Consider the following 131,407-nt stretch of genomic DNA (forward strand, 5'->3'; position numbering starts at 1 on the left):
ATATCTAGTCAACTCTAAAATACCACATATATGCAATGGCGTGATAATATTATTGTGACAAGTGGGGTATTCACCTGGTGTTTCCAGAAATTAGACGTAGATGCAGCCAAAATCGACGAAGGCCACTTTCAAGGTTCGTTTTTCCATACATCTGCAGGCAGTCTGTAAGGGCAATCCGACAACACACACAGCTCTAGTTTACGCTGGTAACGACCTAGAGCACACCCCTCAAGTCCAGAGATGTCATCCGAAGACATGCAGCGATTTCTTCGGTCGTTAATTCAGAAAGAAAACCTAGTGCGCTCTGCCTGGCTACGTTAGCTAGCTGTTTATATTTGCACCTCCAGGATATTTGCACCTCCAGGAAAATGGCGTATATTTATATATATATATGGCACGCGTTGCATTGTGGGTAGCTCGTGACGTCACTGTGTGTGAAAGAATTACACTGATTAAGGTAAGTAGAAGTTTCATACAAAAAAAATACTTGAAACTATTTTTCGTAGATTTTCAAACTTTCAAACGGGTACATTTTACCCTGAATTTGGGACAGGAGGGTTAAAATAGTGTGATATTCTAACCTGAAGTGTGTTTTGTCCGCTCACTGCTGCATGTGATCATGCAGAGCTGCGTGTCGACTCGTCAGCAGCAGCTGATCTCTCTCTCCCGTCAGATTAGACTTCACTCGCGTTTATGTCCATATCGATCAGATCTAGCTAGTTCTAGCTAATGATATGACGACCTGCTTATTAAAAGACACAATAAGTGTCGCTATGCAACCGGGTGAGGCCACAAAGTAGAGCCCAGCATTATGCATTTGTTTACATGCCCACCGGAACCCCGAGGCATTACCAACAGATCAACGCACAATCAACCCATACAGGACATCTCTTTCTCCACATTAAGTGTTAGACATTAGAATTGACTCTTCTTGTCTGTCACATAAGTGGCGCAACTGAAGAGTATTGCGTACTCTGACGTCGCCATTTTGTGTGCTTCGCGGATGCGCTCGGCTCCTCTCGACTGCTGCTCGGGTCTGCTCGGTCAGCTTCCGGATGAGGAGGCATTCGTTCGACCAATTTACAGTAACATTACAAACATTTTTAACAAGGGCCATACTAGTGTAAATAATGTTTGTTTTGGCAGTTATAACTGAATGTAATGTTTTCTACTTTTGTACATCTGGGAAGGCATTTGCCTTCATCAGATGGAAAGTGTCTTGACCAACAACTTAAGTATTTCTTATAGCTATGCAGGGCATGCAAGCGAGCAAACCATACATACAGTCTATGGAACAAACACAAACAAGAACAAACAAACAAGTGAAATGAAGAATAAAATTGAAATTGTACAATATAATATTGTGGTGGTTCATCTTATAATTCAGTCTAGAGAATGCACCACACAGTATCTAAGACCTGCACAAATCAAAATGTTCCCTTTGTGCGTCATTTCGTCCGTAGGCATTTTTCAGGGCAATCTCTATTGGGCTCAGGGCCATCTGTAAATTAGCTTAGATGGCCCACAGGGCCATCTCCCAAAATCCTTAATGTCATGCACTGGTTCCCATACTTCATTCCAACAAGGATTCGTAAACGAAATGTGATACAAACTTTAGTACATGTTTCTGTGCATAACTTGACTGTAAATATTGTATGACACTTTATACTTCACTACATGTTAAAACACTTTTACTGCACACCATTTTTCTGACAGCTATAGTAGTTACATTTACGATAAGGATTTGAAATATCCGATTAGTTTATTCAATATAGCGCTTTATTTAATAATAAACTGCTAAACAGTTAATGACAACATTAATATTGAAACTCTTTTTACATGTTATGCATTACTAATATTATTCCAATAACCACATAACATAAAACCCTGAATGGTGCCATTTTGTACTTTTACTTTGAGTAATTTAAGTACATTTGCCGCCAATAGTTATGTACTTATGCACTTCAGACAGAGATAAATGTGTTGTGTATGGGTGGTGGTGAAGGATTTCCTATTGTATTTTCTGAGATTTAGATATGATCTGCAATAATGCACAAACTTTTCACAGACAGAATGAGGGTGGGTTTCAATTTAGCAGCACAGCTTGACAAATATCCTTTCAGGATTGTCCACTAGAGGTCACAAGCACAATATTATTACATGCCTGCCGGATGGATATGTCATGGTGGGGCTCAAACGTTTACCTTAACAGCAGAAGTCTGTTGGATTCACATTGAAAAGCTTTGTTGTGGGTGAGTTACTCTGTTGTTTATGCTATAGTGCTAATACAACTAAAAACTAATAAAATAATCTTCAGGACAACTCAGATCAAACTTCATGGGTTCTTTAAAATATGCATTAACCAAATAATCCAGTTCATTTAACCACATAGAGGGGAAGACAGAGAGGCATTAACATTAATCATTTTTTATTCCAATACGTCCTCCTTTATTTTTTCTACAACACGAGACACATTAGCCTCTTCTTCCATAATGTAAAAAAAAGAAAGAAGAGGATCAATTGTAAGATTGTTTTCACAGGTGTAATGGAAACCTCTGGAGCATGGAGTCGAAACACGATGAGACACGGGAGAGCTGGAACTCCATGGCAAACACTGAAGGTTTATTTGAAGTTACGGCCGGAGAATTGATAAAGACATTTGCTGGAGCTATGAAGTGACACAGTGTTTGGCCAACCAATTCTGAAGATCTCTCACCCAGTCCCATGAACTTAGCTGGTTCTGAGAGAAGAATCAACATTCTGCATAACAAGATAAAACAGGCAGGTCACTATAACACCTCAGCCTCACCATCAGCTGACGTCAATAGCCAGGAATAAGGAGACAAAACACAGAGAGCACCCCAAGGTCGCAAGCCTGTGCTCAGCAAGGGCAGTAGAAACTGATAAACTAGGTCAAAGTTATGGGCCTAGGAAAATACGAGAATCACTTTGGCCTGTCAGTCCACCACTTTGCTCCAGACTGAAGTATCTCTTTCTGTGTTTCTGCCTGTAGAGAGATGCCAGTGAGTATCCTGCCCAGTCTCGAGTCCGGAGGAAAGCCAAGCTTTGCTGGTAACTGCCAACCAAAACCCACACACCTTTCTGATGGTAATGATCATCCTTTTACCCAAAGCCTTCATTTGAATACACACACACGTTACAAAAAGCACTTGGCTGGCTGTTTCATGACAAGGCTGCAGCTTTTCGCACCCAAACAGAAAATGTGTAACAGAGAAATGGAGGCTAGTCTTCGCCACAATCAGCTGCCAGGAATAGAATAATGATTACTGGGGATAATAGGATACCAAACAAATAAGCAGAGTTGCTGTATTGTACTCTTAAAGTTAAGACAATGTTCTTTTTACATTTTTGTGAGATATTTGCATCAAAATGTATCACATCAATGTTCAACATTTTATATTTAAAATAAATAACTTCTTAAGTCCTCCCGCAAAATTGTTGCCCACATTTGCTGTTATTTAAACCTCCAAATACACTGCAAGAAATAGATTTTTGAACAGTCAAATTGATTTTATTCAATGTCCATTACTTAATACATTCAATGTTAATCTGCAAAAATCTTTGTTTATTTCCATTTAAGTTGCTTTAAATTTGTAGGACAGAAAACAAATCAGAGCTTTAAATATTTGCAAAGGGTGTAGATACTTGGTTGACTAAACTAACTGTTCTCCACAACCTATTGAAATCATAGAAGCAGGATCCCCATCTGCATGTGTTATACTTGATCTGATTGGCTCACTTTGAGCAGAAGCACAACATCTCTCCCTCATCCATCAGTGACACACCAGCTCATTGTTACCCACTCCACGTTATTTTCTCTCAATCAATAACTCCTCCTCTGTGTTGGTAAATATAATGTGTTATTGGATTCTTCACCGTCCTAATTGGATGTCACAGAGTGTGCTGTCCTCTCATTATCTCCCATACTATGGATTGTATATCCCTTTTGTGTGTTTGTTCTGCCTGACCGGAGCGTGCCTCCTAACACATCTCATATATTTCAATGCCTACTCTGCCGTAACGAGTTGGGGTCAAAACCCAAACACAACCTGTGACCAGTGGGCATCCAACCAAAGCGGCATCAGCTACAATCATATACCCTAGGTTCAGGAAATGTCTGTATATTAAGACTGTATATTTATGTTTGTGTTGATCTGTGTAAGTGTGTTAATCATTCTTTATCCGTGTATAAATCTGATTTGTACAGATTAACTAAATGTAAGCTACACACATGGACACCTTTGTTGAGTGTTTCATTCACGTGCACTGTACATTTAATTGCGAGTAAGGCATAACTATGAATAACAATACATTTCATATAGGGTATTTTGCAAAGCATATTTTGAGTTTTAAATACAGATTCAATTTGAATGCAAATGTGGTGTTAATACAACTTAGAATAAATATAAGCAAACATGAATCCAAAGACGTTTTAAACTTAGAAATGAGATAGAAAGTTCATACCACTGTCTCTCCCCTCACACAATAGTCTTATCAAAGGTCCAACTGTACTGTAAGTTGCTCTGACATTTCAGCTTATGATTGAATCTGAATGCCAAGCTCCTTTTGAAAGCTTGGGTATCTTCCAGAAAATCTTTGCTGCAGCATGAACGTCTGCATTGTTACATCGTTTCCCACAGTTTGCAAAATTCACACAAGATAATCTGATGCTGGCCAGAATATCTGAACAAATGTTCTCAGCAGTACATTTATCTGTCCATGTATCAGATGTGATGAAGATCTATTAGACATGTCACACTTTTCAAGTCATTCAGAATATTTCGTCTTATGCCAAGCATGTGAGAATCAGCTGACCTGGAAGGATTTCAGCCACTGCACTGGGTGTTACAAACCCTGAGTGCTGAGAGGTGAAAGTAAAGTGCAAAGTGAGAACCTAATCTTTGTTGAGAATGTGACCCTGCTTTAAACCACATGGGAGGGAGGTGAGGGGGGGCTATAAATCCCTTTAAACAAAAGAGCACATTGCATAAACTTGCAAGTTCTTCTTGGCATGGTTTCTTTGCCCGCTGTGTGGAAGAAAAGGTTCACAAAAATGTAATCATGCTAAGCAGGTTAGTGCTAAGCCTCTGTTATTTAGATTTCTAATTTTCTTTAATATTTCAAGCTGAGATAACAAGAGAATGGCACACAAGATGATTTTAAAAGGATAATCGAAAATGTTAAAAGGATCATTTTGAGCCTTATATTGCTAGCTTTCTTTCTCTGCTCATTCTGATAATTTCAGATATCTACAAAGTTTAAACTGGAATAAAACATTGACATTGGGGAAAGGACATTGTGAGTAATACAGTTATTCACTTTCTTACAGTATTGCATGAACATATTTAAACTGCGTCTGAATGGTGACTATGAAGCCACATGAAGTCTTGAAACAATGGGAAAACAGCTAGCATGGCTTTGTCCGTAAAAAAACTCCTTCAACCAGCACCTCAAAAGCTCATACATTTATGCTATTAAAGGTCCCATGTCATGGCCATTTCCACTGATCATAATTCCATTGTTGTGGTCTACTAGAATAGATTTATACTGTGCAATTTTCCAAACTCATATTGGTTTCGCATACAGCTCTGTAAAGTATGTGTATTCACTCTCTCCACTAAACGGCTCGTTGCAGCTCTTGCCCCCCCTCCCTGTGAGCCCAGTGTGCTTCGATTGGTCGGGACCAGTCGGGACGTTGTGAATCTCGCTAAGCTCCGTGGAGGTGTGATTTCCTTGTTTAGCGATACACAGCGAAACACAGCCAAACTCACCCTGAGCACACACAAAGTCACAGCCGAAGTGAAAACAATGAGTGTGGCTTGATATTGAGTAAGAAAAAGGTTGATAAACGCTGTGAGAATGGGTCTGCAGAGAGAATTTTGCCGCGATCCCAACTGTCTGTTATCAGCCTGCAGCCAGGGAGGAGAGATCAGCAGAGCTGCCTGCACTGAGTGTGTGAGGAAGTCCGTGGATTGGTCAATTTGGACCAATCAGCGGGGGCTTAACGTAACGGCTCCGCGGACGTAATGTAACGGCTCCACGGATTGGTCCATTTCATTCCGGGGACGACATGACATCATGATGTCCCCGGAAGAATCAAATGGACAGTGAAGTATCTCCAACGAGGCGTTTTGGGGAGGTATTTTCTGTGTTCGAGTTTTACTCCCAACATGGTGTACTTTGAGGGTTTTGACTCTGCAGACCGTTTACATGCATAAAAACCTTCATAACACACAAGGGGACGGACAATAACCGGAAAAGCATGACATGTCACCTTTAAGTCATATCTGACATCTTTCGGTTTTAATGCAGCTACTGGTGTTAGCTTAAATGTTAGCATCTTGTAGCATGTTTGTACCAATCATTTAATCTCAGATAGAAAACATAATATGCATGTTTCCCACTATATATCTTTTCACTAAATTGAAATGTCAACGTCAAATACATTCACATAATCATCCATCCATCCATCTTCTACCGCTTATCCGATGTCTGGTCGTGGTGGTAGCAGTAGCCTACCAGTAGAGGAAGCCACATAATCATTTGAAAACTTTATTATAGATGTGCAGAAAACAATATTACAAAACGTGATTTCTACATAATTGAATATGATTGCTGTAAATTAATGTTAATTAAATGCTGAACATGAAAAAAGATTATACTGGAAAGATATTGATAAAGGATAAAACTCAGTTGTCTCTGATCGACAGGAGCTAACCTAGCCAGCTAAGATTTTCTTGGCCTATACTGTTGCACCACACGGCTCATTGTTGTCTAAGGGATATTACTGCTTTCCTCCTCTTCTTCAGGGTGAATTGTGCTTTTGCTCTCTCAATTGATAACTGAATTGGACTCATGACTGGAGTCCCTGAGGTGGTCACGTGGCGTTTTTCAGATCTGAATAGGTTAAGCTCTTCGGTGGAGGCAACTTTTGATTGTGTGGTTATAAAAGTCAGTGGTGTTTGTTCAGTTTGGTTTGCGATAGAAACTCCATCGTCAAAAGCAGCAGCTACTACTTTTTTTCGTGGTTTTCTCTGCTGCCTGATTCTCTGCTGGTGTCTGTTTGTAATGATAGAAGGGGCTGCTGTGATAGTTGTGAAAAGCCGCCATTCACTCTGAGTGTCTGTGTGTTCTGCAGGCCTGTTAATTGCAGCAGTAGTTAGAGGGATAGCCGGTGCAGGTGGACTTTCACTTGAAAAAAATGGTGAAACAGTTTTCCTTCTTCTACTTCTCAGTCCTTTTGACTTCTGCCTTTTCAATACAGTAAAGGAGGATTTCAGAGCCGTAACTTGGACGATCGTCTTCCCTCCATAGACATAAATTGTCTGTGAAACCTGCCGCTCTGTGGTGGGCAACGACGGTACGGTGGGAGCCCCGGTGAAAGGGATTACTTTCAGATTGTCCGTGGAGGAATTTTCATAGCCAGCGTCCACAAAGGGAGAAGCTAAGCTGACTTTCCTCCTTTTTTTCCTCCCCTCTCTGTCTCTTCTCTCCTTTGACCTGTTTCTTTTGACTTTGGGAATTTCAATGGGGGTACTGGCAGTGCTGACAACAAAGCTTTGTTGCTTTGGCTGTTCTGTCGGGGTTATGGTAATGATGGTGGGGATAGAAATGGTGACTGATAAGTTATCTGCTGTGTTCGCTACAAGCTCTTCAAAGGAAGGAAGAGTATTTTTCTTGTTCTTCTTTCTCCTCCCTTTTCTGGGCCTTCTGGTTACTTCATGTGGAATAGCAGTGGTGGGTGTGGAAAGAGTATTTTCTTCTATGGACTCTGCTGGTTTCTTCTGGACAGGCGTAATGGAAACTGTCTGCTTCTCCATTGCTGGCTCATCTTTCATGACTTCATTATAGGGCTCTTCTTTTCCTCCGAGCTTATATTCACTGTCACTGAGTCTGTTTGTGTTTCCAATGGACGGCTCCTGTTTGTGCGACTCACTGAGGAAGTTACTTAGAGCGATTACTTCTTCTGCTTTGCAACCAGAGGGAGAAACTGCAGCTCCTTCCTCTGCTTTCTGCTTTCTTTTCCTCCCCTTACCTTTTCGCTTTTTGTTGGTTTTCTTCTTCTTCTTCCCTATTTTCTTTCTCTTCTTCTTCTCTGAGTTTTGCGTCTCGTCTTTATCTGGGTCGGTGGAGCTTTGAGAGGTGGAGACGGTAGCGAGGACTTTGATGAAGTCCTCAGCGGCGGTGACAACATTTGTAAGTGAAGGCTCTTCTGGACCTGAAATTGTAGACTGTGTTGTACTCTCCGGTTTTTCTTCTTCTTCACTTTCCTTGGACTCTTTCTTCTTGGAAGGAGCGACCGTCAGCTTATCTATGACATCAATGCCGCCAAAGTCATATGGGACCGCCTCTTGCAGCACAGCAATCGGAAGCTTCTTGTAAAGTTTACACCTAAAGAAAGCAAACGAAAGGGAGGTTTGTATGTATGGTGATTTCAGAAAATAATACAACTCAGTATGTTGCAAATCTACTTAAAAGTTTAACACCAGGGTCCAGTGATACTTACATGCCATACCAGTGTCGCTCTGCACACTGTTCCTCATAGGCCAACTCAAAGCAAGGCACACCAATGACGTTGAAGAACGCCTGGCCAACCACCCTGGAAGATGTGTCGTTGACGTTCCTCAGGCAAGCTTTTAACCTGAAAGGACAACAAAAATGCAGTCTCATATCTAGTTTTCCCTTTCAGGAGATGGCAGTGCAATATGAGAAATTGAGTAACAACAATCAAATGTAAGCATGAGTTTGATTCAGAGCTGCAATTCCACCCCTGTAGATTCTCCTGGGATACAATGCATTTGATATACGTCTACCAAGTTGTTTCAAATGTTATTTAAAATGTGTATGGATTTAACCAATGAACATGTTTTTAGGTTGCAAATCAGGCATTCTTATCAGATGTTCATTGCACCATTGTCCTTTGTTCTAACCAATTGCCACACTTTCCTAACTTCTTAAGATTTGTTTTTCAAAAATGAAGTTTCCTGCCAATGAAACCTTGGCAAAGAACTGTTACATTAAAATCTCTATTAGATAACTCATGACAGCATCATTTATTGGAATTGTTTAATGGTGAGTACAATTTGGCTAATAACTTTGTCAAAATTATGAAAAAATTGCAACTTGTAACAGCTTATATGAATTGACTACTGAAGTTCGCTGTGTTCATTCTCACAAGTTTTGAATTTTTTCTTGAAACCTTTTAGGCTGATTTTTTTTTTAAATCCTGATGCATAGCATACAATACTTTTATGAAAATGATTTTCCAAATGCTTTCATACTTTGTATAGATGGACAACATTTTGCCTAACAACATAATCGTCAAACTGTGAATTGAGATGAATGCAAGAAGACATTTAAACACATAAAGGTCAAAGTTATATATTTTACTCACGCATTATCACAGTCACAATGACAGATGGAGTGCCACTTGAAGTTAGTGTGCCCATAGTTGGCCGAGAAGGAGTGGATCACGTGAGGGCAGTGGTCATGGATACGGCAGCAGCTGTCAGTCTCTGCAAAATCTCCTGCAACAAGGAGGTCAGAATTATTGTAATTATTACACACTCATATTAAGTTGATTAACTCAAAGATATTGAAAGCATATAACCCACCGAGCTGGTCATAATTATCAGCCATATTTCCAGCTCCACACCACAGGGTCCCAGGATAGGTGAAGCCTCTCTTAGACCTTTTTAAAACCTGGTCCTGCAGAGCAGAGTCATCACCCCTCTCCCTGCCGCTGCGCTCCGACCTCTCCTTAAACTCCCGGCACATACGTTTGGCTTCATTCATGCGCGCAAAACGCGTCTCCGGCTGCTGCCCGGCTCTCTGCTCTTTCTGTCCCAACCTGCACTCATGCATGAACGACTTCACCTGCATATGGTTCACAGTGACAGAGCAGTTCACAAGTTTCCCGGCGGGGCTGACGAAGGAGCGCACGACCTCGGCTCCGTCTGACACCTGGTACAGGAAGCTCTCCCTCACGGTTGACATTTTTGCGCAGAAGGTGCCGTTGAGCATGGAGAACATTTCTTTGCTCTCCCTTTCTGCGTCCAAAGCGCGGCTCAGGAAGTCGCCCTTGACGAAGTTTCTGTCCAGATAAGACAGAAAGACAAAAAAGACCGACCACATAATGAGGCGAGCGGCACTTTCAGCACCACGCGTAACGGAGACAGCTCCTCGCGGTTTTTCGGCACTCTCGAGCAGCCCTCCCACTTTTAAGGCGAAGCTAAAGTGGTGTGATTATTAATGCGATAAATTACAACGCTGGGAGGAGTCAACCGAATTAACCTCTTTCGAGCCTGTGGTAGAATATATTTTATATATTACACAGTCGCAGAGCGTTGACCAGTGTGTTAAACTACTGAATGAAAACGTGCAGAAGAAGAGAGGGTTAATTTGTGAACCTCAAGCACCTTTCACTGCACTGAGCGACGACCGCAAGTTACCTCCCAACCCCCCTCAGCCCAACCCCCCAGAAAGTGGAGATTTACTTTGCATGGAGGAGGGTTCTAGTTTGCCCCCTTTCCATGGTAACAGGCATGGGGTGATTGTGCCAACCCAGGATACTGGACATCTTTCAAATGCTTGAAAACAGGCAGTGAATTGGTGATGACCTAAATCACAATGTGTGGACAGAACTCTTCATTGTGGAATGTGGAGAAAGGTTGGGGCTCTCGCACGCAATCCACCACACTGACTGAAGGGCCTCAGTAGCCCACAACCACAAGAGTCACTGCTGATGGTTGGACAACACAAAACTCGTTAAATTAATGCAGGCATGATTTAACTCTGTGATGTATCTATCAGCAGAATGTCTATCAGTCAAAACGTAGTGCTTCATGGTCTTGGTGCTTTTTTAACCCTATTATTTATTATCATTGAAAGCTATTTGATTATTTGATTTCATCACATTGAAATGAGATAACCCCGTATTTTTTCCATTAAAGTCTTGCTTCTCAGTCTCTCTTTAATAACATTGGTAAACAAATATTTCGAATGAGCTTATTCCTAAAGAAGAACAGTTATTGATATTAAACAAACACATGAATCTTTATTATATTGCCTAAATCGACTGTAGCTTATCTACAACCTAGGTATTTAGGTCATATCTGCTGATGCTGAATTCAAGAGAACCGATTGTGTTTTCTGTTTTAACATGTATATGCAGCTTTCCAGATCTGGCCCATTTTATTTGAAGACATTATGTGCCTGACATAAATAAAAGCATTCATGTATTTAATCATTAATGTATGACTTGTGCATTTTTGGTACAGTTTATTAATCATAGAAACATGTTCATTTATGAATGGTTTTGACTCTCATATCTGACTAACATTAGAGTTATTTTGGACAAATTATGCATAACACTTGTGAGTGCACACAGCAAATTCCTCTGCTTCTGGGAACAAGTGACTGTTCCCAAATGAGTAAAAGAAAGAAAAGGCTCTTGTCAGGTTGGGTTTCTAATCAGCCCATGTTGTGTCACATGGCTGGTCTTACATGGAGCTCTAGAGGCGGAGACACAGCCTACTCAAGGAAGTGAAATCGGATTGTTGGAAGGCGGAGAGAAATGATGTAAAATCACCAGAGGCAACATTCGACCAAATCTTGGAGGGAAAAAAAAGCTTTCTCATGAAAGTGGTCACTGCAGGAGGGATTTAGGGCAAGAAAAATGAGGCTGTTAATCCTACTGGAAAATATTTGGAGTTCGTGTTGAGCACGCAGTGAAACAGAAAGCTGACACTTGATAAAACATGCATTGTATTGATTAAGACACGCCAGCTGCAGAACAACGCCCCCTACATGAGTCACTGCCGAACTCAAGGACATGCATAGTTTGGGCTCAGCACACCCCACTGATGGGAGAGAGAGTTTACTGGGGCAACAATATTCCTGCAAAGTTGAGATGGAATGTTACCTTGTGAATAAAAACTCTATATGTGTAGAGCTGTAAAATATAAAAGTAAATATATTTATTAAAATGTTTTAAATAATAGTACTTTAATGTAGTTTGCCCACCTGTTGGCAACAGTGTGGATTATTGGCAGTTTACTGATTTAGAAATTAATATAATTCTGTATCAATGCATGCATTAAATAACTTCTTGGTTGCTATTGTTATTAAGTTGGCTGGGTATAATCACTTAAAACATGTGCTTTAATTTGCTCCAGAGCTTGCAATCTAAAGTTTCTTGAGTATTGGTAAACAGCATTAACCATGCCCAAAACTAATGTTCTACCCTGGTTCTACCTTTTGCCATGCTGCAATCTGATTGGCTGTTAGCCAAGTACTGTTGACAGCAACACTGGTGGTTACTGGGACTCGTGATTATCTCACACCAAATCATTTGAATGTCTGTTTTGGACAGATAACGTTAGCAGCTAGTTGGTGAACATTTACGAGCATTGAGCAACAACAACTGAGCTGAAAGAGAGTAAATATTGGACTTAAATTCACAAACATGACTCCAAATAAATATTAATTTTGCAGGTTCCTCAAATCAACTTAAAAGTTTAAAGTAGACTGTGTGTTGTGTTTACAGATTATCTTTGCTGCCTCCAGCTGCATTGATTCATACAGCACATCAGTCAGACATGTAATTATGTTAATATTTTATCAGATGTATTACCTTGTAATAGAAAGCATGTAAGCAGCCCATATCTACAGTAAATTCATTTGGTTCACGAAGAACCTTGGGAAAGTATTCACTGTTGACAGAAAGGTGAGGTTGAGTCTTTAGCTCAGCTTGAACTCTGTTGTACAAAACTGGGATGAAATTTCATATCAGTTTGTTTAATAATGGCAATAACCTTTCCAGTTTGAGACCAGGGTTATAAACTGTGATCCAGTGAGGTGATGGATTTTGTTGCTCGAGACTACGTTTATTTAGACACCGGCCCTCTGGTGAGTCTGGACACCTGATGCAGCTCTGAGCAACATTCAGAATAACAACGAGACATTCATGAAGATGGAAATGACCATGTTCAGAGGGTCATTAATTGTTGATATCAAATTGTATTAAGTCATATTAGTTTGTGTTTGTTTTGGTGCCCCATCTGGACTTTTTTTTAAAAAGTGACACATTCTACATTAATCACCTGAGCATTTTTGATAGGAATCCAAATGTTTGGGAGGGGGTATTTTTATTTATAAAAGAACTGCCAACAAAAATAACCCGTTTGAAAAGCTTTTGTATTCAACAATGATGTACAGCAGGGGTCTTTGAAACACCACAAAAGTAATTTTGCCATTCTGTGGCAGAACTTTAAATGACATCAGTTCCTATTTGTAACCAGTTCTCACACAATTAAGAATATGAGCTGTAGCTGCTTCTAAATGTTCAACACTCTATAATACATATGCAACACTGACCCCTTTTGTAAGGTGCCTGTATTTTTTACATTACCTATAGCTTTGAATTATAAACACATTTATTTTATTAATTCACTATAGCAATAGTAAGAAGTATGCATTTGGTCAGATTATTAACACAAACATTTGTTTTAATTGACCTCCAACTTAAATAAAAATCTGTATCAAAATTGTTAAATGCATGCCAACACGCAGAGATGACAAAAGTACACACATCCTTTAGAATAATAATAATTTGGGGAGCATTCTAGATTGTAAAACAGATTGAGTTCCCATTTTAGTAAAGATGAATAACAAAAGTGAAATTAATGTGAAAAAATTATAGATTACTGTCAGACAGAAAATATACACTTAACACACATATACAGTATCGAGCTAAGTTACAGCTATTTCCTTTGGCAATGGTTGACATCAAATCATTAGTTGTTACTTCAGGGCAAAAAGAGTAACCAAGTTCAACTTTGGCAGCCCTCTTCTACCCACCCCACTGGAACCTGAGATGGGTCTCTCTCTTATTCACAGTCCACTTCATGCACCCCAGTTTCTCCCTCTCACAGCACAGGCCTGAAGTATTTATTCATCCAATGGACATGTTGGCTGCTCCTGCAGACAGACATATAGGATGGTACCTTCCTCTGATGGCTCCCAACACAAAAGGACCAACGTTTGTCTGGCTGGACCCGTCCAGACTCTACTGCAGTTCCCAAGTATGATGAAGGGATGATTTCTGGTGACTTGCCACTGTCTCACGCTGGGTTTGAACACAGCAGAAACCCATTTAAAATAGGAAGATAAAACGAGGGGTTACGTATGGCAACCCTTGTTATTGAAGAAAGATTCAACTTATTGTCATTACGTAGTACAGGTACTATGTAACGAAACGGTTTCTCTGCATTTGACTTTAACTATTGTTAGGAGCAGTGGGCTGCCATTATGTACGGCGCCCGGGAGCAGTGTAGGGAACGGTGCCTTGCTCAGGGACACCTCGGTAGCACTTGGTCTTTCCGGGACTTGAACTGGTGACCTTCCAGTCCCTACGGACTTCACCACCACCACCCTATATAAGCACGGTGAAGCCCTCTACTGGACTCTATGGGTACTACCCCTTGATCATATCATGCAAGCATTCATCCACTGAGACTTCTATAAACGTAGACAGCCCCGGGGCGGGCCTACCTGAATGCGTGTGCATCTCACCGTATTAAAGGAGGCATCGCCTCCAGACTGTCATCCTACACCTCTCTTTAGCGAGCGGCATAGGACCGACAGGGCCCTGAGTAGAGGGCTCCGCCTGTGCTTATATTACAATGGTTACCATACGTAACCCCTCGTTATATCTCTCACAGGCTCTGCCCTCTACTGGACTCTATGGGTACAGTGGGCGGAGCCCCGATGTATACACGCACTGTTGTCCAACAACACCGTTCCACCCCACTGCCCCTGACCGGCTTTCTGGTTAGCAGCCGCTGCACCGCACCCTCCTTTACCTCGGTTGTGACCGTGGAGAAGTCTGGGCCGTGGCTGACAGAGCACACTCCGACGCGCTTGCCTCGCGAAAAGTGTGCTCGGAAAACAGTGCTGAGGGCTTCCCCCCCACCCATAGGCAGACGGAGAGAGTCCCCAGCCCTGTATGGGCTCACTGTGCACCACCTCTCCTGAGTCCCTAAGGAGCACGGGGAGAGCGCAAGTGACCCAAGTCCCCCACACTCAGACACTGACCCCGTGCAGAGTTTGTGTGGACTATAGTGTGGAGGGCTCTCCTCTAGGCAGGCGAGGAGAGCCCTCCAGCCCTATATGGTCCCAGTGCGCACTACGTCCCCCGGGACCCCCAAAGGAAAAAAAGTTAAAACGTAAGCGCATTACGTCAGGGGAGGGGGTCAGATGCCCACTGACCCACAGCCCTTCCCCTCCTCACCAGTCCTGTGTTGCCCCGACATGTATGTCCTCTACATTCACGCCGTTGAATAAGGCTGTTGACACAGCCACAGCCTGTGTAGAGTGTGCACGGACCCCCGCGGGGCAGGCTCTCCCCGCCTGTCCGTAGGCATGTGCAATGCACTCGCAGAGCCATCCTGCCAGGCGTTTCTTGGACAGAACTTTCCCGGTCACCCCGCCGCCAAAGCACACAAACAGCTGTTCAGTGCGTCTAAAGGCAGCTCTGCGCTCCACATAACATGCTAGCGCGCACCGAGCAGAGGAGGTGCAGTTTAGCTTCCCTGGCCCCACTATGGGGTGGAAGACTAAAGCCCCCTAACTGAATAGCCCTCGACCTGAACGCACTCCATAGGCTCTTGGGCACAAAGGATGGGTTCGGCCTGAGTGTCGCCCCGCTCTGGTCACCCCGGATCAACAAGCAACTTGGGTGCACCGATAGAGCGGTTAACTCGGACACTCTCTTGGCTGACGTTAAGGCAAGTAGCAATGCTGTCTTCCACGACAGTGCTTTCAGGGAGGAGAGCTCCAGAGGCTCAAATGGTTCTGTGACCAAAGCCTCGAGCACCAACGGCAGGTCCCACTCTGGGGCTGAGGGGTGCACTACTGGGCGCAGCCTCCTGACCCCCTGTAAAAACTGTGACATCAGTGGCTGACTAAAGGCTGACCTGCCGCCAAATCCCTCATGGCAAGTACGAGATGGCTGCTGCATACACTTTCACTGTGGAATGAGCAAGCCCTCTGTCCACCAGATTTGAACAAAATAGAGCCCAACTCACAAGATAGGGGCTCTATTCTCCGCTCCTCACACCATCGCTGGAATCCCAGCCACTTCGGCCTGTAACAGGCTGTGGTGGATCCTGCTCTAGCTGCCTGCATAGACTGAATAACTCAGTCAGACAATCCACCCTGTCTCAGCCTGTCCCTCTCAGGAGCCGAGCCTGGAGAGGTTGGCCCAGAGTGGGTAACTCCCTTATTGCACCTGCCTCTTAAGACATCACCCCCCAGAACTGGGGAATCGCCCAGGGCTGGCCCACCTTCATCTGTGTCATCTATGAGTACCACGGCGCCCCGACGCGATCCGGAGCCACTAGGATGACTGACAGACATTCTCGCCTCACTTTCCCCAGGAGAGGGAAAATGAGACGCAGCGGTGGAAAGGTGTAGAGCAGCTTTCTTGGCCATGGCTCGTGTACGAACGCGTCCACCCCCAAGGGCGGATCGTCGCTCTGAGCCACGGAGAACCACAGGGCACAGTGGCTGTTGCGCCGACTGACGAACAGGTCCACCTCTGGTCTCCCGAACTGGGCCCAGACCTGCTTCACCACCTCCGGGTGAAGCACCCACTCGCCTGACAGGGGGCCGCCCCTCGACATGAGGTCGGCCCCCCTGTTCTCCAGTCCTAGGATGTGGAGGGCTCTCAGAGACAACACCACCTCTGAAGCCCATAACCACAGTTTCTCCGCTGTGGTCAACAAGGCGGCGGAGCGGACTACGCCCTGCCTGTTGATGTATGCCACTGTGGTGCTGTTGTCGCTCCTGACCACCCCTGAATTAAGGGTTTGAAATGCTGGAGGACCAACACTACTGACCGTAGCTCTAGGAGGTTGTTGTGCCCTGTTTCTGTTAGAGACCAGAGCCCACCTATAGCTCCTTTCAAGTAGGTCCCTCCCCATCCTGTTATGGATGCGTCTGTGAACACTGTGATGTAGGAGGTCACCCGTCCCAGTGGAGACCCCCTCCGGAGGTGATCCGGCGACCCCAGAACCGGAGGTTGCCCTCCACTGAGGCGGGGATGTTCACCAGACGTCGTTTGTGCCTCTTGGGATCTAAACGCAGGCTGGAGAACCACCTCTGCAGGCGGCGCATATGCAGTAACCCGAGCGGGACCACAACGTGAGCAGCCGCCATGAGACCCAGAGTCTGCATGATAGTCAAAGCTGTCACTGTTGCCGCCTGTCACAGTCTGCGAACCACCCGAAGCAGGGACACGTGTCTGCTCTCTGACTCTGAGCACCACTCCAAAATACAGCGTCTGTTTGTGAGGTATGGGAGTGCTCTTTTTCCAATTGATTGCAAAGCCCAACTTGGTTAGGTGTAGGATCAATTGGGCTGTGCAAAATATTGCCCATTCCCTGGACCTGGCCGGGAAGTCCAGACGCGCAGACCTGTGTGCTGGACCCTCTTGGCCACCGGACCCGAAAGTACCAGACAACGAGGCGTCCTCGTCGTCTTCCTCCTCCGTGAACGTGGCCACCCGGCCCCTCTGGATGGCGAACACGAATGGCACCTAGACCTGTTCACCCATCTCCAACACCTTCAGGTCCTGATCCTCCGCCTCCTCCGGCGGGCCGAACTTCACCCGGAAATGATCCCAACGATGTCGGTGGCTTAGCCGAGGGATCATCCGGCAGGCGTTGCAGGCCGGCAACTGGCTTAGGCCGTCCTCGGTGTGGTCCGGCCCCAGGCATTTGAAGCACAGGCGGTGCCAATTAGACCAGGATATGTCGGACAGGTCCGGTGTTCGAGGGGTGGTGAGTCCATGCTTTTCTTCTTTTTCCTTTCTCGTTTACTGCTCAGGTTGTTTAATCCTGCTCGCTGAAGAGAAAAGGATGACAGTCAGGATGACCGTATGAGGATATGGTGAGATGCGCACACATTCAGGTAGGCCCACCCCAGGGCCGGCTACGTTTATAGAAGTCTCATGCCCCTTTCACACCAACGCGGTTCCAGGGCCGGTTCGGAGTTTGAAAAGCACAGTTTTTTCCTGTTCACACCGCTGCGGAGCCACCTCTAAGCTCCGGAATCCGGTTCGTTTCAAGCACCAAAAAGTTGTCGGTCAAGAAAGCAAGCACCGCATACGTCACGCTTACGTTGGAGGCAGGGGAAGGGGCATCAGTTTTAATGTTATACCATAGTAATTAATGCTGCAAAGCTGGGTATTTTGAGCTTGGCGCATGCAGAGGCTAACAACAGCTAGCTCTAACGCCATCGAATAGGAGGTATATATTTACCTTCTTTCTCCTACGGAATTGTCATTGAAGTTTATGATGATGATTGTAAAGAACTTTTGAATGTAGCATGTAACAACTGCAAAGTCGTCCCATTTCTTCCATTTCGTTTCGACAGAGCAAAACCAAAACGAGTAGCGCTTCAATACAATCGGTCATTGTTGTTGTTGTCGATGTGAGGAGTTTCCGCGTGGTTTGGCCTTATGAAGCAGGCACACAAACGGTTACGTCATGATGCAAACGATGACGCAATGACGCAGCACCAGTCGGGCTCTGAGCGGTGTGAACAGAGCAGGAGCTGAACCAAAGAACCGGTTCCGAACCAGAAAAGCTCTAGCACGAAGCTAGAACGGGAAAAGCCTTGGTGTGAAAGGGGCATCAGTGGATGAATTCTTGCATGATATGATCAAGGGGTAGTACCCATATGCCCCTTTCACACCAGCGCCTTTTCAGCTCCGGCTCGGAGCTAGAGCCTGAAAAGCGCCGGGTTTTCCAGTTCACACCGGAGCTGCGCCGGCTCTTAGCTCCGGAATCCGCTTCATTTCCAGCTCCAAAAAATTGTCGGTCCAGAGGCAAGAGCTTTGGAGCTAAGAGGTGACGTCGCTTACGTCTCTCTTACGTCGACGCGTGCAGGAAACTAAACCCACCTCCCATGGGTCGACTGTTATGCCTGCCTACAAGCAGTAGTGCCTATAAACACACTTTATAAAGTCAGGCAACACTAACCAGGCTTCGTGTGATTCTGTTTATTTGTGCCTTACTTTGACCATCCGTTCACTGTTATCGATCATTGTGGAGAGAGGCAGACGTGTTGTTTTGTATTATTGCAGCTATCGGATGCAAGTAGTCAGTTTAGCTTCGGTTGCTATGCTAACATCACCCGTTTTATACCAGAGAAACTTTCATAACAGCGTTGTGATACCAAACAGTGTCAATTCAGACTGACACACATTCACTTAGGCTAAGGGGAACTGGGGATATGCATCAGCTGCTTGTGTGAGTCGGACAGTGAATACTTTAGAGCGGCTGCTGCAGTGCGAGCTAACCGGGAGCTAACGGGAGAATACACTCTGTGGAAGAGCAGCCAGCACTGCAGCGGTCGGTAAATGCTGCAGAAACACATTAATAAACAATGAACCACGGCACTCTGGAGCAAAGTATAAGGTTGGAGAAGTCGTTATTCAATTTATTCTGGCTTCGTGTGATTAAAAGCAACACGATCATCGACCCGACGCAGTTGTTGTTGTTGTTGTGAGCTGCCGTTGGGGGGCAAATCAGCGATGTAAACGGTGACGTCATGACGCAGCAGGGGCAGCTCTGGGGCGCCAGTGGGCGGTGTGCACAGAGCGGGAGCTGAAAAGGGAAACCGGAGCTGAACCAGAAAAGCTCCCGCTCGGAGCTAGAAACTGAAAACCGCTGGTGTGAAAGCCGCAATAGAGTCCAGTAGAGAGCGGAGCCTGTGAGAGATATAACAATGTGTTTGAATTGTGTGCATTTAGTGTCCTTGCTCTGCATTCAGGCTCTAGCAAACTGTCTCAAATACCTTCTCAGTCCATTCCACGGTGACACCATTGACCTGGTTGCTGGGATAGATGCAATGGGATTCATTCTTGGTAGGAAAACACTCCAATTCATTTTAAGAAGGATATAAGGCTAGATTAAAGGCAATCACACGTGTTACCTCATCTCTGATTTCCAATACTAATATGTAGATACTTTGACTTTAAATGGCACATAGCACAAGGCATGACAATATGTGAAAGCAGTCTTCCTCCAATTCACACTGAGGGTTAGCAACATGGTGATATCACTGAGATATAATTCTATCAATGTGGATAAATGTTTTTGTTTTTTTCAGGTGCTTCTGTTGCCACCGCCCTTGGAAAAGGTTTTCTGGCTTTCCGCAAAGCCGGACACCTGTGTAGCAAACCAAAACCAGACATACACTGACTACACAGGCAAAGAAAGACTTTGGAAGTAAGATTAGATGTGCTAAAACCAGGTTAATCTTCCTCTGCTTTTTACCCTTTAATCATATCAGTTATTTCTCTTGAGGAGATGAATGTTTTCCCAGCTGCCATGTTTGGAAATCCTCGGGGTTGTGAGAGCTTCAGCAAAAAAAAAAAGTCACATAACTGTTTGTGAGTGTTGACAAGGATATGTATCAGTTTATGCTATTTGCTATTTGTAAATAATCGTTTTTATAATTGGATCATTTCCATTTAAAATACAATATACTGGTTAAATAATTCCTTAGATCGCAAATGGCCCAAAAACTATGTCCTGAAATACTTTTGTAGGTGATGTGAGTGTAAGAGCAGCTTCAATGCACCACTGTATTTGTGAAATAAGTTACAGAATTCAAACCAAAAAATGTGAAGATTAGTTTTACCAGATTATAACATTGTGTAAAAAACAAAACCGATAAGATAAGCAGTTCATTTTAACATATGACAAGAATGAAATCCTTACATCTGCCACAACCAAATAAAAAAAACTGGCATTATTGCTTTAAAATTACTAAAATGCATCCTTGTGAAAATAGTTATCGATTATGTTGACCGACTTATCGAGTAATGTTCTTAAACAAACATGACACCAGACCAGACATGACCCAGATGATATTGTCCTTTTATTCCCTGAGACACGGCACCCTCTAGTGTTAATGTCAGGAGTTTCATCTTGGACATCACAAATAAATAAAGTTAATGCCAATTTAGAGTAAGCCTTGTATATGTATCTATAATGAATACACAAAATATCCCTTTAGGTCTGACCAAAAATATTAGATATTTCCAAACAACTTTTTTTGTAATTATTTTGGAAAACTATTATTTTTAATGTATTTATGTTTATGTATTACACTATAATTTGTTATTACAGTTAAAGAAAAGCCTTTGGTTGGACGATTAGAGAGCGATGTTAATGTTTGCTTTAATTTAAACATGTGCATATTTACCATTGTTCATCTGTACTGCACTGATGTATTCACCACATCAGTACTTTTTACAATACTGTTGTTTGCTTTGTATGTTGCGCCTGATACAGTATACCCAACGTTTATCCATGTCTTAGAAAATAGAATCGGTTTGTCAGTAAAAAAGAAATTGGAAAGAAATAAACAGATCATTTTACATATGGAGTTGAAGTATCTAGATTCCTTCAAAAGTTTTAACTGAACAACACATTTGCATTTCTTACAACTTCAGTAAAAAAAGAGATATATATGCATATTCTCCTTTGCTGATATTTCTCACAAAATAAGTACCAGCATAAACGTGTTGTAAATGTTTTAACACAAGCTATACTAAATAACTGTGCTAGAAAAAAAATACAACATAATATAATTATTTTTCAAACATATATATTTATTACATGTTAAACATACCATGAATACAATATTTGTACCCGCTGTTTCAGTTGTTGATAATATCATTCAAATGCAATCATTGATTTGATTTTAAACAAGCAGAAGTACCTATGAAGCAAATACTGTAGATTAAAAAATATCATGTTATTTTCTACTATAGGACCTATAGTAAGGTTGGGAAAATCTATGACATTATGAAAACACTTGAAGTAGCACATTAAAAAAGGCCATTTAACATACGTTAAGGTAAATCAGAGTATTATTGTGAACACAAATCTATGGAACTATTAAACAAACTACAGCAGCTCAAAATAATTTCTAAGCATCCACACTCTCCCATGTTAAAAAAAAACATCCACAGTCTCTCTTTGGCATTTCTGCAGTACCAGTCAGTTTTGTGTAATTGCTGTGTAACTTTAACGTTCACGAGCAACACCACAAGAATCTACATCCCACAGAGGAAAACTATTTCTAGGCCAGGAAAAACTGAACCCACTGATGTCAGGAAGTAGAAAGCCCAGCGTCCTCCTCATGCTTTCACCACAGAAATCCCTCCAGCCTGTTTTCTTATTTTCAGTCTTTACCCCCTTCAAACCTCCTTACTGACAGCAGTTTGGCTGTTTCTTCTTTGTTGAAGCATTCACATTGCTTGGCGTGCTGTTTATCCCTGAAACAAATTGACAGCTGGGTGTTAAAATTACGAGACAAATGTGATGGTGTTTATGATCATAGAGAGATGGGTTTTGATACTCACTGACTATGCCCCCAATTTGCCTCGGCCCACTCTTTTCCAACTCGGCCAGAACGTTGGTCTCGAAAGCCAACGATGCAACTCGAAAGAAAAACTCTTTGACGTTTTCCCCTACAGCACCGAGGGGATTTAGATCAGTGATGGACTTGGCTAGTTAAACAAACGGCATGCTCTTCAATGAAACTGCTCCTAACTACATGTGTCTTATAACAACGTATTGCTTCTTCTCACAAATACAAAATAAAGCCCTGTTACAAATCACCACGGTTGTTCTTGTAAATGGAAAAACGTGTAAAAGGCATGTTTTTTACCTCCAAATGAGGTAATACAAAATAAATATGCAGTATGGCAGAAGAAAATTAAAGACCCTCCGCTGCTTTACACTCCAAAATCAGACTACCCACCCATTTCTGACCCCACACTGATCAGGTTAATATATTTAAATATAAATTTCTCACCTGTCAGCGAGGACACAGCCCAATACTCTGCTGTGATCTCTTGTGCTAATTTGAGGGCGTCTTGTTCAATCTGAGAATACTGAGCAGGAGACTGTATGAGAAACCAAAGCAGACAGTTGGACATAATCTCAAACAAAAAAGTTGCTTTATGAATTAGTCCTTAAATCCATAAAATGTGAAATCAAGTTAAGAGCTCTGGGCTTCAAATTGCTTGTTTTTGAAGACTGACAGTCAAAACCCAAAGTTTTCTTTCTATATTTTAAGTACTGTATATTATTCTACTGCAAGGAAGTGACTCAAGTACAAGAGAAGCATTCCATGAATAAAGGTAAATTACTGATGTGTTCATCTAATTTGTTATCAAGTACATAATAGACAAAAACACTAAATCTCAGTGTGCTAATACCTTCCATGTAAAAGTTGCAGTAAAGTCAAAAGAGAGACACATTTCAAGTAGTTCAACACAAATGACAAACTTCTTGAAATGTGAGTCTGCATTTAACTTCCCACCACTGCTTAAAGACAGTTAGTAATGTCTAAGAAATGTCTGCAGCCTCTCTCTGAAACCTCTAGTGAAGTGAAGGTCGGAGGAAGCTACATTCCTGAGGTTAGTGTCGGACGCAAATGCTTTGTGCTGCTGGCAACAATCCAAAGTATTTACATTCGTTTTCAAAAAAACACATTCACAGGCATGTCCAATTTAAAAGAAAACATACGCTCAGGTCTTTCTTTGTGCCCACGATGAACAGCTGGACGGCGGTGGGGTCGTTCTCTTTCAGGGCGTCTTCCAGCCACTGCCTGCACACACACCAGGACAGGTTAAAGTCTTCGAGCTGGGACGGAAAACTGTGCCAACTAACGGCTCATAATGAATGAGCTTACCTCACATGGTCCAAAGAGGCGATGTCAGTTACATCAAACGCAATAATCACAACTGGAAGGAAAGAAAATATTACATCAATAAAATGTTTAGGAGCCACAAATTCCAGTAATGTATGTACAGCTTCCTTTTGTCCCCTGAGAGAAGAAATTCTTGAGTAAATGTCTTACTAGTCCCTTAAGAAACACACAAAGCCCTTACTCTGGGCTCCTCTGTAGTACGTAGAAGCAATACACTTGAACCTCTCTTGGCCTGCAGTGTCCCAGCTGGAAGAGAGACAGACATTAAGGCAATGTCCCATCACACAGACTCAGTTGTTTGTTTTGTTTGAAATAATGTAGACATTAGACTTACAGCTGAAGGCTGAAAGGAACACCCAGCACCTCAAAGCGCTCCATCTCAAAGTCCACACCGATCGTTGCCTTGTAGTTTTTATCAAAAGCATCCTTGCAAAATCTGTAATGAAAAAATGTTTTAATTTCTAATCTTAATGGAGATATTTTTTTCAGATCAAAATATCTCTGCAGATTTAATTTAGAAAATAGCAATACCAATAGTTTTAAATTCATAATTTCACTTAAATAAGATAATTCAAGTTTTAATTACTAAGCCTTTTAGAGTTATATTAATAAAAACATCACATTATTAGAACATTTGTATGGATGCTTAAACATGTCAGCAGAATTTAAATGTTACCGCTTTTTGAGTAGTTTAATCTTTATCACATGTTTTATTTATGAAGAAAGTTGTATATCCAGCTCGGATAAATGTAGTGCAGTAAAGATGAGTTGTAGTTGAGTCCATGTATAAAGTGGCACAGTTGGAATTCTTAACTAAAGTAAAATGACATGGTACAGTCATACAGTCTTTATGTAAACCTACTCGGTAACTTTCGACCAATGTCTATTACAGTGTTCATTTATTTTAGATTTCAATCCTGTTTAATAATTAATAATATTCACAGGAGGTACAGGTCCTCTGAGGTATTTTATTGTGTGAACTATTTATTCCCAGACCTGCTGCATTGACTGTGTTGAGCTTACCTATTAATCAGACAGGTTTTCCCCACAGCCAGGTCACCCACAACAATCACCTTGGAGATTTTAAATCTGCTGAGAAGAATAGGAGATGCAACAAGTAAATAAATGCCACAAAAACACCTCATCCAGCGTCACATGGCTGCTGGTTCCTGTTCTCACCCCACGGTGCCGGTGCGTTGCTCCTGACACGCCGTCTTCACTTTGTTGTTGAAATCCTCCTTTGTGTGGAAAGCAGCCTCTTTCCTGAAACACTACAAGAGACAAAGAAGCATAAGCGAGGCAGTTTCAGATTGATGGTGGAAAACTAAAGGCTCTAATGACATTAAATGATTTTACCTGAGGGAGCTGAGCAATGACACGGTCCTTTCGAACAGGAGGAAGAACACTCATGGCTGAAATTCGGACGGACATGAAGCTTCGAGGTAATTATTTATCAGAGGGACATGTGGTGAGCTAGACAGAGGGAAGAATACATGTTTGTAAAGTTGTTTCTCTATCATATGAAGGCTGCTGAGAAGTATTTGTAGGCCCAATCATCAGGCCTGCTGTCACCAATGTATATGTGAAACGCCCAAAATGTACTTTTTCTATTATTATATTTTCTGGTTTTCTAAGTCTGTTGTCCAAACAGATGTGAAGACATCACAGGGGATATTTTACATCAATCCAAATAAAAAGTTTGTAATCTATAATGGACATAATCATCAGCTGAATTGCTATTTTCAATTGTACTCTTTTTTAAATGTTGTTTCTGTTGAGTTTGTATGTTGTGTTGCAGCAAATTGTGTGTTACAATAAATCATTTCTGAACTTAACTGTATGTACAGTAAATATATGTTGGCATATAACAATCTTATATTAAAAAGTCCGGTTATAACATCAATAAAATACTTTGAATTGCTGCATTTAAACATTGAATTAACTCCAGTTCCATTCCTTTGCCATCTTTACATGTGTTTATTTACTCAGACTACAGACTATACCCCCAACACACAAATCTCTCTCTCCCCCACTGAAAACACTACAGTTTACTGGAAATAAAGACAGAGCCAGGCAGAGACCCAAGTCAAACAATAAACTGTAGTGAGAGAAAATATTTCTAACACACATTGTGGAATAAAATGAGCAGATGCTGAGCCAGACCAGACAATTGTAATCACTGCTGATCCACTTACTGTCGAGATCTGCTTTAATCCTCTGGTTCATCATCATCATCGAAGAAGAAGAAGAAGAAGAAGAAGAAGAAGAAGAAGAAGAAGAAGAAGAAGAAGAAGAAGAAGAATTTGGCTACCACAAAACTCAAAAGCTTATTGTACTTTCAAACATCATCCTAAGAATCGTACAATCTCTGTAAAGTGCCAAATTAGAAACATATATAAGTTAAAGTAGCACACACGACTAAATGTTACTTTTAAAAACAACGTGTAAGCCTACCTCAGACGGGCGCTCCTGTCTTCTGAGCCTCGGTTTTGTCTTTCCCTCCACAGATGCTTCTTAGAGTAATGTAGACTCCTGCAGGCTCATTGATAAGCATTAAAGTGGTATTTTATGGAGATATGAGCTTAAATCGGTCCGCGGAAGTATAGTTGAGAAGCAGACTGAAGCCGCCGCCGCTGCTGCTGACTCAGATTTTCTTTTCTTTCCTCCCAGATGTCCTCTGCCCGCTCCCCTGCTGGAGGAAATGAGGAATACTCGGGAGAACAAGGAAATAAAAAACCTTTTGCATCTTTACCGTTTCCTTCCTTAATTTGATGTTTGTTTTCCAGTATCATTTTGTTACTGTTGTTACACGATGTCATATGTTTAAACTTGTCTGCATGTGCTTGCTTTTACAAAAAAAGGGGGGGAAATGAAAACCTATTCTAACTTTTTCTGTTTCCTGTCCGTCAATGACACGTGTCGACAGTAGAGGGCGCTCTAACCCTCTTTTTTTTATTTAAACAACACATGTGTCGCACTGAGACAGATGTGGGAGAAGTACTCAGATCTTGTACTTCAGTAAAAGTAGAAGTACCAGAGACGTTGTCCAGCATTTGCAAAATAACACAGATATCAGTATGCACTGTATCTTTACATTGTTCTTTTTGTAAAGGCACTGTGGTAAATGCACTGCAGCACATTCATAATCTGTCTGTCCATTTATTGGCATTTGGCTGAAATAGAAAATGAAATGTACTAATCGTAAGGTTTTTAAATGACACTGCCAGCACAAATGAATTATGGCGTGATTAGGATTTTAGCATTTAAAGTTCACTGATGCTAGTATTTTCACTTACAAGACATCTAAATAGAAATACATATTTGAGAACATTATCTTCCAAGTATGTCCACTGTAAGTTAAGGGCAGAAGAGGAAGAGAAGAAAATAAAGAAATAGATTGATTCTAAAAAAAGGTCTAACTGTTTTGCAAGGAAGCTACATACATTGGCAGTCATCTGCTCTCACTCCACATTACTACTGGTGATAATAATCAACATCAGTCTTGATTGTGCCGCTGCCTGTTAATTGTGTAAGGTTTCTCGTGATGCTCAGTTATAAGACTGTTAATGGCAGGAAGATCCCGATTCAGCCCACTTCTGTCAAACACCAACACATTTATCTGAGAACCATGAGGAGTTAACATTGTCCTGCGTTCCCGTGTGAGCAGGTTGAGTTGTTTTAGTTCAGCATCTCTTCAGCCACACATGGCATCAAAGAGACACAGAATACTTACCATATGTAGGCCTTCACATTGTTAAAATGTGAGGCTTCTGATGCTAAATTATGAGTCAGAATTTGCAACACATAACTAAGGTTCAGCAAAAATAGATCAGCATAAAAACTGGAATCAGGGAAAAGTAGTTATACTAGTTAAACAGCAACAACATCTGCCTAAAGTAACCTCTAAAGCTCACCAATTAGAATGTTGTATATTTGTTTAATTTGTACAAAAATACAGAGTATAAAACACCAGGTTATGATTTTATGGGAGATGTTTTTTGATAGAGCCTGGGTAGCTGAAAGTGAAATTAGTAATATTGCAAGGTTTTGAGAGATGTTACAAGAGTTTATGACTTTTGTGTGCAATTCTGTGTTGCATTGAATTTCCAACATTTCTGAACAAGGCTGCATCTTGTTCTTCCAAAAGTTGTTTTGGGGTAGGGGTCTTTGGCAGTGGGGCACAAGAGGTTTAAACTCCCACTAAAAAAAACAACACTAAATAAGTCCACAGACCTCCCCCAGTCAATCAGTGAGAAACCTTTTGGAGTTGTTGTTATGTGTCCCATTCGGTCTCACAGATCTCCAGCTCTGGGGAAAGAAGTCAGCACGTAGAAGGCGGTAGAAATAAATCAGGATCATAATATTCATCACCATCATGGAGGCGAGGAAGAATGAACCATTGTCCAGCCAGGTGTAGTTGTGGACGATGTACCAGGTGAGGTAGAACTGGGTGCTCAGACGAAACGTGATGTAGGTGAAGATGTTGAGGTATTTGTTGATTTGGTACATGGGAGAGGACTGAGCGTTCGCCAGCTTCAGCAGCAGCCTCAGGTGCAGTGTGACGCTGTTGACCTCCACAAAGAGAGCGAATACAGCGCCGCCTACATACAGCTTAGTGTAGAGGCTGTACATGAAACACGAGATCACCTGAGGAAGAGACACACACTCAGTTTATTTACAGCTTGTCTCTTGTGTTTGATGGCCTCAATGTTTGCCTTGATTTAGATGTGCCTTGTAAGCAATGCTCCTGATATAACAGCCTTAACCCCACTGTCACTTGTACCATTCATCAAAATATTATTCAGACCCTCAGAAGTTAACTTTAAATTCTAATCGAGTGGTGCAGTGACGCGCCCTAAAACCCGGAAGTAAGCTGCGCATGGGAAAATAGCTCAAAATAAGGTCTGTGGAAAACGAACCTGTTAGATAAATGCACGTTTTGTTCAGCCGGATAATATCCACATGTCGACCCTACTTTTATAATCATAAATCTAATCGATATATTTATGATCGATACATTTAGGATTAGAAAATTCCGGGTTTTAGGACGCGTCACTTCACCACTCTATGAAGGAGGGTTGACTTTTGGGAGATTTCTTAAAGAAACATGGATTAAGCATTTACCTTTAATAAAAAAAACACCTTTTAGCTGTAATGCAACATGTTGATTAACAGAAACATGTACATGATCTTCTCACATCGGATTGTTTTTAGCCTTAAAGTTACTTTTCATAATACAGGCGTATGACAATAACAAGTCTCCCAGTTTTACAGTCCCGTACATATTCTGCCATCTCTGAATCTGTTTGTTCAGTGGATACTTGATTAATAATTCAATGGTATTCAGTAAAAATCAATAACAGCATATACAACAAATTGCCTTAATGTACAATGCAGGGCATTTAGCAGGATGATAAAACACAACCCAATCTGCAATAACCAAATGTACATTATGGAGCTTACTTAATTCAAACAAAATAACAATCTTCTTTTCTCCGTCTTTAACATCTCTAATGCAAAACTCACTTTGAGATCATCTAACTGAGATGATCTTACTAACTCTGATCTATTATCTGAACAAGAAGTGCAACAGTGTTAGAGTTAAAATAGAAAACATGGCATGCAGGCACGCAAATTTACCAGCGAATGATGGATTAAAAATTCCCACGATGCTCTTGCATGTCCTGTCAGGATAATATCACCTGCATCCTGCACAAAGTATCCTGAGAGGAAAGATCAAATGATACCGTCAGGGTCACTGGTATGAGAGAAAGAGGACAGGAGGAAGGTGAGGTTGAGATAAAAAGCACCTTTGAGTTAATCTTTTTCCTGATATTTATTTCACAGACACTTGGTCAGATTGACATGACATATGACTTGGGTATCATGAACGTATTACATAATTGTTTAGCTTGTTAAATAATACGACATTCACAAGTGTAAATGTAATGTTTTGATGAGGTTGGATAGGATTATGTGAGGTGAGGTAAGATGGACGTGGCACTGTAAACCAGGTGGTGTTTCCACTACCCCATGTAAAACTATAAAAACAACAAGTTATTAAACATAAATAACATATTTTAGAGACAACACATTGATGACATCTTTTAGATAGACATTAGGATGCTAAAAAATAACAGCTTTGAACTTTTAGGTTTGGTCTTTGGAAAGTAAGAGTTCAAATATTTACTTTTTTTTCCTAATATTTGCATCACCTTGAGACTAATCAAACTAAATGTTTAATTTGTTACTTTTTGAAGAATACTGCATTTAAAAGCGTGTAGTGTGTCACCGAAGATCAACTTTTTAGGATATTTCATTGTAGACATTTTGATGCAAGACTTTTCTTGTGTAATTTATTGAAACATTTATATTTGTTGTGCTGATCTGACAGTAGAGTTAAATATCCCTTTTCCAAATGTTTTAATGAATAAAGCTTCAATATTTATTTTTGAATTTGACAACTTTATAATTCACAACATAACCACGGTAATCAAACTGTGCAGGCCTCATTGAGCTGGAAACATTGAAGTAAAGAGTATTTTGTGCCTCTGTATGACTGACACGCTGTGGCTAACAAGACGCACAACCAGCCTCTGTATGAGAGAACATGACCTCCAGTTTCTGGTGTGGTGGGCCTCAGTGGAGCTAATAGCTGTCTGCGGTTGTTATGGCAGATCTCTACAGATTTGTGTCTTCATGGTAACACATACTCAACTACATACAATACAGATCAACCAGACCAGCGAGCCCTCAGTGTATTGTCTTTAGTGTCCGTGGTGATTTAGAAGCGACACCTATTCGTCTGTTCAGGGAATCAGGTGAGGGGGGAGGGACTTTTTGTTGTTTCTCTGAAAAGCAGCAACTGGAAAGGTGGCGGCTTTACACCTCCTCAAAGGATACAAGTAAATGCCAAATTGTCAATCAGCACGTCTCCTGTTATTACCTCTCAGGCAGTATACAGTACACAATGTATACAGTACTGATTGACAGAAAGTAATTCTGCAGCAATTCTGACAGTTCTGACAAAATCAATGAACACTCGCTTATTTTCTTTGCCATACATGATGAAGTATTACACGGTAACAATGATCTTTTTAGAAATTAGCCATAATAATCATTATAAGCCTGATAGAAACAGTAGCATTTCACAATACCATGTTGTATAAAAACATGTTTGCACCACAATAACATGTTAAATGAACTTCTAAATAAAAAAATAACTTCAGCTGAGAGATATTAAAATGATATATTGTATGTGCTGCTGTCTGTACCTCACACAGTCAATTATGTCAGTTCGTTTTAACTGTAGATAGGCAAATGTACATGGTATGATAACCTGCCAATTTTCATACCATGTTTGTTTTACTGAGAAACTGTTATGCGTTGACTGACCTGTGGAGACGCAGACGAGCAGGTATGACAGAGAGGTGTAGTAAGAGTGAAGGTTGCTCAACGTCTCGGGCCAAACCACCACACTGAAGAGGGATATATGTTATGGATAGCCGGGTCAGTATTCACCTTGCTCACACACACACACATTGGCTCACTCCTGGGTAGCAGAGACATTAATATCAGGTGTCAGGACTTTTTTGATCCCCCAACAATATGCCTCCTTTTAGTAGTTGGAGAAATTGTTATCTTTAATCATTCATTTTCCCAATTAACTATCAATCTGTCTGTCTAAAAAAACAGCCTTATTTTTACAATTCTATGACTACTTTTCTCTCTGACTTTGCATTAATTTGTCTCACTTTTAACTGCTGTTAGCAAAGGAGGAACACCGTAAAAAGGAAAGATGTATATCTATCCCCTCCCTGTATAAACACACCAGCAAAGAGATTGTGCTTATGACATAGCCCTAATATGGAATATAATGCATGCTGTGTTCTGTTTCACAGGTTTCCTTAGCACTACTGCTACTTTTTAAAGTGGAAACTTACTTAATTAGTTCTGAATGTACTTATTACAAAAATGTAGAAATAAATCATTAGTGTAGAAATACTTAGAATTCTGAGCCTTGATCCTACTTCTTAATGTTAAAAGTTGAGTCACAAGGATCGACCCCACCCCAAAATAGTTTCTCATTATGCTTTCACAGGAATATTTTGTCAAGCAGGTTTTTCCAGTTCATATATCTGCAAGCTGTTGCTTGAGTAGTCCTGACTGTTCGATGCATGTGAGGTTGAACCTGTTTTTTTTATACGAATCATTGAGGGCAAGACAATAATTGCAGGTACAAGCAATTCCCAATAATAGTCCTAGTACAGTGGTATTTCCCGCTTAAAGATGCCATTCTCTCCCCCGTCCCACACCCTGTTTGAACATGCCTTTCTTCTCCTGGCTGCCACAGACTGTCACTGCTGCACACACACAGCCCCACACATCATGTGGACTGTGAATAGACAATGGTGTCCCAGTGTGGAGAGATAGATGGATGGATAGTTAGAGGAATATGTTTGGGTGGAAACTTACCAAGTCACGGCCAATGTCCCTGTCAGCAGGGAGTGCACCATTGAGACGGATAGGTTTCTCCACTTCCAGGTGTGGTCATCCTGCTTCACTACTTTGGGCACAGGCAACCTTTGCAGCAACCGGTGGATCAGCCTGAAAACCAGAGCGAACACCAGCACAGTGGAGCCTGGGTGACTCTTCAGCACAGAAACCAGGGCGTCCATCCTCGACCCCTGAGGTTTATAGATGCTTGTTTTTCTTCTGTCCTTGACCTTGACCACTGTAGGCTTTGTCACGCGCCTGTCAACTTCTCCTGGACTCGCTGATTGACAGATAAGAGCGGTATGAGATGGGAGTGTTCCCCAGGATAAAAGTTTTTAAATAAGTCTTACCGCCCCAGAAATGTCCAGCTGATGTCGTAGCCTTTTTATTCTCAAATATCCTGAGCCACTGAAGGGATTCAAGTTCAGCTTATTCCAATCACAGCGTGTTTGTCCTCACGTAGCGCCTTGTAATGTTGTGCTTTCAGCCCGCCCGTCTGTGCAGAATAGAGGAAGAGTGGTGGAGAGGAAGCGCCGTTAACCACAAAACAAGGAGGGGCAGAGCGAACGATCACGTTACACAAGTAATACAATCAGAGCATAGCTGCAAAAAAACGGGATTTTGGGAAGCATGTCGAGAAGACAAATGGAAATGCATAGTAGTTCAAACTTGAATGGCTACCGGCGCCGCCCCTTATGCATAGTTGTGCGTAAAGGCCCCTTCACTCTGCCTAATGCTGCATCTATTTATTAATAATAACAAGCAGGTTTACAAGCTCTAAGCGGCTTCTATCGGTTTCTGACCTAAAAGTTATAGAGCACTAATAATGGAAGCCATAAAGGTGCTTGGATATTTTTGAACATCTGTTTACACTGCCAGTGGTGGATAATAAAGGCTTTCAAAGTAGCCTATCTGCAAATGTATTATACACAAAATCCAATAAAGCATAACAATAAAAGTGCTCTTTTAGTGATTTTTCAGAATAACCCCTTCAAGAATGTTAATTACTTTAACACTATAGCATTGTTATTAGTCTTAACATGCAACTACAGCTGCAAAATAATTGGAGTTAGGTAAAAAGCATGCCATTCCCCCCACAAAGAAACATACAATGAAAATGCTATCCTCCAGTCAGGCATTAAGTACAAGGCCGTTTTTATCCTTTCTTCTTGGTTAGTTGGACTGTAAAAGTTGGGAGGTGAGGGCCCGTTGTGTACCCCAAGGGCTAAACTTAGGTCCTCTTTAATTTTCCATTTGCACACTGCAACTGGGCCACATATTTCACAAACATGGCATACATTCCCATGTGTATGCTGATGATTCACAGAGCATAAGGCCCAGGTTGCTGTGTTAATGTAGGCGGACATTCAAACTGCCTTTCTGATCCATGGTTTGACAAGCATAGGTCTTGGGTAGTACAATTGTAACTAGATTAAATAATGTTTAACTGCGTGATATCTTGGAAAGTTGTCTATGCTGCTAATCTTTTTATTCTTATGTGGGTCGATTTCTGTTGCCTGCCTTCAGCTCATGCCAAATGCTGGCTTTGATTTCCACTAAATCATATAAAGTTTACAATAATTATCATCAGTTGTTACTTTAGTCTTATTCCAATGACCATTAATCCCTCAAAGGGATACAAATGTTCATTTGCACCTTCATTCTGCTATGATTCGTGGAAAAAGGTAGGACCCAAATGCAGAATACAAAAAAGTTAAAAAGGTCTAGGAACAAAAAGCGAGCTTTATTTAAAAAAAAAAAGCTGATGAACAAATCATGACATGAAACAAACAGGTAGCACAAGGTAGCAATAAAGCAAAAACTGACCGTGACCAACATGGAGGGAGACAGGGAAGAAAATGAACCGACAAGGAACACAAGATACAAAGAGGGGTAATCACAGGATAAGACACAGCTGGGCAGTGGAGGCAGAAACACAAGGGCAACAGGTGAACACAATCAGACACATGAGGGAAAACACAGGAAGGAAGACAAGACTGCAGGGAGAACATCATTTCAACATAAAATCATGACAAGACAGACAACTAAGATGTGACAGAAAACTAGGACTGTGACACATTAGCCTTTTATCTCAATTTAAAGTGAGTCCTGGCTTCATTACATTACATGAATTTGATACAGGATAAACACAGGATGACCTTTATTTTTTGGTAAATTGGTGGCAAAGTCAGCAAAACGATATGATTGAAAGTATAAAGATGCACATCTTTGTTATTTTTGGAGGAAAACAATGTAAATCTGCTGTGTTAGACAGGCATCATATGTAACTAACGCCCTCCTTCCTGGCCATAGGTCTTTACATAAACACAATGTGGCTCTCCCCCCCTCAGCTGGCCTCTCTGCAGCCCGGTTGGGGGAAAAGGAAGTGAGTATGTGTGGTAGAACTCTACAGAAACAGCTAAGACCCTCTACTCATATTACCACCTCCACCACAGCTGTCTGTATGAAATGTATGCCCACACGAGGAGTTTACTTTTCTTTACCGGTAGTTTTTCACATCATTCACAAATTGATTCATTTATTTAATCCTAATCCAATTTTTTGGTTTTATTTGTGACTACCTGATTTATTGTCCTGATCCTTTTTCATTAATTTTCCTTTTGCCTAAATTACTTCATTAAAGTTATGGTAGCTGCAGTTGCGGTTTTAGCGAATTTTGTACAAAATGTTTGATTCTTTATGCTTATTTAAATTAATAATAATAATAATATAAATACATTTGGTTTTAGTTTTGGGTTGAGAAATATGTGGAGCATTTGAAGCAAGCTTGCAGTGGTGGTAATGTTACTGTGTACCATTACAATTACTGTACTAAAGTACAACTTTGAGGTACATTAACTGTATTTGACTATTTGTATTGTATGCCTCTTTATTATTTTACTCCACTTTTTACTCCACTGTATGGGCTTGACAACATTAGTCACTAACATTTTCAGATTCATTATATTTAAATGAACTCATTCATAATGCTGAGTTATTATATAATTAATTCTGCCCAGAAGAATACAATCAAATTAAATTAAATAAAAAACCATTACCAGCTGCAACATTAGTGATGCTTACACTTAATGGACACTATTTTTGCAATCATTAAATATATGTATTATTCTAAAATTAGTCATTCTGCAGAATAAAGTAGTAATAGATACGTTTTTTATACTTTGAGTGTATAATGATGCTTATGCTTTTGTATTTTTTCAGTACTTTCTCAGCACACAACCCCCTCTCTCGGTTTTTTCCTATAGGTCTCTGCTCAAATAAAGCTACATTGTTTATGTGACATTAGTCTGCCCCCATTTTAAAAACATATTATACAGAGTAAAACTTAAATATAAAACTGCCCACTAGATGACAGCAAATCCTCACACAAAGAACACATTTTAGACTGACTTGTTGAGTGATTCCAAGTTCTTCATCAAACCACTTGGGGGCATTGGTCTCCAAAAATCTCCAGGATGGCCCACCTCTCTGGGGTGGGGTTGATGTTGACATGAGTCACTGTGCTAATAAGACTGTGAAGGTAAGTAAAGTAAATGAGCTACACCTGAGTGAGGTGAGTGAGTGTGTACATATCTGAGAAAGAGACTGTGAGGAAGCACACACTCCCTCACTAACATTTTGATAAACGCTTTGTTTGTAAAGAAAGTCAGTCTATTTCTCTTCTGAATTGTCTTTATTTCAATTAAAGTTTATAATATCAATTTACATAGGCAAATTAATATACTATACATCTAAATGAATTTCACTTCTTAAAATGTCTTAAACACACAATCACAAAGTTAATCACCATTTCCTTTGTTCAGACCTGGAGGCCATCTTGTACTGGTGCTCAAAGGGGGAACACGGCTCCAAAGTAGTCCTTATGTTCTGTATGAGTAGGCGGAGTCTTGGATGTCATTGGTCGGAAAATGTGTAATGTAATGAATGCCAATTAACCTATCAGTTGTGTGCAGATCTTGTTTGTTTTGAATGAACAATGTTTTTTGTAGATCAAATAATTAATTTACTCTGGCCTTGATGATTTTGTTACATGCAGAATTTCTTTTTTATTTTGTGTTTAACTCTTCACTCCCCTTTCAGAGTCATGACCTGATTGGCCAGGTTGAATTGGGAAGGCGGGGAATCGGCAATAAATATGATTGGAAAGAGAGGGGACGGGTGGCATTTGTTTACATTGTTGGTGAAAGAGCAGCACCAGGCATGTAGTGAAGAAAGCAGTCTATGTTTCTGTAAAATGACGTTTTGTTGAAGGCTAAAAAATTAAATGCCTGTTTGTTTTTTTAATGAACCCTCTCTCTCCTTGTGATGTTTTATCACCTGCACCTCACATTACAACAGAGACAAAAGATAAAAAGGGAATTGGTCTGATAAATAGGTATATGGTTCCAAGTATACTGTAAATCCGGAAGCATGAAACATGAACCACAATTAATCTACTTCGTTTAGTACAAGGCCCTGTAACAGGACACCGTAAGAGAGATAAATGTAACACAATATACTTTTTTTGTGTTTCCTGGTTGCCTCACCATTGGTTATTTTTGTTTTAATGTAAAGTATTTATTTATTTCTTATACTTGAAACTTGAAGTTACTTACCACTTTAGATTTCCAATGAAACAACTCACAATTTCTAATAGAGTTTAGGTGCCACTGTTGTTGTAATAATTAGGCCACATAAACACTGTTGACCTATTCAGTAGTCTGTGTCATATGACGAGTTTGAGAATCTTTTACCTCAAACAGCACTGAACCACATTGAGCTTTGGGTTAATTTTCTTTACCCTGAGGGATGTAAGAAACAGCTACTGTGTGGAGCCTCTGCAAAACTGCAGGAGAGAAACTTTGAGTCGTTTAATTTTTGCATTGTATATAGCCAAACAAAAATACATTTGAGGGAGATTCCGGGCAGTTAAACCATGATTTTCTGCTGTAGGTTGTAGAAAAATCAATGTTAAAAGTAATGAAATTAGAAAGAAAAAAATGTAATACTTAATTGGGGCGGTACTCCAACAAAATCAGGGACAAAGGACATGCGAGAGAGGTAAAGCATCATTATGATGAAACAACCTCAACTTCCTGTTATGGCATGAAAAATCCTTAAAGATTAATGATACCATACCTGGAGTTTAGTACCAGTTTCACTATACCACACAGTGCATTCCTGGTCACCGACTGTCGAGTCCTTAGCGGACAGATGACAGCAGCACAAGGCCAAATATGTGACTGAGCGGGTCTGAGGAGTGCCACATATACTGCAAGACTCCTTTAGGTGCTCCATTGTTGAGATATTATATCCCTGAGAAAGGGATAACTTTTCTTTCATAAGCAATCTACTCAACCATCTTCCCTCCATCCAGCTTCATTTAGAAAACTGCTAACTGAGAGAAAAGGTTCAATTACATGAAAATCACTGTTTGTGGTGATATATCATTATTTCAGATTGATGATAATAGTGGAGGTATGTACTTCAGCACAACACAGAGCAGGCTTTGTCAGAGCACAAAGCATTTATTATCCCCTTCGACACAGAGAGGAGAAACAGTGCTCAGGCAGCCCTCTTCCTGCTTATCTCAGACAAGGGAAAGGCCCTTTATAATCACCAGGCGTCTGGATGTAAAACCACAGTATCCGAAGTCAATGCTCGAGACGCTACACTAATCTCATCCGCCTCACTGTCGTCATTCCAGATTTCACTTCAGTGAATTTGTTTCCTGACAATTTTGACATGATATTAATTAAGAAATCGCAAACAATGTACTTTAACAAAGCAGTGTGTAGCCTAAAATAGAAAGACACTTTTCAGAAAGAATATTTTTTTGTGTATCACATGACTATAAAATAAAGAAGTACTGTACAGACTCCAAACTAGATTGCTTTGTTCAGTGCTCAATGCAGCTGCAAAACAAGACTTTTTCTGATTTGCAAAGAAACATTTAGATCCTACTCAAAGCTAAATAAACAATAACATGAGTAAATAGTACAGTTCAGAAATTAAACCACTTAAACAACTATTAACATATAGATTACTCGTGGTTGCAGAACATGTGTAAGGATTGCAAAATTCCATTTAGCTGTTGCAGTTTCAGTGTCTTGTGTATGAGGACAATCTGTCACACTGGCAGGACTTACTGAAAAGTTTGAATGGCATAGAGCTATCAGGAAAGCAACACCTGTGCTTTTTAAACGAAATACATAATTGAGCCTACATTTTATTTCCTACAGTAATACAAGTTTTCCCTGTTTTTTTCCTGCTTCAGCATCAGCAGCCTGACATGTAAAACATGTTACCATTATTGTTATATTTATACCAATGTCGAAACTGCATCTAATTTCCAGTGTTGATCTCCTATTTATACCATGGATCCAGCTGTTTGTTCAAACGTGTTACTTTTACCATGACTAAGTTGATACATTACATACATTATACATTATAGTTTTGCAACACACTGCACACTTTTTTAGGATTTGCAATGTTCAGCATGATTGGTTTGGTCTTTTTATCTGTCTCTAAGTTATCCTCCCCTGTCAGAATAAAAATATGTAAGCATGTATTATAATATGTGCTACCAACAGTTGTCTGTACTGTACTGTTACTTCTGTCAGCCTCCTACTTTCAGTGATGCATTTATTTTTGCAGTAGAGTTTCTCCTCTCGCCATGTTTGTCCCTCGTCGCTTGCTGTTGCGGGGACGGGTTGCCTGGAGACGACAGTCACGGAAACGTTTGGGAGCAGCGATGGAGAAGTATGAGAAAATCAAAGTTGTCGGAAGAGGAGCTTTCGGGTAAACTCTGAGATTATTTACACTTTGGAGCTTTTTGTGTTACACACGCCTCTTAATCCAACTGTATGTTAGAACATGTGGTGTTGTCAGGCGTACATTCATAAAGGTAGAACTTTCTTTATCCTCACAAATGTAACGGAATCTGTCGAATGTGCGCCGCCCTCAGAAGAAAACATGTTTAGAAAGCTTACGATTACTTTACAAATAAACCACCGGAGGGTAGTTAAAAGTCAATAAAAGCTAGCTATGTGATGTAACCTACTGCTGAAGTCATCCTGGGCTTCAAACTTTGTAGGTTTGTTTTGGCCTACAGTTAGTGGAGGCTAGCTAGTTATCTTATTTCGGGTTAGTTGCCCTGAGTTTTGGCCTTTTACAATAGCCTTCTTTGAACTGAGTGAATATACTCCACAGCTGGAAGACAATGTTGTTACATCAAGACAACAAGTTGCTGGAAAAGTTCATCAAACATACTGTAACGTAACTAAATGCATCTTAAAGATGAACAGACTTCTCTGCTACGTTACATATTCATCGGAGGTATTGTAAGGCATACTCACTCAGGTAACCTACAACTGTAGCTACAATGAAGTGGTATTTAAACGACTTTTTCAGACCATTTGGGCTTCAACTTTTCAGGGGGCAGCCCTAATGTAGTCCTTTCTACATAGTCACTTGTAGAAACAAGTTATTCTAATTATGATGTAGATAACAGTTGTACACTTACCACTCTTAATGTAACCACATAATATGAGTTTGAATGAGCCTGTATGAAAGACATTTGTGAGCCATATTTCTGTTTATTCTATTTATTCCCTTGCTGCAACATGAAGATATTGTGTTTAAGTGTTTAATTACTTCTTCATCCATTCCTCCCAGTCTGTTATTTTTCCTCTTTTTGAAGGGAACCACTAAACAATCAGCATATGTACATAACAAAGAGTTCAGAAATAATTTTAGTTTTTTATATAGTTTAGCACAAATTGGTACTTCTAGTACTAGGATGGGTAAAAAGCAGAGACCACATTTCACTGTGTGCGCTATGTGCTCTGCACGTGTGACCGTTAAAGAGGGTTTCATCCTCCAATGCTATCTATCTATACATAAGTAAAGGATACAGGCAATTTTATAAAAATTAATTATTTCCTCGAATCATACAGGATGCTCGCTTTAAAAACAAAACTACTGCCAATTCACTGTCGCAACTACGATATCATTTATGACACAAAATATACTATTGTCTTTTATTGTGATAGTAGTAATGTGTTTTTATTACATGTACAGCACTTTGGCTCGACCAAAAATCGCTTTTAAATGTGCTTTATAAATATGCTTTATAAATAAAACTTGATTTGATTTGTTTTCCATTTCCTCCCCTGTCAGTATTGTTCACCTGTGCCGCAGGCGAGGTGACGGGGCCTTTGTCATCCTGAAGGAAATCCCAGTGGAGCAGATGTCACGAGACGAACGTCTGTCGGCTCAGAACGAGTGTCAAGTCCTTAAACTGCTCAACCATCCAAATATTATAGAGTACTATGAGAATTTCCTTGAAGACAAAGCCCTCATGATAGCTATGGAGTATGCACCAGGTACGTTTACTCTTATTACATGATCCCCCTTTTGTTCATTGTCAAACTGCAATTTTCCCATGGTTTATTGCTGGAGGGCCTCGTACTTTTTCTCCTTCACATGATGTCATCATGTTTTATCCGTCTGTTTCTGTTTTTATAACCTTCTTAGAATGTTTTATCTGTCTTTGCTTTGTTTTAAGTACAAATATTTGTCATTTTGTCAAAAGTCTGTTTGAGACAAGTGTTAGATATATTGTAATTTTAACCTTTTTGATTGAATGTCCTTTTATTACCTTGGAATCATTTAGTTATGGTTTCATGAGCATACATCATCTTTATTGTTCATTATGTCATTGTTTTCTTCATGCAGGTGGAACTCTGGCGGATTACATCCAGAAGCGTTGTAACTCCCTGCTGGACGAGGACACTATCCTTCACTTCTTTGTGCAGATCTTACTTGCCCTGTACCACGTCCACAACAAACTGATCTTGCACAGAGACCTTAAGACTCAGAATATTCTTCTTGACAAGCACCAGATGATCGTCAAAATTGGTGACTTTGGTATCTCCAAAATCCTTGTCAGCAAGAGCAAAGCTTATACGGTGAGCTGATGTGCCATTGATTTGGGAGTTGAAATACTTCAACAACAAACTTATCCTGATGTGTTGAATCCTAAAATGTGTTTGCACAAATGAATGCCCTTCTTCTTACTTGCAGGTTGTTGGGACCCCATGTTACATCTCCCCAGAGTTGTGTGAAGGAAAGCCATATAACCAGAAGAGTGACATCTGGGCCTTGGGCTGTGTGCTCTATGAGCTAGCGAGCCTCAAGAGAGCCTTCGAGGCTGCGGTAAGCAAAACATTTTATTTACAAAAAGAACCTTGCCTACTTGGTTGTAATGATTCGAGTCTTACTTAGTTTGTGTTGGTTTGAAGTATATCCACTTCCAGCTCCAAAGATGGCCACTAAAGAGAATATCATATTCCTTCAGCAAGGATTGTACATATTTATAGTGAATTATGTAATTTTTGTCTATAAATCTTTTATGTTTCTTTCAGAATCTACCCGCACTCGTTCTAAAGATCATGAGTGGAACATTTGCTCCAATTTCAGACCGGTACAGCCCAGAGCTGCGACAGCTCATCCTCCACATGCTCAATCTGGATCCATCCAAACGGCCCCAGCTTAATGAAATAATGGCTCTCCCTGTATGCATCAGGCCCCTGCTAAATCTCTACACGGATATAGGCAACGTCAAAATGCGCCGGTACTTCCTAAATGCATGACTATTGTCTCTAGACAGACATTTTAACACACGTGATTTTAGAATAAGATTTCCTAAATTGTGTTTTGTGTTATCATAGTTATTTGTTCTTCTATATACAAGGATTGAGAAACCGCTGTCTAGTATGCACACTGGTCCTCAGGGTAGACAAGGAGGCAGAGTTCCTACCAACAGGTCCAGAGGTCAGAATTACCACACCATTATTTGACGACAGAACTAGCTGTACCAGGTTGAAAATAGAACTTTAATTTCACACTTAATTGTTATTTCTAACAGATGGATCAGTGGGTTTAGGATCAGGGAAGGTTCATTCTCTCCTGCTGTCGTCAGTGTACACGTGGGGAAGTGGAATCTCAGCACCTCTCCGACTGCCGATGCTCAACACCGAGGTGCTTCAAGTGTCTCTGGGCCGCACTCAGAGGATGGGGGTGACCAAGTCTGGCCGTCTGATTACATGGGAGGTCTGTGTAAACCTGAACATGTTTTATATTTTTCCAGGTTCATACAACGCGTCTCTCACAAAGTCCTGAAGTATGCATTAAAGGAAAAATCCTACATCTTCCACTATCAAGGAAGACCTATTCTGCACTCCTGGGCCAACCTGTTGATGACCAAAGACATTTTAATGTTATTCTGTTGTAGATTATTATTATTATTATCTCGAATATTAATGGTACACATTTGGTTATTGTGTCAAGCCCCTCAAAAGCGTCCCCGTCGTCTAAACAGCCATAATATATTGTTAAATAGACATAGATAGCAAGTTCTACACCAGCAGTTTCTTCCGTGCAAGTAGTCACCATCCCCATGTTTTTGGCTTGGATTTTCTGTAGTCAAATCAAGACATGCTGGGAATTATCAGTACTTAACATAAAAAAGTAACTGCTGGAGGGTGTTAAACATGACGTATTAAGGGTTTCTGTTGGCGTATAAGAGAGCTAATTCTTACTTTCTCATATCATATGTTTATGTATTATAGGAAACAGTTAAATCCTCACCTTTTTCCCTCCATTAAGACGTATAATATTTATTGTCACAGGCTCCATCAGTGGGTTCTGGTGAGGCCGGTCTGCCCGGTGTGGTGGAGCAGATGCAGCCTCAGTTCATTTCACGTTTCCTTGAGGGTCAGTCTGGAGTCACCATCAAGTCTGTGTCCTGTGGCGATCTTTTTACCACCTGCATGACAGGTTGGTGGACCCTTCTGATTTTTACAACCGTCAGAGATTAACAGGGAGCTCTTTTAAAGGAAATCAATATTTATTCTCTGTTTGCCTTCCTCAAAAGCTGCACGACATGGCCGTAAAAACTCTGAGGCAGCATTCAAACGTACAAATAAAAGGGTGCTGTCAGCTCTTTTTCCAGACTTGATCAGATAGTGTGGATCCTCTTGTAATGTAACCTCTCTGCTTGCCTAGCAGTTTGGAAATAGTTTTCCATGAGATTAAACTGATGTGCTCTGTTAGTCAGTGTGCATTAGGAGGCTGTTGTCAGTCTGCCCGGTAATGTGAAACAGATAACACAGGATTAAAGACCCCTCTCTTTCATCACTTTTCACTGTAGAGACTAGTGTCTTTAATCCCTTCATTTTATTTTCAATTTGCAGACAGGGGCATTATTATGACGTTTGGAAGTGGGAGCAACGGCTGTCTGGGACATGGAAACTTCAATGATGTAACACAGGTACCCACCATTCAAAGGGAAATACTTAGACTAAATATACACTCAGTCGAGAGCTTTTAAGATTCACCAATTTAAAGGAATGCAGTCTAGTACAACAGCACTACAATAGATTGTACCAGGGTTTATGATATTGTGTTGTTGTTTGTATCAATTAGGCTAAATATTAGAAACAACTCCTAGTGAAATGCATTATATTTAAACAGCACCACAATCCCTATCCAAAGTTCAATCATTGTATCTCTAAAACAGTTTTAATAAAAACATTAAACCCCTTATAAGGTATTAAACAATGACTGTTGTATGAGACTGGTAGAGTTGTTTTAGCTTCTGTACATTATAAACGGGCAATTTAGTTTATTCATTGGATTTGTATTCACAGTATGTAAACAAAAGTTGTCAGTACTTACAGTGCTTATGATATTCAATGTCACACCACCATCTAAATCCAATTCATTTCAAAACATCAACATCTTTGGTATTCCAATACAATGAGCAATATTAAAGTTGGGGCTGTGTAATTCATACTGTATGTGCCTATGAAGCAGATTACTAATGTCTAATTGCTATCATGTGCATTTCCTGTCAAAATATTGAAGTAACAATGTAATTTTATTGGACAGATAGTTAGTAATGAAGTGGAGAAGGAGAATCATTAGAAATGCAACAGAGGTCCCTGGCATTAATTGAATGTTGCATTTATATGATATATTGAATACTTACACTGGGTAACCAGGACGACATGTCGCTTTAGATTTGTGATTAAAACACGACAATGATGACATGTCTTTTTCTCTCTGTTTTCTTTTTGCTCAGCCAAAGATAGTTGAGGCCCTCCTCGGCTACGAGCTGGTTCAGATGTCCTGCGGTGCTTCCCACGTAGTCGCTGTGACCAATGAAAGAGAAGTATTTACCTGGGGAAGAGGAGACAATGGTATAGAGTTAATGATCCGGTTGTTTTAAAATCTATCTTACTATCCATCTGTTGGTGTTTGTTTGGATTGATCTATGACAGCGTTTGATTTGATTTTTGAGTTTCTGTCATTTCTGTTGGAAGGTCGCCTCGGGCTAGGTACCCAAGACTCCCACAACTGTCCACGGCAGGTGTGTTTACCTGTGGAATTTGAGGCCCAGAGGGTGATTTGTGGAGTTGATTGCTCAATGATTATCAGCACCCAGTACGGCATTGTGGCCTGTGGAAGCAACAGGTAATTTTCGCATTAAAAAAAGACAATGGCCATTAGTTTCGGTAGGCATTTCAGTGACTGACATGAGCTAATGATCCACGGTGAAACAGCAATCAAATAACTTGTTTGTGTGCGTGTGTTGGTGACAGATTAAAGAACATGAAACACTGAGTCACTTATCTGGTGCACAACCTGTGAGACAGCATTCTCCTTAAATGACAAACACTCTTCTGTCATCATTATCCGTCTCGTGCATAAGTAAGACAGTAAACACAACAGAGTTCGTTTCAGGTCCTAATAGAAATGGCATTGTTCATATGACTCAGCAGGTACATGCACTAGACAAGGACACCGTGTTAAAGGGTTCTGTGATAAACATGCATTTTAGATTTGTGTTTGAAAGTACCTTGATTGTTATTTTGTTGTGATCAGGTTCAATAAGCTCGGGTTAGATATAATAACAGCTGGAGAGGAACCAAATCCCTCGGATCAGTTGGAAGAAGTCAACTCTTACACTCATGTCCAATCAGCCCCACTCGACAGTGAGAAGATTGTTCACATTGACATTGGGACAGCCCATTCTGTTGCAGTCACAGGTACAAATATTATATTATTATTAGTATTATTGTATCAATTCACATATTTTGTATCAAACTTTGGAACAAGATATCTATATTGTCAATGATCTACATTTATTGTGTCAAAGTCTTATTACTGATAATTTCAACCACATTTTGCAGAGAGGGGTGAGTGTTTTACGTTCGGCAGCAACCAGCACGGTCAGATGGGCTGCAGCTCCCGTCGCAGCAGCCGTGTTCCCTACCTGGTGCCCGGGCTGCAGGGCATCACCATGGCCGCCTGTGGAGACGCTTTCACCTTGGCTATCGGATCTGGTGAGTAGAAGATACTAAAATTTAATATATTAATATATTTATCTATATATTTTGATTGTCTCATTTTAAGGGCACTTAACAGGAAATGTACTAGCGTGGAAAAATCAGGAAATACTGTCGGTTGTAAAAATCTTAAAACATAAAAGCATTTCATACAGAAGCTATATTGGCTGGTTAGTTATTATACCCGGAAGTCAAATTATAAGCATAAACAAATAGTCTAAGAAAGGAAAATGTTAATTTGATGATTTTGCGATAAAATGCTTGCTGTCAGCTGACATTGATGATTTCTACAAGCATTTGTTCACAAAGGAAGCAAAGGAGAAACTGTATTTTCCATCATTGTCAATCCCCCACGTCATGTATGAGTAGGAGTTGATGGAGTAAATATAACAGGGTTACTCTCAGTTCTGAGTTGAGACAACATTTCTTAAATATCTGTGGTTTAGCTGCTATGGAGGGAAAGAGGAGGATTTTAATGAAAGTCACCCATTTCAATCCCTGTGAGCAACTATGTAACCACATAGTAGGCAAAAGAGAGAGCTGATTAAACACTGATGAATTTTAAAATGTCTGTAAGTTTCAAACTGAAATGATCTGAAGGTTAAATCGTTACATGGACAAAAATAGTTAGAAGTCATGCAAACGATACAGAGTTTTTAGCTAATGGGCTAAACTAAAAAACATGCAATACAAAAAAAGACAATGTGTGTTACAGATAGGGAACAGATGTGTACAATATGTGGATAAAATGTCCGGGGGGGAAGTCAGCAGTGGCCAGTCTGCAGTCTTTCTTTGTTGAAGAAAATCTTTGTTCAGCTTTAACTCCCTTCAGATCGTCATTTTGCCACCGCTGCACGAGAGACAAAGCCGCCAGTTAAATATGTGTGTGAATTAATTCATCAGAAACAGTGACCCGCTCCTTCTCCCCCTGCTCTCCACAGATGGGGAAGTGTACACCTGGGGAAAGGGCGCCCGCGGCCGCCTCGGAAGAAAAGAGGAGGATTCTGGGATACCAAATGCGGTGCAGCTTGACGAAAGTCACCCATTCACGGTGACATCGGTGGCTTGTTGTCATGGCAACACCCTGCTGGCAGTGAAACGTAATATTTCGCTTATTAGCCTTTGTTAACAAACACTGTGAGATGTTGGGATGGTGGTGAAATGTAACTGAGAGTGCTAATCCCCAGATGAAAGACAGGCTGAACTTGAGACAAGCCTCCTGATAGCGTCGACAGAGATGCATGTTTATGAAGAATTGTGAAAGGACTCATTTGTACGTTTTAACGCTCTAAGGCTAAAGACGTGACTACAGCTTTGTTTCATACTGGAATTAAGTCTAAGCATGTCCAGTCACTACATGCTACACACGATCAGGACCTTTCTATCTACGTCCGAAAGTAATAAATCAGCCTAATGTTGCTTTGTGGCTGTTGATGGCAGTCATGACATTCGTGACTGGGCCATAGATTTCCTGTTGGGAGGATCAGAAAACAGCAATTTATCCCTCTTTGTCTCAAATGTGACACTGCAAAAGCCACAGAATCTAATACAAACTGAACTGAAGGTGGGATTAAGTCTCTCTCCACTCCAAATTGAAAATAGCTGCAGATTTAGAGGAGATTAAACTGCACCACAGTTTAATAAATAGCAGAGATGTTGTTAATCCTCGCTCCAGGCATCACGGCTGCTGTTTAAATGTTTGATTGACCTGCACCATGTGACAAGGACATGGACTAACACTGACTAACACTCATAGAGGTCATTCGCAGGGTCTGTGATTCTGTTTGGACCAAACCAAATACTGATTATCATACAATGTGTTAAAAAAAGTGTATATACTTTTTTTTGTTAAAGATCACACTTAGACTACAGTATATAAATACCACAACATGTTGATTATATCAAACAATTTAACCCATACTGTATCATGAAAGGACAGGGAGTATAAATTGTGTCTTCGGGAAAACAAGGAAGCAATAGAAACCTAAAACAGTTTGATTACTATTTCTTCTGTAGGCTTATCTTATTATCTATCCAAGAAAATCATAGTTTGGTGGAGAAGCTGACATTTCACCTAAAACATAATTTAGTAATCGAAAATTACTGTACCACACTTTTTCAAAGCTCAATGATTAACAATGAATGTACTAAAACTGCTAAATGAATGCATGCTAAATAGAAACACTGTAACCCTGATATCTGAATGCTGAGGAATCACATCACTGCTGTGAAAAAAATGTATAATGTTTAAAAAAGCACAACGTTTAAATCCCAAATTCATCTCCATGTCGACATCCTTGTATCAACATTAAGCATTTTTTCAGAAAAATGACTGAAATCATTTATCAAAGTAGATGCCAACTAATTCTTCGTCAATCAATTCATCTTTTATTGTCAATAATTCCTGTTCTGACCCTTGACCTTTTGCCCTCTTTCCCTCTTGTTTCAGCTTTGCTTGAGGAACCTGTCCAGAGATGATTTTGTCCTAAAAACAAACCCACCCCCACTTAGCAGTCGTCCTGCAGTCTGGCAGTGGCCTGAGGTGAAGCTTCCTCTGAATATAACTCCTCCCAGAGGCCCATCTGTGCCGCAGTTGAAAGATTTCCTTTCACACTGCAGCTGCGGCCTCAGATTCTCACGTGGTCTTCCTCTCCATCAAGTTTTTTTTTCTCTCTTCTGTTTGTTTCGTTCAACAGTTTGATATCTTACAGAAAAGCACAAAAAAAGCTGTGTGTAGCAGCAGGTATGTCACAACAGGTTAGATAAGAGAAATGTTGCAACCCCGTCTGCTACTTAATATGGATTACAGGATGTCATTAGGCAGCTTTCATGTGGAGAGCTATTGTCCTCTCTCACATGCAGAGTTAGCATGATAAAGGCCAGAGAAAGTCAAACTGGTTTGAGCTTCCTTAAGCCACCTATGAAGAGTGAAAGCCACTTCAGTGTCTTCAGTCGAGTGAACCAAACACAGTGACCTCGATCACGCCGTCAGCGATCACATTGTATTTTATTGGATTAGTCCTCCGGTACATTTGTAACTCAAAAGCTGCGCTCAAACCAGATAACGCTGTTGTGTTCATCTTTAAAACTTAATGTGCCGGAAAACAGTGCCTCGTTCACTACTCAGCAGGTGGCAGGGGTCACAAGTAAAGTCGTTTTTAAAATAAAATATAGAATCAATCCAATATGGCAGGTTGTATTGGGGAGTGTTAGCAGAAAGTCCTGGAGGATATGTGAACAAATATAACGGAACAAACAAAATCCAAAATCTGCAGTGTCAACAGCATCAATGCTCTTATTGATGGATTCTACCATTTGTGTTCCATTGTAGAAATCCTGAGAGCACTACAGAGAGCATACAACTCACACTTGGACACTTTGGCACTCACAGAATACTGTATTATGAAAACAAGTGCTCTAACAAACTCTAAAGACATAATTATTGTCTGATAAACACTAGCAATCAACTATGGAAGTATAGAGTGTTGAGAGGAAGGTTTGCCAAAGACTATCTTTTTAGTTGTTAGCTATGTTAATACATTTAAAATGAAATGGTATATACTGTTTGACCTGTACTCATAAGATAACCTAAGACTGAAAGGTGGGGTAGGTCATTTTGGAGAAACCAGCTCGAGTGCGCTAGAATTTGAAAATACACAGCCGGAACAAATCTGCCACTTCCTCACAGAGCCCCTCCTCCAACACACACGAACGCGCACATGACCAATGAGGGCACGAGATAAGTTTGTGCACAGATGGAAGGCTGACAGGCAGGTAGGCCATCCAGTTATTTTAGCCGTGCCGGCTCAGATGATTGGTCGTGCTTTTTACAGTACTATGGCTTCCACAGATGACATTGTTTTATGGATTTTTTGCCAAAGCACTTCAGATATTCATTGCTATCGGGATGTTAAGAGCACTCCATGGAATATAACAAAGAGTGTATCTCGAGCCGGTTTCTCAAACTTACCTACCCCACCTGTAAGGAAAACTGCCGAAGCCAATGTGGTGTAGAAGTACTCAGATCTTAATAGCAATACCACAGTATACTCTGTAACAAGTTCTTTACTCAAAAATGTAAAGTAAAAGTACATATTATATATATTTTATTATGTTCATCATGATTAGTGATGCATTAACTATTGTGTAAGCATCACTTGTTGCAGCAGGGAAATGTGAGACTAATTTTATATTTCTTGTATTTAAAAAATAAATAATTATACCTTTTAATCTGCTAAGCAACTGACCGTTAGATACATGAAGTGAAGTGAAATGTACAATGTTTGCCTCTGAAATGTAGTGGATTGAATATACATGTACTTTAAAATGGAAATACTCAGGTAAAGTACCTCACATTTGCACAAAGTATTTGAGTGTACTTTTCCGTACCTAGGGTGGAATGTTTGCAGGTACCAATAATATAAGAAAGAATGATTCTCACCGGTGTCTGTGAAATCCTGTATCTGAAATTACATTTTGAATAGAAATTGATGTAGCATTTCAGAGAAGGTCATATTTATTGTGGCTGCTAATGGTTGTCTGAAAAAAAGAAAACATACTTATCATGAAGGTTGCCCTAAACATAAAACAACTCATACATCACCATCTTGAAATGGTGAGTATAATTAAGTGAATTATTTTCATCATAAAACAGTTAATCTATACATTCATATAATTGTTCTAATAGAAATTATAATATTTTTCAAAATACGGTTACATTTTTGTTATAATCACTCCTTTCTGAAGATGTGTTCACACGTTGTCTGAGGACATGGATCCTCGACATTGTATTCTTGTGTGATGATGTAATGATGATGTAATCCTTTGGCAATACAGCAGGTTAAAAAAATATATAAATATGTGGATGTGCTCTTTATTTCTTTTGTCACAAAAACACGCCCATTTTCTATAATATATGCATGAGCTTAACATACTCAGTCAGGTTGTATTGTTATTATTATTTATAAACGCAACATTTTACAGAAAATACATAGAAATAGTACTATAATATTCATTGTGTGTGTCTGCTTAACCACCAGAGGGCACCTTCCACCTCTTACTGTGCTGTCGCTTTCTATATTAGGTCAATTAGACATTTGATTAAAACAAAATATATGATTTTGACTTAAAAATTACAAACAAACCTCCCAACACTTTTGACTGTAGGCCTACTATATGTTTAATAGTTCGAAAGCCAGGATCATTGCACTTAATTAGGTATTAACTGACAATTGAGTAGTAGATATTTGAACACAGACATGGAAACAAACGTTTGATGATCAGCCACACAAAAGCTCAAATTAAATGTCCATAAAGAGATAAGAGGGGGATGAAATGGTGTGAACGGAGTGTCTCAGCGTTTGACTCCTCCTGCGGGGAGGAGGAGGAGGAGGAGGAGGAGGCGGGCCTCGGTGCACCTAAACCACACGGAGCCTGGGTTATGCATTGTGCTCAGTCTGCTGTCAGTACTGCATCCACAGAGCAGGAGGAGAGGGCCACACATGAACCCTGAGCTCTAACAGTGCACGGAGAGCACTTTTGGGGGAAAATCGGCGATCGTTTCTGCAGCGTTTCCTGGACGCTCGTGTCGCTCTTTTGTTTCCATCAGTCGCCGGGCTGCAGGAGGAAAACCCGGGGAGTGATCGTCTCCTTGAAGCCCGATCGCTCGGTGGCGGAAGGGACGTGATATGAACCCCTCTTCGGCTTAAACAGCAGTGCAGCTAAATAGCCCCGTTTTCAGGGGGAGGGGGGACTTAACTGAGGGATCAAAAGAGGACATTAATACCTTTTTAACCTGCAGCAGAAGGCCGAGAAATAGCCACGGAACCTGTAGCGATGCCCGGGTTTGATTACAAGTTTCTGGAAAAGCCAAAGAGACGGTTCCAGTGTCCGCTCTGCAGCAAGGCGATGCGGGAGCCGGTCCAAGTGTCTACCTGTGGACATCGGTTCTGTGACACCTGTCTCCAAGAATTTCTAAGGTATGGTGTGTTTGCTTTGTGACAGATCCACCTCTCTGCAGGCGATACCGGAGACTACAGCATAGCTTTGTCTAGTTTCGGTCAAAGGACGTGTAGGTGTGTCCTCCTCACCTTTCCTCAGAAGGGTTTAACATTCATTTCAGTAATTCATAATGCTGCACAATGGCACAGTATGGAGCCTGGTAAACTGCACATTGAACTCTCCCCTTTTTTAGTGTCATGTCATGTGTCATCTTCACTGATTTCATGCATTTGTGAGCCTCTGTGTTTACATAAACATGACTGAGCTTTTTGTTTTGGATCAGTCATGCAGGTGTTGTATGGCAGGTAGAGGATGTTGTCATTGTTCAGCCAAAGGATGTTTTTTCTCTCTTTAGCCTAAAATATTCATGAGTGAGTCAAAAAAAACGAGGCTTTCAATCATGCCATTTTTTTTGTGCACATTTTGTGTTTTTGCCCTTATTCATTATTGAGGGTAGATTTTTTTTGTTTTTGGTGTTTGTGTCCTCCAGAGGGCCCCGGCCTCTCCATTGTGTGTGTGTGTGTGTGTGTGTGTGTGTGTGTGTGTGTGTGTGTGTGTGTGTGTGTGTGTGTGTGTGTGTGTGTGTGTGTGTGTGTGTGTGTGTGTGTGTGTGTGTGTGTGTGTGTGTGTGTGTGTGGTCAGCGGGGGGGGGGGGTCAGCAGTCTGACTGACCCCCCCCTACCTCCTAATCTGCTCAACATTGAAGCCAGTGTTAAGACTTGTAGAAAGAAAGTCTTTGTTTTATCTTAAGGTGGACTGCATTGTCTGAAACGAGGGACTTACTATCTTACATGAAAGGGAAACTAATATTACCCACCCACAATTTAACCTGCACATCATGAACTCTCATCATAAACTTCTTCTGGAGTGAAGTTTAACATAAACATTTGTGGTGTTTACTCTGGTCAAAGTAAGCCTTAATTAAAGTTTAAAGAAAGATCAATTGCATGTAACATCTGGTTTATCTCAAAGCAGAGATCTTTTGTACAGTTGAATACTGGATGCTGTTCAGGCAGATTTGATAAATATTCAAGAGGAAATAAGATAGTACAAAGTAGTGCTGCAACTAAGGATTACTTTTATTAATTGCTTATTTTCTCAATTGGCCGATATCTTATATTGTTTATAAAATGTCCATAAACTGTTTCCCAGAGCCCATTACATCTTCAAACCTCTTGAAGCTACAGTTAAACGTAAAATAATATTCTAGGAGGCAACAAAATAAATCAGCAAATCATGCAATACAATTTCTTTCATAAATTGGCTTATCAACAATTCAGGTGTAGTTATGATGAACAAGGAAATGGTTTGGTTTCAAGAGCTGCAACAAAAGTAAAACACTCAATAGACGGATAGATATATACTTTATTTATCCCAAATTGGAAATTATGTAATTCAATAATTCACTTAACAGCAAAATGATCAACTAATAATGATCAACTTATCACAAAAAAGCTCTCTGGATCTGGCTTATACATGTTTCTTGTTTCCTGTGCAAGTTGACCGGCACGACACACAATACTATAAACTCTATTTTTGTATTAATAGGTTATAAATCAAAGTGCATATACTTTATTATTTTTTGTTATGATTGAGTCATATCCAGCTGATATAGAAGAGCATCATTGTTGACATGTTGCATGCATCATCAGAGTTTCCGTGATGTGTGTGGAAAGATAGAGAGAGGAAGACAAAACAGATACTAGCAGGGTTTTTACTCATTTGTGTTGAAGTAACACTTTAGAAAAGTTAAAGCTTTCAAATTAAAATGAACACTTTAATATTTAAGTATAAAAGCGCTGTGGTTTGTGTGATTGTTCTGCGGTTTGATGTTCCGATCTTTAAAAGTCTTTAGTTACTTCATGAAACTTGACGGCAACCTGAAGGAAACTCACAAGCAAAAACAACTTTGTTAACAACACTTGCTACAGGAGGGACGAATAGGCCATGTTATCTCATCCTAAGATATCAACTTCTTATGTATTATTTGTCAGAGAAACAGTGTCCTAATTTAAAAGAGGGAGGTGGAGATGTGAATGACGGCTCTGAATACTGGAACCGCTGTGCTGCGCACCTTGAGTCATCAGGAAGCCTCCTCTTGCTTACTAGACAGCAGCAAATTGCATCTGGTAAAAAGCAGAATCTGAAATGTACAAAAACAGCGAGGGAGGAAGAGTGTTCCCTGCTGATCAATTAGTTTAACCCAACGCTTTGTCTGCCTCATCCTGCCCACCTCCGTCCTCCTCCTCCAGTTTATGCTCTTTTCATCCTCCCACAGACTGACTGGATGTTACAAAAGTTTCCCGGCTTGTGAAAGTTTTTGGTTGAGTAAATGTTTGTCGGGATGTCAGCGCTGTGTGAATAAATGATTCCTCCATGTCTGAACTGCATAAAGATGTAGCTAAATCTGTGAGATCTGGTACACCTTAAAAGTGTACAAATTCGCTATTTCAACAATACCAGTTTTACAAGGCGTTTTAATGTGTAAGTAATGGATGTATTCGTGCTATATACATAATAATAAACAGTTTTCAAATCATCAATTTTGAGTTGCAGCCTTTGGAAAACGTGTTGACCATTGCAGACGATAACGACAACAATCCATTTATATACAACTAATCAACACCTGATTAACTTTTCTATTAATAACTTAAAATTCAAAAGTCTTTATTTATTTTACATTTCTAAGGGCAGCCTTGATCATTATAACTGTTGTGGTCAAAGTGGTACCTCATAACTGTTATCAGATTCCATCCGAAGGTGGTATTCAGATGTCTAAACAAGTTCTCCTGATGCTCTTCTCAGGTAGAATAAAGCTTAAATAAACATTTAAATCAACAGTACATTATAGTTCAGCAGCTCTCCCACCTTCACTAACTCTGACAGGCAGAAGCAAAGCTGCCTCGTCACCTCTTTAATTAACAAAGTATGCCAGTCGAGTCCACTTTAAGATCTCTTGGCCGTCGAGCGCACGCATCTTTTTGTGAGGAGAGTTCCAGTTTATTGGGGCTGACAGACAGTAGTTAGCTAATGCTTCGCCTGTTGTGCAACAAGGTTGATCGTTTTGCTGTAATTATTGGAGGCTGTGTAATATCCAGTCTGGGCTTGCCAGCCGACTCTGCCCACTTTCACCCTGACAGCGGAGCTCGCCGCTCTGTTGCAATACACAGGAATGTTACTGCATGGCATTTCTTCAATATGCATCAGGCTTTCTCAAGAAATAGACCTTGTGATCACCAGGACTTTAATTAACTGAAATATGTCTTAAATACACTTAATAGTTGTAGGTCGAAATGTAATCAAGTTTGTAGGTATTAATGTAAATAATTCTGTATTTTAAGTTGTTAATTATTACATTTGGAATATTACTTGTTAGTTTGTCATTTATGAAAGTTGTTACAATATAAAATAAATCTTTATAAACACTTTAATGTGGCTTTAAGCACATATAAGGACATGTTAAGTGTTGATTCATGTTGTGTACGGACATCAATAATTATAACTTATTTTATGAATTCATATTTTATATTATTACACATATTTTAATATTGTCATTAATTGTCAATATATACACCAGTCTACAATTCACTACAAGTTGTATTAAGCATTGTTTACAACCCTATTTTAGTGTGTTATAAACCATTTGTTCAATGCTGTTACTGCTAATGGATGCTAACACAAATAAATGGTTAATCCTGTATTTTCACTTCAAAGCTTGTCAAAATAAACTTCCTTGAGAGGTACTCGAGGAAACGCATGGATTGTTCTCCTTTCCCATGTGTCAGCTCCATGAAGAGCGTGTGTGTGCCTCCTCTGTGTTCATAGGCATGTTAGCATGTGATGCTAATGGGCTGTGTTTCCGCCCCGGGAGGAATGTTTAAACACTTGCCAGTCCTGGAGGCTGCCCCAACTCCAAAGGAGAATCATGGGGTAAAAAGCAGCCCGGCCCTGCAGAGTTAACACTCTGCAATCAAATATGAGTCACATGCTTCAACACTTGAGTGTGTGCTGACCGGGGTAGGCCTTTGTTTTAGCAACACTGCCTCTTTAATAAAGGAGAATTAACACTTAATGGTATGTAACATAATTGTCTTCACTGTGTGGGGGCTAAGTAGCCCTCACACATGCCAGGCCTCATGGCTCATCAGTCATGGGCCTCCTGAGCTGCAGTAATGCCATGCAGTGTGACAGTGCTGTCTCTCTGGGCATGATGCAGGGCTGTGCCACGGCCTCGCCAGGGGTGTAATTGGTTTGTTCGACTCGGGAGTTTCTTCTTCCACACACTCATGTAGAGCTTCAACTGCTGACTTACCCAGAGTCACGAGGAACTCCAAAGTGGGCTATAAGGATTTCTTTCCACAACTATATTATTCACTGTCCAAAAGCCAGGGGAGTGTTTTTATTTTTTGTGGAATGGGCCGTGATTCATTTTAACTTTGACTCATCCTCTGTGTGTAGCGCAGTTTTATTCTCTCCTCATCTAGGTGATACTCACTCTCCCACGCTTTTATAGTCTCGGTGCCTTGATGCACAACCACCAACATCATAACAGACTCTTTTACTCTTCCTACAGCAGCGACTGTCTGTCTTACATGTATGTGTTGGTTTAGTGGAAGAAGAATTTATGCTACTTTATAAGTGACCTCTTATGAAGGGTATAGTTAATGGCTTTATTAATGCAAGAGAGTAAATGAACATTTTTCCTTCAAATTTAAAAAGCTAAAAAGACTTGTTTCCCGCTTCTTTCACAACCCTAAAGCCATTTTGAATATAACTGGTCTAAAGCTTTAGTGAGTGATGTATTAACCATTGAAACACCTTATAAAGGCTGACTTGTCAGAAAGTGGTACCATAAAAATCACACGCTTGATCTGAAAGGCATTTGGACCCGTCAACATGTGGTAATGGAGGTTATTTCTCTCCTTTAAACACATGATGAGTCTACTTCTGTCCATTGTGCGTGCAGAGGGATGTATAGAGAGGCACTTTGGGCATTTCTTTAAGGCCTAAATAGAGCTGTGTTATATTTGTGCCCAGTGTTGTGTGTAAGTCTGCCACTTGAGGCAGCTGGGGCTTTGTGTCTCAGTGGGTATCTGTATCTGAATGGGAGCAATGCCATGGATGGCTGATGAATGACTGTGTGTTCATTACCATCCCCGGCCCTCTGTCCCCTCAGAGAGACATTCAAAGTCCCCTGCAGGTGTCCGAAGGCTGCGATGGCATCCTGGGTCCAGATCCGGAGAGTTTTGGGGGGGGTGCTCTGCTGTCCCATCCTGTCTTTGACGACAACGATGGTCAGTGAGCTGCACACACAGAGAGATGTTGTCTTCAGCTGTGTGAAAGCCCTCAGGCCTCCGCTCTGCAATTTGAGGTCTGTGAAGGCGTCTCAGAGCTGTGCACTGTCAGCTGATGTACTTGGGCTGACAGAGCTGGAAACAGTAAGCACATCAATGCATAGGAAGAGACACTCACTCCGAGAAGATATACACAAGCATTTGTCTTGGAAAGTAACAGTCAGTACTTTTCCTGAATGTTGCTGCACTTTTATGATGTGCCATACCTGTGAAGTGAAGAGACACACATCAGTGAGCCGCCCACCTGTATCTCTTGTTGTAGCGACTGAACGTTCTCTCACTCATGGACTTTGAAACTAATGTTTACATGTTCCTGATCTTTAAAGATTAACACATATGTTTACTTGCTGCTGCATCAAGCTCATTACTTCCCAAATTAAAATTAAAGTTCCTATAGCAAAGGCATAGTTACACCAAGTCTGTCTGAAGTGTTTTATCCAAAATCTGGAGTTTGTATCTTGGAGTTTGGTTAAGTTCGACATTATAAGCTACACCTGCAGCAAACAGTTATTCTCATTAATGTATTTTGATAATAATAACTTCAAAGTTTGAATAAATGACTGGGTCATTGTCATAAATCCATGGATTCATATTGCAATGATGGAAAAATGCACTTAAGCTACAAATGAAAGCCAGAGAATGAAATCCAAACAAACAACAGGAAACAACCCTAAATCACAGTATTTTATGGGTATAAGGAAATGGATGTTGACATCCGAAAGCCTGCAATTACCCATGTTTGAAAGGCTAGCAATAAGAGAATTAACTCAAAGTGCAGTTGTTGGTTGAAAATGAGTGTACTCTCACTTTGTGTAAACTCCAGAGAAGGTAGATCATTACAGACAGTCCAATAATTCAGTTTTTTTTACTAACACCATGATGAATGTGACATTGGTTTACATGCTCTGATTCTTCTGTAAACGTTCCCACCATGGTTCGAAGTAAAGAAAACAAACAGCAGAATAAGAATACTAGAGTAGTTGTGGCTTGTATGGACAAAAAAAGACCTTTGCAGAGGAAACTTAACTACTTAACTCAATAACCCCACTCTTGTCCTTTTAAAGTATTTCTTAGAGCCCCATCACCCCAGAGACAGTCAGATAGATGTTAGCTGGCCAGTTTCAGGATAAGGTAATTTGCGTTGAATCTCTTGGGAGGAAGCTGCGAGGCTTTGCAGATGCAGCTGTGACGATGACATAGCTGAGAGAAAGTGCCCTGACCATTTTACACAGCTGCAGAGTTCCACAAAATATGTTATTGTGAGATCTCGTATTGTGACAGCTGTTTGAATGTAAAGAAATGAGAGTGAGGCCCTTGTGACTTTTAAAAGAATGCGCAGACCCTTCAACATCTGGGTGTATTTCCTCATTGAGATGTTTTGGCCTCTCGTTGTGGCAGGGCCGCTCTTCTCACTTTTAGGTCACATCATCTGTCTCCAGCTTGAGGGTTTATTAGTGACAGCCTGTTCAAGATTTTTATTTGAATCCCAACCAAAACTGCCTAGATAGTTCAGCTAGCTGTAGCTTCAGAAAGGAATACAGGCTAAATGCTTTGTCTCGTTCAAGAACTCTAAACTAAAACTAGTTTACTTCTACATGAGCCCTGACCGTCTGTTCAAATCAAGTGACTATAGACATCATGCCGTTTCCCCACTGTGGTTGAAAAAGTTGTGAAGGTTTAGGCGAGAGGCAATTTGCGTCTTCGTGACTCACTCAACTTTGTCACACCTGAATTACTCACAGAGAATACACTTTTAATGACTTCAATTACTAGTCTCTTCTAGTTCCTACTTTGTGTTGTTAGTATAACAACCCAGTCTCACGGCATTTCGCGTTATAGTCACAACATTTAATCTATTGATTCGTGTTCACCAACACGATTTTCCCCTCTTTTTCGTGTCACACAGAACGATTTTAAAAGCAATGTATTTCTATTGGTAGTTATGTTTCGTGCCTGCAGCACGTCTTTTTGTCCGTTCGGGTCTTGGAAGACCGGAAGCTGTGTGGTTCATAAAAACATGTTCTTACTCAATATCAAGCCACGATTATTGTTTCTATTTTAAATCGTATAATGTCGGACTTTTTGTCAGAAATTGAAGATGTTGTTTAATTGTTGATATATTTATGATGCACGTCAAGTGTTCAGTTTCGGCGGCATTTCTTCCAGTTTTTCCAAAGGTCTTCTCATCAGGGCTCTATAAATAAAGAACTACGGCAGATCTGTAATAATGCAGCCGAACCGTATATTACAATGCCGTTATGTGATGACTTTCAAAGAGAAAAGCAAAAACACTCGGAATAAAGTATTATTTTCTTTAAAAAAAAGTGTTTCGGATTTGATATGGCATGAACACCATATCCCTACATGCATTGCGGCTAAAACATCCAATCAGCGAGCTTAAACCATAGCTGAGGATCCTGGGTAATCAGTTCAGTGGCTGTGTAACAATGCTACGTCTGTTTCCGGTTATTTTTATTCTGAAATTTTGTTCCTGACGGACGCCAAAAAAGCCTGAGATTATGGAATTAAACAAATAAATAAAAACAAGGATAATTGTGTGTTATTTAGAAAAGAATAACAAATTAGAAGGTACAAAAATACAGATTTCAGTATTCGGAGGCTCTGAGCCCCATTTCTTTTCCTCACAGATGACAAAAAAAGTCTGACATTATACAATTTAAAATAGAAACAATAATCGTGGCTTGATATTGAGTAAGAACATGTTTTTATGAACCCCACAGCTTCCGGTCTTCCAAGACCCGAACGGACAAAAAGAAGTGCTGCACGCACGAAACATACTACCAATAGAAATACATTGCTTTTAAAATCGTTCTGTGTGACACGGAAAAAAAAAAGGGGAAAATAGTGTTGGTGAACACGAATCAATAGATTAAATGTTGTGACTATAACACGAAATGCCGTGAGACTGGGTTGTACATAAAGAGCTGAGCTCATCATCGCAGGTGGTTCGATTGTTGTGAAGAGTATCAGAAGCTTCGTAGCATTGGTCTTCGTTGGTTTCTATCAAAATAAAGAAAAATATTGTAGAATTAAGAAGAGGACATTTATAATTGAGGAGTATATAACATTTCAATAACAATGGCAGTTTACTTTAAGGTGCAGTGAGTAGGATTTAGGGGAATCTATGTATTTGCAGAGATAAAATAATCATAAATAGGTTTCTATTTGTGTATAATTCTCCAAAACTAAGAGTCCTTTTGTTTTGGTTACCACCATGTTGCATTGCCATGTTTCGAGAGTGGCTCAGTGTTGATTAGATTAATATAACTATCCCTAAATGAAATGACACAAATGAGCAGCAGTGTGAATGCAGTCTCATATAAGCGCCACTTATAGACATGCCTCAACGTGCCCTCCTCATATATAAGGGCCCCTTTAAAACTGAATCTCCCAGCGTTTGGGGCAAAACAAAGACGCCAAATATTCCAGATATTCAGCGAAGCACCTTGCCCCTCACACAGCGAGCATGCTGGGACCGAGCCGTCAAACCCAGCCCTGCTGCTGCTGGACTGACGCCAGTTGGCTCAGATCTGAAAAGCATGGCTAGTACTTACACGAGGCGGGGTATGCAGGCTATGTGAAACAGCTAACATCAAGCTTTGTTTATCATAACACGTACATTCCTGTTCCCACAAAACCTGCGCGCCCCTCCAGACGGTTTATAGTTGGGGTGTTAAGCTGTGGTTATGTGAGGGTATGAAGCAATTGTTCAGCTCAAAACCATTTCAGTGCTCTATCAGTCTATCTGGCTTCATCTGCACTGACCCCGCCCCGCCTCCCCCAATCTGCTTGTCTTGTGCTCAGGTCACTGAACAGAGTTGACAGTGTGACGGCAACACACATGTTCAAACTCCCACAGAAATTATTCCAGCAGGATGCTTTTTGTTTCCGTGTCAAATAATTTCCACAACAGTTAACCAGTCAGACACAATTATTTTGTTTACCTAAAACATATTAGTAGCCATTTTGATTATCAATATACTATTAAAGTTGTTATTTTCTGCCAACATGACAGAACATCTGTGTGTGTCATTTGGCTTTTGAAGTGGTTATTTGAGAAGAAACTGGCCGATTCATTTAATAAACAACAAACATTGTTCGATAAAACCCTAGCAACTAATACCATTACCACTTATATAGAAAATGTCAAGTAATGACCCATGCATTAAGTTATTGAGTTTGTTTCTCTTGATTTTGAGTCAAACTGTCCAGTTATTATTCACACAGTAAAATAAGCTAATACACTCATACTTGTCCACCATCTAGCATAGAAGAAAGCGCTTTGATGCATTTTCTTTAGTTTCTTAAGTGCACAAACACCTGATTGAAGCATTTCCACATAATCACCCATAATATGAGTATTTCGCTGGTGGTCTTATTTTTATTGGGGAATTGTCTTAACTGTCTGACTGCAGAGTGACCGCTGGTTGCTGAGCAGCCAGGCTGGCATGTGAGGAATCTGAGTCTGAAAGGAGAGCAGCTGGGAGCGGAGCAGGGAGCACGGGGAAGTGGGCGACTCAAGGCACCTGTCCTCAGTGAAAGGCTCCTCTGTAGAGCTGAACAGGTGTCGGCGAAGCAGTTAAGCCCTTCACTTGAAGCGGACACACTCTTGAATTATACTAATTTATCCACAGGGACCCTGTCAATGTTAAGGTCAATGCCCAGTTGCCCCTCTGCCTTTCCGCTTCCTTCTTGCCAAGACTCTTCCACCTTCCTCTCGTCAGCATGGCTGTTTACTACGGTGGTCCTTTTAACCAAACAGCTCAATGACTCTGTCAAGTACACTAACCCCTTTGTGTTGTGTCTCGCAGCTCATTCTCACATATGTCAACACAGCGCTAATGCTCTGAACCCTTCTTCCTCCCTCGGCACAAGCCAACTATTGATCCTATGAAAGGGCCGCGCAGGAAGTCACTCTGTCAGGTGCATGTCCAGATGGATCATTCAGTCAGCTCATAGGACAAGTGTTTGTGCTTTTCTATACTCTCAGATCACCAACCATGGCAAAATGGCATGGGATCGGCTGACTGTGGTCATGGATTGACAAGTTTGACACTTGACTTTTAATCTTAAATCTTTTGGTAATTAAAATATAGTTTTCAATTAGCTAATTCTGTCCGACCAACAGTCCAAAACCTAGAGAGAACCTTAAAAAGAAATCACTCTACGTTACGAAGAAGAACATATAAAAAAACTGAAATGATTCTCAATTGAGGAGCTTAATCTAATTAATTTGCGAATGTTTGCTTAAAATATTATTTTATTATTAAAAAAGCAATACCAAACAGCTGGTCAAACGTATTGTCTATCTGACACATATAAAAAATAGCATTGTCATCTTTATTATTACAAGAAATGGGTGACATCTATTTTTTATGAATTTATCTTATTGTTTGCTCCTTTGAATACCCACTGCCCTTTTTACGCTGATTGAACAATCTTGTCATTTATCTCATTGTTGCTCCCAGCAACAGCGGCAGGTTGAAGAATTCATGCTAGATGAACAATGCAGCTGAGGCGTTTTGAAACAAAGGAGGCGATTTGACGTCAGCACCTCGCCTCGCTGAACAAAGAAATTGCATCCACAAAGCAAAGAAGTGGACAACTGCAGGAGGCGCAGCTCTGAGCTGGCTCTCAGTCAGTCAGAGGCATGAACAGACCCGGGGGCGGCTTCCTGTACCGCTGTAATCCACATGTGGGTTAGTCCAGCGCTGGGTTAGTCCTCATAGATTCAGACTGATAAGGGAATACAGGAGCCACAGCATGTCTGAGATTATAACAGCTGATAATATATAGGAGCAGCCATTGTTTATTTATCAGGAATAACACACACACACACACACACACACACACACACACACACACACACACACACACACACACACACACACACACACACATACACACACACACACACACACACACACACACACACACACACACACACCTTAAAAAAAATCCCTCACCTTCACTCCCAGTTACCATGGACACAAAAGCACAGGACCTAAAATTGTCACTGCCTTCGATGTGCACAGCTCACAGGCCTGCATCAGCTAACTGATAAATAAGAAAAATAAGCTTTTCTTCTCGCAGTTCAATGGGAATGCAAATGAGCCCGAGGCAGATATTCACGTTATATAATGCTGTTTGCTTTTATGATATCTGACAAGGAAGTAAGGCTTTCATTTGACCAGTTGTTGAAGGTGAGCAGCATCGAGGAAGACGCACGAGGCTGAGAGAAAGTTTTCAGTTTTCTGCCCGAGGAACACAAATGACCCGTGACACATCAGACTCGTTGCTGTGCTTCCTGCTCTTGGCTGTAATAATGGTGACTCACAGCGAGGCAGGTCACACACTTTGAAAAGAGAAATCCAAATCATTATCCCATCTCCATTTTGTGTTTAGTTCAGCGTGACAAACTCTATTGATGTGGAATAAAATGTGCATACCACTTTCTCAACTTCCAAAACAGTTGGACTCATCCTGGCTAATTAATGAATGTGTCACAGAGGGCATTACACATTTTTCTTCTTTTTGTCGGATGGGACTAAAATAACTTGCACAGTAAAGTTGATAATGGTTCACCCACACCTGCAGTCTAACGCCAACCTAGAAGGTCAGCTCGAGGGGTGTTTTATGTAGAGCACTTTTGAAAGACAGTTTACTGAAAGCTCCGATCCAGTGCATCGCATCAGCATTGACCGAATGAACAGAAACAAATGTGGATGATCTTTTCTTCACGTTAACAGACAAAGTAGATACTTGTATTTATATACATGACGCGCAAATCGTAACAAAAAATCCAGAGAATCATCAGAAGAAAAAGCTAATGAATGCACGTTTTCTACCCACCACTAGTGTGTGATAGTTGGGCACATCTCAGTGAAACCAGTAGAACCTCACATTCAAAAAACGAGGGGAAAAAGACATGTAAATATGGCAATATCTTTTGTTCATTTGGAGGAATCCTAATCTCTTGGTCAATGCAGATGATTTTCTCTATCAAAAAATGTTTAGTCCCATCAGTGAATGTCTATAGCCGCGTTCACACCACAGTACTTTTTCCACTTTAGTTCCGATATAGTTCCGAAATGTCGCGTTCACACCAAAAAGAGCCGGAACTAAAATTAGTTAATCAGAACCTTTTTTACCCCCTTTTCCGTCCCTGCTAGAGAGCAGGTACTTTCGTGGGAGAAAAAGGTTTCTATGTCTGATTGACTGGGCGGAATGCAAACCACGCCGTTTTGTGAAGCCGCCATTTTATTATCCTCGCATTAGCATCATTAGCATTAGCCCAGCGCACAAACGCAGAGAGACTAACCTATGGTAACACAAAAGAAAACATGGGAGCGGTGGAGATGAGGAGGTATCAGCATTCTGGCGATTTACTCGGAAGGTAGAAGCCAGTCCCCAACTCCGCGTACTTCCGGACGGGACTTCGGGTGGCAGTATACGCTGTGAAGTTGTTTGCGGCCTGCCAGTAAACCCAAAGCAGAAGAAGAAGTGACGTCAGCGGCTTCATTTGCCTAATCCATCCCCAGGAACTTATTCCGGTGTGAACGCGATCTGTACTTAGTTCATGGGAACTAAAGAGTTCTCATGAACTAAGTTCTCATGAACCTTTGTGGGAAAAGTACTGCGGTGTGAATGCGCCTTATGTCCAATTGTTCATGTTTCACATGATATTCGCTGAGCGTGTGTCTTGATGATATTATCCAGTCTTTCAATGCCATTGTTGTTACTTCTAAGAGTTATTTTGCCAAGCCAATTGTATCAAGTAAATTGTATGCATCATTGCGAGTTTGGTGCTTCACTTCCTGTTCCGGTGTACAGGGGGTGAACAGGTTCAGGTTAATTAAAAGATTTGTTGTCCATAAAATGTGACTGGGTGAAGGGATTATCTGCACTGCCCACCTGCTGCTGCTGGTCGCGCAGAGCAGGCCATGCTGAATTGTTGTGAGATAATCTGCCTTCCTGTATCATGTATAGGTTATTGTAGTCTGTTTTTGTTGAATTTGGTCTTGTGTTCTCTCTCAGCTTGTTCACAACTCACTTTGGCTTCACATATTTTCAAAGGAGCGTCATTCAATGTGCCATATAAAGAATAGTTTTAATTGAAGGGTGTTGAGAGCTGCGTTTCTCTGAGGCTCTGTCCCCAGAGATATGCAGTAGATCTGCATACATTAGAAACAAATGTCTTTGTCTGCTGTATGAATTTAGGCATTGGGACTACATAAATGAATGAACTGAAGTGCTGACGGATTGCTATAAAACAGGATTCATGGTAAGAGCATGCAAAGCAGCAGCTCGTCTTTCCCTCCTCCGGTGCCATAAGCTCATGTGTCTAGGTGCTGCTAGATCGTGAAACTTTACCTCTAAGTGGTCTCTGATTGATGCTTTTCCTCTGGTGGCCAACACTGGAGTAAATTCCCTTTTTTAAAGAGAAATTGTCCCTCTTGGCCTCTGGTCTGGGTGAAACAGATATGTGTTTTTGAAACTCGTAAAACAAACTCCACTGAGAGCAAACGGAGGTTGATACAAAGGAATAATGAGCCGTTTGGACCAGCTAACAAGCATTTCCCAAGCATATTCCTCTTCTTTCTTCCACAGGAGTTAGGACAGTCCTGACAAAAAAAGGCTTTCTTGCAGTTTATTCAGGCTGAAATCCACACTGCTTAATTTAGGAAAACGACTTGTGAATGATCCCACCATCGGATGACCTCACTTGTGGTATCTTAATCAGTTAAAGAAGCATAAAACCTCTGGGTGTAAAATCATTTTTTTTTTATTTAAAATGGTTCTTTAACACAAACACCTTGTGGGATTATGTGTCATTTATTTTACTTTAATCTTTATTACTGCGAGGGAGTACAAAGACTCCACTAAAGCTCAATCTTGTCTTGACTGATGGAGGATTTTCATATTTAAAGATGTGCCCTTTTGATGCTGTCCTGGCATTTACATCTCATGTGAATATCCTGTGAAGGACTGATCTATCTGCTGCTATCCTTACTAATCACAGAAAGTGTTTAAAACGTGAGCTGCTTTATGATACAAAATATGTTATCTCTGGATTTACAGGGCATTAACCTTCTGACCTCTCTATCAACCATCTGTCACATATTCTGGCAATCTACAACATGCTAGCTCAAGCAGAACTTTATGAAATAAAATGCCTCCAGAAACTTGTAAGTGCATGTTCTTGTGGAGAGTTACATCGCAGAATATTGGAACTGTTTCATTATCTGTCGGCTTATTATGGCACTCATATTACAGCTACTTGCTGATAAAATAGTATTGCAGATTAAATAAAATGTTTTCTATTGATTATACTCTCAAATATATAAATTGATAATTTTCTAACCTTTGGACGGAACCAGGCCAGCTGTTTTCCCCTTGTTTCCAGTTTTAACGCCGGTCCACACTGGGCTGAGCTGGGCGTGTCTGAAGCTCGACCAACAACCAATCACATGAATCTCCCGCCCCTGACACACAAGCAGCGGTTTGATTGGCTAGAGCTTGTACTGGCATATGATTTGATTGGCTGACGCTTCCACCTAAAGCTTCAGAAGCTTCCAAAGTTGAACATTGCTCAACTTTTGCAGCCTGAAACGCCAGGAAAGCTCCGCTCTGCTTCCCACAATGCAGTTCGGCGAAAAGTGACGTCACCCCATTCAAAGTGAATGGGCAGAAGCGTTGGAAGCTTCTTCCAACGCCGCTGTGTGGACGGGCCGTAACGCTAAGCTAATTGAGCTTGGACAGTTGAAGACAGTTGCTGGCTGTAGCTATCAGCAAAAAAGCAAAAATGTGTTGATATTGCTTTTAAGTTTTAATAAAAAACCTGAGAAATTACCTCAAACTGAACACCTGCACATTATCTAGCTTCTTTTTTTCTGACTGACGCCTTTTATTATTGCAGCCGCATTCACATGCTGATTGAAAATGCATTTCCTCTTCTTTTGACAGACAGCTTGTATTATGGCCCAAAGCGCGCTGCTGCTTCCACACTTAATCTGTATTAGTGCTGCGATTTCATGCTGTGCTTCTCAATGATTGTGACTCCAATGGCACATTCATTAATGCCATTTGAAGGAAAAATTAGATGACTGTGTCTAGTGCTGCTTCTCCTATGCCATATGCATACAGTTGGCAGGCAGTTCTCAGTTTTTAATAGGCCAGGCAATGCCTTGGCAATCTCCAAACCCCTCTGTCCAGTGCAGGCATTCCACAGGATTAGCGTGGCAGCTCCTCGAAGCCAGCCAGCCGCTGTCGCTGCACATCGCCCTTTTGAGCAGAAATCTGTCCTCTGAAGCTGAGCTAAAATTAGACCAGCCATCTGTGATTAAAACAGCTAAAATATACACGTGTCTGGTGCATTTTATGGCATGTAACTGCTTCCATTTGGGGGGAGTTGGTGAATCACGGCTGATCACTCTCTTTCACAAATGTGTGTCAGTGGGTAGTAAAATGGAGAGTGGGGTTTTTAACACCCATTGCAACCTTGACAGCAGCTTTTAGCGCTTTTTTAAAGACCAGTAGGTTCTTCTCACATATGCTACATGTTAAAGCTCAGGACTTCCATTGATCTCAAGGCACAGACCTCCACCTGCTCCGCCCCTCTACAAATCGCCCTTCAACCAGATCAAACGTAAAGCGTCTCTTTCAAGCCCTCCTTTCCTTTCATGTACGCAGCTCCTGCATGTGGGTACGCCTCCGATAGGTGGTCTCTTTTTTTGCTGTGCTGAGTGGATGAACGTGACTGCATTACACTGCATGAGCTCGGTTCCTGATACAATTGGTGGGACAGTCTCCCCCCCGCGTCACCCAGCACCACCACCACTACCATCACCCTGCACCCAGATCAGCAGCAGTTAATGAAAGTGGATTGATTTTCCCGTACCTTCTGCAGCGTATAATCTAGGGGAGGAAATCGCCCAGGAAAATAACAGATCCTACAGCATTCTATTACATTTGCTGTTTTATTTATTTAAAAGCCTGCCAGTCTATATACTGTTGGTTTGAAACTGAACAACCCGTTGACATGATATGGATTTTAAACAGGATGATATAAAAGGCTTCAACCATATTGTAGCATGCGAGACTATCAGTCTATTTATCCAACTCCCTGCAAAACAGCAAATTACTGTATTTCCAAAATCTCAAAGTATTTCATGTTGTATCCCTCCCCTCTCTGATAAAGATTCCAAGTCAAAGCCTGATCACACTGATGGAAGGAGACAGTTCTAGGGGATTATAAATACTTGTAAGCGCTGTCTCCCCTTCTCAACACTTAAGGATGGATTATGGAATTTTGCAGGCTTGTGCTGGTTCTGCAGATGGCTGCTCCTCCTGCTACTGACCATCCCTCGACTTCCTTCCTTACCTCCTTTACTTCCTTATTTCGAGTCAATCCTTCCTTCCTTGCTTCCTTGCTGCCTCTCACTCTGTCTCTGTACCCAGCTTGTCCTCTGGCAGGTGGCTCTTTTCTATAGCATTTGCTCTCATGGCATGGCGTTTTCTAAGCTGCTCCCCAGGCAATTACGATGAGTCACCTTATTAATTGCTGGCAAATTCAAACTGATTGTCTAATTTTGCCCCGACAGTTCCTCTGACCTACTCTTTTTATAATCACACAAGCAAAACATTTCCTTCTAGGAAATGAAGCTCTGAACATATTGCAAACCTATAATACTTATCTTCCACGTGATGTACTTGTGGCTAATCATTTTCAAAAACACAGGCGTTCGGTGGGCTGTATGTTTTTGGAATGGTATGTTCTTTCTGTTTTTATATTTTTTATAAATTGAGTGGGTAGACATTGAAACACAGATTCTTTTGTCCAGGAACAGGAATTTGTCTGTGTTACATCTAATAGTCACATTGGTCTATGTTTTCACAGTATTTTATATAATAATTCATGTTGTACATTAATGCAGTATTCAGTAAAGTGCTGTTGTTGTTGTTGTTGTTGTTGTTGTTGTTGTTGTTGAATTGTAAATATTCTCCATACAGTACTCTTTATCTGCTGCCTGTGCCACTGCATAGCTGACATTTCAGAAAAACAAACTGAGATTGTGTTAACCTTTGAACACTTTATAGCTGTGTGAACTTGCTCACAGATGGCTTGTGCTCACAAATGTCAGAACGGTGAGGCCAACTGCGAGGATAAATGAATATTATTACATAAGCAATGATGGCATGAGCATCGTGGCCTGAGGTGTATTTAATGTTGGGATGTATGCTAGTGAAATTATCTTAGTCAGTGCATTAAACAAAAGAGAGGAAACACAAGCCTGAAAATATACTTTCCTTTGCAGGTAGTGTAAGTGTAGCTCATAATAACACAATCCTTTTAATGGTTTTTCTATCTTGGTCCACGTTTGTTCCCAGTGAGTGTGCTACATGGAGTGCTGGAGATGAAGCCAGGGAAAGAGGCCAGACACACACACACACACACACACACACACACACACACACACACACACACACACACACACACACACACACACACACACACACACACACACACACACACACACACACACACACACACACACACACACACACACACACACACACACACACACACACACACACACACTCTCGTAGTAGTGCCTTTCATCAACTTGCATCATTTTTCTCCTGCCTTGGCAAAGAAACACAATTTAAAAATAGAGATTTCAAACTGCACCATAAAGTTTAACTGCTTGATTTATATAAAAAAGGGTATAATCACCATTAGAAGTGCTATAATTCACCTGTCTTTTTAGGCTTGTCTAACACTGAGTCATATGTAATTTATTTCTGTCGAGTTGAGCACCATGACCTGCAGACTGTCAGCGATTGTTGCTTTCTATGAAACAGCTGCCACTGGCTGTTAGTGACCAGCAGATGAAGAATAATAGGATTTTACAGGTGTCATATTCAGGACAGGCGTGCACTAAACTCAACAAGCAGGTTCCTGAAAGCTATGAAGCTAGGAATGTATTCCCATCTCTTTCTTTTGGAGAGAATGTAAATGATGTATAAGGTCTGTTTCATTGAATGTACGGCCTTTCCTTTGATAGAAACATATATCTATCAGGCTCCTGTGAAACACTTAATCCCATCGGACTACTATTCATCAGACGACCCCTGTGTTTGGTAAAAATATGGTCTGTAATTAATAATAACATTTATAATTTACAAGAGAAGGACGGAGCAGATTGGAACAAGATTTAGCACTCATATGACCTCGATCAATTTCAATACAATTGCAGCAGGACGGCAGGTTGTACTCGTCTCATAAAACAGAGAAGATGATTTAAGTATCCACTGTTTAACTGGCTGAAAGGCTTCGCTGGCAGCTCAATTAAATGACAAAAATAAGGGAATGTTTGGGTTTTTTAACCAAATATAAATTTCACAAAATTCAGCCCCTTCCTTTCCAAAATATTTCCGGTATTTTAGTGTTCACGAGAAGAAATAACCTACAGGCTGAGCTACAGTACTGTAGGTGTCAAATAAAAAATCAAGTAAAGTTTTTTATTGTGTTGGAAGCTGACATATTCATAATTATCAGCATTACCTCTCTATTAGAAGCGGCCATAGAGAATGTCCACAACTAATGTGTGGTCTAGCAAACCGCAGGTACTTTTTCTTGTATTAAATCCCCCACAAGAAGCTGTCACAGCAGCTCTGAGGGTATATCCCACGCAGACAGCCTGTGGGGAGCAGGTGAATCACCTGTGGGCAGGTGCATTATCACACTCTGTGAAAGTAGGAGTTTCTCCTCCCTTTTCAGATAACTGAGAAGGCTGCAGAGAGCTCGGACCAATGACAAATCAGCCGTGGGCGAAGGAAGCTCTACATTCGCAGCGTATTGGGTTTCACAGGTGGAGACAGCCCACCTGCCCTGTCACTCGACCTGGTTTAAGAATCACTTTAGTCAGCAGCTCACATGAGGGAGTTAATCTAGTTGTAAGAATGTGAAGGAAGAGCTTCTGCAGCTTTAAAGTCCAGGTAGAGAGAGCACGTTTTTCCAAGGACGGATTGTCAGACTCAGTTTGTTTATGTATGACAGCCTATACATAATATGATTGACAAAATACACTTTACAGAAATATGATGGTATACTAAATTCGTTTTTTCCTCCACTGAATACACTATTGTTTTAAATGTAACTGAGAGGCAGATCCTCAATTTTCATTTGCAATCAATTAAAACAACGTGTGGGTTGTGGTAAGACAGCCCCAAAGGCAGCTGGGAAAACATTAAAACAATCTATTAAATCTTTGGAAAAACATTTGCTTCCTTTTTGTGAAGTTTCCATAATTAAAGTGGCAGTAGCTCTCTAAAGTCACACGTCATACATAAATTCAATGTTGGTACAACACGGCTGACTGTGATTTCCTCTTACTCAAATCCAGTTGGCAATATGTAATGAACACAGTTTACTTTATATAATATAAGTGTGGACTGGGTTACACTGGTCTCAAAGATTTGTTTCCATACCACAAGTTGTATTCTGCTTGGTATAATACATTTCCATTTAAGTTGTATACAGTGTATAAGCCCCAAAAAACTAGCAAATTCTTCCATTTCAGAAGCTGAAGGCAAGGTTTTTATTTTTATTTGTAATGTCTCTATAATATCTGAACTCATTGTTCAAAAGAGAAGTTGTAAAAGAAAAAAGTCATGACTTCACACACGCGCGCACACACACACACACACTGTAAACCAGATGGATTTAGGGGGATTATAGCAACTCTATCTGAGATAAAACAAAGTTCCTGTTTTCTCTTCAACTTCCTCACAGGAGAAGCCGGGAGTTTATTTTCAGCTTGGAGACCGAGAGCCTGAATAGAGGGCGCTGGCGGAATTTAAAGTTTTGTTTGTGTATATAAATTAATCCTGGTTATAACTTGAAAAGACAAAAAGGGTTGAGCACGAGGATGAACATAAAAGCTAGTGGTGAGCTCCTGCAGGAAATAAGCGGGCAGTTCAGTTGAGGCTCCTCGATGCTATCTGAGAAAATAGCGCTTGTGACAGAGGTCTGTTTGGAGTGTTAATGTGCTACAGACTTGCACTCTCCAAAGACCTCATGCTTTGGATTTAGTTTGTTTAGTGTCTCTCGACAGCCCTGCCCTCCACATAGCAAACACAGGGAGGTTTGTTCAGGAGTCCCTCTGTTAGTTAATATAAAGCAGCTTTCAAGGTCACTGTCACCAGCCTGCGCGCTCTGTGTGGCCCGCAGAAAACAAAAAACTCCATTCTGTACCGGTGAGATTAAATCTGAGGGATTTGTACTTCTCACCGCCTGGCGGTCAGGAGTTGAGCACAGAGTGACGAAGCATGTTATGGCGGATGTCCTCGTGGTATCGTCTGGATAAATGGACGGCTGTTTAATCAGCGCCTGCAAAGAAGATTTGAGAGGGGCCAATAAGAGGGGAGAGGGATTTAAGGTCAAATGCAATAATAGGTTTTGACTAGTTGGTGCATTGCTCCTGCACAGTGAGTGCACTAGTTAACACATGTGGTAATGCGTGTGCCCACGTCTGACAGTGCATTGGAGGTGATTTAAACATGACCGTCCCCGCAGCTGTTGAGCATCGGCTGCTCTCACAAACAGAGCGGAAAGAAGGAGGCGATAACATTTTAATGAGGTGATTGCATTATACTGTATGCTGTCCGGACTCAAGCTGCTCCCCTGTGACATCCTAACGCGACACTAAACACGTGTTTGTCGGCCGCTTACCCTGGATGTTCGCTGACGAGGGTGTGAACTGTGGTCTGTGATATAAACATTTGTGGGAAACTTGTTTTAAAACAGCCTGGCTGTTTGTGAGGTGCAAGTTCCCACTTGCAAGGATGTACACACAGTTTCCCCTTTGGGCTTTGTGCTACAGTTGTGTTCATCATTTAATCAGTGCATTAGGGCTACAACTAACGCCTACGGATTAACATATTTTATTTATACGATTAATCTACAGCCCAAGTAACAACTACAGATGAGTCTTTTAGGCTGGCCAAAACACAGTTTAAAAATAATAATACAAATAATAATCTCAAATTAGGTCATTTTAGAAACTGGAATCTCAAAATATTTGGCCTGATAAAGGAAATATATTATATACTTAATCAATCAACAACATTGCTTTCTGTCGTGTTCATCAACTAATTGCTTTACAAATGATTCAATAAACGTTGGCCTTGAGTCAAATTTGTGATTAGAGTGGAAACAATTAGACAATCAATCGATTCGTTTATCAACAGCAAAATTAATTGGAAACCATCCTGATTGTCTATCAATCCTTTCAGTGAGCAATGTGCATCAAAAGACTAAGACTCATGCAGCTTTTCTGAGTTTATTAATTCACAGAACACTGAAAATATTTGAGTTTCAGACATTCAAAATATTTAATATATATCTTTTTGAAAAACTCAACACTATATGATATTCAGTTATATTTTGGGCATGTTGCTCTCTAGTCCTTTTTTAGAAAGCCCTCGATAGTCATATAAGATGGATGTAATTGAACTGGAGCTGCGTTACACATCGGCCCAGCCTTACACTGCTAATGTGCTGTCACAAAGCGGCAGTGAGTTCAACTCACAAGCGACCAAGAGAGTGGAGCGGCATTATCAGCAGTGGGGCCAGAACACATGACTGTGTGGCTCCGGGAGCTTCTCTGCGTCCACGGAAGGAATCATCCTGACAGTCTGTGACTTGGCTCTTTTCGCCTGTCTGCCTCTCTGTGCGTCAGACACGGGGCCCGAGCTGGAAGGGGCCCCTGGCTGTCCCCCTGTCCGGAGCTGAGAGCCTGTCGCTTCCCATCTCCTCTCGCTGCGTGGTCGCTGTGCTCTCTACACTCAACAATGTGAGATGGTTCCTGGGTGATGGCGATGAGTACTGTAAATGATTTCACACTACACGTGAGATGCTGACTATGCTCTCTCAGTCTAATCGATTGACCCTCTTTTACAGCCCTTTGTGGCTTGTTAATTGGTCTCCAGCCCCCTGCTGACACAGTGACCCTGATGGAGAAGAATTACTGCTGTCTCGTCATGCATTAACCTCCCTCTTCCACCCCCCTCATTTTCATCAACCCTCCCTCCCTCCCTCTCAGGCCTAACCTCTGTCCCCCCCCCCGGCAACACACTCCCTGGCTTAACAGCATCTGTGTGGACCCCCGTCCTGTCACATGTTGCTGTGCCTCTGGGGGCTGCGGTCAGGTGACACTGCAGCCAATCAAACACTGAGAAGCACACACTGACTGTTGTCCCCTAATTAGTTTAATATAGGCATGGTCGGGCTTAAGAGAGGCCTCTATTCATGGGGGGTCAGATCAAGCCTCAGGCCTTGGGACTTTTGAACAAAAACACACTTCCTTGCATCTCTGTTGTCTGCAGTTTCAGTACATTTCGTGTGAAAAACAAAATATGTAAGGGGTCTCAGCTGCTGCTAAAGATAATATTCCTTATCAACAATCATGCTATAAATCTATAAATTGTCAAACTCTTCAGAGGTCCCCACAATTCTAAAGTTGATATCTTGTTTTGTCTGACCAACAGTCCTGAACCATGTGTTAGTTTACTAGCACCTAAAACAGGAAGGAGTTGAGAATGAATGTTGATATGATTTAAGAGTTTATAAAAAATATACAAATATTTGACCTGTAAATGAAGACCTTTCGAGAGCTTCTCTGATCCAGAAACAGCAGGGTGTCGTTACACTGCTGACATCTCCAGAGATTAGACATGATTCCCTTTTCTGCGTTTTTTAAGAAACCTTTGTGTGTGTGGATGGTTTCCCTGTGCAGCTGCAGGATTCCGTGTAGCGGCTCACCCCTGGTGCCTCCATTATTTAAAAGTGTGAATATTTCATGATGACATCAGGGTGGGGACGTCCTAATGAGCCACTCACACATTTGGCCCTAAAACAGGCCAGTGAGGGCTCCTCTGTGGCGCCACAGTAACTCAGTGGGGGCTGTTATAAAGTCTTATTTGGGGATTTAACTGCTCGAGGAGAACATTTAAGAAAATAACAACATTTCTGACTCTCGCACAAGCAAACCAGCATCTCGTTGTTTTCTTCCCGAGGAAGAGCCTTGAGCATAAAGGCAGATTTGACTCTCCTTTTTTCTGTGGAAAACAAGCCTGTTAAATCTAGCTCATTGTAATCTAGACTGTGAAACAAGGGCATACATTCAAAACTGACTCTGAGAAAGAAACTATAAACGTAGCTATGACCCGTATCATCAATCATCTCTTTATAAATAATGCCATCAGGCTCCAAATTGTAGTTTTGTCTTCTCTGGTATTAAAAATCTGTGCAGACGTTTACTTTGAGGTAGAGATAAAAGAGCCTATGTATATTAAAGCCAGAAGTTCAAAGATCTGACTTCATTGTGCAGTGCGTGTTTGTACGTCATAGAGGTGAGTCAGAAAACTTCTCAGATTAAGTGTTTGAAGAGGCAGAATAAAACACAAGGCGATGCAGCGCTGCTCTTACAGCCTGTCAAAGACTTTTTGCTTCACTTGTTCTCAGTCAGGGTCTGTGATACTGATCTCACTGAACACTGATTGTGATTTAAAAAATGGCTGACTGTCCTTTTTGAGTCTCTTTCTAACAGTTGTTGTCTGCAGTCATGCTTCATTTAAGTGATTCCACTAATAACAAGTTTTCTGTTGTTTTCTTTCAGTGAGGGCGTCTTCAAGTGTCCGGAGGACCAGCTCCCGTTGGACTATGCCAAGGTACAATTACAATCTAATAACACACTTTTTGTCCCTCTCTTTAAAAAAATGCTGATTTTGAACAATTATAATGTATTGCACACCATGTCCACTATCTTAGCTAAGCATTTTAGCATGATGAAGTTGGCTACTTGATAAAAAGTACAGCTGAATACCTATAGTTTTGCAGATATTTGCAACATTTTTGACAAATGTAAGCATTTACCTTATTATGTTGCTTAATAAAAACTATAGAAGGTCATGCCAATCCATCCAGTAGTAGCAGAAATCAGCCCCGAACAAAGTGGTGTACTTTTTTGACTGAATGCACAAAATACAGGTTAAAACATTTTTAACATTGAAAAAGGCTTTCCAATTTTAATTCCATGACTTGACTTGATGACATTTTACCATAAAAAGAATGAACAACTTTACCAGTGAATCTCTTAATAAGATACAAGCATCCTTGACCTAGAGTCCGGGGTTGTGGTTTATGTCAGTGGGAACAAAACACTGTTCAATTGATTTGAACCACCATTTTTTTCCCCCAAGTAAATATCTCCCAGGAAAAAATAAAACTGTATTTAGATTTTAACTGTACTCTTTCTCTCTTTGTTTTTAAGAGACAGTTAGATGAGATTCCGCCCGAGGGGGGAGAAGATAATGACTAACTGTATTCAGAGTAAGAGGATGTGTCCCTCTCATGCGACATCCCAGCTGTAAAGAAAGAGAGGGACTGCAACAAAAGGATAAGGGTTTATTTCTGAACTATGCATCAGAGAATATAAAACCAACCAACAGTTAATGATCCTCCCTGTTTCTGAGCAGCTTTTGGCATCATTTTCAAAAAAGCTTTATGTATATATCTCCCATACAGTTTGTTAGCATTAGCCTGAGTTAGCTGTCGAGCCATTAACCCGGAGATGCAGCAGTGCAGGTCTGAATGCTGTGCTGAGAGCAATGGAGGCACCTGTAATAGCAGGGACTTCCCATGGGAAGGATGTGCTCATGGCACACCTGTCAGACTTTGTTATTTACCAAGGCTCCCAGTCGCCTGCAAATTCCCCGTCCTGGTGGTCTACTGTCAGGGTTATTGTCCCGCTCGTTGCACACTGTCCTTCAAAAAAAATGTGCACAAACACAACCTCACTCATTAAAGGACTCTGCTGCTGCTGCTGCTGCTGCTGCTGCTGCTGCTGCTGCTGCTGTACTACTACTACTACTACTACTACTACTACTACTACTACTACTAGTAGTAGTAGTAGTAGTAGTAGTAGTAGTAGTAGTAGTAGTAGTAGTAGTAGTGTGGGACTAACAATGGCTAAACCAGACAGAATAAACCCCCAAGTTTGAGCTCCAAAGAGCTTAACCCCCCTGATCTGCTTGGGACTAAGTTATTAAAAGGTCATTACTGCAGTCTCCCTGCAGATTCCAAGACTGGAACAATGAGAGAGTGCTTTAGAGGAGTTTTTTCTCCCTCTCCCTGAAAGAATGTGATTATGGCAGCAAAAAAATGCCTGCCTCCACTGTAAAAGTGCAATCATCCGTTTTAATGTAAGATATATATGTTTGTCAAGCGTATTTAATAGGTTTACAAACATGTTTAGTTTGTCTGAGGCTTCTAATCCCGAGTCAGATAAAGACATATTTGTATTGTAGATTATTTTGATGAATTCACTTTTAATTTGATTGCGATAGCTCCCATGTGTCGGTGCAGTAAAAGGCACATGAGTGCATTGGGGCTTTTACTGAGCTGTTATTTGTTTAGAGGGCTGTTGTAACATTTTGAGGAAGTGGCTTCTCTTGTTTGACCAGTGCTTTGCTTTTGTGACAGCATGGGGGGATGGAAGCAGAGCAGAGCTGTAAATCCTCGGGACAGCGTGCTGTAGGGGAGGATTTGGGGTGTTTGGGCAGAAAAGTGACTCATCCCCATCACTCAGTGACCGAGGAAATATAAATCTTTTCCTCTGCTCCCAGTTTCTCTCAAAGGTCCCATAAACCCACAAACTAACTCATTGATTGTCACTGCAACGACTGCGACGACACATTGATTCACGCAATCTCAATCCATAGTCTATCTTTATGTGAGCCTTAGACATTCAATCTTTAATAAAGTGATGCGGAATCCAACATGTTATTGTAAAAAAGCATTTAAATGGTCAACATCTTGATAAACACACTTGTTACTTCCTGTAGTTTTTTCGGCTCAGCGTGCCTGCCTGTTTGTCAGCAGGATTACTGAAAAACCACACCATTTTTTAAGAAAGGTTGTGGAAGTGTCCAAGTCCTGAGGGAGATACAAATTATGTTTCACTCCTGTTTACATTGTGAGATAGGGCATTTGTTGCGTGAAATACATGGAACAATCACCAATCCAATTGGGAAGATTCACATGAATGTTCCCAAGAATCGGAACAATTAGGAAGCAGTGGTCGAGGTGTTGTTTAAATGCTCTGAGCAATACAATAATACACATCTTTGTAGCCTCCATGTTGTTTCTACGTTACGACTTAGTCACACTGTAGTCAGATGAACAACTTCTTAAATTGTGAAATGGGATTATTAAAGGAGCATGCGGATACAGCATAGGCCTTGGTGGAGGTCAGCGCTCTTACAATTCTAGTTGAACTGTTTTTATAATCATTACAGTTAACTGTTTATGTTGAAAGCATTGTGTGCATTTTGAATTTGCACCCTATTGATATTTTATATTAAATCTCTTTCCAATTTTGTATGCTCCAAAGATTTCCCTCGGGATGAATAAACTCCTATCTTATATATCTTTCTTTTCGAGAAACACCAATCAATACCAATCTCAACGCTGTATTGATAGAGGATGTGTTTAGCTTAGCCTCATAAAAGCTGGAATCAAGAGGGCACTGCTAGCCTGGCTATTTCCAAAATTACAACACATTTTAAATAATATGCCTACAAGCGACCCGACTTACTAACAGAATGTAGCTGAATAACATGGACAAATGTGAATTCATGGTTTTAGAACAAGTTAAATGTTAACAACCCAGGTTAAAATACTGCATCGCCATCTTATGTAACTCCAAAAAGTCAGCTTTTATCGCTCTGGTTTCATCTCCATCAATTAGCTTTTTAAGCTAATCAAATGGTGCTTCTTTTTGGGGTAAAATGCAGATTCAGACACATTCACACCTTTGCTGTATGAAAGTGTTACATTAGAGTCTTCCAGCATTGGTCGGCTCCTGCAGCTGCAGTACTGACCATGTCCTTTTTATTTTGTTCAGATCTACCCTGACCCAGAGCTGGAGCAGCAGATCCTGGATCTGCCCATCCGCTGCATCCACAGCGAGGAGGGCTGCCGCTGGACCGGCCAGATGAAGCAGCTGCAGGTGAGAAGCTTCAATATCCTCTTATTTTATTGTATTTCTTTTTTTATCTCTGCTGCTTATCAAACTGTGATATTTGCGTATTTCCTAACGTGTGGGTGTGTCGCTGTGTCTCACCCAGGCCCACTTCTCCACCTGCGCCTTCAACGTGATACCCTGCCCCAACCGCTGCTCAGTCAAGCTGACGCGCCGCGACTTGCCCGAACACCTGCAACACGACTGCCCCAAGCGCAAGGTCAAGTGCGAGTTTTGTGGCAGCGAGTTCACCGGTGAAGCCTTCGAGGTAAACACTCCAAATCTGTTTTCTTTTCCTTTTACAGCGCAGCGAGAACTTAATGTAAACAACCTAGAGTGACGCAATATAGTTTCCATGCCGATTTGAAAGACATCCTTGTGAAATGCAGGAGAGACTAACGCACGTGTGTCTCTATTTTGAAATAACACGTGTCGGTAGAAGAAAAGAAGCTTTGACTGGCTCTGTGTTTTTACAGTGAGAGCGCTGAAGTACCTCAGGGTCTCCTCACTAACACCTCTGTCATTTCCACCGCCCCCCCCCTCTGTTTACTCTGGCCCACATGGTGCCTCCTCTGCACACAGCTGCTTTAGTCCACTTATGGCTTTCATATTGGAATTACTCAGTCATCTTTACAACTATGTATCATTCAAAACCTTTCAATACCACTCCAAAATGTTTTTATTATTGATTCATCTGCGGATTATTTTCCCAATTAAAAGAAGATTCAACCAACTCCAAAATCTGCAGCAGCATCATGTTTTATGTTTATATGGATTGATAAATAAATGTTCTGAACTTTATTATAAGGAAGGAATGCTGACTATTTAAAAAGCCCTCAGAGTACAACATTTGATTTGTTTAGTGGGCTAGCCCAACAATGTAGAATAAATTAATTTCATATCAAGCAATATTTTATTAAACAATAAGAAAACTATTTTGTTTACAAATATACATCAGTAAACATCTCATCATAAGATATATTATTTCACAGGTTATTAATTTGTGTATTTGCTAATTTGTTTGAAATTGTCCTTAACATAGGCTGGTCAAAGATGCACACGAAGCATCACTGTTTTTTTAGAGAAATCTTGTATATTTTGCTCCTTAAAATGACGTTTTGAGCTATAAAAACTGTAGTTTATGTACCGCAATTGAGTAAAGTAGTATTGAATTTATAACCCTGCTTTAAATTGTAATGTCGTGATTCCTCTCTATCTCAGAACCACCAGGGCGTGTGTCCTCAGGAGAGCGTTTACTGTGAGAACAAGTGTGGGGCGAGGATGATGCGTCGCCTGCTGACCCAGCACGGCCAGGCCGAGTGTCCCAAACGCACACAGCCCTGCAAGTACTGCAGCAAGGAGTTTGTCTTTGACACAATCCAGGTCAGTTTCACACAATGTTTTTCACAAGATTCTCAAGGGATGTTCAAATTATGTTATATTAGATAAGTTAAGTATCTGCCACAATAGTCAGTTTTTTGCAAAATGTGTTTTTAGTTGAAATAAAAGGCTTTTTTCGCTCCTGATTTAATGTATCATAAAAAAAGCTCAATATGTACAGTTTAGTGTGTTTGTAGGGCTGCAACATGTCCTTTTTTTATTTAGTTTTGCAACAATTGGTCAATTAATGTATCACTTCGATCATCAAAATCATAATCTCTACTATTTTGATAATCACATAGTTGTAGAAATGAGAACATTTCTCAGACACCAGGAGCTCTTTTGGCCCGTGAACAATCTAAAATGTTCACTTCTAATTTAAGAAAAGGGAAAGCAACATGAAACTCTTAACATTGATTGCCTGATTGGCAAGGGTCCCAACATCTCTCTGCTTCATGTTCCGGTGTTTTCTATATATTCAGGTCTATTTTTACAGCCTCATTTTTAATACCACATTTCTTTTTCTCCTACTTTGAAGGGCATTTTCCATGTGCCACCATTAATCTGCGACCCCACTGTGCAGAATGTGTTATCACCCATGCTGTCAGTCAGCAGTTCACACATTAACACTGTCCCCATCTCCTCTGTAGAACCACCAGTTCCACTGCCCTCGGTTTCCTGTCCAGTGCCCAAACCAGTGCGGCACACCAAACATCGCCCGAGAGGATCTGCCTAACCATGTGAAGGACAACTGCGGCAGCGCGCTCGTTCTCTGCCCTTTCAAAGAAGCAGGCTGCAAACACAGGGTAAGATTGACCTGCATAACTTGTTCTTGTTCTGCTGCTTCTTCTTCTTCTCCTTTTCAACAGTCAAGCTTGTTTGCCTTGTTGTTTATATGCATTCACTTTTATTATGTTTCCTTAAATGGTTGTTATTGTACCCAAAATAATATTTTGGTCCTCTTTTGGAACATGCCTGTAGGCTCTATTTTAACGAGAGCCACACTTCTAGATTCTGACAGTCCAATTCTGTCTATTTTTTAAACTGACGTCAGTTTAAGAAAATGTGGACATGCTCGAGGGGGGGTGGCAGATGAGCATCATACTCTACATACATCATACTCTATTAAGAATTTCAGAGAAAATGGAAACATTGTTTACCAATGGAAATCTGTGAATGGATGTAAGCAAACAGATGCGAACAGCCTGGCATTGTGGGAGACTTATTGTAGTTGAGAGGCTGTGTTTAATAAATCGCATACATTTCAGATGTTTCAAAAACCTCAGGTTTTTAAAGAATAAATCATGCAACTCGGTCCAATCCTTATTTGATTAAAATATGTAGTTATTTTCTTTGAAAACTAACTAAGAAAAGTATGTATTCTATACCATAGACAAATATTTAATAAGGATAAACAGTAGAGGCTCTAATTATGTAAATGTTTGTAAAATAAACAGATACAGATTGTGCTACTTTATATAGATGTGAATGTGACAAAGCTGAATGTATTGTACATATCCTCTCTTATTCACTGTGGTTCTAAATTATTCTTCTCTCTGGCAGTGCCCCAAACTGGCTATCGGTCGCCACCTGGAAGACACCACTAAGTCTCACCTGACTATGATGTGCAACCTGGTGGGCCGTCAGCGGCAGGAGATCCTGGAGCTGCGGAGGGAGATGGAGGAGCTGTCCGTCAGTCACGACGGCGTTCTTATCTGGAAGCTCAGCGACTACTCCCGCAAACTCCAGGAGGCCAAAATCAGGAGCAACCACGAGTTCTTCAGCCCGCCCTTCTACACTCACCGCTACGGCTACAAGCTGCAGGTGTCCGCCTTCTTGAACGGCAATGGCAGCGGTGAGGGCTCCCACCTCTCCGTCTATATCCGCGTTTTACCTGGAGAGTACGACAGCCTGCTGGAGTGGCCCTTCTCCTACAAGGTGACTTTCTCCATTATGGACCAGAGCGACCCGTCACTTTCCAAACCCCAGCACATCACGGAGACCTTCAACCCCGACCCCAACTGGAAGAACTTCCAGAAGCCCAGCAGCACCCGCAACTCGCTGGACGAGAGCACCCTGGGCTTCGGCTACCCCAAGTTCATCTCTCACGAGGAGATAAAGAAGAGGAATTACGTCCGAGACAACTCCGTCTTCATCAAGGCTTCAATAGAGATTCCCCAGAAGATAATGGCTTAAGATCCTACCTTTGTTTTCTTTTTATAAAGGAGAAAGATGGGTAAAGACTGGAACTGAGACACTTAACTTTGAAAACTTCTACATACTTACCCTTTAGATACTTTCGACCCTTACAGCCTCTCCACTACAGAGCTTGAATGGAGTCTGTTAGGCTGGCTGAGCTGACTCGGAGGACTTTGATGTATCACAGAGGAGAAAGTGTTTGGTCGGCAGAACCATCACTCTCTGCTGTTCCTTTTTTATTACGTTTTTTTTTATCTGTTTGCTGACCTTTTATCACAGTCTACAACAAAAAGCCTTGGAAATCAAACAGTGCCTAGAGAGTTTATCTTAAGTTATATTTTTGTTGTTATTTCTGCAGTAGCCTACATATGTTAAAGATTATGGAAAAGATATTGAAAAAAGGTTGTGAAGGGCTTCTGTAGAGAGAAAGTTAGAAGCAGGTGAGAGATGTTCCGTTCGGCTGGAGCTCAGCAGACTCAAGCTCTAGCCCAACTGCCTTTTGTTTACATGCTCATACAGTATACTCCCACTGATCCCTGAACAAACACACAGCCCTTGCTTAGAGACTGCTCATTTGTGTACACAAATACATTGAATTGATTAGATTCAACCTTGGTCATTTTTAGTGTTTTAAAAGGAATAGTATTATCTTTTGGTTTAATTGAATGAGAAGATCAATACCACTTTACGACCAGTAGTCTGTTAGCCTAGTATAAAGACTGGAAATAGCAAGGCTGGCTTTTTCCTAAGGTACAATAATCCAGCGACCAGCATTTGTAAGGCTTATTTACATTCACCACTTGTTTGTTTAATACATACAAAAGTATTTACATTCAGAGCCAGGCCATCTGTTTCTAGACGTTATGCTAGGCTAAGCTAACTCGCTGAAAGATATGTGGTAACAATTTTCATATAAGCGAATAAATGTAGCATATTTCCCAACATGTCAAACTAACTCAAATTAAACATGCCTCTGCTGATGCTGAGAAAATCCTAAAACTGTCTGGCTTTTTAAACTGCATACACCAAAATGCAACTGTCAAGCTCAACTGAGGCTGTTTAGTTTGTTTAGCTGTCAGGTGGACAAGCTACAGATCTGTTTCTTCTAGTTACCTGCTCCCTCACAAGAACTGTCTGTGTTTGTCCGTAGGTCTACCCAGTCGTAAATATCAGCAGGAGCGTGCAGATGTACCAAACACACACACTTGATAGTGACCCTATGATGCTTCGTATTTGTTTAAAAGTCCACCAATAGGGGAAAAAAGCACCTTTCGATGGTCGTTGGATGAGCAGAGCAGACAAAGAGGCCAGTTGTCCAAGTACACGCGCATTTAATAGTGAAGGAAAAGCCATGTGGCCTTTTTATACAGTATGTCTTCGCATGAGGGTTTTAAGGTGTGCAGGGCGACATAAACACATGCATGCTACCACCTAGACCACATTTTTGTACTGTAACCTGTATTCTTGAATCCTCTCCCATTGATGGCTATTATGTCTCTTTTTTTGGACTGTTTGAAAGTTGACAAAATGTCAAAAAAGTTTTGTTTTTTATATATACAGAAAATGTGAACGCTGTCGGTAATATAACCTATAAAGACAATGAACACTCGTCTGTGAAGTGAACTGTTTTACAAGCCCGCACATGGGTGGTGTACTGTTGGAAAAGATAGTAACGGTTTCTGCAAATATGTGGGTGTCTCGGGACTGACTACACCTTTTGTTGTTACCATGGTCCCCTGTGTGTATCTTCAGCTCAACACACAATGTTGCAAAGGAAAGCAATTGGAGGGATGTGTGCTACACCCGTCTCCGTCACAGCACCGTCAGACAGGTGGAGGACTGATGATATAGTACACTACAGTCGTATGTGAATACTGATGTAAAAATGCAGAAGCACATTCTGTCATTTTATTATTATACATGGAACAATTCCTTATTTCTTGTCATACCAGCTGATATTTTACAGTGATTTAAAGAAGTGAGAAGATACAACTTTTTTGTAAGATTCTGTATTTTAAAAAATACTTAGCTGTTTTATACAAACGCTTTTCGTTGGAGAGTCGGGGTCGACTTTGGGAATTTTCATACCCTTTTGTCTCTTTGGACATATGGATAATTTGTTTGTACTTGTGGTTTGAGCCTCACATATTCTGTCTGTATTATTTCCTCTTAAAAGTATTTATTTTAAAGAGCCTTCATGTGAGTTTTCACAGATGGCACAAATTCTTTAATATGTTGATTGATGAGTGCTTGTCAATTTCTTAAATGAAATAAAATACCATATATTATAGTTGTGTTCACTTTTTAAACTTTTTTTTTTTAAATCCTCAAAAGCAGATGATGAAGGGATAAAGATTCTAGATGATACGTTTAATGTAAATTAATAAACCCTGAAATAAATCTTGAATCGGAGGACATGTAAAACAAGCGCCCCTACACAGACTTGATGGTGGACAAAAACATCCTTGGGATTTTAAGCAATAGTACGGACTCTTAAAGAACACTTTCACAACTTTAAGTTTGTCTTACATAATATCCCATACTGCGCAGCACATACTATCTGACAGTAACTAAATACTTAACTGACCTGGTTATGTTAACACCTGTGGAAGTGACTGGATTTAGGGGCACTTGACGACTTTAACCTGCACTTCCATAATGTCCGGGGAATTTAAAAAGGGGTTTTGTAAAGTAACACAAGCAGGAAATCTTGACCGAAGTCCCTAGTATGAGTCATGCTCAGTGAAGCCTGGATTCTACACTTCCCACAATGCAGTTAGATCTTATGTTTGATTTATGAATATCTGTCTATTTGCACATTTTGCGCCCCAGCCCAACTGTGTACAAAATCTACAAATACTACTACTACTATTACTTCACACTGTACTAGGCGATGTGTCACCTAAAATAATTGTATATGGTATTCAACTCTTTTCACAGGCAGTAGTCAGCATGCTACATTAATACATTTTCAAATCTGAAAGGGATTTGTCCAACCTGATCTGAATTTGTAAACATTGTTGGACCTGAGGGTCTAGGATATTGTTAATATGATTTTGTTTATGATCACTCTGCTTTCCTGTCACATGTGCAAAGTGTGTCTAAAAACAGGCGCTACTTCAATTACAGACATATCTGATGAACCCATATGAGCCAATTGGTTTTATTTTCACTTCATCACCCACTCAGTGATCTAGGTTAAAGGTGAAAGCCGTTTCTGTCCTGCCTCTTTTGTAGTTTTTGCTCCGAGATGGAGGGACGCGAAGGAGCAGAGGAAAGGGGGCAGAGGAAGTGAGGCAGACACCAGCCCTGCTTTGAAGCGATGCCAGGAGTTTGCATTAGCTTGCAGTTTGGATGGTGTTCAGTGCAGCAGGATTTAGGGAAGTGGAAAATTAGCTTTTAACGTCCAAGTCACTGAGAGGTCCCTCGGGAGGACAGTCCTGTTTTCCACTTACGGTAGGCCTACAATATAGCAGGCCAAAGTATTTCTAAAACATAAAATCTCAACTCTCTCATTCTCTTTTTTTCAGCTCTAAAATGAAAACAACATCTGTTTTAGGAATACAGTAGGACTTTTCTTTACTTCTGTACACTGTCTTTTCTTTTGAGGATATTGCCAATATCCTTGTTTTTCATTCACCATGGCTGTTTTTAAGCTTGACCTCAGTTAGAGGGATCATTCATTTCAGGGAGGGGACCTCTGGCCAGGGCTGTCGCCTCTCTCTCTCAAGACCGGTACAGAACGTTCATAGATTAAATGAAGAGTAGAGCCAGCCTCAAACTTTCCTGGCACAGGGTGTACAACCAACAGCACTGTGCTGCTTCAGGGCAACGCAGAATGAAAATAGTAACAGCTAATTACATGTTAGCAAGCTCCATGTGTCCCATGCAGAGTAGTGTCACGTGTGGCTCTCAGTACAGTGCTTCCCTTTGGTTTCGCTCTCTTTTTTTTGTTTGCTTGGTAAATGATTTGCAGGTAGAGAGACACGTTCTCATACACACTGAGAACAGCAGTGTCGTTCCTGCTTGGTGAGCTCACCCAACCGGTTAAAGTATGCTAAAGATGCCATCTGGGTTAAAGGAGGAGGAGGTGGTGGGAGTGGTGGTAGTGGTGAAGGTGGAGAAAGGCCCAACCCATGAGGCTTTCCTCGCCCATAAAAAACAACATCAGAGGAACTGTAGTCTATGATGCAGTGCCATGCTGTCGTCCCTCATACAGTAAGTTAAACAGTTGTGCCTCATAGTGCAGGAACTGAACCGGGATGAGGAAATATGAGAAGCAAAACAAGATTCACACTCAAGATTTACAACAAGAAAGCTCAGTGGTTGAGAAAAAAGGTTAATTTTTTACTTTGAAAACAATAGTTTGACAAAAAAATACACATCTAATCCATTGAGCCGGACGGCTAGGTATGGTTGAATGTTGAAAGTAGTAGTGAACCTTGAGTTAGGACTCTCCGCATTGTTCATATACACTGAACAAAAATATAAACGCAACACTTTTGTTTTTGCTCCCATTTTTCATGAGATGAACTCCATCCATCCATCTTCTCCCGCTTATCCGTGGTCGGGTCGCGGGGGTAGCAGTTCCAGCAGAGAGCCCCAAACTTTCTTTTGCCTGGCGACATCAACCAGCTCTGACTGGGGGATCCCAAGGCGCTCCCAGGCCAGCGAAGAGATATAATCCCTCCACCTGGTCCTAGGTCTACCCCTTGGTCTCTTCCCAGCTGGACGTGCCTGGAACACCTCCCTAGGGAGGCGCCCAGGTGGCATCCTAACTAGGTGCCCGAACCACCTCAACTGGCTTCTTTCGACGCGAAGGAGGAGCGGCTCAACTCCGAGTCCCTCCCTGATGACCGAACTGCTCACCTTATCCCTAAGGGAGACACCAGCCACCCGGCGGAGGAAACCCATCTCTGCCGCTTGTATCCACGATCTCGTTCTTTCGGTCATGACCCATCCTTCATGACCATAGGTGAGGGTAGGAACGAAAATGGCCCGGTAGACAGAGAGCTTTGCCTTCTGGCTCAGCTCCCTTTTCGTCACAACGGTGCGGTAAAGCGACTGCAGTACCGCTCCCGCTGCTCCGATTCTCCGGCCCATCTCACGCTCCATTGTTCCCTCACTCGAGAACAAGACCCCGAGATACTTTAACTCCTTCACTTGTAGTAAGGACTCATTCCCTACTTGGAGTGGACAGTCCATCGGTTTCCTGCTGAGAACCATGGCCTCAGATTTGGAGGTGCTGATCCTCATCCCAGCCGCTTCACACTCGGTTGCGAACTGATCCAGTGAGAGCTGAAGGTCGCAGACCGATGAAGCCATTAGAACCACATCATCTGCAAAAAGCAGTGGTGCAATCCTTAGTCCACCGAACTGCAGACCCCCTCCCCCATGACTACGCCTCGAAATCCGATCCATGTATATTACAAACAGGATTGGTGACAAAGCGCAGCCCTGGCGGAGGCCAACCCTCACCGGAAATGGGTCCGACTTACTGCCGAGGACGCGGACACAGCTCTCGCTTTGGGAGTACAGAGATTGGATGGCCCTGAGTAGAGACCCCCTCACCCCATACTCCCGCAGCACCTCCCACAGTAACTCCCTGGGAACTCGGTCCCAGGGAGATGAACTCAAAGATCTAAAACATTTTCTATATCCACAAAATAACCATTTCTCTCAAATATTGTTCACAGATCTGAAAAATCTGTGATAGTGAGCACTTCTCCTTTGCCGAGATAATCCATCCCACCTCACAGGTGTGGCATATCAAGATGCTGATTAGACAGCATGATTATTGCACAGGTGTGCCTTAGAATGGCCACAATAAAAGGCCACTCTGAAACGTGCAGTTTTGCTTTATTGGGGGGGTCTGGGGGGGTCCGAAAACCAGGCAGTATCTGGTGTGAGGGGTAGGGGTAGGGGTAGGGTTAGGGTAATGTTGTGAATCGAGTGGCCCATGGTGGTGGTGGGGTTATGGTATGGGCAGGCGTATGTAATGGACGACGAACACAGGCCACTCGATTCACAACATTACCCTAACCCTAACCCTACCCCTACCCCTAACCCTACCCCTACCCTTCACACCAGATACTGCCTGGTTTTCGGACCCCCCCCAGACCCCCCCAATAAAGAAAAAAGGCACGTTTCAGAGTGGCCTTTTATTGTGGCCAGCCTAAGGCACACCTGTGCAATAATCATACTGTCTAATCAGCATCTTGATATGCCACACCTGTGAGGTGGGATGGATTATCTCGGCAAAGGAGAAGTGCTCACGATCAGATTTTTTCAGATATTTTCAACAATATTTGAGAGAAATGGTTATTTTGTGTATATAGAAAATTTTTTAGATCTTTGAGTTCATCTCATAAAAAATGGGAGCAAAAACAAAAGTGTTGCGTTTATATTTTTGTTCAGTGTAGTTTGTTTATTTTAAGGTACTAATAAATGATTTACTGGGTCCTTACCCATATACATATAAGTAAAGAGATGCATTTAGGAGGGACCTAGCTTGTAAAAATACCTTGTAATTTCTTTAAGTAGCAGTACATACTTTACTTTTCTTACCTCTGGTCTTATACCCATATAGCCTATATATTACTAGGTTCCTGGTTAGTGTGTTATTGATACCACCTAGTTACACTGTTGACTTTTTTTCCTATCTTAGATGATCCTAAATCTAATCTTCTATTACTCACAGGCAGCTCCACCCATCCCTCAAAACCAAAAGGCATTAGCTGTGAGTCTGTACTCTCCTTTTATCGCATCAAACCAGAACAAAAGTGTTAAATGATTCTTCGTCGTAAGAGAATATTGTGACCTCATCCCATTATGTGACTAAAACACATTTCATACATAAATTATCTAATTCAATGAGAGGCTGGTTTAGGACTGCTGCAGTACAGGTTGTATTAAGATTTATATTTGTTATTGAACATCTTGCAGACTACTGATATTACAGATAACGAAAGCTTAATTTCTCTCAACTCTAAATAAACTCTTAAGTGTTACCCAAGCATCTTCCTCTTGGATCACAGACTGGATGGCATGATAAGGTTGGCTGAACACTCTGACCTCACTGACATAGCTGGCTTCTCTGACACAACAGCACAGTATAAGAAAATACAGCTGATTGATTTATTATTTGAAGTTAAAAAAAACTACAGGCCCTCCTTCATATTGATTTATGCATTTCCTCTGATGTAAATCCCTCCAGCGGGAGTTTGAAAGCCAATCGAGTAAGATTAGAGGCAGTGACTTGGGGCCAAAGGTCAGTCAGACCCACCGTGGCTACCTGCCAGCAGTACGATGCTGCGGGCTCGGATCAATCACTGGCCTGAATTACTGGAATAACACACCAGCCCCAGGTGGGAGGATCCTAGAAGGGTTCATAGTCTATGTGCTCACTCATACACGTCAACAAAATCTCTGATTGATCATGTCCAATACTACTTTGTTGATTCTACAAAAACTGAATTGCAGTGGAAGAGTAAGTCCAGCATGAAAAGTAAAAACATCAACATATGCAATATTATTTTATCATTATTGCAAAACAAATAGAAGACTGTAGCTCAGGTTGTTTTATTTTTCTCAACATTTATGCATGTGCTAGCAATCCAATATGCCCCTGGTTAGTGATTGGACGGTATAGGGACACAGGGGTTCTGATTAACAATATTTACACACAACAGGAAAATATCTTGTAATATTGTAAATTATTTATGAATTATTTTAGTAACAATATATGCATGACTGATGCCAAAGGGTAGATAATGCTGGTTTGAATGTGCGCAGGTGTATGGCATCTTCCCATAAGCTACAGGTGTGTGGGCGGGGCTAAACTTTGACAGCGTGATGTGTGCGCGAGAGCCAGCTAGATGTTGTCAAATGCCCTGCGGAGTGCGGACTCCGTTCATATTTTCAAAACAAATGTCCATTGCAATCTAAAGATACCACGGTTGGAGGAGGAAGAAGTAATAGGCTACATGAAACACGTGAGATAATGAGCCCCAATATATCCGAATATGAGTTTAATTGAGAGACATTGCCAAACTTGGAAAGTTATCATGTGGAGAGACTGTATGCTACAACAAACGGCATTACAACTAGTGACCAGCAGTTATCTGGACAGCACAGCTTCACTGGATAGCGATGAATCCATCTCCATCTTCCACTCCAACCACCCCTCCTGCGTCCTGTGATATAAACAAACCCAACACCATGTGCCCCACTAACAACCTGTGGTAAGATAAAATACTACTTTTATGCCCACCATGGCCATTCAATATAAATAACATACATATAAACTGTGGTGTGTACTTTTCCTAAAAACACATTTGAGGTGCTTGTAATTGAGTGTTTTCTAGAAATTAATGTTTCTTTTTTTCACACTAACTCAATAACAAACACTACATATATTTACATTGCAGCAATTAAACAATTAATACTCAAAGCTGTTCATCTTGGGTATTTTAAGCACAAAAACAGCCAGTGTTTGACACCTCCGGTAGGATTCTCTGACAGCTCTGATGAAAGAAAGGAGAGAGGTGTGAAAGTCTGTCGCCTCTATTTTATATAGCTAATTGTATGACAGAAGTTTGTTGAGGAGGTTTATTCATATCTGTTGCTTCCTGATATGTATGCGACCCGAAATAATTATGATCTTGTGACTGCTGACTGCATACACATCAGTGTCACTGAAGTGCCTTGATTTTCGCAGGAAGAGCACAACCCTGTGACACTTGATAAATTAACATGTATGTGTTTAACATAATGTGCTAGTAATAGTTACAATATTGGAAATTACTGTACTCTGATTCCTGTTGGCCATCTATAATATTTCTCCCAATTGTGTAATTTAAGAAATAATTGAGTTAGCAAAGCAAAACTACAAGCATTGCCAAAAATCAGTGGCACCCATTGCGTTTTTTATCTATATCCGTTTTTTCCTTTGAACATCTGAGAATAAAGTTCACTCCCAGAGTTTGGCATTTTAATCAGCACCTTCTCAGATAAACAGTGCATGTTTAACTTTCATGGTCATGTGTGCAGCGTGTACGCAGGAGGTTTGTGGGTTGAGTCGCTGAACCTGAAAGGACTCTTCGCTGACCGTTGCTTACACGAGTCGACATTCATGATGACAAATAATCCCAGCAGCATGTGAACCTCTGGAGGCTTTCTGGTCATCAACAAAATTCTCTGTTGAAGAATGTCACTCCGACTGTACTCTGTGTCCCTGTGGCGTGCTATCCTCTACTTTATTTTTCAAATTCCCCTGCTACCTAGGCAGTTCTTCAATTCCAGTCCTATCCAAAGTGAAAAGGACACCCCTCTGTTAATAACTCAACCTTATCTATGCCAATGTTAATACTCACTCTCAGATCTCCTTCTCTTACTTTCGGCCATAGCAGGCAGCTGTTTTCTGTGTTAAAGTTCTTAAGACACACAGCAGTGAGGCAAACATTTGGACCAGTCGGTGAAGAAGTATTTAGCATCTAAACAGCCAGATACTCTCAGGAGTTGGTTGAGACCAAACACCGAGCTAAATTCACCAGGTTGAAGGAGAAATACGACTTAAAAATAAATGTTAATTCTGCTTTGTAACAGCTGGATTTGTAAATGAGCAATTTAAATGGCAATAAAACAACAATGTTTTGTTAAAATTGCCCATATTTTCATTCACTAGATTTCCGCCCAAAATAGATTTTCAAATCCTTTCCATGTAGGACTACATGAAAGCAGGAAGTTGATATGAACTTTGCTATGATTTCGTTGTTTTTCAATAGAAAAAGTAGCATTGTATTAACACTTATATTATTAGTTTAGATCGACCAGCCACACATCTTTAGAGAGGTTTAGCCAATGTCCCACAGTACCTCTATGGTTAAGATAGCATTACTTAGAGAAATAGAAAAGAGCTGTCTTTGCCTGAAGTCCAGCAGATAATCTTAACTCCAGCCTTCAACTCATAAGTAATGGCTTTCTGTGGCTCCAACTATGCAACCCATAATCTGGCTGTATGGTAAAGGCCACTTGGGACATACATGAGCAGAGCAAAAGACCTTAAGATCTTCCAGGCCAGACAAAAATAGACATTTTATTGGTCTTTCAGCCTATTTTTATAGCCCATTTCCTGGAGTTCAACTGTACATTTTGTAAGATAACTAGCTGGTATCGTGATAAGTGATATTTAGTTATATATAGTAAAAGTGTTTTTTTTACCCCACATTAGGAATTTGTCAGAATAGGCAATGACAATACGTAAAATACGACCAATAAAACATATCATGCCTGATTTCTGTTGAACTTCAATCACATCATTTTGATGATTTGTTGTCAAAAAAAGAAAAAGCAATCTTTGAAAAATATTGTGATCAGTGCTTCTGTCTCTTAGAAACAGTGACTTTTTTTAGATCTGTTTAGGGCATCCAATACAAATATCTTCAGCTTGAAGTTTCATGAAACTTGATTCAGTTGTGTAACTATGGAATAATCACTTTATTTGTCAAAACATTATTTTACTGATTAAAGAAATACTTTCTTGATTCTGCCAAAAGTAGTTTGCTTGTTTTGTGTTCCTCAAACAGCAACAAGCTGATCATAAATTGCTGTAATTTACCAATCCAAATTGAATATTTAAAAAAGCCATGAAGTAAACCATCATATTACATAACGTCTCATGTTTTTTTTGCCAGTTGATCACCTAAGATAAAAAGTACAAAAGCAGATTTGTAGCAGTAACTTCAACAAATAAAATATAAAAAGTGTATTAAGATAAAAAGTCACAAATGAAGATTGGAGAAAGAATGTTAAATCAATAATTAAATACAATATACAGTATTACTGTGAAATAATGTGTGGCAAACTTCTCAAAGCAATCTGATTGAAAATTAAATATATGTCTTCCTTTTTTTAAATGACTCAAAAAGATAATTTTCTTCAGTCCTGAGCCTGTAAATACACAGCAGGTTGCATACTACCAACAGTATAATTCAATGTTGTACTCATGGAGTAATGCCCTGCAGTAGCGATGTCACACTCCTGTCAAGCCCAGTCTAATCCTATTACAACCACTTTCATCATCACCAAGATATCAAGATTACATTTCCTGTGTCAACAGCGATTATACTGGTTGGGCAATGGGATTGCTGGAGCATCCAGATGGGCAGAAGCAACTGGAAGTGATCAGTAATAGTATAAGTATAGATTATGTAGTTCACCACAGGATTGGGTTGCTGCACAAGCCTTTGCCCTTCATGATATAAATGCTGCTCAATCATCCATCTGAAGAAGTAAAATCAAATCTATTTGGCCCTTCAGTTGCATTTCAATACTACAGAAATACAATATTTGTTCATCCCTTCATGATATAAAAAAAGAGGAAATCCAGAGAAAAAGAGAGAAAAAATCTTGGCCAGATGGTGCAGCCAAGATTATCCTCTAAACATGGCTTCCAGTCTCTCTGAGCTGGCAACACTGTCGTTTCAAAGAAGTAAACACATTCAACTCTGTGTCAAGCAGGTCTCTCCATAGGGGGTCTGCATGTTTAGTGTCTCTGTGTGTTTACTGTAACGCGGTCAGGGAAGGGTTAGTCAAATAAGTGTGGTTTGTCTTTTGACCCAGCTGCATTGAAACACACAGCACCACCCACACTCACCCCCCCCCCCCCCCCCCACACACACACACACACACACACACACACACACAAGCTGCTGCTATAGGCAGAGGACGCTGCCTTCCACATGCTTGCCTCATCTCTTACTCATTTGGAGACACCACCCCCGACCCCTGAGATCACCTCACTTCCTTATGTGAAAAATAAGCTCTGGTTTATTGAGGGAATGGTTTTCCAAAAGAGCAGGATATAACATGTAAAACACAGAATCCCCCTCCTCTTCTCTGTCAGGGTTTACCTCCTGAGCTGCAGGAACGGCTAGTTTAACTTCACCGGTGGGTGTTATTTTGACCATCTGAGGGGGAGAGAGAGGACGGTGTGAGGGGTGTCACTGAGCAGAGGTAGATTGGAGCCGTTGCCACGGTGAACGTGCTCTGTTCCACCAAGCTGGCCTCTGATTGGCCACAGCCAGGGCTGAGGGAAGGAAATTCTGCCAATTGGAAACAATTGATGTTTTGTTGCCGGGCCAAGCTGCCCTGACACAAAGCTTTTGACATTTATTGGCAACAAGGTTGCTCCTCAGGTTTGAAAAGGTGACTCTTTAAAAAAAAAAAAAAAATCATTGGTCGTGTGTTGCTGATATTTTTCAAAATAAAATCCCATATTAAAATAGGAAGAACTATTCTGATCTGGGTATTCAGAAAACACCTACTACACATCCCAGTAATGAAATTGTCAAATCATATTTAATTTGTTCTTTAATAACTGACTCTGTTATATTGGCTTATCGTCTCGTATCCAATATATATATAAAATCTCATTTGTATCACGGCAGACTTTTTCAATATCGTAAAATATTGAATCGCTTTCCAAAAATTACTTTTATTATTGCATTGTGATAAAACATAATTATGTTTTACATCCATAACAGCTGAGGCTTTATCAGTGTTTGTAAATGGTTGTCAATATATTTTCTTTTACAACTTGTTTAACAGGAAAGGTGTGCTCTTCTCTACCAATATGCTTACTCTAATGTGTTAGATATATGTCGAAGCCTGTTATTAAACAATGAAAATTGGTTAGGTTACCAAAATGTTTGGTTTGACACTGTCTCTAGTAGCACATTACAACTATTTACTGTAGCCATTCATAAATGAGCACCCAACTATTCACATTACCAAATATACAGAAACCTGTGTATCGATTTATGCAGGCTACCAGCTCAATAAATACTCTGACTACTGTGTCATCAAAACCCATGAGATAAGCAGACAACGCTTGTATCAAGTTTACATATTATTATAAAATATACATTGCTGAAGGTTTCATAAGCTGCTGATGTCTTACTTTCTGAAAATAGCAGATTACCTTCAAAAGCTGAATATATCAAATGAAAACGTATTGCTGTACATCTCCGGCTTGCAATACTGTATGTAAGATTCAGGATTTATTTACTTACTTTATTACATTTGAGCTGTTCATACAAACAGACCCTCCTTACTTTTAATCAAATCTCATCCCTCTATTATGTCAGTTTGAAACTGTGGGACATGAACTTTCTGAACTTTATGCAAAGGATGTAAAACAATGAGCTTAGCATGCTCCATAGAGGCTTCTGTCTCTTCTGAGTATTCTTGTTTTTTTATTACTTCCTTTATAACTTGGTTGTGAGCAAGAAAATGTATTCAGAAAATACTTTTATTTCCTTCTTGTAATGTAAAACTGTTAAAGGTTGACAATAAAAGCATTCTGGATCTAAAATTAATTGTCAGATCTGTTCTTATTTACTTGATCATGTTGCACAATAAAAACGTTAAAAAAAAGGCCACTTTTAGTAACACCAAAGAATATTCGAAACCTTATGTTCAACTAATTTATCAAAAGTTTTCCTCCACCTAAAAGTAATCTGTAGTTATTTTTGATGACTGTGTCTGGCATGTGTAAAGCAAGTATGCAGCATGTCCTGATGTCTTTCATTAGTCGAGCATCTCAAACAGCCAGAAACGGATTGTCAGCTGCACATGAGTAATTGAATCGGGCGGGCATGCTGAGACACTTGGCTCTAATTGCATTGCTCTTTTGGACCATAGCGACTTTTGTCGGGCTGAAATGTGCCCTTACAGTACTGCTAATTGCATATGTAAATAACCAATATTTGGCCCCTAACAAGAACGGAGAGTTAACGCGATAAAAGGAATGTTCTTAATGTGGTTGATTTACAGCAGGATTGGCTGCCGTCCATTGTGGAGGTTGAAAACAGGGATCTGTTCAACTTTGTTTTATAACCGTTTCTATTACAAGAGATTATATTATTGGCTTTGTTTTGGTATGAAAATGATAAGGGGGCAGAAAAGGGGGAGGGTTTTAAGGGTGGGTAGTCTGATGGAGGAGGATAATGTACCAACTTACTAATTAGCAGCAATATGTGATCAGTTAGATGGATGAAGGTTGTTGATTTTGAGTTAAAAAGTAATTAGTTAATTCTTACAAACAGTTAATTCATCTTCACATCAGCTTTTTTTATGCTTTGACAAAAGCAGCATTTATTGTTCATATTTCAAAACTTTATTTAATTTTAGTCTACCATGAAAAATATGTATTTATGATTGTTGTTGAAGAAATTAACAAACAATTAACTTCCGATATGTGTGTTGCTAGTTATATTATTGTTCCATTAAGATATAAATTGGAGTCAGTCAAATTAAATGACGATATGTAGAACTAATTGTTAATGTTTGAGTAACTGAAATATTGTATTTCACATAGTTTAAGAGGCGATTTAACCTCATCATGACTCGTTTTTAGACAGGTAGCTGCTAGATAAGCTGCACAGGAATATCCCTCTTATTGAGTTAAGACACTGGTGCCAAAGATCTGCCACAGCATTGAAAACTGAGAGCAGCAGAGGAAGGAAAGGCTTTAAAGTGCAACAGCATTGAGATGATTGCCTCACAGAGGTTGTGTCAAATCTAACAGGTTGAACTGAAAGTGATCTGATTGTTTCAGTCAAGAGGGGGGTCCAAAGAAAATATTTTCACCACACTGCCAGGGCTTTGCTTTTTTTTAAACAAACATCTCCGACCCTATCCCTACCCAAATCATTTCCTTACAGTCCCTTGAAAGTCTCCTCAGAGTGAGTTATGTGTCCCACAGAGCGGGGCAGGGAGCATTGAGGACGATGGGCTCACGTTTCAATTTCCCTGCAGCGTTTCCTCCTCCCTCTCAATCCTGCTGTGGACTCTTCCTTATCCTCCTCCTCCTCCTTAGGGTGTGTTGAGCAGTCATTCACATCTGGAGCCACAGCCATGGGGCCAAACATGGCGCCATACCAGTACTGAGCCAACACCACAGAAACACAGAAACACAAAAACACACACATCCCTGTTGTGCCAAAATGCTGTTGTTTGGTGGCACCAGGGAGTTTGCTGCTCACACTTAACTCATTATTTATGCATGGAGAAGTACTGCATTACAGTTGTTTTAGTAATGCTACTGTAGGTTTTCATGTGGGTTGACAAAGCAGAGAAAAGAGTCACTCTACTTAGAAAAATCCCTCCCACTGAAGTGCCCTTAAAAGCTCCTTAAATTAATCCTGAGAAATTAACATAAGCAGATACCATTCCTTTCTCATTGAGGCAGGGCAGACCCTTGTGCATGTTAATTGTTCACAGCTTTTATAATCCAGTCTTCCACATGTGGGACCTGATCCAGTCTGCCTGTTTCTGATTAAGAATCGGACACGTGGAACGAGAGATGCTGAGAGGGATCTGTGGTAAATTGTTCTGGGTTTGCGGGATTCAAAACTATTGTCTTGATTGGCCGGCAGAAACTTTGCTGTCATGCTCAAACTTGAGAATGAGATTATTGCTAATTTTCCCAGCTGTATGAAAATAATACATGCCTACAACAGCTGGGTAATTATATCTGTGGATGACGCAGGCAGAAGAGATTGGAAGATTCCTTATTTTTTTGTTGGGAACATTTTAAAACACCACCCTAAAAAGAAGAAATTACGTAAAACTGCGAGAAAAAAGCGCAAGAACACAAAATGTCTATCATCTTGTTTGATGATGGCGTCTAAAACAATGCACTGTTTTCCTTAGCACGGAGACCTCAGTAGAAAAAGATAGATACACAATAAGACTAGCAACAGTTCAGTTAATGGTAATACAATATTTTACAATTCCCTGACAAGAGGCTACAGGTGATCATGTGATTTTCCCATCTTGCTGAATGCTCATAAAAAGCTAGTAAATGAATATTTAAAAAAAGAAATGGCTGACTTATCATCTTACTTGATAATTGTTCCAACCTTTTCCTAAAACATAAAACACAAAAAGTTAAACTTTCTTTTGATATTCACAACTAATTCAGCATGTTGTTTATTCATTACTTTAAAGTTATAATCTTTAGTGACTATGTATATCACTCAAAAACTAAGGTTATCTACTTTGCAAGGACTGTGTAGATCAGATGTGGTTTGTCTGATGTAGCTAAATTCCAACAAGTCCTCCAACTCATACGACCAAATGGGTCGATTGTTTAAGCGTGATAAGTGGGTCGTAACAAATATCAAAGGTTTCCTAATTCAAGTAAAAAATGTTTTTAAACAAATGTGTTTGTCTGAAAACTATGTTTTCTTTTACATAGGACATTTCTATATTATTTAAATTAGTATTTCGACCAACCACAGGAAAAGGGTGATGTCACATGCACCAATCAGAGCTCCGCAACATTTGAATTTAGCAGTCTGTCCTCCTACAAAAAACGACCAAATAGGTCGATTGTTTAAGCACCAGATTACGACCCATAGCCACGTTTTAAAGTGTAGCACCTCTAGTGGTCGTGTAAGAAACAACATGCTCCCGTTTATTTACAAATAACCCTCTCTGGAAAATCCTAAATTGTAGGATAGTTTGGCCATTAAAACGCTTTATGATTAGATTTCTAGCGAGAAGTATATATTGTACTTTTAGAATCCACGTCCAGTCGATATGTAGGATCTATAGTTTGATAGATATTACGAAGATGATTTGAGATTTCGTCAGGAGAACGTGTATATGCGGCAAGCTTCCATGTAAAGTTACGGGTTGAAAACAGTATTTCCGGTCTCGCCGTTTTCATAATAAAACCAATGATCAAATGATTTAACAGTGATATCTGCACTACTCATCCACTAAAAAAACATCAGTTTATCCTAGTTAATTATACGACATTAATTGGTTTAAATTGTGTACAATGCTTTTGTGTTTTTCCCATAGGTTTTTCTCTTTCGATTCTGAGAGACACATTTCTTTTTTCAGAGGTTTTGATAGGCTAAAATCACGCCGCAATGCACGTCGGGATATGGTGTTTATGTGATATGAAATCGGAAAACATTAAAAATAATAATAATAATACTTTATTCCGAGTGTTCTTGCTTTTCTCTTTGAAGGTCATCACATAACGGCATTGTAATACACGGTTCGGCTGCATTAAATATTACATATCTGCCCTAGATATGTATTTATAGAGCCCTGATCAGAAGACTTTTTGACAAACTGGAAGAGATGCCGCCAAAACTGAATACGTGACGTGGACCATACATATATCAACAATTAAACAATATCTTCCATTTCTTTTCACACAATACGTCTCCTTGCAGTATCAACACTAATTCGGCTGACTTTTATATTTGATCCAATTAGTAGATAGTCTGTATTTACACCATAACGGTGCACAGCTTTTTAAAGATATTACTGATTTTCTGAACTACCTTTCCAACTCCTCATGCAGTTGACTGTTACAGGTCTATACAGGTTCATGGTACAATGCATAAGCTTCACATCGAGAGACTGAAACTGTATTTTCCTTTACCGTTCTGTTTTAAACTCACAATAAAGTGAATAATCATATTATGTACGATATTATGTTTTATTAACTAGACCACTGGTCTAAACCGCACCTCCTAGTGGTTAAAGCACGTTATTGAATGTAGTTGTTGAATAAGTTATATGTATTTAGTTATTGATGAAAACATTTAAATATTAAGAGTAGCCTACATACAAAATAGGGGTCAATGATAGAAATATAGAATGGAAAATATTTAGAAGATACTGTAGTGATCTCTACAATAAAACAGTTTAGTGCAGGACGTCCAAAGATATTAACAGGAGGATGTGCAAAACAGACAAACTGATAAGGCTGAATTTTACTGTGTAACTAAAGTCTGATTTAAGGGTTGTTTATATTTCACATCATTAATCAGAATCTGCAAAGTAACAAAAATAAATGTAGTAGAGTAAAAATACCAGGTTAACCTCTGAATTGTAGTGGAGTAGAACAAAGTAGTACATGCTGCTGTAACAAAAATATTTCCCAACTTGGGATCAATACAGTATATCTTATCTTATCTTAAGATGATCGATGGCTACTGCCATATTTGCAAAATTTGCCTCTGAACCTTGACAAGTGCATGTTTCCGGCTTATCAATGAACAACAGGAGGGGTAGACATAAAACCATCTGTTAAATAAAGCTCTTCTGACCTTAGGTGTCATGTGGGTATATTATTTCACCTTAATTAACAATTGATAACACCACTGTGTTTCGTATCCCCTAAACCTCCAGGGTGTACACGTTTAATACTGCCAACTTCTAATTGTGGGAAATACGAAAACGTCTTATAAAGAGACGTGCCATATATTGCGAAACACACAATAGCCAGCATGTGTAGTTCTGGGGGGGGGGGGGGGGGGGGGGGGGAAGCTGGAGCCGGGGGTTGGACCCGTCCAATTCCAGTTTTGGAAAGTCTGCCGTGGTTCCATTCCATTTCAAAGAGCTGTTTGACAGCGTAACCTTGTCGCACTGCCACTCCAACATCCAATCACAGGGCTTGATGACTAATCACGGGGTTTGTAAAGCAAGGCGGATGTTGTAGTCCCAAACGATAGCTGGGGATTCTGGGTAGTGTAGTGTCTTCGGAAACTGTAGTGTCTAAACTCCTAAAAAACTATTTGTTTCTCTGACTCGAAGGTTAAAAACACAAAAGCATTGTACACCATTTAAACCAATCAATATTGTGTAATTAACAAGGATAAACTGATGTTTTTTTGTGGATGAGTAATGCAGATATCACTGTGTAATCATTTGACAGTGAGGGGAATATATCCGGTTTTATTATGAAAACTTCGAGACCGGAAATACTGTTTTCACCCACGCTAACTTTACATGGAAGCTGCCGCATATACACGTTATCCTGGCGAGACCTCAAATCATCTTCGTAATATCTATCAAACTATAGATCCTACACTTCCACTGGACGTGGATTATAAAAGTACAATATACACTTCTCGCTAGAAATCTAATCAAAAAGCATTTTAATGGCCAAACTGTTCTACAATTTAGGATTTTCCAGAGAGGGTTATTTGTAAATAAACGGGAGCATGTTGTTTCTTACACGACCACTAGAGGTGCTACACTTTAAAACGTGGCTATGGGTCGTAATCTGGTGCTTAAACAATCGACCTATTTGGTCGTTTTTTGTAGGAGGACAGACTGCTAAATTCAAATGTTGCGGAGCTCTGATTGGTGCATGTGACATCACCCTTTTCCTGTGGTTGGTCGAAATACTAATTTAAATAATATAGAAATGTCCTATGTAAAAGAAAACATAGTTTTCAGACAAACACATTTGTTTAAAAACATTTTTTACTTGAATTAGGAAACCTTTGATATTTGTTACGACCCACTTATCACGCTACTGCCGCCTGCCCATTCTGTGGCCCCTGTAGTCTCTTTCTTTATGGCCCTTGGCTGTATCCTGCATGCTGGAGCAGAGCAGGCTGCAGGTCTTGGGGTGATGGAAGATGAGGAATATGATCATTAAGCGGTGCTATTCTATATTGATGGGTCACAGGGGAGTCCTCCATCACCATCCGTTCTGTTGTGCCTACACTCTCCGTCAGTGTGTCAGGTTTCAAACACATGGAGTGGATTAGCTATATGTGGCACTTTGCTGGGGAGACGTCCACCACACCCTGACTAAGCAGTGGCTGGTTTGTTAGGAGGTCCTGCTTTGTTTTCTCTATAAACACAATGTACATTTAAGACTTGTTGTTGCAGGATGGTGCCCATTTACTGCAGCCGAGGTCGCTGTTGTAAAGCAGTCTGAGGAATGTTGCTGGAATTTGACACCTATTGTAGAGCAGAAGAGTAATTCAATTAGACTAGACCATGTTGAGATTTTACTTTTGTAATTTAGTTCTCTTTTTGATACAGCTAATCAAAGCACACTGCTAATAGAGTGCCACAGTGACGCATCCTAAAACCCGGAAGTAATAACTTTTATAATTTTCTAATCATAAATCTAATCAATAGATTTATGATCGATAGATTTATGATTCGAAAATTATAAAAGTAGGGTAGACATGTGGATATTATCCGGCTGAACAAAACGTGATCTGTGTCTTCAATTTGTGTCAACCACAGACCTTATTTCGAGCTATTTTCCAAAATCCTATGGAGAAATTGCATTGGTTTTTGTCGAAGGAACCGGAAGGAGTTTACTTCCGGGTTTTAGGATGCGTCACTGTGGCACTCTATAGAGGGTCATAATAATTTATTTATCTTTTTTTGTCAAATAGGGCAATGGAACAAGATGAAAATACCAATGTTTTTTTCATCCAGCAAAAATGTTGCAACTTAAGCATTTAGCCCTTGTTCGGACCACACCTATCTTCAAACATGCCTTCATCATGATCGTAAGTTCGCAACTACACATCTATAAAGTTTTCTGACTGCATCGGTTCCAACGCTATCACTCTGACATAATATGTCCACAGACAGACAGAAATATAAACACATGACAAAGTGAAAACAATATCAGCTCAAATCCTAATCAAAATCCTAATCAAAGTCCATATGTGAGAGTTGGTTTGGCCAAAGTGAATTATTTCAGAGGGATTAAAGTGCAGCAGTGCTGGACTGTTTGTTTTGCTCAAAGACACTTCAGAAATCCTGTGAGTTTAATTGAGATTATGTTTACATTGCACACATCCTCTGGTTGGACAGCACTCAACATTCCTGCTTTTTTAATACATCACAGTGACTCCAGCGTCCTTTGTGTCATTGTCAAAGCGGTTTGCCATGATTCACACATTCCACTTGTAGCCTATAGATGCAGACTTCAGCCACAGGAAGAGTAAAACATTAAACCATGTACCACAGTCGAACAACTCAGAGACTTTCAGCTTTCATCATGAGCCACCAGTGATAAACCACTTGAGCAATTCATTAGCACAATATCAATGAACTTCTCCCTTTCAAAGAATGCTTGGCTGCAGTCCCAGAGCCTGGACACAATGGAGCTGAAACTGGAAGGTGCTCTTGCACTCTTACACATTTAAAAAAATTGGACAGTCCAATGGTTTCTCCAAAACTCCCATAAAAAAGGGAGGAGATTAAGCTGTCAGGACTGGTGATTGTGTCAGGAGACAACAGCGTAACGCCTAGTGTCAAATTACAAGCCATTTAAAACACTGAACTCTTTGCCTGAGGTGTGAAAACTCAGGATTAGTTAGACATTTTTGGAAATACCCTCATTTGTTTCCTGCAGAGAGTTAGATGAGAAGATTGATACCAATCTCATGTACTGTAATTATGAAGCTAATACTAGCAAAATGTTAGTTTAGCTAAGGGAAACGTCTGCCTGGCTCAGTCCTATGGAAACACAATCTGCCTACCAACACCTCTAAAGCATTCATTTACACACACACACGTATATATATATATATATGTATGTATATATATGTATATATATATATATATGTGTATGTGTATATGTATATATATATATATGTATATACACACACACACACACACACACACACACACACACACACACACACACACACATACATACATACATACATACATATACATACATACATACATATACATACATATATATATACATACATATATATACACATACATATATATACACATACATATATATACACATACATATATATACACATACATATATATACACATACATATACACATACATACATATACACATACATATACACATACATATATACATACATATATATACACATACATATATATATATACACATATATATATATACATATATATATATATACATACATATATATATATATACATACATATATATACATACACATATTTTAAATAATCTTTAAAATAACGTTGTTCAGTGGGGCATTACGTGGCAGATTATTTTAAGATTTTTGCAGGCAGCATTGACTTCCAACGAAAGTATGATTTTTGAATTGTAAAGATGCTTGGATTAGCATTTTTACCATTGGTGATAGCCAGACTATCTTTCCCCCCCTGAGTCCAGTCTTTTTAAATAATATAAGCTAACCAGCTGCCACACCTTCATATTTATCTTAAAGAGGTGGAATTGGAATAAATCTAATTTGAATCTACTTAAAACCAAACTGAATTAAGTTCTCATTCATAACACTCCGTTCGATGTCTCACTATGGGATGCGCCTCATCGCGGAGAAAACAGAAGCATCAATCTCATTACGCCAATCCTGATTGGCTGGTGATCTTGACGTCAGCATCAGGGAATCCACCCCCTATAAGTAGCTTGCGCTATGTCGCATGCGTCATTCAAACACCTCTTCTCGCTTCAGAGCACATCTCTAATGGTAGCCGGGCTAGCTTAACAGTCCACAGACTGAACCAAAGCTAATTTTCGGTCGACGGGCGTTAGCCGGCTACCCTATTCTGCCTTACAGAAGAGTATGATACTACAACACACTCTCACTCCCTAAGCGTCCAATAGCGACGTTTGGTCAGTGTCCGTGGCGTCCAATTGTGATGCTCCTAGGCTCCTTCAGCGTCATAAAGGGACGCAAATAGCTTTCAACTGATTGCAATGTATTCCCATCTGCGTCGGGATTTGACGCTCATGGAAGCACGGAATTCGTTTATGTCGGCTGCCCTTAAAGGTAATGTGAGCGTCCATTCCCAGGAGTAAAGGATGGCAGAAGACACTACACTACCCAGAATCCCCAGCTATCGTTTGGACTACGCCATGTGCTCTGTTTGACAAACCCCGTGATAGTCCTCAAGCTCTGTGATTGGAGAGTGTGCTCCGAGGGTTAAGCCGATTCTCGAACAGCACTTGAAATGGGATGGAACCACGGCAGACTGTCCAAAACTGGATTTGAACGGGTCCACCGCGTCCCCTGTCCCCCACCCCGTCCCCAGAACTACACATGCTGGCTATTCTGTTTCGCAACATGTTCTCTACGGCACGTCTCTACTGGGAGTTGTAGTTTTAAAAGACGTTTTCGTATTTCCCATAATAAGAAGTTGCCAGTATTAAACTGTGTACATCCCTGGAGGTTTAGGGGACAGGAAACACTCACATTTAAAACATATAATTAATAAATGGGTGAAAATTGCTTGTGCCCATTATGGGCAGTATTAATATATATACCCACATGCCAGCTAAGGTCAGAAGAGCTTTATTTAACAGCTGGTCTTATGTGTGTGACCCCTGTGATAGCATTACATTACATTAATTGATAAGCCTGAAACATGCACTTGTCAAGGTTCAGAGGCATATTTTGCAAATATGGCAGTAGCCATCGATCAGCTTAAGATAAGATATACTTTATTGATCCCAAGTTGGAACATTTGCGTTACATCAGCATGTGTAACAGTTAAATATGCAGTTGTGTTTATTTGAAAATCATTTAGTATAATCACACAAATTCTGTGTTTTATATTCAACACTTCTGTGTTCTTTATTTATTGATTGTTCAATACCTGACAAGGCCGGAGATGAAATATCTACATACATCTTATAAGAGTATAATACATTATGTATAGTATCAGTTAAAATAAGTGCTTCAACATAGTTAACATTGCTGGAGGTATGCACAAATATTGATAGATGTCTTGTAATGCACTATTGAGGAACCTGCAACCCAAGTTTTTCATTCAGTGCAGAACTACACCACAGTTGTGTAGGCCTATATGATATGTCAATAAACCTTAGAAAATCTTGAAATCTTGAAAGGGATGTGCAAAATAGTCATTACATACAGTCTTTAATTAACTATTAGTAGAGAATAACGAGTAATGAATATACTTTATAGGGATCTAATAATCTAATAATCTAATAATAAAAATAATTAAATTCAATAACATGCTTTAACCACCAGGTGTCCCTTTATATCAACTGTGCACCTTTATGGTGTAAATACAGCCATCTACCAATTGGATCAAATATAAAAGTGAGCCGAATTAGTGTTGATACTGCAAGGAGACGTATTGTGTGAAAAGAAATGTAAGATGTTGTTTAATGGCTGATATATTTATGATCCACGTCACGTTTTCAGTTCCTCATGTTTGTCTTCTCATCAGGGCTCTATAAATACAGAACTGCGGCAGATATGTAATATGTAATACAGCCGAACCGTGTATTACAATGCCGTTATGTGATGACTTTCAAAGAGAAAAGCAAGCACACTCGGAATAAAGTATTATTATTTTTTTTTTTAAATGTTTTCGGTCTGTTTCCGGTATTTGTTAATGACGATGTGCTGTGAGATGTGAGACTGGAATTGCACAGGGGGAAAATAACGTAGGCTATCTTTAGATGCGGATTTTTTTAAACTAATATGTTTAGGCTGTGGACCATTAAACAGTTACACAACATAACAGAAATAATATCAATAGCAGCGTCCCTAGCAACCACCTTGGTAACAATGAAAACGTCGCGATTTCCTGAAGTAATCTTCGTAATAACTAGCAAACTAAAGATCATGTACATCCACTGCACACATAATCTGAAATAACAACTCATATTTCTCGCATCAAATGACATCAAAACGCATTTTAATGGCCAAACTAACTTTAAAATAGGCATTTTCCACATAGAATAAAACGAAGTTCGGCCATGTTTTCTTTTTCTGCAGGGAGAAATTTGAAGATCATGTGACATAGATGCAGCCATCGGAATGAATGGTGAAAAAAACGGGGTTTGTCAAACAGAGCACATGGTGTAGTCCAAACGATAGCTGGGGATTCTGGGTAGTGTAGTGTCTTCTGCCATCCTTTACTCAGAAAAAATATTTGTTTCTCCGAATCGAAGGGGAAAAATACAAAAGCATTGCACACAATTTAAACCAATCAATGTTGTGTAATTAACAAGGATAATCTGGTGTTTTTTAGTCGATGAGTAGTGCAGATATCACTGTAAAATCAATCGACAGTAAGAGGAATACTTACTTACGGGTGTACAATTCTCCGTTATCCAATGGGAATGGACGCTCACATTGCCTTTAAGGGCAGCCGACATAAACGAATGCCGTGCTTCCATGAGCGTCAAATCCCGCGCAGATGGGAATACATTGCAATCAGTTGAAAGCTATTTGCGTCCCTTTATGACGCTGAAGGAGCCTAGGAGTGTCACAATTGGACGCCACGGACACTGACCAAAGGTCGCTATTGGACGCTTAGGGAGTGAGAGTGTGTTGGATACTAACACACCAGTTAGTATTATAGTCAACCTCGCCGTTCTTCCTCTGGAAGTAAGGTAAGATTTTGACTTTCAAGTTAGCAACACACCAGTTGCTAGCTTGTGCTTTTTTCCCCTCACTGCCGACACCACGGTAGCGAGGACGTTTTTTCTTTTCTCTTCCCCGGAGGAGAAAAGGATTTAAAGAATATTGCCACACCAGGTAATATTCTTTGAGAGGAAAAGACCCACACTGCCTTTTTTCTCCGGATAAAGGACAGATTGGGAACACTTTTTCTCGACGTACCTGTTAAGAGCGGGTCCTCTCCACGAACGAGATGGACGCCTCTCTCCCTCACACCAGAGGAGTCAGGGACTCGGAGGCTCGGTTCTGCGGCTGTGGGTTGAAGATATCAGGCACAGACTCACACCAGGTCTGCTCGTCCTGCCTCGGGCTGGAACACGCCCAGGAGGCTATCGACAACCCCGGCTCGTGCGGGCATTGTGCCCGCCTCACCATAAAGAGCCTCCGCCGACGGTTAGCACGACAAGCTAGCCTGTCGGGACAGGATCCCCTCATGTCCACTGATTGGCCGGCTGGCAATCAAGACACGGGGGCATCCGCCGCGGAGACTGAGTCCCTCACCTTCACGGTCTGGGGCTCATCAACTGCGGCAGCCGCGGAACCGGATTCCCGCGCCATATCAGGCCGGGACCCGGTGGCGGCAAAGGACGCGGGAACGGGGCCCCACGCTATACCAAGCTGGGGCTCCCGGCTGGACCTCACCATGGTTTCACCCGCGGAGGATGTCCTAGAATTGGATTACATGGAGGACGAAGAGGATGCCTCTGAGTTCCTCCTGTCTGATTCGGACGAGCAAGAAGACGACGTCTTCGTGTCACCAGCTCAGGCTGCAAAGCCGGGAGCGATGGCTGCTCTCCCGGGCGATAGCACACCAGCTTCGCCCTATCTCAGTATGGACCTACAAGCCGTGTGTCAGCGCGCTGCGGCCAGACTAGACATCCCATGGCCCGAAGTGGCCAAGGAGACCTCCAGGTCCCGTTACGAGGGAAAACATTTTTCCCAAACAACGAGGACAAAGAGGCATCTCTTCCCGGTCTTCCCGGAGGAGATGTTGGATGAGGTGTCGGTCTCGTGGAGAGACCGGCCCTTTAGCAACAAGGCCCCAATCCAGGGTGCCTCCTCCCTTGACTGTGACGGTATGGAGAGGCTCGGCCTGCTCCACATACCGCCTATGGAACCGCTGCTGGCAGCCCACCTCCTACCGAGGATGGGCCCGTCACCAAGCAGGAACCCCACACTGCCAGCGAAGACGGACCGATTCCAGTCGACCATGACTGAACGGTCCTACAAAGCTGCAGCATTGTGAGGATCTGTCGAGCAATTCTGGACCGGCCACTCTGGACGAGATAGCCGCGGTCACAGACATTTGTCTCCGTGTCCAACGCTGCGCCGTCCAGGCCACGGGCAAGGTAATGGGGATCATGGTGGTGCAGGAAAGAGCTAGATGGCTCAATCTCACCAACCTCCTGGACCGGGAAAAGGAAGATGTGCTTGATATGCCCATCGTTCCCGAGGGGATTTTCAGCTCCGCTCTCGCTTCCATGCAGAGGAGGTGCGAGTCGAAAAAGAAGGAAGACGAGGCCCTCCACCTCTGTCTCCCTCGAAGGGTCCAGCCGCTGCCTCCGCAACAGCGGCCCTTCCCCCAAGCTGCTCCGAACCCTGCTGGGTCTAGAGTACCAGATCAGCATAGGTCGCAGCCCGCCCCGAGTCCCCAGCCCAGGCAGGAGACGAGGGCGAGTTGGCCTAGAAAATCTCCGGTTCCGGCTGCAGCCCAGGCGCAGCCAACCCAGAATTTCGGCCAGCAGTCGAGGAGGAAGAAGCGAGCGGCATGACAGCCCCTCCTTCTCCCCTCCCTACGTGACAGAGCTGGAAGTTCCTTCCCCGGCTCGAAATGTGTTCCCGCTGCCTCGAGAGATGCCTCAACGCCATCCTCAAGTCCGCATAAAACACATGTCACATCCTTATTGTTTGAATAAACCATTTTCCGCTGACGCATCCAGGCTTCGGCCAAGGGCGCAGCTCAAAAAAATGAAAAGAAAAACAATAAACAGTCCGTTAACCATAAATCCCCTTCTGAGAGCAGCTACGGCCTCTCTCAAAAGGCGGATAATAAACGGGTCTGTGAAGTCACCACCGCCACGCGCATGCGCAGTGCCGGTTGGGGCTTTAAGGGCACTACCGTCACGCGCATGCGCAGTGCCGGCTAGAGCTGTAAAGGACGGCCCGCCAATCCTTCCCCTTTCAAGAGCAGCTACGGTATCTCTCAAAAGACGGATTATTGACGGGTCCGTGAAGCCACCGCCACGCGCGTGCGCAGTGACGGTGGGGATTGTTGAAATGGGGTACCACCGTGTTCAGACACTAGAGGGCCCCATAACACAACAAACAGAGTCTCAGAGGGCAAGAGATGTGACATCTCCGCTGGCTCTAACGGCCCCTACACACGGCGGCGTGCGTTGCCGCTTGGCGGTGGGCATGTCTTGAGCTTGGGGAGTCAACGCGAGTAGCCCGACCAACAACCAACCACATGAATGTCCCGCCCCGGACATACAAAGCAAAGCATTCATGCTACATCCATGCTGGCTAAATATACTGTCTATGCTTGCTAGCTGTCCATTCAAACGAAGTACACTGGATATAAACTCCCCAAACAAGCGAAAACCTACCAGTTTCCCCACACTGTCTTTGCCACCTCCCCCCATGCCTGGCTCCTCCGGTTTGTCTCCCTGTATGTAAAGAGGGACTGGTCATAGAGTACCGGGTGATTCCCTACCGCCACGATCATCATCTCCTCCTTTTGTTGACATATGGGAAATAACTGCGGTCTGGCTCTCCCAACATACACCCGGTTTGATTGGCTGGTGCTTGTACTGTCAGATTTACATACGAGGGATTTGATTGACTGACGCCTCCGTCGAGGCGGCAAAAGTAGAACATTGCTCTACTTTTGCAGCGAGCACCTCGAGAGAAGCTACGCTTTGCTCCCACAATGCAGTTCGGCGAATCGTGACGTCACCCCATTCAAAGTGAATGGGCAGAAGCGTTGAAGCGGCAACGCACGCCGCCGTGTGTAGGGGCCGTTAGGAGCACACAGTGGAAGATGCTCACAACATCTGCTTGGGTTTTCAAGACAGTAACACGGGGTTACAGACTCCAATTCGCTGTCACCCCCCCTCGTTTCTCGGGCATTTTGTATTCACAAGCCCGGGGAGAGTCAGCCCATATTCTAGAGAGAGAGATCCTCTCACTTCTAGAAAAGAGGGCTATATCTATTGTACCTGCCGAGCAGAGTCAGAGTGGCTTTTATTCCAAGTACTTCCTCGTTCCCAAACGAGGAGGGAACGGAATCCGGCAAATACTGGATTTGAGGGTTCTGAACAGATATCTAAAAAGATACAAATTCAGAATGCTCACTCACATCTCTGCTGCGTCTCGTGCGACAAGATGATTGGTTTACATCAGTCGACCTGAAAGATGCGTATTTCCACGTCCCAGTATATTATCCACACAGGAAATATCTGAGGTTCGCATTTCAGGGGATCTGTTACGAATACAGAGTACTTCCCTTCGGCCTGTCTCTCAGTCCAAGAGTGTTTGTACGATGTACGGAAGCCGCGATAGCCCCGTTAAGACAACAGGGTATTTGCTTGGTGACCTACCTGGACGACTGGCTGCTTCTCGCACAGTCGGAGCAGGAGGCTATTACGCAGACAAATTTCCTCGTAAAGCACCTGCTCAACCTGGGTTTCATAATAAACACAGAGAAGAGCATGTTGTGCCCAGCACAGACTGTACTCTTCCTGGGTTTACACCTGAACTCGGTGCCCTTTTCAGCTCGCCTGTCAGCGGAAAGAGTGAAAGCTTTCAGAGCTTGTCTCGATCAATTCCAGCTGCACAAACATGTTCTCTTCAGAACATGCCTGCGGTTGATGGGGCTCATGGCGTCAGCCATCCTGGCCGTACGACTAGGACGCTTACACATGAGGGAGTTTCAGCGCTGGGTAGCCGCCTTAAAACTAAACCCCGCGCGTCATGGCGCGCGGAGGGTAATGGTTACTGTGAAATGCGTAACGGCACTGCGCCACTGGCTGCACCCGACTTTTCTAGTACGAAGGGTGGTCACCATGGACGCATGTCTGACAGGTTGAGGAGGTATTTATGAAGGCCGTCCGGTGAGGGGTCTCTGGAGCAGAGACCTCCAGCGGGCACACATAAATTACCTAGAGCTTTTAGCGGTGTTCCTCACCCTAAAACGCTTCCTGCCTTTTCTCAGAGGACACCATGTTCTCGTGAGGACAGACAATACGACTACAATATCGTATATAAACCGCCAAGGGGGTTTGCGTTCTCTCCAGTTACACATGCTGGCACGCAAACTGATCTTATGGAGCAGTGGGCGTCCCCTCTCCCTGAGAGCGACACACGTACCGGGTGTGTTGAACCTCGGGGCTGACCTACTGTCCAGAGGTGCACCACTTTATGCAGACTGGACTCTACATCCAAGGATTGTGAGCCAGCTGTGGGTGCGTTATGGTAGAGCCACGGTGGACCTGTTCGCATCAAAAGAAAATGCTCAATGTCAGCTGTTCTTTTCGATGCGCGACTTAAACGCACCGTTAGGCGTGGACGCACTCGCACACGTTTGGCCTTCGGGCCTTCTGTACGCGTTCCCACCCCTGGCTCTGATACCCCCAACTCTGGCCAGAGTGAGGGAACAACGCCACACACTTATCCTGATAGCTCCGCACTGGCCCGCTATGTACTGGCTGGCGGAGATTTATCAGCTGCTGTGCGGGCAGCCATGGCAGCTCCCACTACGCAGGGACATACTGTCCCAGGCGGGGGGGGAGATTTTTCACCCACACCCAGAGCGCTTGGCCTTATGGGCCTGGCCTGTGAGTGGTACAACCTGAATACAGTGAGACTCCCTCATAGGGTGATAACACTATTCAGAGTGCGAGAGATTCCTACACCAGGTCTCTCTAACATAGTGCTGTTACTGGCCCTGACTTCCGCCAGGCGAGCCAGTAATGTTTTCATGCACTGTCTGTACATGTACCCAATGGACATTGAGACATTTCCTCAGCCGCTGGGTCCCTCCGGGGAACAGCAGCGGGATTTGCTATGTCCAGTTCGTGCTTACGCACCTGTATGGACAGATCAGGGGTACTTGTCATAATGACCAACTCCTGGTGTCCTGGGCTAACCCTTATATGGGCTAGCCTGTTACTAAGCAACGGCTCTCCTACTGTTTTGTGGAAGCTATTGCTTTGGGGCCCATACGAGTCAGAGTTTGCAGGCACCCTCGGGTCCGCAAGCTCTTTCGACTCAGGGTCTGGCTGCATCCTGGGCTCTGTCCTGGTTCTCGCCACTCACTTTTGTCCGCCTCTTAGCAGGCTGGGCGTTCTGCTCCCGGTGTGACTCAAGCAGTGCTGGGCACCTGGTTGAGTCAGAACTCTACCTGTTGAGTTCTGGTTGGTTTGGTGATTTTCGAGATAAGCTCGTCTGGCAATACGGGAGCTACAATTTCCCATAGTGAGACATCGAACGGAGTGTTATGAATGAGAACTATAGGTTACTTACGTAACCCCAGCACTAAGAGTAACATGTAGTGAGATGTCTCACCAGACGGCCCTCCTTGCTATGGTGAAGCGAGAAGAGGTGCTTATTTTGAATGACGCATGCGTCGTGGCGCAAGCTACTTATAGGGGGTGATTTCCCCTGACGTTGACGTCAAGATCACCAGCCAATCAGGATTGGCGTAATGAGATTGATGCTTCTGTTTGCTCCGCGATGAGGCGCATCCCATAGTGAGACATCTCACTACATGTTACTCTGAGAACTGAGGTTACGTAAGTAACCTATAGTTTTCTCACCTTTACAACTGCTGAAGTTTCAGCTGTAAGGTATGAGAGTGTCACAACCACCTCATTAAATCAGGTTCACCTGATAATATATAATATAAACTACATAATAAAATCTTGACTAATTAAATTTGCATTTGATTGAAAAGTGCGGGACTGAATCCACATGACAAAACACAGAACAGGAAAGCCAATGTGCCAAAATATAGGTTTGCAGTGACAATCCAGGTTATCTATAATAATAATAAGCAGTTAGGAGGAAATTATGTCTTTGTCACTTCCCTGTCCATAACCCTTCTCCTCCAAGTCTCAACACTGCTGTGATGGCCACAGCCACACAGGGTAAACCAACTACACTGCATCCTCATCTTCAGTAGTTTTGCTTTAGTGCAGCTACAATAAAACATGCCAATTAACACCACATTTGCTCTAGATGGTAAACTCTTTATTTGATTGTAATCTGACATTGCTTCAAACATTTTAGCACAGCTAAAACACAAGTATCGTTTGTATTAATTACCTTCTTTGTCTCTTGAGTTACCATGTCCATTGGGGGAGGTTACTTCCTGGTTCAGCAAAGGGCGTGGCCGAGCGCTGAGGGCTCATAAATACTGCAAGGAGCCAATTGGGACAGATTGGGACAAACCACCTGCTTCCATGTCAAAGGGGGGATTTGGGTTTTGTCAGTGTCCTGTGTATGATGTGACTATTAATTATCCCTTGGGTTCAACTTGGTTTGGCCAAGCCACTACATAGGTTCCTTGGTTTTTCATTGTAGGAGGTCCGTTTGTTGAGTTAACACCTGTTATGTTTCTTTGAGGTATTTTCTGTTGACCTCTTTTATAGGCCTTGCTATTTATATGATGTTTTGTGGATTTTTGGGTAAATAAAAACCCTAGTTTATTTAAACCACTCCTGTGTCCTGTTGTCTTACTGCTTGGTCCCTGACAACTGCATACATAATAACAGCGTAGACCTGGTTAAGCCCACTGAAAATAGATAATGATGTGTTATCTCAGTCACTGGGGCTGTACAGTATAACGCTGAAGAAATCGCCAGGGAGGATGTGTCACGCTTCGATCATGTTCCTTTAGATGCAGCAATGCTCTGCTATGGTAATATCAGAGCTGTCTTATCAAGGCATGTACGTCTGAAACAGTGTCAGACTGACAGGATGTGCATGTGAAGGAGGGCACAGCTAAAGCTGGGCAGGTGTAGGAGCTTTGAAACATGCTTATGAGTGACTCAGAGGGTTATCTATAGTCTGGAGAGTAAACATTACGATGAAGAATTTACATCTAAGAGACTTCCTTCTGCAACAGTGAGTCTCGGGAAGTTTTAAAGAGGAGTCAGATCCAACAAACGTATATCTGTTCATACAGTTTTTGATTTATAAGCAGATATTTTGAGGTATAAAGATGTCTAAGATCTCTGCCTCTGCCATGGAAGAGACAGGATTCTAATGTGTGGAGCTTGCAGCACTGAAATACGCCTCTATAATTTAAATTAAATCCAACTTGTCTTTCCAAATGCAGTGTCACTCTTGATAATCCACCAAAGAGATGCACTTTTTCCTTCTTCTCCAACACTGTGTATTGTATCGCACAGGTGTACAAAGAAAAGTGGCCGTTGAGTGTAATGCTCTAACCAAAGTTCAGAGTCAGCATGTTTATAAATTATCTTACAGTTGTTGTCTTTTATATATATTTTTAGTTTATCTTCCTTGCAAAATCCACAGATGAAAACTGTTTCACGATGCATTCACAGTCCTCTCAGAGAGACAAAAAGAGAAAGAGTTCCTCTGACAGATATATAGCTTCCCTTGAATCCACAAGGGAAAAGGACATCCCCTTCAACTCAAAACAATAAATCTACTGTAAGCCTCTTAAAACCAGTTTGTTACGTAACATGGATGACAAAAGACACAACTCTGATCAAACAAGAATATGTCATAAGGTTGTGAGAAATGATGGCGATAACATTGTAATGGCCTTGAGTTGGTATAAATCTCACCCCACTGAGCCATTCAAGACAGCTAAGGATGAAGGGTTTGAAGGTCATGAACTGTCTTTACGAGCTGTTTGGTGACAGATTATATAAAGATGGATGATAGGTAGAAGAGGCGAATCACTGCCCGAAAGTCAATCCATCTCCTGTCACAGTCGTCAAAACGGACACAGAAAAACAGCAATGCATGGAAAACTATAAAAGAAAAACATCTAAGTTGGAAAGAAGCAGCTATCTGATAGAAAGTGGATTTTTAATACATACAAATCAAGGGCTCAACAATAGAAATCAATGATGGAGGATGAAGAGTATGAAACCCAAGCTGTAGATTTGACTTCAGCTTGCAGATGGACCCAGTCCTCACCCGGCTCCTCTGTCCAGCGGGGAGGGCCCTGACCTTTGACCCCAGCTGGAAGCCATTTCTTGCAAGAGGGAGGGTTCTCCCTGCTGCCTGTGTACAACTGTTTTAACAACATAAGGAAAAAGTCATTCATCAGTGAAGACAGCCATATGTCTTCTAAACCCCCGCCCCAAACGGGGAACACCTCACGTCTTCATCTGCTTCAGTCAGGACCTTATTGATTCTCTCTGTAGAGATTTACGTCACATGTCAAATGAAAATAGGATTTACTTGAGGGCAGTACGGTAGCCGCTGACCTCTGCTGACGAATACATTTCACAGAATGACTCACGTGGGCCATATGTCCCTGTAATCTGTGGAGTGGAATATTGAACAACAGGGTTTGAATTGAGGAGATAATGCCGTAATCCCCACCTGCAATTTTGAAATCCACTCGATAATCCTGGTTTATTGTAGAGACGCAGATTCATTTACTGTAAGCACATCATAACACTGTTATCTGCTATATGATTTTAGCAGAGTAGGTGTGTGTGAGTGTGTAAATTATCTGTGTAATGACCATATTACAATTGTTTACAATGAACCTATGTTTTTGAGAACCATACTTTGTGTTATAGTCAACCTAAACAAGTCTACATTGAATATATAAATATTGTATTTACACATGAAACATGAACATAGACATGAAAAGTATAACTGTAATATGATCAGCCGTTTCCTGCTGTGTAGGCGGAGAACTGATAGTGCCACTGTAAAGATCCATTCACCCGTTCTTTGTTCTGTACAAATGGTGAGATATTTGCTTAAATGCTGGCATGAAGTGATAACAAGCATTCCTTTGTTTGTCCAAGTTAAAATAAAAAATAATGTAGTTGGAAAACTTACTTGATGCTGAAACACAAAGCTCCTTAAAGCTGAGGGGGCCTGATCATTCAGGTTTTTTCAATGTTTCAACATTGTGATTTTACCCAATAGATTAAAGCTGCTTCCAGTTTTTTTACGTAATTATAGTTGGGTAATCCAGTGATTTCCAGACTGACCATGTCCCCAGCTGACTGTGTGTTTCGGTAATCTCTCTGTGAGGTTTATGAGGTCCTGAAGCTGCATGATTACCTCTCTGTGTGAAGCACCACTTCACACACTCAGGCAAAGTGCAGCAGACCTCATTGAATAACATCACCGGTTGTGGATGACAGCAGAAAGTACAACTACAACTACCAAAGACAAGCTTTCATGCAAAAAAAACACGACTTCCATGTGTGCAGCTGCCTTTTTTCCAGAAAATGCTTTCATGCTCAGCACTTATGTCACCGAAATCAAGCGTTGAATAATAGAGGAGAACACATTTGTCATGTAGTAAGGAAGTTGCTTTTTATCCTCTGATACATTAAACTTGAGAGTTAAAGCATCTGCGGGAGTTGAAGCCTTGTCATGAATGAAACATGGTGCCATAAAAGCCCAGAGGGAGTATTACCTTGCTCTTCGCAGCACTAGAGATCCAGTTATTCTGTCTGTACAAGACTCCCAAAAGTTTAAAGTCACACAGCACTTAAGTTGCATCATGTTACCAACTTTAGTATTTATAAGCCGCTGTAGTGAATCCTAAGGCTGATTTGAAACATTAGGCTTTATGAGCAGCCTCAGCACTTATACCCCCTGATTAACACACAAGATCAGCACTTTTTATACCACACACTAACTTTTGGCACACTTTCTTTGTCTCTTTGTTCTTGCAGTTTGCTTTGATGGAGGTGCCGCTGGTAGTCTGGGTCCTTTCCATATGGGCCAAAAACACAGGGTCCCAAAGATAGCTAATGATCGCTAAGAGGCTGAAGAGGAGAGGTAAACAAAGGACGACCAAGCAGCCCAAACAGGGAGAGCTCTGTCAACATGGTGGTAATATGTCACCAGTCACCAGAAACATGAGCTGGCACTTAGATGGTTTGGTAGGAAAGGTGCGTACAAAAGAACCCAAACCATTTAGGCAAGGCAAGGCAAGTTTATTTATATAGCACTTTTCAACATAAGGCAATTCAAAGTGCTTACAGTACATACAGTATAGCTGAAAATAGTAAAAATGGGCATAGGTTGCAGAGTCAAAAAGAGTTAATCTCATCCAGTTATAATTAGGTTGGTTTATTAATACAGTAATGATTGTTTGTCATTTATATAAATTAATCTGGCAAATAAAAAAATGGGTTACTGCTTTCTATAACAATGTTTAGTATAAAGTGCACTGTCTTTTGCTGCATTAATTTGATTGATGATCAGCTCTAGCGCCACTTTAAGAGAAGCATCTTTAAACAAATATAAAGTAGAGGAAGAGTTGCCGACTTTATTTCAGTCATTGTTTTATGTCCTCACAAATTGGTGTTTGGAGAACAAGAGGACCTAGTTTTGTAATACAGCAAAGTGAATATGCAAAAGTGAGGGGGAACTGTTTCTCATGACTCTGTCCAGCCATCGTGAATATACTTGTTTAAATTACTCATTTATTGTTTTGTTTTTGTTAATTATTCACAAGAGGCTTTATTGTTGGTGTGTGTGTTTGTGCCTGTGTTTGTGCCTGTGTGTGTGTGTGTGTGTGTGTGTGTGTGTGTGTGTGTGTGTGTGTGTGTGTGTGTGTGTGTGTGTGTGTGTGTGTGTGTGTGTGTGTGTGTGTGTGTGTGTGTGTGTGTGTGTGTGTGTGTGTGTGTGTGTGTGTGTGTGTGTGTGTGTGTGTGTGTGTGTGTGTGTGTGTGTGTGTGTGTGTGTGTGTCTGCGTGCACCAACGAATCTTGACTCCATACTCACATCACTGTGTGCCAAGCAGATCAGAGGACCGTTGAGGGATTCAGTGCTTGGAGAGTGTTGTGAGGGAAGTCCTTTGGCTTATACAGGAAGTGTGTGAACTGAGGTGTAGTGCAAACAGGAAGTGAGTGATGGATTTCAGGTTTTGTTGCAGTGGCGAGAAAGGAAATGCGCGAGAGTTCCTCAATCACTCCAGCACATGGTCGAGTTGCTAGAAGGCTGTTAAGTTGTTGCAATGCAGGAAAAGGATATTCTGGGGTTGATTGAGGGTCAAAGGGTCATATCATGCTATTCTTTACTAACTAAACCTTTGAAGCATCCCTTGTATCCTGAAGTTAATGAACAAACCTCTCTAAGCGCTGCTTTCGCAAAGGGTTTTACTTTGGTAGGAATGAAGATAAAATAAATTGAATAACACAACATAAAATAAGTGATAGGAGAAGAGGAAATTATTGCAGTGTTTGCAGATCTTGGTGGTCTAGGGTCATGACCTCCTGTTGTGCGGTAACAGGTGTAGCCACATTTTACTCATGCTGCTTCATCTGCTGCAGACAGTCGTCCTCAAGTTGACACAGCTTACTTATTGTGAGACAGAACGTTTATTTTTCGTCTCAAAATCTGAACTTTTATTGAATTTGTTTCACAGATTTAAGTCAAACTCTGTCATCGTAATAAGTCATTTTGTATGACATTACTTATAAACTATAATCCGTTACTAAAAGAACATGCATGTAAGAGTCGGTATCTTTGTAATCTTCTTGGATAAAACTAAAGTTGAGCTTTTCCTTGTTAAATAAGTAACATCAACCAGTTAAACTACTCCTCTACCCTTCCTCAACCACTCATCCTTCATCACTAAAAGTGAAAACCAAATGCTGCAATATGTGTGCCAGACAGCTTCTTCTCAATTTGACTGGCTTTATTGTTTGTGACTCATTCAGGATACAAATAAAAGCGTCTTCTACAAGCCTGAAAAGAGAGCATTCATCTGAAAAGTAGGCTGATGCTGTCTTTTTTACTGTCAGGGTTATAAAAATGCAGCTTCGTGAGCTCTGTACCGAGGATCAACAGCCGAGCCAAACCTGCTGATGAGACAAACAGAAAGTCTGGTGGTGGCTGGAGGCTCTTGATAACAGCAGAGCTCTCCTCCTGTTTAATGTTAAATGCACCCGTTGTATTGGTACACATTTTTTCATCCCCTGACATTCATTGTATTTATGTATTTACTTTTGCACTGGTAATCTTTCTTGAAGAGAGAGACCCACACTGCAGAATCAAGTCTTAACATTTTCTCCAGCTTACAGGCAGACGGCTGTGTGTGAGCTTTTTGTCCATGTAGCTGATGAACTCTTTGAGCAATGCTCCTCCATGACAGTGCGTCTTTTCCCCCTAAGACAGAGTTCAAAGGTCATATACATACCTCTTTTTTACTTACTCTGCCTCTGGTGTGCTATTCCCCTGAAACGGATATAGCTGACACCAACAAGATGGACTTACTTTCTCGCCACTTTTCTGCCACAGCTGCAGAGGTTAAAAAATAGCAACTCCATTCATATCTGACACCCTGACACCAAAGAGGGAATCACTGACTCACTGACACTTTGGACCCCCCAATGTCATAACATCACAAACGGCAAATAAACTCAGTTGTTTGAGAAAGGCATATAACCAAACCAATACTTATTTGGTTGATTATATAAACTAAGAATAGTGTCAGTATCACCTTCGGCAGTTTGAAATATTTTTTCTTTTACATGACCTGTTGCCATCATTCTCCAAGAAAGCAATTCAACACTACTGCAGCAAGAGTCTGTCCACTTGCTATTACAGTGAGAAGCATAATAATGACTTTGAGCATATCTTCTGTGGAGGTCGATGCACAGCCATGCTGTCTGTGACACAGAGCAGGATGTATGTGCATGCCTGTACAGTCTCCCTGTAATCAGCACCCTGGCTGCTGAAGATAAGGCTCAGTGGCACAGTGTGAGGCTGGCTTTGTGCAAGCAGACTGCAGGGCGAAGCATTCACACCAGCAACACCACTGTGGACCCCTCTGCCGGAGGAGACAGTGGGACACTATTTCACTACTCCACCATCCTTACACCAGCCTAACATTGCTGAATTAGTCACCTAGGTCAGTAAATCCCACCTGGTGTACGCTACTGGGTACCTCTGCACTATCCAGAGGGTCAAAGATTGTTGAGCGCTGAGCTAATTTGAAAAGATATAGCAGATGATTTGATTAATATCTATCCAGTTATTGAGTCAGCTGCAAAGGCTAAAAACCAAATATTAAGTAAAGTGCAGTATTAAGCTTAAAGTAATTGATAAAGTTAAACAAGTTGAAAAAGTACCCTTATCTTCCAATCCAGGTGCTTGTGCAAATGCAAAACAAAATGTACACTGACAGTTCAACCATGTGAAAAATACCTTCAATATCAAATGATCCAACATTTGGAGTGATTCAGGATTTACTAGAGTTAATCCGTCATTTTTAATTATTATTATTCCTGTTTGTGTTAGTCAGTACAATTTAGTAATATCAGAGTTAGTTTGAGATTTTATAAAAAATCTCATTAAATGTTTTAAGTAAGAACATCTCCCAGAGATTTCAATCTTGCCTGATCATACAGTAAACGTCTATGAACATGAAGGCTGTTAGTGTTCACAGTATGTTACACTGCACTTTTAATGATGGACAGCCTCAGTAAGGGAAAAAGTATAATACATCAAAAACATGTAACCTTATAAACCTTTGTCCTTTAATTTAGGCATTGTTTTTACTAGAGGTCAGGGAAATATCTGCTAGAATTGACTGATTGATTGAAGGTTTAGGGAATCTAAACCAGATGCAGATTGTATGTGACCCCAAATGATTATTCTTTAAACATTTGACCTAAAAAAGGGGGAATTGAAACCCATTTTATTAACAAATAGTGGCTCTGTAAAGCATCATTTATCACCTCTAACCAGTCATTTATTACTTCAGCTTGGACAACACGTTTCTTATATCATTTTGATTCTTCTCTGATTGCTGTTGGACATCAACTCAAGGAGGACTTTTAGAAAAACAAAGTCATCATTTCAACTACAGTACTGTAATATAAATCAGCTCCCAAACCCCTCAGTCAGGGAACATACATTCCATATGAACGACTTACATTGCGTCAGCCAATAGAGTGGGGGGGGGGGAATGTTTTTAGCATGCAAAGAGGGCAGTGTGTCTGTGTGAGCCAGAATCCATCTTTACGAGTCCACAGACACAATCACACTGGAACATGTGGTTTTGATCGGCTCACGTGCAAGGCCGAGGCCAGTTAATGCACCCGTACACAATGATCACTCACTCTGCTGCAGCAATGAGAACCACATGTCAGTGTAAACCCAAATGCCTTGTTCCCAGTCCCTGTTTTCAGTCATGGTTTTGTCCCATGGGAGCTCTGTTCCCAAGCTCACAAACAATGGCTCTGTATTCATTCAACTTTTTTAAGCAGTCGTGAGACGCTGGAGTCTCGGCAAACACGTTTTATTGTGATACTGGATTTTATTAAAGGTGTAAATGAATCTTCTTATTTGTTGCCATTGTTGCAGGTTGTTTCTCAATCTTCCAACACTTTTGATTAGATAAGATTTCAAGCCGATACTGACCCTTGAATCAGCCTGTCCTCTTTGTGTTTCCTGTATAAGTGTTTTTACATTGGGAATGCAAGACACAGAGCAAATAAGCATTCAGTCGGAGTCTTTCTGTTTCAGTATCTTTCTGGTGAATGTAAGTCCAATAACCTTAAGCTCTGACTTTGGTCTCCATTACCTTCTGACGGTAATATCTGGCTCTTTAACTGCTAAATGCGCCACTTTGTTCCGTAAAGCTGAAGGGAGCTACAGATTCAAGTGATAATAAGGTGTAGTTTTATCGCAGCAATTGATCCCTTTCTCATTGTCAGACTTAATTTGTTACAACAAATGATAGTTGCTTTAAACACTCAGATGTTTGGTTTGGTTTAAAGTAAATGTGTATAAAATGATTCCCCAGACATGTGGAATATTTCCATTTTATGGAATGGTTTACACATAAAATACATGGGCTCTTGGCTTTGAGTATTTACTCTGTGTAACATCATACACTGGAGCATTGCAACAGGACAGAAGACACATGAGTCTGCCAGACAGCGTGAAGTAAAATAGTTTTTCCATCTTTAGAGCCACTTCAAAGTGGAAAAAACTGGATCCTTAGGCCAAAGCCCAAGATTGTTCTGTTATGAGTTCCAGTTTTTTTGATCTGCTATTGTCTTTTACAATAAGTTAAATTTGACTTTGTGAACTTGGGATTCATATGTTCAATACTTTAGCATTAGACTAACTCAATAACATAAAGACAACATTTGCCATGTTTTCTGTAATAACCATTTGGTTCAGTTGATATGCATTTATTTCCAAAACCTTCCTTTTAGATTTCTGTCTCTCCCATTACTCAAGACACTTTCTCACTATCTGTCCCATTGGGATGCACTTATAAATGTACCCGTTTGCCCCGGTCAGGGCTGTGATGTCTAGTTGGCAACAGCATGTCGTCCCTGTCCCTCTGCTGTTTGGTGTCCTGCATATGCTGACCACGATCTAATAATAATAATAATTCCTTACATTTATTATAGCGCTTTTCCAGTGCTCAAAGCGCTTTACAGATACACATTACACACATATTTGTTATACATGCACTGGTCACTGTGGACAATACCCACAGGAGCAAGTTCAGTTGAAGTGTCTTGCCCAAGGACACAATCTGATCTGACTGTTAATAGCAAGCTTTGTACTCTCATGAACTGTTAACTGGTGAGAAAACCCTTCAAATTCCCCGCTCAACAGCTGGCTAATCCCCTCCGGTGATTTGGTCCCACAGAAAAGCCAGAGTGGACACCCAGACTGAGTTTATAGATACATGCATTTCTGCTGTGTAGTAGAAAGTGGACAGGTCGTCACCCTTAACTGGTGGCTGTGTGGGAAGACTGGTGACCGTCCAACATGCATGTGTCTTTATCTTCCTCTGTCTCTCTCATGCTGTTGTCATTGCATTCCTGCTCTGACCCTTCACTTCAACACGCATTCACTTCTAAAAGAGCAGGTGACAACCAGGAATACTTTCACTCTGTTGACAGGCAGCATACCACTGTGAGAGGAGAATATAGTGATGACATGACGCATTTGGAGCCAACCCGTAGAAATAAGACATTATAGATTAATGTTAGGCTCTCTTTAGTATCCAATGAGGTCAACCGGTCACGCTCTGAGGATATTTTTCTTCTCATTGAAGCTCTAGGGCTCAAGGCCATTGATGCTCCAGCTACAACAGATTGGGCTTTTATAAAAAACTTCTTACATTGTCCCGCGTGACCCTTCACTGTTATTTCTGTCCATTCTCCAAAACACTACCGTGGATAATGCATAATGCATGTCACCATTCTTCCCCCAGATTAAGCCATGGGGGATATTGTGTTAGGGAGCCCTCTTCAATGTACTGAGAACCATGCAGGCAGACCGGGCTGCTGGGAGCAGGACTAAAGCAACAGGCCTGTGGTGTCTCTCTCCAGGGCGCCACTGGGAGAGCCCGAGTGTGTTAGCCATCAGGGCTCCAGCAGCTGATGTGTCCTGACATTGTTGTGGTAGAACCGCTCTGCCGTAAGAGGTACATAGGAAACACGGTGCGGTTCACATGGGGAGCTCTTTTTCCATCCACAGCTCGGTCTCAGCGGGGTACATCGTCTGTGTGTGTGTGTGTGTGTGTGTGTGTGTGTGTGTGTGTGTGTGTGTGTGTGTGTGTGTGTGTGTGTGTGTGTGTGTGTGTGTGTGTGTGTGTGTGTGTGTGTGTGTGTGTGTGTGTGTGTGTGTGTGTGTGTGTGTGTGTGTGTGTGTGTGGCAGGCAACATTTCCGCATTCCGAAATATTTTCTCTAAACATCCCCATATTTAGATTTTTGATTGATTGGAATGCTGGACTTTGTACTTGCTATGGAGTGTTTCAGAGTACTTTCTCCACCAGCATCGTCCGGCTTCCCACATTGTTTGAATTAACTCAATGGCGCTGTGGCCTATTGGGTAAAACCTCTGAGCAGACCTTGTGGATTTCAAGTTTGCTGTACTGAGGCCTGACACATGCTTTCTCAGGGCTTGTGTGTCGAGGTATAAGCCGCCCGCGTGGGAAACACTTGCATTCCACACCCACTTGTTGACCTCCCTGAACTCTCACTTTGCTGATTCCTCAGTGTTACCTTGGCCTTGGGGAGAGGATGTCCACTGAGCTCACGTGGAGGAGGAACATATGTAGTGGGAACCTCTCGTTCAGCAAAAATAAACTGATGACATATTTGTGTGGGAGACATCTGTTTTCATTCATTTAATCACATCTTAAACGGCATGAGTGCTTTGTAGATACAGAAGGAAACGATTCTGGATCATAATTGACTTTTACATGACACGTAATGCAGAGTCATCTTAATTTCTATATGTCCCAGCCTGTGCTTGCATAAATCTATCAAGTGCTGCATGTCAAAAGTCATTTAAACCCCACTCAACACTCTTTACCTGACACAAAACCCAGATGATGCAAACAGGTACATCAGGGAAATTGAGTTTTACAGCTGCTCCTCACATATGTGATACTAATCTAGACTTTCATCAACACTTGAGCTCTTTGTTTAAAGATACATAACTCTGTTCTGAGTCGCTTTACACCACATGAGAATCTGATAAACTTCTCTGTGTGGCTCATGTTTGGTTTTGTATTATGAAAACATTTGCACATGGCAAAAATATGTTTATGATTAACAGCAGAATCTCTTCTGATTGTAAACCAGGTGTGATCTCCATGAGTGGTAATACAATTTAATGTGGGCGTAGGCCTTCGTGAGGTATTGAAAAGTCATGGGTTAAAATTCAATCCCTGAACCAAACGTAGGTCCATAACATATTAAAGAGATAATACACTTCCATAAAGCTGGGGGATTCTTTTGAAAGAAAAAGAAAAGAAAAAAAGTCCAATTAGCCTGACTTTAAATCCGTAATATGGGTTGAACTCTAAAAACCTCCTACATTTCCCATAATGCAACTCAAAGTCTTGTGATAAATACATTTTGTTGAATACATGTCTGCTTGGTCTTTGTGGCCCTTTTAAGCACCAAGTGGGAAGTGAAGTGATCCTCAATAAAAGGAGGCACACTGCATTGTCTGTAAACGCCACACCACATTGTTCACCTATCAACCGCTCTGAAGTTGCGTGGGAGGGACAAATTACAAATGTATGTACAATAACTACTAATAATAGCTATTCCATTACTGAAGTGGACCACTTCTCAAACCGCCCTCCCCAAACCCGTCTCTGATACCTGCTAAATCTTCTCATCTGTTTAATATTTTACTGAAACAAAATCTATTTTCAGTCAAATCTTCACGAAATATTCGTGCTGTAAACGTGAGCATTAAACATAAGGTTTCATGCGTTTGTTTTTATTTCAATGGAAATAACCTTTACTTGAAAGCCATCTAATTGTTATCTATTATTACTATTAGGAGGAATGTCTCAAAATATAATCAGTAAGGCCAATAAAGTGTCTTTCTTGGACATGAACTGTAAGAGCAAAACATTTTGTACACACAATGTGTAATATATGAGACCCATTTAGAAACTGGACTTTTTAACTGTTACACAGCAACTGTATGTTAATGAGCAGGAGTGCCCAGATGGGGGCAGGTAGCCTTATAAATCTCAGCTGAAAGCCTCCTTTTGAGAAAGATTACACAATTACTGCTGACATGTCCTTAAATTCGAGCTAAACAAATAAGATTTTCTGTGCTGACCTTTATACACGATTCCAATTTGCAAAGCAAAGCTCTTGACGTGTACGACCACTCCAAGCAACCACTCATTGTGAGGATATCGATGGTACCCAGGTGTCCCCTCTAGTTGCTTTTTGTCAGAACTTATTTAAGGGCTTATGTTCATTTTACCGCTTTGCCTTTTTAAAGAGGCTTAATCTTATTTTAGAACATTTCCATGACAGGAGCAGTTTAACTCTTTTTCTTAGCCTTTAAGGCGTGTGCCAGATGCCCTCTTTTCTTTTGAGGGGCCCTCATATTCAAATCACAGCAGCTGGGAAGTGCTTTGGTAAGAGGCAAAGGAGTGGGCAGGGACTGGGGGAGTTTTTAAGGATGTAATGGGGTGGGGGTGTGCGTTTGTTTGGCCGCTGTATAATCAGGCACACGTCTATAACAGAGAAACCCCAATGTTTCAGCCTTTGATCCACATAAGCAGCGTGAGGCCTGCAGGCTGGGGGTTAGCCTGGTCTTACAGGGCTTTTATTCTGGGTGTGAAGGCATAGGAGAGAGAGGTATTGTGAGGTGGCATGTGGCAGGGATGCTGCAGCAGGGGCCGTCATAGGGGAGCACACATGTCACTCTGTCAGGCTTATATTATTTTCTTTGTTAGTCTCCATGTGGATAAGGGACGCTGCCTGCATTCACCGCCAATATCTGATTTAATACAGTATGCTTCCACATATGCTGAAAACCTTTTTTTCTTAATAATTGTTTTCAGACTACTTTTTCTTTATTGTTTTGTTGACGGAATGAGTAGTAACAGGTCCTTGCCAGTAATTGTATTAGTTAATTGTATATTAGCTTACGGTGTCCTCTCTGGGACCATTATTTTAAAAACAACAACAACACTTAAAGCTAGAAGTAAGTGGACGTCCCTCCTTGCATGTTTTTGGTCCCTTAGTTCTGATACAGGGAAATCTTAATGCTGCAATATCATAATATTTGCTTCCAACTTTGTGGCAACAGTTTGGCAAAGACCCTTTCTAGTTTGCCAAGTTTTCTTTATTCAGTTTGGCGTAGAATAACTTCACTGGCCTGCACAAAGCCCTAACCTCACCTTTAGGATGAATTACAGCACTGAAAGCAGAGCCAGGCCTTATAGCCCAACAACAGTGTTGGATCTCACTCTGCTCTTGTGGCTCCAAACTCTTCTTGTTCTCACAGAGGGGTTTGTTATATCAGCATCAACTACCATTATTTTGGAGGAAGAAATCTCAAAAAGGTGTCATGTTTGGCTGTTCAATACAGTTGTTGTGGGCCTCAGTGAGGGTTGTTCGGGGTAAAACTGCCAACTATCACACAGAAAGGGAAGTTCCCCTTTTTAAAGACAAATAAATCGTAACGACCACAACGGATTGTTAAACAAAATGCATTATGGCAGTTAGCTGGAAACTCTACAGAGAGGCAAATACAACTGTCCCTTTATTGTGCACGGTCTGTCGGGAGGCCGCTCTGTCCTTATTCATATAGATGGGTGTTGCTCAGGGACCCCACGCTGACTGAATCCTTCCCCAGAAGTCTAAGGAACCCCCAGAGGGTCAGGAGACTGGACGTAATGTACGAAGCAACTGAACGCCCTTGTCTCTGTCGATCGTCCTCACAGAGATGGCTCAGGGTAAAAAGACACAAGAAGAACACTCACATTTAACCCAATGTGTGGTTTAAAGGCCACATTACTTTCCCTTTATGGGTTTAAAACTCTTGCATTACATAAAGTATTTGCTAAAATAAAAGCTACATTTTACTTTTATTTACTGGAATCTTAATTCAATTATATTATATAATTCCTCCCTAATTCTCAAAAAGGTGGCACATTTGAATGTGAGGAGCTGGGCCTAGTTTGACCTTAACATTGCTCTGTGATGATTTCCAGCTAGCTGCAGCTAATGTCCCATCTGTACTGAATCAAATGCCTTTTTTACCCAAATCACACAATAACTATGCTTTCTGACTTTATGGTTTTGAGACATGCAGAGTAGAAGTATTATGTGTATTATTTTAGATTTTTGTTTGCCAGATTCCCTGAAGTGCAGTCACCAGGGGTGTCCTTGAGCCACAGGAGTTGTATTTGATAAGGGGCCAGAGCTGGACACCTGCACTGGAAAATATCAGGAATGGAAGATATTTATTCTATTAGAGTAAGTTGTTTTTAAGGCAAGTGATTTTGTAATGGTGAGATTTACGAAGGGGGGAAATATCTGTCTGGCCATTATCCAACCTAACACAAACTGGCCTGGACATGGCTCATGTGGTGGTGTGTGTTCAGGGAAAGACAAAGAGAGACTTGCAAGGCGTTGATTTTTTTTCCTAAACATAAATGGTGCAATACCGACGCCTTGTGGTAAAAGGGTGAATAACACAGTAATTGTATAAAATACTTGTAACGTTTATTTAGATCAAAGTTAGGTTAGGTTTTTGAAATGTGGTTTATGAATATGCATTTTAAAAAAAGTATCCAGGCCCATAGTCAACTATTGGATGAGTAGTCATCCATCAAAAATGTGATAGAGGCCTTCTAAGTAATTAAAAGAACAAGGCAGGACAACCATTTTATATTATATAATATATTATAAATATATTATGTGTTTTGATTATAATTATTGATGCATGATTGTGTTTATCATAGCTGATCAAGTTTGAGCTAACTTGAATGATGTTGTATACTGTATGCTAGCTTGTAAATGTTTTTGTTTTTTTGTGTTGATATTTCACATTATTAATCCAAATCTACAAAGTAACTACAACATACATGCAGTGGAGTATAAGTACACTAGTATTTACCTCTGAATTGTAGTAGGGTAGAAGTACAAAGTAACATAAAATGGAAATACTCAAGTGAAATACAATTACCTTAAACATGTTACTTAAGTACAGTATGAGTAAATGTACTTATTTAACACCAATGTTTGAGAGTGATTAGACTAGGGGAAAATAGAAAAGAGCCACTAACAATAATGACATCCAACGACCCATTCTTTCACAGATGTTTGTACAGGCAGACTGCATGGCTAGGTGCTTGATTTTATACACATGTGGCAATGGGACTGAATGAAGCACAATATATAGACAAAAGTATTGGGTCACCTACACATTACACCTACAGGAGCTTTTATGACATCCCATTCCAAATTGTTAGGCATTAATATGAAGTAGCTCCCCTTTTGCAGATATAACAACTTCCACTCTTCTGGGAAGGCTTTATACAAGATTTTGGAGTGTGTCTGTGGGAATTGTGTTGCCCATTCATCCAGAAGAGCATTTGTGAGGTCAAACACTGATGTTGGATGAGAGGGCTTGGCTCTAAATCTCCATTCTAGTTAATCCCAAAGGTGTTCAATGGGGTTGAGGTCAGGGCTCTGTGTGGGCCAGTCAAGTTCTTCCACACCAAACTCATCCAACCATGCCTTTATGGACCTTGCTTTGTGCACTGGGGCACATTCATGCTGGAACATAAAAGGGCCTTCCCCAAACTGTTTCCACAAAGTTGAAAGCATAGGATTGTCCAAAATGACTTGGTAAAATGAAGCATTAAGAATCCCCTGGCAATGGGGCTGAATGAAACACCTGCATTAAATGATTAAGAGGATACTTTTGTCTCTGTATACTATATGGACAAAAGTATTGGGTCACCTACACATTACAAACACTTTAATTCAATGAGTAAGAGGAGTGTCCGATTACTTTTGTCCATATACCATAGACCAGGGATGGGCAACTTTGATGGTGGTGGGGGCCACATCATTGATGTACTGGCCACCAGGGGGCCGCAGATTCACTTGGAACCCACGCACACACAAATTCCATGTGTTGTATGTAATTATTAACAATTATACTAAGTCTGACATCTTCATTGACATTTTACAATCAAAGGGAACATCCCCAAAAAATGGGAACGTCCTCTAATAAGCTCACTAAACAAATATCAGTTCACAGAAATGTTATTTCATTTATACAAGTGGCATGTTTTTATTGAACAGGTTATTAAACAGTGGAATAAATCTATTTTAAACTATTGGAAAGCACGTAAAATGTGTGTGTATTGAGATGAACCATTAGATGACATACACATGAAGTCATGAACACTAACGGTACGTCCACACAGCAGCTTTTCGAAAATCTTGGAGCTGGGCGTGTGTGACAGCTTGGGGATTTTTTGCGAGCAATGCGACCAACAACCAATCACATGAATCTCCCGCCCCCGACATACAAAGCATAAAACCCCGGGGATTTTATTTATATATATATATATATATATATATATATATATATAAACTCCCCGAACAGGCGAAAACCTACCAGTTTCACCCACTGTCTCTGCCACCTCCCTCCATGCCTGGTTCCTCCGGTTTGTATCCCGTTAATAGTTCTGGTCGTAAAGAACCGGGTGATTTGCTACCGTAATTTCTCGTTTGGAATATGAGGAAATGAACTGCGGTCTGGCTCTCCCTGCATACACGCGGTTTGATTGGCGTTTATGCAAATCTTCTACTGTCAGATTTGCATAAACGTGTTTGATTGGCTGACGCTTCCAGCTCA

General features: G+C 41.1%; 5 protein-coding genes across 8 annotated transcripts; 2 read left to right on the forward strand and 3 right to left on the reverse strand.

Annotated features, from left to right (window-relative positions):
* Positions 1 to 6,559: 6,559 nt before the first annotated feature.
* On the reverse strand, positions 6,560 to 10,244 carry proca1 (protein interacting with cyclin A1). Its single transcript, XM_034096821.2, has 4 exons — positions 9,636 to 10,244; positions 9,416 to 9,548; positions 8,528 to 8,662; positions 6,560 to 8,412 (listed from the first exon to the last, which is right to left on the reverse strand). Exons 1-4 carry the CDS (start codon positions 10,153 to 10,155, stop codon positions 6,786 to 6,788), a joined length of 2,415 nt encoding a protein of 804 aa, XP_033952712.1. The 5' UTR covers positions 10,156 to 10,244; the 3' UTR covers positions 6,560 to 6,785.
* Positions 10,245 to 21,688: 11,444 nt separating this feature from the next.
* rab34a (RAB34, member RAS oncogene family a) lies at positions 21,689 to 26,577 on the reverse strand. 3 transcript variants are annotated; one of them, XM_034097371.2, is made up of 12 exons: positions 26,275 to 26,577; positions 26,016 to 26,037; positions 25,177 to 25,293; positions 25,000 to 25,091; positions 24,844 to 24,912; positions 24,155 to 24,256; positions 24,002 to 24,066; positions 23,803 to 23,854; positions 23,637 to 23,718; positions 22,921 to 23,011; positions 22,466 to 22,573; positions 21,689 to 22,378 (listed from the first exon to the last, which is right to left on the reverse strand). In XM_034097371.2, exons 3-12 carry the CDS (start codon positions 25,249 to 25,251, stop codon positions 22,311 to 22,313), a joined length of 804 nt encoding a protein of 267 aa, XP_033953262.1. In that variant the 5' UTR covers positions 25,252 to 25,293; positions 26,016 to 26,037; positions 26,275 to 26,577; the 3' UTR covers positions 21,689 to 22,310. The 3 variants fall into 3 exon arrangements, with proteins under 3 accessions (XP_033953262.1, XP_033953263.1, XP_071061346.1); XM_034097372.2 differs by lacking the exon at positions 26,016 to 26,037 and having other exon boundaries at positions 26,275 to 26,576; XM_071205245.1 differs by lacking the exon at positions 26,016 to 26,037 and having other exon boundaries at positions 24,844 to 24,909; positions 26,275 to 26,575.
* Positions 26,578 to 27,737: 1,160 nt separating this feature from the next.
* On the reverse strand, positions 27,738 to 34,181 carry tlcd1 (TLC domain containing 1). Its single transcript, XM_034096766.2, has 5 exons — positions 34,144 to 34,181; positions 32,296 to 32,812; positions 31,216 to 31,298; positions 29,461 to 29,543; positions 27,738 to 28,467 (listed from the first exon to the last, which is right to left on the reverse strand). Exons 2-5 carry the CDS (start codon positions 32,496 to 32,498, stop codon positions 28,063 to 28,065), a joined length of 774 nt encoding a protein of 257 aa, XP_033952657.1. The 5' UTR covers positions 32,499 to 32,812; positions 34,144 to 34,181; the 3' UTR covers positions 27,738 to 28,062.
* Positions 34,182 to 39,042: 4,861 nt separating this feature from the next.
* nek8 (NIMA-related kinase 8) lies at positions 39,043 to 50,590 on the forward strand. Of its 2 annotated transcripts, none has more exons than XM_034096804.2 (15): positions 39,043 to 39,117; positions 40,498 to 40,703; positions 41,056 to 41,288; positions 41,404 to 41,535; positions 41,745 to 41,953; positions 42,074 to 42,153; positions 42,248 to 42,432; positions 43,011 to 43,158; positions 43,575 to 43,651; positions 44,465 to 44,582; positions 44,706 to 44,856; positions 45,268 to 45,431; positions 45,576 to 45,728; positions 46,673 to 46,831; positions 48,181 to 50,590. In XM_034096804.2, the coding sequence occupies exons 1-15, from the start codon at positions 39,071 to 39,073 to the stop codon at positions 48,207 to 48,209; spliced, it is 2,091 nt and encodes a 696-aa protein (XP_033952695.1). In that variant the 5' UTR covers positions 39,043 to 39,070; the 3' UTR covers positions 48,210 to 50,590. The 2 variants fall into 2 exon arrangements, with proteins under 2 accessions (XP_033952695.1, XP_033952696.1); XM_034096805.2 differs by having other exon boundaries at positions 39,074 to 39,117; positions 40,550 to 40,703.
* A 572-nt stretch (positions 50,591 to 51,162) lies between these two features.
* On the forward strand, positions 51,163 to 85,044 carry traf4a (tnf receptor-associated factor 4a). The gene is made up of 7 exons (XM_034097959.2): positions 51,163 to 51,709; positions 75,790 to 75,841; positions 79,078 to 79,182; positions 79,301 to 79,462; positions 80,416 to 80,577; positions 81,225 to 81,380; positions 82,138 to 85,044. Exons 1-7 carry the CDS (start codon positions 51,567 to 51,569, stop codon positions 82,768 to 82,770), a joined length of 1,413 nt encoding a protein of 470 aa, XP_033953850.1. The 5' UTR covers positions 51,163 to 51,566; the 3' UTR covers positions 82,771 to 85,044.
* The last annotated feature ends 46,363 nt before the right edge of the window (positions 85,045 to 131,407 follow it).

This window comes from Pseudochaenichthys georgianus, chromosome 13 (genome assembly GCF_902827115.2).
Source record: "Pseudochaenichthys georgianus chromosome 13, fPseGeo1.2, whole genome shotgun sequence".
NCBI lineage: Eukaryota > Metazoa > Chordata > Actinopteri > Perciformes > Channichthyidae > Pseudochaenichthys > Pseudochaenichthys georgianus.

Coding starts and splice junctions, on each gene's coding strand:
- rab34a (XM_034097371.2), bottom strand. CDS start 25,251: ATGTCCGTCCGAATTTCAGCCATGAGTGTTCTTCCTCCTGTTCGAAAG. Junction 25,092..25,176: donor TCATTGCTCAGCTCCCTCAG/GTAAAATCATTT, acceptor TGTCTCTTGTAG/TGTTTCAGGAAAGAGGCTGC. Junction 24,257..24,843: donor AAAACCTGTCTGATTAATAG/GTAAGCTCAACA, acceptor TTTTCATTACAG/ATTTTGCAAGGATGCTTTTG.
- traf4a (XM_034097959.2), top strand. CDS start 51,567: ATGCCCGGGTTTGATTACAAGTTTCTGGAAAAGCCAAAGAGACGGTTC. Junction 79,463..80,415: donor TCACCGGTGAAGCCTTCGAG/GTAAACACTCCA, acceptor TCTCTATCTCAG/AACCACCAGGGCGTGTGTCC. Junction 80,578..81,224: donor TTGTCTTTGACACAATCCAG/GTCAGTTTCACA, acceptor TCTCCTCTGTAG/AACCACCAGTTCCACTGCCC.
- tlcd1 (XM_034096766.2), bottom strand. CDS start 32,498: ATGGACGCCCTGGTTTCTGTGCTGAAGAGTCACCCAGGCTCCACTGTG. Junction 31,299..32,295: donor GGGACATTGGCCGTGACTTG/GTAAGTTTCCAC, acceptor ATCCCTCTTCAG/TGTGGTGGTTTGGCCCGAGA. Junction 28,468..29,460: donor TTTTAATCCATCATTCGCTG/GTAAATTTGCGT, acceptor TCTCTTCCTCAG/GTGATCTCGTGTTTCATGTA.
- nek8 (XM_034096804.2), top strand. CDS start 39,071: ATGGAGAAGTATGAGAAAATCAAAGTTGTCGGAAGAGGAGCTTTCGG. Junction 42,433..43,010: donor GCCGTCTGATTACATGGGAG/GTCTGTGTAAAC, acceptor TTATTGTCACAG/GCTCCATCAGTGGGTTCTGG. Junction 44,857..45,267: donor GTGGCCTGTGGAAGCAACAG/GTAATTTTCGCA, acceptor TGTTGTGATCAG/GTTCAATAAGCTCGGGTTAG.
- proca1 (XM_034096821.2), bottom strand. CDS start 10,155: ATGTGGTCGGTCTTTTTTGTCTTTCTGTCTTATCTGGACAGAAACTTC. Junction 8,663..9,415: donor CATTGTGACTGTGATAATGC/GTGAGTAAAATA, acceptor TTGTCCTTTCAG/GTTAAAAGCTTGCCTGAGGA. Junction 8,413..8,527: donor GAGCGACACTGGTATGGCAT/GTAAGTATCACT, acceptor TGCTTTCTTTAG/GTGTAAACTTTACAAGAAGC.